Below are 121,290 nucleotides of genomic sequence, written 5' to 3' on the forward strand. Positions count from 1 at the left end.
GGCAGGATGAGGGAGGTTGCACTGCTCTCCCGGGAGTCCAAGAGATGTCCGAGATGCCCCCTGATTTCTGGGAGCTGTCCCGGACTGCCGAGAAAGCCTGCGTTTCTCCCAGAGGGAGAAGTAGATGTGGGCATGATGTGGTGATTTACAGCAGCCTGCACATCACTTTGTGATTATGATAATATGTGTCATTGCCCAGAGATGATTTCTGCAGTGACAACATCTGTGGGCAAGGCATAAGGCGTAAGGTTTGCACTCTTGCCGAATAATTGCCTGCTCTCCAAGGAGTCTGAGATGCTTCACCCTAATCCCTAATCTCCCACACATAACGGGAGAATAGGCAGCCATAAATACTGTATACTTCCTGGGTTTGTAAAGACATCTTTCTGCCATTTCTGCTCAGTATCCAAGCCGATCCAATCAATACTGCATACTTCCCAAATGTCCTGATTTAGGGGACTGTGATCTGGATCATATGGCCCACTAGGCATTCTTTAACTCTGAATTCTGGCTGGACCAATATGCAAAATGTGGAACTTGAACTCATGTATCAGACTCCCATTGTTCTATAGATTGTAAGCTTGAGAGCAAGGCCATTTTACCTTTCTCTCTGTGTTGATCCCAATTGTAAAGTGCTACGGAATTTGCTGGCACTATCTAAATCAATGTTCTCCCCAGGACCTATTTCCCGGGCGCTCCACCCGGCTGTTTTTACTTGCCACCAGGCTCATGAAGTCAGAAGGAGTCATAATACAATAGGACAAACCATTGTTTATCCTACTATAGTATTCACTGTGTGAGCACTGCAGCCAGCAGAGTGTGTTTGACCACAGACCACCAGTCTGACCAGTTCAGACAGACAGAGGTTCAACTGCCAGGCATGAAAAAATGTGTTCATTATTAAACAAAAACAAAAAAGAAGTGTGTTCAGCCAGCAAGTGGGAATTAACCTTCAGAGTCTTTATAAATAACAAGTGCTGGTAATAACATCCATCAATTTTTTTCATTATTATTATTATTGTTCTTATTGCAAAATATTACACTGTCGCCACCCAGCTACATCTTAATGCCACCTTGCTGTCAAAAGTTTCTGTGGAGAACACTGTAAATATATGATGATGATGACTGTCCCGAAAGTCTGGACCTTTGTCTTGACTGCCAGGACTGTAAGGAGGCATGTCCACTAATCCAACTTAAACACTTATCTATTTTCATTTGTTGTTGTCTATAAATGGACAAGTCCCAAACTCCCTTCCCAAAATCATGGCCCTTGCAGCATATTTCTTTGAAGGCCCTTTTTAAAAATATTTTTTATTTACTGATCATGTTTCTATGGTACTTGATGGAAGCCGTATATTATTAAACTTTCAAAGGACCCAAATGCCCATTCATTTGGCTTCCTTAAATATATTTAAAATGGTTATTTCAGTTTTTTGCAGTGATTATGTACATGCTTAGGTTTTTATGAGTATGTTTATAAAACAAGGAATAGACTGACTGTTTATTTTCCCTTTGCCTAATGTAAGCATTAAGAAGAGAATGTATACAAATTTTCTTGTTATAAGACTTTACTTGGATTGTATGATAGTACTAGCAAGGCTGGGTACACACTGCAGAATTTTCCGAACAATGTGTTATCTACAACGATTGTACTTACGACTGAAGGTCCAATCAGTTGGGCGATTCATGCACACACACTATACACGTTTAAATGATTTTTGCAAGACCAACTGTCCGGCCAGCGATTTATACAGTACATACTTTAACACGGTTATATACACATAGAGGTTTTACTGTGTATAATATAATATGTAAAATAAATACACATAGCTATAAGAATATAATGTCCTTGTATTTTAAAAATAATTACATTTTTTTTAAATTGAAATATTTTTATAAAATTTTTGAAACAAAACAGAAAAGCTAAAAAAAAACAAAACAAAGCATAGTTCCAATGTACGTCTCAAACCACACTTGATAAATAGGCATGTAAAATAGAACATATTAAGCAATGCAAAGGAGGCTACTATCAACAGATCATTAATGTGATGCATTAAATAACTTAAACATGTCTACCTCACTTGTCCTTATATCTATAGGGGAAGTTGGCAAACCACAGGAAAGTTAGCGGAGTAAGTGCCCCTGATCAGCGACAGCTAGGAATCCATAATCAATTATGTGGGAGGGGAAGGAAGGAAAGGGGTAGAGAGGCTCTTCATCCAGGATCGAAATCAGCAGCTAAGGACTGAACTACATATTTTGACTTAGCCCATCTGGCTCATACCTTGAAGTATTTGGGCATAGCATTTTGGTACTGATGCGTAATCTCTCATGCCCCACAGTATCGTTAACCAGGACCACCCAGCTATCAAAATCAGGTCCCTCCTGAGCTATGCACGTTCTAACAATAATGACCTTAGCCAAGGCAAGGAGATTAAGAAGGTATCTGGTCACGCAGCTACCCAAGATCAGATCAAATCCAAAACCAAACACACATATCCTGGGAAACAGCAGTGGAACCCAAATACCAGTATCTTGTATGCCCGACACCACCAGTGACCAAAAATTCCCAACTACAGGAACAGCTCCACAGCAGGTGCCAGAAGGTAGCGGGGCCACCTTCACATTTCGGGCATTTAGCATCTGATCTGGGACCCATCTGGAGCAGCCTATGTGGAGAATAATATATGCAGTATATATAGCTGAATTTGTCTGCAGCAGGTACAGGAGGTAGCCTCTCTAGCGCTGTCCCACATAAAGCTCCAGTCCTTATCAGTTGCAGGACCCAGACACGTCTCCCAGCCTAGGCGTAATCCCTTTAAATTATCAGTAGTGGAAGAAGAGAAAGAACGTTAGCATTAAGTATGGATATGATATTAGTGGAACCCACCTGCCAGAAAAGCGAGTGGAGACGGTCTGGTCTAAAAATAAGGGGAGTGCTACCAAACTGAGCCAATAAGCATGGCAAAGCTGGAGGTAGTTATAAAAGAGGCAGTTTGGTATGGGGAAGTCCATCTGCAGCTGAGCAAAAGATTTAAGGGTACCGTTAACATATACCAGTCCAAGGGAATGATATTCCAATCCATGATATTCCAATCCAACAGGGCCTGTCTAAGGAATGGCGGGGCTGTTCTCGTAATCCGGGTACCCAATAGAGCCTGTATGGGTGGTCTAGTAATTCCATTCTATCTTGCAGAGCTATCCATTTAGTACATTTCTATTTGTTTTATCTTCCTAATAATCCCTTTATCTCTGAGAGACAGTCAAATTGTAGACAATTGCTGACAATTCTCTCACAATACAACAGCTTGGGGCATGTCTGACATTAAGCTATGCCACTTTAATCAGTGGACAAATGAGACAGATCACCAACACCCACCAATGTGTGGGGCCCACCCATGTCTAAAAATGTAATCCGCATATAAACATAGCAACACCTTCCTGCTAGTAGCAACTGAGAAACTAGCAATGGCAACATTTTTTTTTGCCATTCTGCAGAAGAATATCTGCTGCATGATCTGATTAGCACCCCATGGGTGCAGGGCAAATGAGCACCAGAGATAGTGGCTTTCTAGCGTGAATAGTTTAACACAAATTTTTTGAATTGTTTTTTTTTTAGAAACTTTATTGGGGTAACAAAGCTCAAACAAATAATCACAAAACATATCAAACAGTACAAGAATAACTAATGCATCTGGGCATAGCACGAAACATGTTTGAAATAAATAAACAATAAGTAGCCAACAATAAGTAAAATATCCACAAGTTAAACATATAGGAGTTATAAGTGGTAGTTTCCCAACGTTTGTAAGTTTAGTAAAATATATTATATGCGTTCCAGGCACGGGCAGGTTTTGTTAACACTTATAATCCTATGTGGTCTGCCTGGAAAATATAGCTGTCACGAGTATCATTGATTTCTGTGAAAACATTCTGCTCATTCACACCTTACTGCTGTCAAAATGTTAGATGCTCTGAGAATACTTCTAGCTTTGTGACTGCGTTTCACTGCTTCAGGTCTTATCCAAGGCATTCTACTTTGTTGGTATTTCTAATTATGACAAAAGTGACAAGATATGTCATTCAGCATATACTTCTCATATCCAAATGCATATGCTAGTTTGTGTAAGAAATAAGAAGGGTACCAATTCAGCTGAAACTTTCAGCAGTAGAGTAACGAAGCAGAAAATTATTTTATCAACATACTGGCTGCACTGATAAGTACTTTTCGATTTGTTCAAACTGGTTGGGAACACCAGCTTACTATTCTTCTATCACTCTATAGGTATTTTCAATTCAATTGTGTTATGGCCATATGTTGCCCATTCTTGGTACTTAAACCCTATTTACCTAGTATGCACTAGTATGTTTTTATGTTGCTCCTATTCAAAAATATTTGAACTTTTTTAGGAAATACTTCATTTTATCTTGTAATATGAAAAGAGCAAAACAGTAGTCCTTATTTACAGCAAATACATTAAATGGCATCAAATTGTATTTATTTTCAGCTGCATACAATGAAAAGATTTCTTAAATTATTGATGTTGGTCTTCTTTGCAGGTACACACTCTGTGCATGCTGTTTCATTTATATTCATTAATAATAAATGCTACTTTTTATTTTCGTTCTTTGTAGGTTGTGTTTGTTGCCATTCTTCTCCACAGTCACTTGGAATGCAGGGAGCCGCTTCTTATTCCAATCTTGTCCTTGTATATAGGAGCACTTGTGCGCTGTACCACATTGTGTTTGGGATACTACAAGAACATACATGATAAGATTCCTGAAAGCAGTGGACCAGAGCTAGGGGTATGTATGAGACAATAAACAGAGTACAGGTATTCCAAGATAGATCATAAATGGAACAACTCTGTGACAACTCATAAAGACATTTGTGCCCAACCCCCTTCCCGACGCAGCAGTGTCATATCTATGAATAAAAGAGCCACATAGCCCCTCACCTTCCTACATAACAACATAACATTGCTCTCTGAGAGCAGACACGCCCACAAATCTATAGCACATAGCATGCGAGTAAGCGCGAAGTTCCTACACTAATTTGTTCCCGGAGAAAAGCAATACTTGTGTGTCAGGAATGTAGCATTTTCCCCAGGCTAACATCCAAGGGCACACAAAGTGCCCATATAAAGCTAGCTTAATGTCTCCAAGCACAATAGCAGCTGTAAGGGCTTCTATGGCATTTGTTATGCAGCAGTAGCTTTTAAAAGCCTGTGCTTACAAGATAATCAGGGAGCCACTGGGATTGGTGTGTTCTGTCAATATCATGTTATCTGTATCTGTTATGTCTGTGTGCATCCAGGCTTCATTCAGGGCCATGGTGCATGCACTGTGCATTCATCTGCAGATTACAGAATCATTTTTATAGTTTACGCAGAATAGTAATTGGAATTGGTAATTTTATTGGCAGGAGACAGACTAAACTGGATGTTATCTCTTTTGATATCACAGATAGATATTATTAGCTACTCTGGGTTTTTTTTTATGAAATATTTTAACTTAGTATATACTAGCTCATAACTTTATATAATGGAGAAAGGTCAACTTTAAAATGTGAATTAAAAGACATAGTAATACTAAATTCTCAACAGAAAAGATGCAATATTGGTTCATTTTAGAAAATATTATTTTTTCCCATTTCTGTTTCTCTCTGTTAGACTTATGACTGATTACAGGGGTTCACTATAGTTGGGATGTCTTAGTGGGTACTGAAAAAAACGAAATCACTAAGCTGATAAAGACTCCCAGCTAACGTTGCATAAAAAGGGATATTTTTAGTTTTAGATGTTTGTTCATATATGTCAGAAATATTTTAATACTTTTTTAATTTACTTTTTTAATTTTAATAACAGTCTTTTAATACTTCCCCGAAATTCATTAACTGGTACTTACCATTTACAACACTATAAGTTACCACTGGAGTGAAAGATCTGTTATTCAGTTTATAATGCTTAACTTAATTAATTACATTTCCAGATATCAGCTGAATTTAAGCTGATCTCATGTTACTTCAGCAACTGCTTGTATAAGATCCTGCCGTCCTGTTTCATGCACGTACTTTGTATCTGATTCACGTATAGATGATCTTACACTATTTAACGCACATCTGTTTTATGACACAATAAATCTGGTCCAGCAGATGCACTGAGCATGTAAACTCTTCTATTCTGCACTTTTTATCATCTATTTATGAGCTGTTTTTTGTTGTAGGACTTTAACACTGTAAAATGAAATGTAATGAGGCCAACAATCATTCACTGTTGTGCTTCTCAGCGGTCTGTTCTTTGTTCTAACAGAATGTGTTTCTCTCTGCAGGGAGATGCCACCATAAAAAAGATGCTGAGTTTTTGGTGGCCGTTAGCGCTTATATTAGCCACTCAGCGGATCAGCAGACCCATTGTGAACCTCTTTGTTTCCCGTGACCTAGGTGGCAGTGCTGCAGCCACAGAGGTAAGTCAGGCTATAGGACTTTTAAGAAATACAGGGTTTTTTTTAATGTGCTCTAGTATACAGATAGTTGTAGTTAAAGAGTAACAAATTATTTTTTTTTCAGCATCGATGAATATATGGATTTTTCAGAATAATATATGTATGCAATCCTATCCAAAATGGAAACTGTTTCTCATGCAGGACTGCAGAAAAAATAAAAATGAGAAGATGTTTAATCCTTAATAAACTACAAAATATGTAGAATAATAAGGACATTTTGCTGAATTCTGTGTGAAATTTATGTAGTTTCCAAGCATCCAGTACTGGCAAAACCATTAGACAAACCTAGACTGTTGCCCAGGGTCCAAATGGTTAAGGGGCCACTTAAAACACTAAATAAGTGACATAAAGCAACTTAACCAGTGTTTTAATGCCCCTGCAGTGCCCCCACACAGAACGCCTACCACTGACATTGAGAAGAAGTAACAGCCATCTGTTGGTTCTTCATGTCTGTGATGAAGTAGGACTGTGTGCATGGCTATGTGGTAACAGCCAAGCCCCACTCACATTCTGAGAAGCAGAAGTTGCTGCCCCCATCTCCCCCCTGCAAAGGTAAGAAGCAGCAGGGGTTTCGGTGCAACACCAATGATGGGAGTGTTAACAATTGTAAGGGGGAAGGGAATACTCCTAGAGTTAATGACGATCCTACAGAATAACAAATCCTCTGGCAACTACTCTCATGGGTAAATATATGTTGTCCTGTGCTATAAAATTTCTGGTTACGTGTAGGGTTGAAATGGTCAGTCACAATCTCCATGTGAGGAAGATGAATTCCTACATATACATCCCAACGAGAAATAATGTGATTGCTGATGCAAAGGAGGGAGCAGGGCTACTACACAGTGGGTGCAGCTGATGCTGCCCCTAATCAATTTCTCCCCTTACTCTGCACCCATACAATTAACTTCTCTTTGTTTCCCTCACATGTAATTCATTCTTCCCCTACAAGTAATTTTGTCATCATCCATTACCTCCTGTATGTAATTCCTTTCCCTTCTCTGAGGTAGGTGGGTTATAGAGTAACCAAGTATTTTGTTACTCCATATCTAAATTGAAGAGCAGCCAGGGAGCCATGTGAGTCTGTTTTTACTATTCAGCTAGTAACAGGCAGCACAGCACTCCATCTCCCTACTTTAGACAGTCATAAACATGTTTAGTCTCTCCATAACACACTTACCCCCAGAGCATTGTCTATATCCTTCTAATACCATAGGGGAGTCAGCACCTGTCTTGCACCAGATTCTGGTGCAGGTTCTGGCTCCCACCTAATTCTGGTGTTGCTAGAGTTAGGGTTACAGGAACCTTATAGTAAGAGACACTTGTCCTACTCATTGCCATTATCTGTGTCTGCTATATGCACGCACATGTGTCATGACTTCAGTAATATTTCAGTTTCATATGGTGATTGATTCATGGTATAGCAGAAGAGAGCAGGGCATGTATTGGCTGTAGATGTCATGGAAGATTGTGTCTGCAGCTTGCTACAGTATTTATGTATATCCATCTCTTTATTCACAGGCAGTGGCGATTCTTACGGCTACATATCCTGTTGGACACATGCCATATGGTTGGCTAACAGAGATCCGTGCTGTCTATCCTGCCTTTGATAAGGTGAAATAAGATAAACTATAGACTTCTGTTTCAAATTCCTATTTTTATTGCCAATCTAACTCATGTTAACTTAATACTGTTCAGTACCCCTCGCTTTCAGAGATCTTTATGACAACTACTAATTAAAATGGAGAGCTTGTGTAACTAGCATATTTCAGTGTATAATTCCCTTTTATTACTTTTAAAGTATGAATGTTTTACAGTATACATATATTTTGAAATAATGGTAAAAAAAAATGTTATGCAGATTTTTAATTTTTATGTTTTTAATTTAGTCGCATTGCATTTGTTTACTTTCATTTAAGCTTTGTTTCTACTTCCTATATACAAAGTTTAGAATAGTAGGCATGTCTTCGGGTTTCTTGATTCCAGTGGTCCAGTGCTTACTGTACTTTTAATTTTTCCAAGCCTGACAGGAAAAAATTAATCTTAAAAAAGAGAAACATAACACCTCACACATATCCAGTTACCAGTTCAAGTCAGCACTAAGTAAATCATATGCCTGGAACAGCTAATCCTGTATCTGATTAGTTGTTCAATTCAAACAATTAGATGGTCCAATTTTACTAGAAAGTGTGCATGTTTGGTCCGATAATAGGTGATTGGGCAGATTGGGAGGAGTTTTTGGGTGGTGTTTACACTGATCGGAAGCAGGGCTTTTTTAATCCCAATTTTGCAAATATCTGAGATGTGTGGTCAGGAGTCATTTAGTGCCGGTACAACTCAATATGCATTTACCCTGTGAATTCTGGCCTTTGTCTGCTGGATGTAATTCTCAGAATATGTTCCGATCTTTTTCTATTTGTAGAGAAACTTGTGCCACGCTGTAAATAATTCTCAGTTTGTTTGGTTTTTCTAATGAAAAGAACCTATTGTCCAATAGTGGTCTACGGCACTTTGCAAATGGTACAAGTTGTACAACATTCTTGTTTAGCCGCCCCCTATACTCACTGGCAGCTCTACCACAACTATAAACCACAATAGTTTTATAGCAGCCAGGAACAGGGCAGTGAAAATGTAGGAGAGGAGATAGCAGTCATAGCCAGCTACTACATGTAAAGATCTATACAATGACTACATGAGGAAACGTACATTTTTATTCAAACAAGAAGTTTGACACACTGATTGTTAGTGGTGTATCAAACACTAAAATGTATGTTTCAGGGTTTTTTCCCCAATTTTGGTAAGTGATACATTAAGTCGTCTGTTCAGAGCAACTTTGCATATTTCCAGAGGTAGTTACAATCAGATTCTTATGAAAGCAAAATACCCTTAAAGTCTTTCCTAAGTTTGTCCAAACTATTTCACTTCTTGTTTGCATGTCTTGAGGGGTCAGAAACAGAGATTTCAATCTAAAGTGTTAACTTAATAAATTGAATACATAGTAAAACAGATGGCATTTGTTTAATTTTTTTTATATGGCACAAAACTAAAATATTTTTTCTGCTTTTTCTAGACTAATCCTAGCAATAAAATGGCGAACAGTGGTAATGTAGTGACTAAAACCAACATCAAGAATTTCACTTTTGTCTGCATGGCTCTTTCCCTAACGGTAAGGAGAAAAGTACAGTATTGAATTATCGTATGACTTGTTCAGCCTAGATGCATAGCAGAACACAGTATTTCATAGTCATTTGTTCATTTTGCTGCCTGTCTTCCTTGGTGAAATAAGGATAATGGTGTCAGATAGCATTCCATTAATCAGTAGAGAGAGGTGAATGTTGTGCAGTTGTACAATGTGTTCTGTTCCAATCATCTGACTTTTGTTGCTTTATATTAAATACTGTACACATACTTACCAATTCTTTGCTCTTTCCCTCTGGGAGGTCTCAAAGGGAAAGAGTAAAATAAATAATTTTGCAGCGGGGCGGTGGCCAAAATGACAAGTATCACTTCAGGGAGGCTCCCAACCTTCCAACTTCACTAGGAAGTTGGCAGGATGTGGGAGAGTGGCCTGCTCTCCCGGAGACCTACCTGGAATTCAGGGGGCCTCCAGAACATTCCGGTGAGAGTGGGTAAGTATGACTGTACATTGCTGATCACTGTATACCAAAAGAAAATTGTTTTCTGAATATGCAAAATATATGTAGAAAGTAATTTACGAGTCAGCTAACACCTTTAAAGGAAAAAAAAATGGAATAATATCTCGCCTACAATAGATATAAATATTGGCTTTGCGGCAAATAATATTTGTATAATGCTCATTTTTCTGACTTCAAAATGCAGCAATTATAAATTTCTCTTTAACTCTACACAACACAGACTGACCTACCTGAGCTCTTATGGATCCATCCCAAGTTCATTTATATAATGTAAGTTTTAACTTAATTGCCATTTGCCACTGTCCCCATTGTTGTCCACACTGCTGCTCTAATCTCTGACACAATCTAGTAACTTCCTATTTCTTGAAAAGGCCGTACTCCCCTATTCCGTTACTGTTGCAATCATAGCTTAGGTGTAGGTAACACCAGGAACAAGTGCAAATGGCAACTTTTGAAATAGCTTAGCTAACTTTAAACATATACTTGACATAAAAAAGGGATAAGGAAGAACGTGGAGCCCAGGAAGGTCAGTATGTCAGAAATGAAAATAACTGGAGAGAGAAAAAGGAGGAAAGTCATTGGCAGTAAAACCCTGCTTATCTGTAACAGTCTAGGTTTGTCTGTGTGTATATATCGAGTTCACTACATGTGTAAACAAAATAAAAAATAAAGTAGTGTATAATAAAGGATAAATGTACTCCAAAGTGTAAAATATAAAAGGATACAAGAAGTTATATTGGAGCTCTGTCGCAGCTTCTTACATATGGGATATTGTACCCCTAGACCTTTAGGATAGCTGTTAGCCTTTAACCAACTGTCTTTCAGCTATTTCCATATGGATATCCCAATGCTGCCTAAAGCTCAACATATCCAAAACAGAGTTTATTATCTCCCCCCTGACAGAATCTCAACTTCCCCTCAAATCTCCCTTACTGTCAACAATACCCCAGTTTTCTCAGCCTCCCGAGCCCGTTGCCTTGGTGTCACACTTGCTGCACCACTTTGCAAATCCTTACACTGGCTCCCTGTGTCCTCCAGAATCCAGTTCAAATTACTCCCCCAAAGCCCTTAACAACACCACCCCTTCATACATCTCAAATCTCATATCAAAATACTCTCCTTCCTGCCCTCTTAGATCTGCCTCAGATCTGCGCCTTGTCTTGTCACTGGTAGCCACCTTAACACATGCGCCTGCAAGACTTCTCCTGTGCTGCTCCAAACTTAAGAAAATTCCCTACCACTCCCAATCAGGCTTTCCCACAGCCTTCAAATCTTTAGACATTCTCTAAAACTCATCTTTTTTTTAAAGTTTACCTTTTCCCCAATGACACTATTCACACTAATACACCATCACAGCTGTCTCAATCTCCACTCTAAGCCAGACTCGCTCCTCTTGTTTTAGCTGTGTCCTCTTCCACTTAGAAGGTAAGCTCTCTAATGAACAGGATCCTCCATACCATTTATTTTCATGTCTGCATTTATTTTGTCTTCCTTTTATGTCCTGTTTTCCCTACTATACGAAGCTGTGGGGCACTGTGACACCTTACAAATCTACTATAATAATATAATATAATAGTTAATATAATAATAACTCTCTATAATGTGCGGCAGGAGTATATAGTTATTTGTAATACACAAATCGAACATACAACACACCTGCGCCTACATTGTCCTGTAGTCTGATTCAGGGGCAGATTTTTTTCTAAGAGGGAGCGATTTAGGGCCCTACCCCTTTTTCTTTTCTAGCAGGTGTGTGAATATGCATATCCTTGTCATCAGAGACCAGGCAGAGGATGCTGTCCGGCCGCTCTGATTGTTTTTAAAACACAATCCGATCAGGACATGTATATAGTGTGCGGCTGCTTGTGGGGGGCCATTGCCACGATCATCCCTCCCTCCCTGGATCCATCCCTGAACCCATTATCCTGTGTATTAAACTCTAATTGTGTACTACATAACGTTTTCGATCGCATAAGTATTTTATGTTTATATGATGCAGATCATTGTTGAAAATAATAAACCTTTCTGTCTCCCTTTGTCAACCTCATCTGTGCCCCAGTCAGGTAGTAGATATAGTGCTGTGTATGTGAGCAGAACAGGCTGCTGAATCACTCTGGAAGAACTGCTGATAAGGTCTGTTAGAGTCAGCACCTACTGACCCCGACAACCCCTGTTTTGTTGTGTTACTCACTGTCACAGTGAGATGGAAGTGGAAAGAGAGTCACGTGAGGCTGAATGTAACTAGGAAGGGAAACTCATTGCACGTTGCTGTTTTTTTTTGTTATGCCTCTACTTATGTATCTAATTATGACAACAGCATGGTGGATACATAAGATGATTGAAGCTTACAGAATATATTATGCAATTTATTTCAGATATTAAGACAGACGACCCAGGCTGCTATATATTTCAAAACCAAAAATATCTCGTATGAGAACTCCAGTCAAAGGACCTTATATAAAGTTAGGAGTAAATTCAGCTAGAAGATGAGATATCTCACCTTGGCAAAACCATGTTGTCCTGCAGAGCGTCCTAGCTCAACTCTATATTACAGTGCTAAAATAAAGGCAGTATTTTCCCCATGTTAAAAACAAATGTATTTGCACGACTTCCACCACAGCATGGTTTATCTAGGTGTACATTTGATTTACTTAGCTGGATTTGTTCCCAACTCTAAATGAGACCAAATGTATTTTAAAAAAAAATCATATACCTCAATTGATGGAGATGATTCACACACTATCATTACTAACTTTTCTGCTGCATTTTGGAGGAATAATAAGCATACATTAAAATTGATTCTATAAAAATCATGTGCCAAATGAGGCCTACATATTTGTTACGAGATACTAGGAACTAAAGGCCATCTGCTGATATTTGCACTGCTAAGCTTGGAGGCGCGGGGTCTAAACACGCCCCCGGTATTCACCTGGGACCCTTCATGGAGTTTGGAGTTTGCTGCAGGGGACATGTAGGTTGCGGCCCTCCAAGTTAGCTATCAGCGAAGTGGATGGTGAACTGATGTGGTCGTACACGCAGGGATCAAACCGTTCGGGCACACATGGAGTGAGCAAATCGGAGTCAGCAAGCCAAAGGTCAGACAAAACGGGAGCAGTCAGGCCAAAAGGAGATCCAGGAGCAGAACCAGAGGAAACCGAGCCGGTACACAGGAGGTCAATCAGAGAGCAGGGAAAGAGGCAGGAACGCTAGAGCATAGGACAACCTAGATACTCTGGCACCCTAATGGCGCCAGAGCCTCCCTAAAATAGACAGAGGACTACTCTGATTGGTGGACAGTGGATTCAGTCAGCTGTTTTGACGACAGAAGCCAAAAGCAGCATCCTCTTTGCCAAGCAACAAGGACGCTATAGGCCCCACGCATGCGCCCAGACTTCTGGCCGGCAGGAAGGAGACATCTCGTTGCCTAGCAACGAGACGAACGGCTCAAGATAGACGACCGTCCCCGGCTGCCAGGGAGACAGTGGGGACAGCGCCGGACAGGACCTATGTGGGAATATTTCCCACGTTGCTACCATTGCCAGTCCAATATTGCTCCATTATCTTGGTACTCACAGCCCACAGGTGCTGGGAAGAGCCCCAACACTTTTCAGCACTGATCTGTAAATCTCTTGGTATCTTTTGTGGGAGGATGCAAAAATATGGATCATAACCTCAATCAGAATTGGTCTTCAGGTAAAATAAACAAAGTTGCTCTGCCCTTCTGGTGGTTTTAAGAGAGTAGCTTTCCCCTCCCTCTAAAGAATCTCAGAAGGGCAGTGAATATATTACTAACTGGGAACTTCACACCTGGCTGTGATTCATAATCTGTTCTGGAAGAGGCAGACATTCTTATATAGACTACAATTTTCCTTTCAAACATCACAATCATAAAACTACATGCAATGAAAGTATAAATTTGCGTACGTGTAGAGATAAAACATCACTATATAATAGTGATTATTTGGTACAGTATTTCGCTCTATCATTTCCTGGCGAGGTAGACCATTCTGCTTGATGTATTAGTTAATTAGAGACTTTCTCAAATAGGAATTATAAAATAAATTGATTTGAAATTATCTGACCATGTGCTCTGAATTCAGTATGGACGGTTATAGTTTTCTGTCTGACATGGGATCTGATAACTGTGCTAAGAAGACATTCAGTTCACTAGCTATAGCCCCGTGTTGTGAACATAGAGAACTTACAGTTATTTATAAGGGTTAACCTATCACATAATTGTGGGGAATAAGGTCTAAATCATAACTGCAGTATTTATTTGATATATCAACTGAATCCATTGATAAATTGAGCTACTATGGTGTAAAGTGCAAAGTCATTAGGATTGTTGTATGTTTATTTGGTGTCTCTCCACATCTTAGTGTTAGAAGATAGCAGTGTCACCTGTAGCAGCTCCAAAGGCCTCTGCTGTGAGCTATATCCTGACACAAGTTAGTATTTTGGACACCTGAATAGACTTTGTGGGGCCGTTCACAGCTTGACATTCTTGCAGACAAAGGCAGCTTTTGAAGGCTGCCTACACAGGTTTATAGAAATAAGAACTTCAAAGAAAATGTCTTCATATTTCATATTTTGGGAAATCTGTGTACCACTCCATACTGCGGAGCAGAAATCACACCAGGGTTGTGAATTACAGGTACTAGCAGTACCCGGGAACAGCTATAATCACTTTGGGAAAGGTCTGTCACATTGACATAATTCCATCATGTTTGGTATTTAAATATGCAGGAGAGTATGACCGGTTTCTTGAAGGGGGAGTTATGTCTCTGGGATATATCTGTGAAGAATTACCAAAGGTCAAAACATTTGGAATATTTGTGAGCAAACTATAGTGACACTCAGGGGACATCCCTGCCCCCCTATTAGCATTCACACTGCCCCTGTGAAGGCCATCCCATTTAATTTTGCTTCAAAAACCTGTCTTGGGAAGGGGCAAATTGTCAGTCTTTTGGGAAAATCAATCCACATTGATAAACTGTCCATCTTCCAAGCCATTTTCCCATGGCACAGATTATACAACTCATGTAAGTTATACTCTGAATTCAATCCCTTTTATTTTAAACTGTTTTACTTGCGTATGTTATGTCAATTGTTTATTATTATTTTTTTTATATCTAAATGCCCTGTACCTTTGTATATTAAATATATAAATTCACAAATTAACAAATCCATTAGCCTGTTAAGAAGAATATACCTCAACCAAGTTAACCCTTTGAATGCCGGTGTATGATTTGTTAATACATTTGACTAAGAAGCCTAGTGTGTGCTTGCATTTACATTTGTGTAACAGTCTGGAGGTGTGACGAGTTAACTCTTTGATTGCTGGTGTGGACTTTACTAATCTGTGGGTAGCCAGAAGCCGTGTGGGACAGTATATCGGGGGCCTATTGCCCGTATTCAATAGGTGGTGACAAACCTGAAGTGTGTGGGGGTGTGAGAGCGCTGTTGTGGGGCGATTCAGTAGGTCTATAACCTGTGTGATGGGTATAGAGAGACTGAATGCTGGAATCGCGTGTAAACTCATACAGTAAACACTGCAAGTAACAGAAGCTAGGAGTATGTTCGTGCCACCCCCTGCTATGACACAGGACATAATGAACAGTAGGGGTATGTGACTATGGCAAATTGTCAGGTGATGTGTCAGAAAAGCTAAATTAACACCTTCTTTACCTGTCTACAGTTAGTTCAGACATGACACACAATGCTTATTTTACATCTTTTTAAATCCCCTTTTATGTTATAACTATGAGTGGTGATTATTTTGTTTTAGTTTTAAAGACTTTCGGATGCACCTATTTATCATATAATCCTTTTCACAACACAAATTAATTTGCTTTTCAGCACTGATGATCTTAAGAAACTAACTGAAGACTGTATAAGTGATACAGCTGACTAAAAACACATGTATTTCTACATCAGGCATACAAATGTGTTCACTTATACCCAACCATAGTGTAAAGATGCGACTTGACATTATTAGTAATAAATGCAAAAGTGCCTTTACCCTATACGTACCCAATATAATTTAATGATGTGTCGTATGCATGAGAGAATAGTGTCTTGACAGTGTAATTTAAAAAGTTACATTTCTATATAAACTGTAATTAGATACAAACACCCCACAATATTGTTTACTGCTTTATAAACCCAATGGGAATCATCCTTCCTGCAGTCGTCCAAATGAAAGTAAAAATTAAGAAATTCAAATAGACATGTACAACTTGACACAATATGACTGTGATGCTAATGAATGAAGTGCTATCAGCTGGAGGGGTGTATATGCAAACAGCCAATAAAGAGCCGCTAGATTGTGGTGTTGGTTGCATCAACTTCACATATCTTTTACACCATGCCTCTGGAAACCCACAAATGATGTGCCTAGCAAAGAGCATATCTGGGGATGTGTCCAAGCCTCACTAGGAGGCGTGCTACATTTACTACCTGTACTCAACTAACACTTGGCCGCCCTATTGTGCCTCTTTATATGTAAGGGGCTGCATATGTAAGATATATACATATCTTAATACAGAAGCATTTTGGACATACATATAAGTCTTACTTTCTTAGCTGACTGACTAGATTTCAGTAAAACATTCAATTACTGCCCTATACTGAAGAATGGTTTGATTATAATTAACTGCAAAAGCTTTTCTTAAAACACGTTTGACTGTCTCATTGTATAAAATGATATACTCTAGGATCTGGCTTGACAGTTTGCAGGATGGCAAGTCATGTAGATACACAGAAATGATAGTCAGATTTGCAGGCATACAAAGAATGTCAATGAAGCTGCTTTTAAATGGAGTTTTTATAGGTGTAATAGAACATGCAACAAAACAGCTTGTTTCTTATACAGCACTAGGATTGTGCAACCATAAATTGTAGAGCAACGACTTCATTGTCACACCTTTATTGTATTTTTCTCTCCGTAATGCAAAATGGAAACCCATGTTCTTTGTGTGAATGCAACATTGTTATTTCAGCTAAATCTTTATTTAAGTCTTACCATTTACTTTGTAGTTGACATGCTATGTACATGTTAAACAGAAATATGAAACAATAGATAAACATTTTCTTTCCCAACTGTTGACAACCTGTTGATGCACTCTTAAGGGACATTTCCACTTTTACACATATGCTCTTCAAACTGCAGGTCCCCTTCTCTATACCTGTATAGTAAAGGCCACCGAGGGTTCATCCTACCACCCCCATAGCATCATTCATTGCCTTGTCACCTGTGTAATTACATTTCAGAGATCCAGAATGGTAATTGCTAGTACTAGGTGAGTGGATGAGCACTTTTTTCATGGGGTTCAACAGCACGGAGGGGGGGGTTCCCGGGGACAATATACAGGTAAAGGGAAGGGGGTGAACTGCAGTTTGAAGTGGACATAATCTTTAACAATACATAGGCTTATAAACCTTTGAACTGATTGTTTACAAATGTTTAATCTTTACCCACAGCTATGTTTTGTGATGTTCTGGACTCCAAATGTATCAGAGAAGATTCTGGTTGATATAATTGGAGTCGATTTTGCATTTGCGGAGCTGTGTGTGGTTCCTTTGAGGTTATTTTCCTTCTTCCCTGTACCAGGTAGGTTGAATAGTAACTTGATATCCCTACACATTTTGATACTTCTCTTCAATTACAATAATCTACCAAATAATATATTAGTGTGACTACATGTTTCAGTGTGACTCTAAAGCTATTTTAGTGTGTTGCATACACTGTAGTTGGCAGATTGAACTATTACATAATTTGTTATATTGTCCTTTTAAAAGAGATTGGCAATCACACTGGACATTTTACATCCTAAATCCTCTTTTACATCCTGCATCTACTGCAGCTTTCCTAGCAGATGCGATTGCTTAACTTACTGTAACTAATATTGACAATTGTTAATGATCTGTGGCCTGGGATAGAAGGTACTGTGTGAAAAGACAAATGTAACCAGAATTCTTTTATGTACTGTACATTCCATGCTAATTTTCAGATAAATATATATAAGTGCTAGAAATTAATTCCTAGAGTTTTCATTAATAGTTATTTAGTCATATATGGTGACTATAAGTCACAAGAAGAAGCAGCTATGCTGTCTGTTAATAAACTACATTGTATTACTTTGTGCTTTTTCTTCCTCTCCATTAAGTCACTGTGCGGGCCCACTTAACTGGCTGGCTGATGACACTCAAGAAGACATTTGTGCTGGCACCTAGCTCTGTCTTAAGAATTATCGTCCTCATCTCTAGTCTTATTATCTTGCCTTACCTAGGGTAAGTTTCCTTCTTAACATAACAGAATGGAAAAACCTGACCTTGTGTACTGACTTACAGTCGTGACCAAAAGTTTTCAGAATGACACAAGTATTGGCTTTCACAAAGTTTGCTGCTTCAATGTTTTTAGACCTTTTCTGCCAGATGTTGCTATGGTATACTGAAGTAAAATTACAAGCATTTCATAAGTGTCAAAGGTTTTATTGACAATTACATTAAGTTTATGCAAAGAGTCAATATTTGCTGTGCTGATCCTTCTTTTTGAAGACCTCTGCAATTCGCCCTGCCATGCTGTCTATCAACTTCTGGGCCACATACTGACTGATGACCGCCCATTCTTGCATAATCAATGCTTGGAGTTTGTCAAAATTTGTGGGTTTTCATTTGTCCGCCCACATCTTGAGGATTGACCACAAGTTCTCCATGGCATTAAGATCTGGGGAGTTTTCTGGCCATGGACTAAAAATTTCGATATCTTGATGCCAAAACGACTTAGTTATCACTTTTGCCTTATGGCAAAGGTTCCACCATGCTGGAAAAGGCATTATTTGTCACCAAACTGTTCTTGGATGGTTGTGAGAAGTTGCTCTTGAAGGATGTTTTGGTACCATTCTTTATTCATGGCTGTGTTCTTAGGAAAAATTGTGAGTGAGTGAATGGTCTCGGGATGCTTTACTGTTGGCATGACACAGGACTGATTGTAGCGCTCACCTTTCCTTCTCTGGACAAGCGTTTTTCCAGATGCCCCAAACAATCTGAAAGGGGATTCATCAGAGAAAATTACTTTACCCCAGTCCTCAGCAGTACCTTTTGCAGAATATCAGTCTGTCCCTGATGTTTTTCCTGGAGAGAAGTGGCTTATTTGCTGGCCTTCTTGACACCAGGCCATCCTCCAAATGTGTTCGCCTCACTGTGCATGCAGATGCACTCACACCTGCCTACTGCCATTCCTGAGCAAGCTCTGCACAGGTGATGCCCCGATCCCGCAGCTGAATTAACATTAGAAGAGGGTCCTGGCTCTTACTGGATGTTCTTGGGCGCCCTGAAGCCTTCTTCACAACTACTGAACCTCACTCCTTGAAGTTCTTGATGATCCAATGGTTGATTTAAGTGCAATATTACTAGTAGCAATATCCTTGCCTGTGCAAAGCAATGATTACTGCACGTGTTTGATTGCAAGTAACCATGGTTAACAGAGGAAGAATGATTTCAAGCACCACCCTCCTTTTAAAGCTTCCAACCTGTCATTTTAACTCAGTCGGCATGACAGAGTGATCTCCAGCCTTGTCCTCGTCAATACCATCACCTGTGTTAATGAGAGAATCACTGACCTGATGTCAGCTGGTCTTTTTGTGGCAGGGCTGAAATGCTGTGGAAATGTTGTTTTTAGGATAAAGTTCATTGTCATGGCAAAGAGGGACTTTGAAATTAATTTACATTCTTCTGATCACTCGTTATGACATTCTGGAGTATATGCTAATTGACATCATAAAAACTCTGGCAGCAGACTTTGTGAAAAATAATAATGTATATGCATATTGCACTACACATTATTTTTACATATTTCAATGACCTTTCACTAGCTGCACAACATCCTAAAAAGTTAATGTTTATCTGCTAAGGAATGTGGACTGCCGCTTATGCCTTACATTGTGGACTTAAAGCTCACATAATGCAAACTGGGTATGCTTAACCTTTAACAGTATCAGAAATGATTGTAGCATTGATGCTGTCATTGTTCCATGCCTGCTGAAAAAACATACAGTTGATATGGTAAAATAATTTTGCTAAATACAATATATCACATTTACATACCACGGTACAATGAATCATGTTAAACATTTGTAATTATTGATTATATAAACTACTAATTTTGAATCTACAATAGGAACTGACGTCATTTAATGAACAGTGAAATATATAAGTTAAGCCTAAATATTGCATATACGATACCTTGTGGTAGCATCCATAATGAACAAATCACACTAACCCAGTTAGAGGTATATTTACTAAACTGCGTGTTTGAAAAAGTGGAGATGTTGCCTATAGCAACCAAATCAGATTCTAGCTGTCATTTGTACAATGTACTAAACAAATGACAGCTAGAATCTGATTGGGTGCTATAGGCAACATCTCCACTTTTTCAAACATGCAGTTTAGTAAATATACCCCTTAGAAGATGCAATTGAACATGCAGTGCCAATGTTTTTGGTTCTGTTAAAAATGAAGAAATTTCCATATCTAAGTCCAGCAAATTGATATTCTAGATGTTTTTACCAATAAGACACTTAATATTGCAGTAGGGTTAATCCCCTTGTGGTTTCTACACTGCAGTTACTAAAATGGACTCTTTCAATATCAACATTGTGGTCACAAACAATGACTATTGTTCATATAACACTAAAGTCTGTTTAATATGGAACACAATGAACACACATAATTAAACACTAGTTTATTTAGACTTAAACACATACAGCAAAGAACAGCACTGGATCATGTCTCAGAAAGATTAAAATTAAATATTAATTTGGGTATATAAGAAATAACAGAAAATGACAGTTAGAGAATACAAGGAATTGACTCAAAAATGTATTTACCGTATTTCCCCATGTATAAGACACACTTTAATTTTGGGGTCCAAAATTTAAAAAAAGATGTATTACATACAGCAGGAGGATGCAGAAGACTTGTCTGGTTGTGATTTTAATCAGAGATCTCACATCAGGTCTAGAAGAGCAGAGTTTACAATAAAGTCCCACATTCAGTTACAGGAAGGCAGCGCTACTACTAGAGCGAGGGTGCGGGAGGCGCCTAAAGCACCTTTGTTCTTTTAGATTAATACCAAAACTAGGAAGTAAAAAAGTAGCGTATTCACAGCTATGCAGGGACAAGTACCGGGGTGGGTGAACGCTCGTACTTGTTTTGGACGAATTGCAGGCAGCGGAGCGGACAGCGCCATATAGGACCCCGGCCACGTAAAAAATCCCTTCGCTTCCTGTGTCTCGGCCTCAATAGCTCTGTGAGGCGGCAAAGTCGGGGCGGCGACTCCTCTCTCTTATCCTCACACCTCAACAGGGGTCGTCTTCTTCTTCATTCTAGACTCAGAGGTAAATAGCGCTGGCACTGTATAAGACGCACCAAGTTTTTAGACCCAAATTTTTGGGGGAAAAAGGTGCGTCGTATACATGGGAAAATACGGTATCTGTTTTGTTATGTGAATAGGAGCTTGATTCCTGCATGTGTAACGAGTTGTAGCACTGAGTAATCTCCATTTATACAAAGAATTGTCTATCTTTACCTTTATGCTCTCTTCTCAATTCCTGTTACCTTTATTTGTTTATATTTTTTTTATTTTACACGTGTGTGTATAGGAAGTGCTGTGTTATGACATAAGTTTAGATGAATTAGTCAGTGGGGGAAGATTGTTCTCACTGCTTCAATATATAATGGTGAACCATAGATAGACACAATGGGCCTGATTCATTATGGCACGCATACTGAGTGCAATGTCTATTTGTTGGAAAGCACATAGATAGGCTTTGCGTACTCCTGAATCCATCAAGGCACAGATCTCAAGATCCATGCACTGTTGAATTTGTGTGTAGGTCTGCTGTGCTCAACCACACAAGACACTGCAGGATACGTCAAAAGCCGATGTGGACTACAAATCTACAAAAGAACACACAAAAAATATAATAATATAGAATTAATGTTACCAGTTGTTGTTTTTTTTTTCCTATTAAGTACATTTATTAGAATGTTGTTAATGTCTATTGAACATAAAATAAATTTTTACAGTCACCAGTATTGATCAGGACTTAGAGTAGCCCAATAGCTGGAGCAATAGATACTGCAGAAAAACAAGTAACTTTGAGATGCCCAAAGCTTGATTTGGATGTGGCTGCATGAGCTTAAATTTGGCCCTTAGTGTAAATTGACTGCGGCCAAATGCCCCTTCCACTCCCTGAAGTTGTAGGCTGTAGTAAGTATCAATGCGTTCAAAGACCAAGTGGACAGGGCTGCATTTACTATTGTATGTCAGAGTTCCGGGCTTGCGCAGAGTGATACGTGCCTTGATGAATCAGGCCTAATGTCGGCTTTGAAATAATCTATGGGCATAGATGAAATTTGTCAACTGGAAGCATCGACTAATGACAGCCACAGCACAGATTACAAACCATATAAATATATATATATATATATATATATATATATATATATATATATATATATATATATATATATATATATATATATATATATATATATAATATATTGGAATGGGTATCAGCACTTATTTTATTAATGTAGAAGAATCCGATTTTGTACAGATCTAATGGTGGCCACCGTACAGTAACAAAGTAACAATTTCTAATTTAAGAGCAAAGTACGTATTAATATTAATTTGGTGGCGACAATAGTGACTGACTCGTGGGACTCTTATTCCATCACTTTGTTTTGGGTACTTGTTGTTCCGAATTATACAGCTTGTCCATCTTTGTAGAGCTAGTTATTGTAGCTTAGGATACTTGAATTACCATTTTCAGGCCTTCAATGAAATATACTGCCTGAATCCATCCTAATGTCTGCATATGCATGTTTTATCATTTCTTTGTTGGGTACGGTTTATGTATTATTTTAGATACTTAGGGGGAATTCAATTCCCACGAAGTACCGCTGCGTTAAAGATATTACCATTATTACGGTAATATTAACCCGGCTTTCTGCTCGCAGCGGGAGTCTGCATTAAAACTACCGTAATAAGGGTAATTACGCGCACTGTAATAACAGTAATAATGCCCAGGCCACGTTGAATTTCCCCCTATAAGTGAATTTATGTAAATCATTGTATAAGCCAATATTTTGTTTTATCTAACTCTGCCATATTATCTTTTTTTTTGTGATATAACCAAGTTACGAAATAGTAATATTTAATAGTAATATTTCTGAGACACGATCCATTGCTGCTCTTTGCTGCGTGTTTTTAGTCTTTATTTTTCAGGGATCAATCAGTCTCATCATGAACAGCAATTGAGTAATTGTTTTACACCGCACCAGGTTGACCATTAATACTCCTATATATATCATATAATGGATAATTTTATATCACCTATGATGGAGGGTGCACTCGCACACAGTATTGAAGTCAATATTGTAAGGAAAGAGAAAGGAAGAGTGTGTCCAAAACTCATGAAATTGAGAAGATATAACTTTTTAAAAGTATATTAATAAAATTTAAGTTTTAATTCTTGACCATTAGAGTGCCTCTCTGTTTGGACACACTCTTCCTTTCTCTTTCCTTACAATATTGTCATCATGAACAGCAGCAGAGAATCTGTATCTCCAGACACCCTTACTTTTATACCTAGTGTAATTGGCCTTTATTATTCGCCCAATATATTTTATATATGTTTTGTGAATTTGTTTTTCTAATTTATTTAGACTGGGAAATGCTGGGACAACATTAATTAATGTTTAATTATGATGTGTAACTTCCTCTAAACTAGCAGGTGAAGGAAACTTAAGGTAGCAGGTAGCTAAAGAAGTTGATATAATTTCTTCACACAAAAATAGTATTTCAAGTGGTCCTACGACAATGGACCAATTCTCTTGTTTGTTCTGTGGAACCGCTGTTTTAGAACATATTTTAGAATGCTCATATTCAGTGTAGGTTAAACACATTCACGTTTTACAGTTAATTTCAATGTAAAGCGTTCTTATAGTCATGTTTCGCATATGCTTTATTCAACATGTATGAACTGTTCTGCCATTTTACACAGATGTTTAGCTTCTGGGTAATACACTGGTACAGGGTATGCTGTTGCGGTTACCAGCCTGACGAGACATAGAACCATAAGAAGCAACAGGGAGACAGGCAATGGGAAATATATTCCTCTCTTAAAGGAAAATGCTATTTACAGGCATATTATTGTCCCCAACTGTACTAGTTATATTGTGCTTTATATTAACTGTATCTTCATCAGAGTATATAAATAAAATGCATAATTGATGGAAACCTATTATAAGCCCTGCAGATTTTTATTCTATATCTGTAACATGGGGTTTAGGGCAGCACGGTGGCTTAGTGGTTAGCTTTTCTGCCTTACAGCACTGGGGTCATGAGTTCAATTCCCGACCATGGCCTTATCTGTGAGGAGTTTGTATGTTCTCCCTGTGTTTGCGTGGGTTTCCTCCGGGTGCTCCGGTTTCCTCCCACACTCCAAAAACACACTGGTAGGTTAATTGGCTGCTATCAAAATTGACCCTAGTCTCTCTCTCTGTGTATGTTAGAAGATTTAGATTGTAAGCTCCAATGGGGCAGAGACTGATGTGAATGAGTTCTCTGTACAGCGCTGCAGAATCAGTGGCGCTATATAAATAAATGAGGATGATGATGGATAGGTATCTACCACTGGATACTCTTAATTATGTATTAGCGGACTTGCCTTTTCTTTGTACTTACCCATATTTATAAATAGGACACATTTTTCTTTTAAAAATACATACACAGTGGAGACAACCATTTTGTGGGCTGAACCAATTTTCACTAAATATGAAACTTATCAGCAGCAATCAGTGACATAAATGATTCTTCATAATGAATTCATAGGCTGCCATATAATGCATATTGTTTCAGTTCACGACTGTTTCCACTATGTGTATAAATACTATTTCAAATGAAGCTGTGCACACACTGTAAAATAAATACATACACTGTGCTTAAATCTTGCATATATTTTTCATTTATACATGTTTTTTTGTACCGGTTTCTTAAACGCAGAGTCCATGGAGCCACATTAGGAGTAGGATCCCTTCTAGCTGGCTTTGTAGGAGAATCCACCATGGTTGCTATTGCATCTTGCTATGTATATCGAAAACAGGTAAAAGATAATATGCTATGGATCTGCTCACGCCTCAGACTAAACAAAATATTCAGTATTGTTGATTGTAATTCTTTTGTAACATATGGGGTAAATGTATGAACCTGTGAGTTTCTGGCAGGTTTGAAAAGTGGAGATGTTGCCTATAGCAACCAATCAGGTTCTAGCTATCCTTTTGTAGAATATACTAAATAAATGTTAACGACAATCTCCACTTTTCAAACTCAGCGCTTGATACATTTGCTCCATAATGTCTTACACGTATCTAGGTTCCAACAATTTTTTCCTAATTAAATGTATTTTGCTTCTGTCCTGCCCCATTCACCGTCTCACACTGTCATGTTGCAGTCACAGATTTGACTGTTTTATCTAACAGTGCTACTTGGTACAATTTCTGTCCCAATTACTATGCTAAATATCTAAACCAGTTCTTCTGTACTGAACTGAACTGATTGGAAAAGAATACTGGAATTTAATGAAATGCACATGTTGTTCAATAGCAGCTTTTTCAGCAGCCTGAGATTGCCAGCAAATACAGACAAATGGTTTTGTACAAGACTAGGTAAAGTGGACCTGTCACCTACACACAGTGAAGGCTTCCATTTTGTGGGGGGCTGAACCATTGTGCAAATACAATTAAATAAACATTTAAAGTGGAGAACACATTTACCTTGGTACTGCTGAACAAAAAAATCTTTTATATTCTGAAGAAAAACTATTTACCTTGTTCAGTTTGTTTTGTTTTTTTTGTATGAAGTTAGTTGAACTTATATTAAATTAATTTTCAGTATTTTAGATAATTATAATGTAAATTTACATACTATATTTTATTTCAATCTGCTTAGACACATTAAATAGGTATTCCCATGTGTCTATCTATAAATAGACTGTCATATTATCCTTATTTATTCACGCCGCGTGCAACTCAATTAGTGCACTTTTTCCAGTCATACGCTTGCTTTGTAAAGGTCATATCTTACTTTATCCATTTTCATTCTAGAAAAAGAAGAAAAATGAGACAGAGGCTGCGGTGGAAGGAGAAGATTCTGCAATGACTGACATGCCTCAGAGTGAGGAGTTAACAGACATTGTTGAAATGAGAGAAGATGGAGAATGAGCAGAGTATTGGGTACAAATGTCCCCTCCGTCTCTGGTCTTCAATCAGTTTTAATTTTATTAGTACAGGAACTTGGTTTCCGAAGGAGCCAATGTTTAGCATACTGGGTATGCTTGCTATAGAGCGGGCCTGACAAAGGCTCATCACTTTACAAATACCATGCATTTATCTTCCCAAACCATGGATATTCAATTAGCAACATCCATCGGGATAGACATGTACTACACTGAACTTCATTGGACCATCTCCATTTGTCAACCAAAGCATTGCTGTCTGCCTCTGCTGTTAACAAAGCTGCCGTCCTATTTACCATTTTGTTTTAATCCACTTCTGTTTTCTTACATTGGAAGATTATAATTCAAATCTTTGTGTCTCATCTTGCTCACACATCACGTGATTATAGATCATAAAGAATCTATCAGCTTCAAAAGGGATTTACTTTTCGAAAAAAGGCTGCAAATGCGCTCAGCACACCAAGTATTCACTACACATAAGGAGTGATTTTATACCACACGTAAATTTGAAATGTTACCTAATTAGAATTCAATTCTTGCATTGAACTTTATTTTTAAAACAAAATGTGAATAATTGCTTGAAATTTTATGATTTGTCACAAGAAGTTTTTTTTTCTACTTGTGTTATTAATCAGGTTAATAGGTAGCTATTAACCAAATATCTAAATGGTGTAACATAAGGACTTAAAGTGAACTGTTATTTGCAGATGTTTCTGAACCAGCTAATAGTTTTGTGATTAGAAATCAGTGTTATTTGTAGACATGTGTATGTTGGATAGATTAAAATATCCAGCTTTCTTCCATAAAATGTATTTATCTAGAGCATATAAATTGGAAATTGAAGTAACTTTTTTTCATCATCACTAATAACATGGTACCAGCTTCATAGAACTCCAGTGTACTAGCATTTGCTAGTAAAGCATTTATATAGACATATTAAAATTATTTGTTTACTTCTGTCCAGTCCAAGAACTTTTCATACACTATAATATTCTATTTATTTAGTGCCATAAGTTATTTTTCCATTCTAGTCATAAAATCCTGTACTGCATGTTTATTTTGTATATTAAGATATCACATAGAATACTGAATTCATATGTTAGTTTAGCACTTTAAGTTAAGAGTTGACCCATTCATTGAAATAACTGTTGTATATATTTTGGAAAACACTGCAATATGTCATTTTTTTTTTTATATTTTCTATTATGCTAGGCTCTTTGAACTGGATATGTATGGTATAAAAACACAATACATATGAATATAAATCATATGTATCTTAGCTAAACTCACTCCATGTTAGATGTGATCTGTAGAAAATAGTTATTTCCAATGAAGCTTCAACTTCCTTCTGGGTGTATAGAACTGAATATTTCTGGACACAAAAGACAAAGTGGAATATTTTTTTTAATAATATTTTTTTTTTCCGGGTACTTGACTAGAAATATAATCAGCAGTATTTTTGGATATTTGTGAATATATTTAAAAATGTGTGTGGGGATATGGCTGGAAAGATGTACTTTTAAAACTATATTGAAAGAAATGTATTTGAATGTGTTACACAACACAGTTACAGAATGGTAGGGAGAATATGACTGAGAGTGAGATTCATTTTCTGTAGAGTTTAAAGGGAATACAATAAAACATTTAAACAGATAAATTATAAACATGTTGTCTTTATATATAATGTATTATCAGTCTCTTACCTTATATTATTTGTGCACACATTGGTACAGGATGCTAGGTGAATTGAAAATATTGATTTGTCATCATACAACTAATGATCATTTTTAAGAATAAGGGTTGCATATGACAGAGACAGGATTTGTTACTAACAAAGCTATAAGCACATAAATGCTGCAAACTGAAGTCATCAGGTTTGCTTCAATTTCCAAAACTGTACAAATGTTATAAAAATGGTCTCCAGCAACTTCCTAGGCAGATTTGTAAACACATTCAGGATTGTAATGAAATCAAATTACAATGAACGTTTATAAATTTTATCGTAAAACTAATACTAGTTTTTCTATGTTGTGATAGTTCCCATTTTAATATCCTGCCTGCAGTTTAAAAAAACAAAACATATAAATCCCAGTTATATCATGTATCCAATAACATCACACACACCACAGGCCTCCACTAGGCCATACCCACAAGCTGTTATCATGAGAGGATTCTTACAAAAAGGGGGAGCTCAATTAGACGTCCTGTCAGAGCCTCATGCACTGAGGCTCCATGGGATGATTGGTACCCAAAATATCACTGTTTTTTCTGCAAATCTCAGAGGTGCAAGCAAAAATCAACAATGTTTTGGTACCGTAATACCTAGAAGAATGCACAGCCACACAACGCACAAGGTTCTTACGGTACCATGCACTGAACTAAATTTCTCCAAAACAATTTCATTGGCGTTTTAAAGAGAAAATGGGATTATGGGACAGAGACAAAGATAGTGGAAGTCAACTGAAAAATACATTTTGCTAGAAAGCTTTGTAACATTGGCACAGAAGCAAGGTAAAATCGTGTCACATAAAATTTATGTTATAGGGGCACAGCCGTGCCCTTATATTAAGGTTAAGTCTAATAAACAGCATTCCCCTGTGTTCATTTTGTGAGTGGGCATGGTGTTCAAGGGGCTACATTTTAAAAAGTATTATAGCTATTAAGCTGATATTTGGCATGCCAATGGAGAACTATCTATGGGTGCCGCAAATTACAGAAAAGAATAGAAAATTACAAATTAGGGTTAATCTAAAGTTGAAAATCTTGCTGTTTTTTTTTCCACTTCCTCTTTTGCAAAAAGTCAGTTTTTCCGTTTTTTTGGGGAGAGCGTAACAATGTACAGAGCGTTTTAAGACTAGGGGGTAAATGTATGAAACTGCAATTTCTGTAAGCTGCTGGAAATCGGTGACTTTGCAGGGGAAATTTAAAGCGGCGATGGCTTGTAAAGGCCATTGCCTAGGGGTTTGTTTTGTTAGAAAGCTATTATAACTGAGTGCCTTTGAACGGTGAGTTTTTTTAAAATTTGCTAAAATATGCTCCATTTTAACTATAGGGATTTTATAGAATTTTATTGCGTTGTGCATGTCAAATAGAGGTGTGTGCTGAGTGTACTCAGACTGGCTTCACATGAGAGTACAGATATGGCTGACCCCTATCGTTAAGAAATTTTTATCTCTGAGCTGGAGAAATTAGCCATATTTTCCAGCTACAGGGTGGCTGGTTAGTGTTTTGGTGATAAGTTGGGTGCCCTGTAGCATTGGCACTCCTCTCATATCAGTGGCGGAACTACCATTGGTGCAGGAGGTGCTGTGCACCGGGGCCCATGGAGACAATGGAGCCCGCTGCATGGCAGACGCAGAGGGTCAGGGGCCCTGGTTCCCTCCTCCCTGTACTGTGGCCCACAGCTCGCTAGTTCCGCCTCCGTCAGTTCTAAGACCCCCCTTAGTGACGACAGTTAATTTATTCACTGCACTGAGCTGGGGGCATGAATTTAAAACGGATGTTTATACAGAGCTTTGATTAGGTGCCTGACAGTCCCTTTCTGTATGCCATAGTTGCACATGTATATATATGTATTATTGCTTGGCAATCCCCATGTAAACATTTTTTACCATGCTAACACTGCATTTATTTTCACTTTGAGGCAAGAGTGGTTTATTCTTTCATTTCTATATTTTGTTTTGCTGTCCTCAATGATCCCACCATTATTTGCACAATGATTTTAGAATGAGCCTGCATGTTTTCACAGGGCAGTGTAACACAGGAGTTTTGCTTATCTAGGCTTGTCCCAAAAGAGATTCGGCTTAGCTACGCTGGAGACATTCTGAAGCAGGGGTCACAGAGCTGCACATTCGTCCTGCATTTCCTGATCACCCTATGTATGGACAAAGCTCTGCCCAATTTAACATGCAGGTAGTGTGTGATGATATGTGCTAGGCAGATGTAGTCAGTGCTAATGGATCTACAGGACAGCATGCAAGAAGTCCCTAGCAACAGAGATGCAGCTGATGCAACTAGTGAAGGTGCAGCCAGTGTCCGCCGACTTCCAGTTGCACTGAGTGCAGTGCACAGAGCTGAGCACCCGGACACCGCCCCCTCCTCTTTCATCTGTCTGTGTGATTGGTAGAGGCTAAGGTACCACCACATATCCTTGTGAGAGCGTCAGGTCATGTGGCTGCAGCGGTCACATGGTACAGTGTAGGAGCTGCTGCAAACCTTCCAGTACCTGTGCAGCTGAAAGTCTCTGGTGGCGAAAAAGGTTAGGAGTAAAACATATGGGCAGAGGGGGCATGTGTAAGTAAAGCATTTGGGCAGAGTCATGGTCATTGGGGTGGTACGGATTAACATGTATTCCTTGCATTCCCCAGTCGTTCCATGATCTTAGTCTTTCTCCTCGAGGCTTGCTATACAGAAACTCTGCCAGCACTGTTGCCTCTCTGGAAAACTCCAAGGGGCAACTCTGTCTGGATCAGGTAAATATACACATAGGAGTTATATGCATACTGTATATACAGTGCATCACTGATGTTGACACATAAATACTGCACCCACTACTTTCCAAACATACAATGGTGGGGTGCAATATGCCAGAACATACACTATACAGACAAAAAATTTCGGACGCTTGACCATTACACCAACAGGAACTGTAATGACATTGTATTCAAATACATATACTTTAATATGGAGTTGGTCCCCTTTTGCAGAGATAACAGCTTCCACTCTTCTTGAAGGGGTTTCCACAAAATGTTGGAGAGTGTTTGGGAATATGTGCCATTTCATTCTGTAGAGCATTTAGGAGGTCAGGCACTGATGTTGGATAAGAAGGCCTGGTTAGCAATCTCCGTTCCAGTTCATCCCACAGGTATTCAATGGGATTGAGGTCAGGGTTCTGGGTGGGCCAGTCAAGTTGTTCCACACTGAACTCATCAAACCATGTCTTTTTAGTCCTTGCTTTGAACACTGGGGCAGTCATGTTGGAATAAAAAAGGGCCTTACCCATATTGTTGCCACAAAGTTGGAAGCATAGCATTGTGCAAAATAACTTGCTATGCAGAAGCATTAAGATTGTCCTTCACTGGAGATAAGGGGCCTGGCCCAAACTCTGAAAAACAGCCCCATACTATTATCCCTCCTCCACCAAACTCCACAGTTGGCATAATGCAGTCAGGCAGGTAACATTCTCTCGGCAATCGCCAAACAGAGAAGCATGATTCATCACTCCAGAGAACATGTTTCCACTGCTACACAGGCCAGTGTCTGTGTCCTTTACGCCACTCCATCCGACGCTTGGCGTTGGTCTTGTTGATGTGAGGCTTGCATGCAGCTGCTTGGCCATGGAAACCCATTTCATTAAGCTCCTGCCGCACAGTTTTTGTGCTTACATTAATGCCAGTGGTAGTTCGGAACTCTGCAGCTATGGAATCAGGAGAGTGTTGGCGACTTTCACGCACCATGCGCCTTAGCAGTCATTGAACCCGCTCTGTGATTTTACATGGTCTTCCGCTTCGTGGCTAAGTTGCTGTTGTTCCTTCCACTTTCTAATATCACTTACAGTTGACCATGGAATATGCAGCAGGAATGAAATTTCACGAACCGTCTTATTGAAATGGTGACATCCTATCACAGTACCACGCTTGAAGTCACTGAGCTTTCAGAATGACCCATTTTCTATCACAACTGTTTGCAAATGGAGACTGCATGGCTAGGCGTGAGATTTTATACACCTCTGGCAACGGCTCTGATTGAAAGACCTCAATTCAATTATTAACAGGTGTGGCTAAATACTTTCGTCCATATAGTGCATCTCTACGCAAACACGCACACAGAAAGAAAATACACATTGATATATTACTTACAAAGTTCACATAGAAAGTGTTCTTTATCATTTAATGCAACATCTCATAACATCCATATGTAAATATATATTAACAAAACATGAATTATCTTTAAATAACTCAAAATTGTATTCAATAGTTTGTTGGCTGTATTTTGAAAGGGTCACCAAATCTAATATAGAAAGTGATTGTATATATAGATTTGCGAGTGCTTAAGGTTTCAATAGTCAAACATTTCCAGCATGGCAGAGTGTAAGAGTTGTGTCTTTATACGGAACCTTGTCTCTATCACAGTAAGCTATTGCCTTCTGGTAGCCAAAAAGGAGTTCCTGTTGTATCCTTCTATAGGATTAGACACAATTTCACCACCTTCCCCCAGAGAAAATAATTTTAATATTTATTTTAATAAACTCATGAGATATCTAGATATACACACTGTATATTTTGAATGCTTTAATCATAGCTTGTGTTTCTTATAAGCAAACTTACGTTTTTAGGTTTAATGGTCCTTGAAGTTTAAAAATCATAAAATGTTAATTTACTATTTTGAGACATTAGACTGTTAAAACCAAAATGGTGTTCAACAGATAGCTTGGGCATCCACAAATATTGCTTTAAAGTGTGTACCTCTACATCAACTTCTTCCCTTGTGGAAAACTATACAGAATACAAAAGAATTAGCATTAACAAAGACATTTTTAACTACCTGCACCTATGCAAATTTTGCTCTGACTTCTGGGCTTATGGGAAGTGTACAGAGCACCTGCTGAAGTGCATGTTAAAAAACTGTAACCTGTTCCTGTGTTAACGTAAATAAATTCTTACAAAATGACCAAATATTGTCATGCAACTCTTCAGTTGCACGACAATAGTACAATTTCAAACCACGGCAGTAATAAATCGCTTTAATAAAGAGGAGGGGGAAATTGTTATTTATAAACTTGTCTCTTCACACACCCTAACTGGGACATTGTAATGTCTGTCATCTTCGGTTATAAGAGTTACCACGGGCCAGTTTGCCTGGTCATCAGGATATTGTGTAATAAATTCATCTGTTCCATATTTGTACAGTCTATACACTTTTATGGTGCACTGTAACGCATATCCAAGAAGAAACATTTCAACCTAAAAAAAAACAAAAACAGTGTCTTAGTATAAGAAAGTAATCAAATAAATGTGTCATTTAATCATTTTGGAGGTTCTTAGGAGGGTGCTATAATGAAAGAAAAATGTATGCTTAAATACCAAGTAGATTTGAACCTTATATTGTACAATTGTTTGAATTAGAAATGGTGTGCCTCACTAGATCAATCTAGTTACTAAAGTCTGGAGGCATGACAGGTTCATTTATGAAAGCCATGGATAAATACCATAAGATAGGGCACCACTGGTATGAATTAAGTTATGTTATCCACCCTCAGCAGGATGATATGGTGGGTTTGGGGAGTCACCGGGTAGGTAGTTAGTTCTCAACCCTTGCGTGGCTTCAATGGGTCTGACCTGGAGTGCATTTTCCCTTAAAGTATAGAGTTGGAGACAATCTGATGGACTTCTGGTACTTCTCTTGTAAATGTATTACTGATTAAAAGTGTTATCTTGTGAACTTTTAGAATGAGGAGAACACAATATCACTGTACAATGTTTATAGTGACTTAGGTAGAGCTAGAGGTTAGTTAGATGGGATGATAGGTATGTTATTTGTATGTTGTAGCTCAAAATCTTAATAAAAATACTTTCTAAAAAAAAAAAAATGTTTATACTGCTATGGCTGTGTATCCTGGGAACTGAATTCACTCCCTATGGAGTTGCAGCTGATTAACAGTTCTGCTAAATCAAGGTTTGTTAGTCGCTGAGTACACTCATTATTCCCAATGATTAAGCCTTGGCGAAACGTACGTTGGGTAACGTGACCCCACGGACCCGGAAGTAGGGAGCCGGTCAGCGGTATTTCACCGCGACCATGTCTCGCAAATAAGGGTAACTTTCAAGTAATAATTAGCGGATAGCGTCAATCGCTTTGTAGGAATCTATCTCGGGGTCTTTACTTTAGGGACATATACGTATCTGTGGGTAATTCCGACGATCCAAGTGGGAAGTTTAGAGTGTCCTATTTGAGAGCAGATATCACGGCTGTGAGACTCTGCAGAGAGGGATTTCTCACTTGTTGATACTGTTATGCAGATATAGTGGCCCTCAATAAATATCAAGCCACAATAAAAATATGGATACATAACCCTGTGGTGAACCTATCTTATCTGTATAACAGGGTTTACAACTGGTTTATTTATATTTTAGTTTGGATACAAATATATACATCGATGGGTGCTTTAGCTACACATATAGTGTCCTTGTGATATGACCAATTATCCACCACCTTTGCCACTATTAATCTGCAAATAAATTGTAAGAGATTTTTCACTAGAATGAAGGATGTATTGATCAATATACGATTATATCACGCAGATACACATGACCTCATCCTTATTTACATGGGGTTAAAAAGAAGAGCTGGGATTGTATGTGGAAATTAACTATAGCTACTGACACTGTGTATGAATATAAACCTTTGTCACAATCTCCTTCTTTCAAGCCCAATAATATTTTTCCCACAAAGGATACATTAACAACATATGAGAACGTTTCATATGTATCTATGACAGTATCCCAATTCCCTTGGGACCAATACTGATGAGACCGAATATATTATTTAATAGTGGTCTTAGGAACAACTACTCAGTTAGAGACTAAACCAACCCCTATGTATCAGGCTATACCTAGCTAATATACGAATTTGATAATAAACAGGGGTAACTGACCTCCCTACGGGTCATTTTTATATATTTTTTCTGACACTTTATTTCAATCTTTCTGGCATCTAAATTTTTAAATTCGCCAATTGTTATGACATTTGGTTATTTGTCTAAAATCTTTTTAATAATGATAATTCAGCGAGTAAACTACCGTATTAACGGTATTTACGCGCATATTACCGTATAAACTGTAATATTTTTCGAGCGCTCGTTTTTTTTTGTTTTAGCGCGTTAAAAGCAACAATTGAATACCCCCCTTAGTGGTTCAGCTGAAACCTGTGTGAGGAGCCATCTGTTTGCACGCTTTTCACAATAGGAATAATGAATAAGAGAGCTGTATGTATGAAATATGGCAAAGAAACATGACTGACAGATAGGAGCAGATCACCTTACAAATTAAAAAAATATATATTTTATCTACAGTACTAAAAATTTAGATTCTTCATATTAGGAAATTATGTCACTGTGTTATTTGATGTTAGCTATTGATTTAGCATTATGGTCTATTATAACAGTCTATCCTGCAAACAGAGTGGCGGTGGGTCAGCTGTCAAGTTTTTTTATTAAAGAAATTTACCAGTAGCTGCTGCATTTCCCAACCTAGGCTTATACTCGAGTCAATAAGTTTTCCCAATTTTTTGTGGTAAAATTAGGTGCCTCGGCTTATATTCAGGTCGGCTTATACTCGAGTATATACGGTAGATGAATTGGAGAATGATGGCTGAGGGGTTTAATTATAAGAAAACCACAGAGGCCTGGACCCACACCATTTCAAGGAGACTGGACATGAACAATCTTTATATATAATCCAGGCTCTTCCACCTGCCCATAAACATGTCAGTTTTATTAAATGTACAGACAGCAACACTTGTCATCCCCTCTGCTGCCAATCAACAGCAATGAATGAAATATTTGACAGAGGTGACTTTGTTCTCAGGAGTATTGTGTGTGTGAGGCTTAACACATAAAAAATAACAGAGAACCAGAGGATTTTTTCATGACATAACCAACCATTGTTCTGGGCACATCATACCTGTTCAAGGCCTCCAGTGTGTCCCACTTGATTTAAGTGATTCTTCAGAAACTCACAAGGATTACTAGATGTGTTCCTAGCAAACAGCAGCCAGGAAAAGACAGGCACTTCTTTGCCATCCTTATTGGCATTATACAAGTCAATAGCAGTTTTCAGCATTAAAAACTTCACTGCCTCATACAACGCATACTCCTCTTCATTCTGGAAGATCTCATCACAAGAGGTCTGTTTTTTGTCTGGGCTCTTCATTTCACTCAATTCAACCCACTGTATAAGAGGAGACAAAAGATCATATAATGTTCAAACATACTAAAAAAACATACAAAAAAAACTGCTCTTTTCAAACGCATAGAAATGTACTGCATGTTATAGTATGAAGAAGCACAGCAGTCTTCCATAGAGAAAAATGTTTTCTGTAATTGCTCTGCTGTGTCTCCAATTTAAGTGCAATATGGCCATGGTTATCAACTGCAGTCAAATACACTTCGAGCACCACTATATTAACAGACTTAGGGCTGTAGAGAAGCGGATGCATTTTAAAACAATTTTCTTTTAATCATAAGGCAGCAGAAAAAAGAAAAGTGATATTACAGTTATATACAACAATTACAAAAGCACAAAAAAAAATGGAGGCGCTAATCATAATGGAAAGGAGTTAATGTTAAGCTATGATAGTTCACAATAATTTTCCCTATGTACAGCAAACCCATATTTAATGCTGACCAGAAGCATTCCCTCACACTGTAAGTCTAAGGATGTTGCAATCACTATAATCGACTAGTACTTCTCCTTTTCTTGCTTCTATCAATCTCTACTACAAATATAATTTAATCTTTACTTTTAAGTATGTTTAGTATTGTTTTTATTAAAAAAAAAAGTTTGTATTTTAGGTTTAGTGGTCCTTTCAGAATATTAAGAACAATGGCGTATCCCATGTGTTAGATTCAAGGTTGTTCCTTACATGCTTGCTGCCTGCGTGAGTCATGTCCCAGCTTTTTGCATCTGCCAAAAGGTACGTTCAACATTCCTGGCAGCTGCCAATCCAGAAATCCATTTGTGATGAAGTTTTTAAGCTGATTAGCAAAATAATTTATTATTCTAACACAAATAAACCCAGATGTTCCCTTCCCTAACAGATCTTCATTACGTAATAAAAGCTTAGTAGAAAAGTATGTGCTAAAACATAAAAGGCAATAGCAGCTCAATTTATGCTAAGCCTGCATTATGCAATAAATATCTTCTCTCAGGCAAAATTAATATAAGTTACTATAAAATAATATGCATGTATGCAAGAGGGCTACTTTAATCCTAGCAGAAGCGTATTAAGTGATAGTGCCTAACTTAAAGCAGCAATCCCATATAGATTTTTTTTTTCTTTAAATAGGAAGATCAGTACCTTTTAAGCATGCATCGGATAATGATCTGTAAGACAGCTAAGAAAAAATGACTTTCACAAGCTTGCTGGTTGGCAAACAAAAGTGGCTGTCTGACACAGTCAATCTGCTACACAGACACAGGTTCATGTCATGTGATGATGGAGGGGGTAAAGAAGAATATCACAGTGCAACCAGAGCTCAGAGGGGCATTCCAAAGCATCTTTGGTCACTACAACCCGTGCTAAAAGCAGCCTGACCAAAATCATTCTTATAGCCACAGTGATTTATGTTAAAAAAATTATAAAAACAGAAGTTATTTTAAATGTTTTTTGCACATTAAATTGCTCAAAATCTAGGACAGAGAAACATGCAATCATTGAATATGTTTACACGTATTTACAATGCACATTGTATTGGTCTCATGCAGTAACTACAATAGAAGCGATAATGACATATTACTAGGACAATGTTTTTATTTTTCCAAGATTTTACGCATGTTGCATGTTGTTTGGATTGTGTACCTACCTGGAAATGAGGGATTAGAGGAGAGGACAAGCAAGAGCTATATCACACCTACTGGAAGGGATAAGAAAAAAGAACAAACGCTAAGCCTATCAGGTTTTTTGGGTAGTTCCTATAAAATACCCCACACTGCCCTGCATACCTCAGTCATGTAACAAAGAACGCAAGAGAGGGTTATTTGTATTGGCTTTGAAGTTTTAGAAGCACAGGAATTCCAGGTAGGTACAAATTTCATTTGCTTTTCGTTCACCCTCAGTGCATGAGAGAACTCCCAAACATATAGAAGGAGGAAATAAAAACAAAAACATACTCTCGTCTGCAGGGCACATAACATGGAAGACTCACTCCATGAAAAGTAAATGTTCATAGGTACCTACAGATAAGAGCTATTATGAAGAAGGGTAACTGAAGGGTAGGGAAAATACCAAGAAAAATACAGAAATAGCATAGGCACCAAATATGCAACCTCACAAATAATCACAGAAGGCCGGGAGAAATATGAAGCTCTGAAGGACACACATTTCTAGCAAAGTATATGAAAGTTGGAACAAACAAAGGTGCTAAATGCTTATGAACACTGCACACTATATACATCTGTTGCCTTTGAAGCATTTAGATGTATGAATGGAGCCTCAGATTGTAAACCCACAATGTGAAACATGCAAAGTAATCAGCCCTTGGAATGCTGCACATGCCAGATGCATATGTGGTTTCCAACATAGTAACGACATGCACAGCTCTCACTGTACACTATGTGCCTATATCAGACATGTCGGTCTATTTAGCAACTATACTCGAGTAATGAAATATGGGTGTTCAAAAAATAGGCACCATATGTCAGACACTCCAATGTGTGCGTATACAGAGCCGTAAGATTTTGTGTGGTTGTACGTCACCACTGCATGTGCTGTACAGATGAGCATGCTACCATTTGTCCATGCTGTCATTTAAAAATGAAACAATTAAAAAAACAAAGCCTCAAAATTATAAACTTCAAAACATAATATATACAAGAACTATTTTAGCCACTAAAAATAAAGAATACTAAAATAAACATGTACAAATAAACATTATGAAGACCCTCGGAAGACAAGATGCAGTGAGCACAGCAGTCACAAGAGATTAATTACGCTTATGGATACAGCCAAGCGTAATGTTCCAACTCTCCTCAAGTGTGCAATTAGCTTCATTACCACCTATAATAAGCACAGCTTGTTAACTATAGCCAAGTACTAAGCAAGAAAATCTGTATGAGAGATATAAAGCGCTACCATTCCCTAATGAATCTATAGTGAAGTAGGTGAACCAAAAACGGAGTGTATTTAAATTATATGGATCAGGTGTTCAACGTTTTTTCATCCATATGGTACGAACATGAAAAACAAAATTTCATTTAATAGTGCAACATTGTAAAAACAATCAGCATTCAATATATTCTAGGGGGTAAAATCATACAAATTGTTCATTCCAGTTGCAAGTCTCCTCTTGTAAATAAACTTACAAAACATCAACTTGTGTATCACACATAACGTGAGGATTGTTGAATCGCATTCCACAGTGAATTGTCACATTCAGGTAACACACTATATACAATCTTGAGATTTCTCATATAAAAAAAAATGTATTCCAAAAGTATGTTCAAATAAATCAGTGTAAAATCAGAGATGATAGTCTCATATGAATCATCATGCAAATTAAAAAAATGAATAAAATCTAGTGTAATACAATCAAATCTAGTTTAGGAAAGTATACAGCCCGTTGCTAAAAACTACCTCAAACATATGATTGGCACAGTCTTTGTTCTTCTGCCCTACTCCTTCCGGTGGCCGGGGTTTATCTCTCACATGTACTTGTTTTGAGGGATTAAGTAGAAATACATGTAAACTGCACAGGCAGTTATGAATACTTAGGGACGGGTCTGACAAACACTTCCCTGTGACTACATGTATACCGATGACTGACATTAATCATTAATTTGCATGCGCGCCTCTCCCATTCACATTTCAGAAAAACTTTACTGTCCAATGGGTTGAAAACGTTGATGGCAGAGTGTATTTAATCTTTAAACTGCAATTTGCAAACACATAAAACATGTCACTTGATTTTAGGGAGCCATTTCATTATAACTTATCACCCAAGCACTTGAAAACACCAAAACTTTATGAATTACCAAATAGGATTACACCTATTTTCTGTCTTCTAAAATACACTGGTTCCAATACAATATAAAGTTTTGCTTCACCTTTTTCTTAAGCAACTCCAAGAACTTCTTTATCCGCACCCAGGTTTTTTGGCTTCCATGCGAGTGCCAGAATCTCCACAACATAATCCAGTCATATTTTTTAATAAGCTTTTCAGGCAACTGTGAATAAATTGCAATTAATAAAACATAAGCTCCAGAAATGCATTATATATATATATATATATATTTACACACACGTGGAGTTTTAGACATACAAAATGTGCTAAATGGCTATTTTACACAGGTTCATCAATTCTACTATTTCAGCTCTGGGAGCCATGATTGTAGGATGATACAGTGCTGTACATATAAAGACCCAAGAAATTCCAAAGTTATGTAAACCGATAAAGGTTATATTTCTAAATCTATCAACCAAAAAGCAGATTGCGCATAAGATGTTCCATTGAAAATACTGATACATGAAAGTAAACAAACAAATTGGTTCAAAGGGTAAATATATATATGTTTACTCCAACAGTAGATAAATACATAATATATAAAAAATATAATAAAGTTATAACAGCAGATAGATTCCCAAATTACTCATGTATCTATAGCTAATATGAATCTATATTGAGGATGTAAAAGATATCACAACAAAGAGCCAGAGGTTAATGTATAACGGATTGTCCAAATGACCATAAGAGTAAGAACTCTGTATGCCGATATGAATGAAGCAACTTGGTTGCGCCCGATACTGGCTGTGAAATGAGATGACAAGTTCCCACAAGTTAAGCGGTATGTTCAAATATAAAGCTCCGTAGTAAATAGCTGAAATACATTAGTAGTGGAGCAATCCGCTGTTGGTGGTGTTCATTATGCCAATATATGAGTCAGGCTAGCATATAAATGAAACATCCAGATCTTACCCGTGAAGCGAAATATAGATCCAAGTTCCCGTCCCGCCACACAAGCGGTTCAGATGAGTGGATATGATTGTGGATATATTCCTCTTAAGGACACAATGTACGTAAGAGCCTCTGAAGACAATGTATCAAATTGTATCAAATGTCTTCCCAGTAGATGAGGCTCAATAGAGCTAATACTCAGTAGTGGGTATTCCGTGGGTAGAGAAAATGTGACAAGCAGCGACAATCAACTGTGTTTCAATCCGGACGGATTTAGGTGGTGCGCACCACAGAAGACACATCGTGGAGTCTCCACTCATCTGAACCGCTTGTGTGGCGGGACGGGAACTTGGATCTATATTTCCCTTCACGGGTAAGATCTGGATGTTTCATTTATATGCTAGCCTGACTCATATATTGGCATAATGAACACCACCAACAGCGGATTGCTCCACTACTAATGTATTTCAGCTATTTACTACGGAGCTTTATATTTGAACATACCGCTTAACTTGTGGGAACTTGTCATCTCATTTCACAGCCAGTATCGGGCGCAACCAAGTTGCTTCATTCATATCGGCATACAGAGCTCTTACTCTTATGGTCATTTGGACAATCCGTTATACATTAACCTCTGGCTCTTTGTTGTGATATCTTTTACATCCTCAATATAGATTCATATTAGCTATAGATACATGAGTAATTTGGGAATCTATCTGCTGTTATAACTTTATTATATTTTTTATATATTATGTATTTATCTACTGTTGGAGTAAACATATATATATTTACCCATTGAACCAATTTGTTTGTTTACTTTCATGTATCAGTATTTTCAATGGAACATCTTATGCGCAATCTGCTTTTTGGTTGATATGTTTGTTTATTAGAGGATTGCACCCCCTCTATTGATTTGATGCAATTGATGTTCATTTTGAATTTTTTGTGCTACCTATTAGCGCCGGAGATCTAATATATATTTCTAAATCTACCAAACCTAATTTTGTTGCCCTCTATCAGCAGATACAAACTTTTCTTTTGGTAAAATAAGGAAATTGACAACTTTTAAACTGGATGGGCATTAGATGAGGAAAAAAACCTCCACCCCATAATTCTTACCATACTTTCAGAAATCCCAGTATGTGCTGAAATGTATTTAGCTGTCCAGAGGATTGAAGATATTTGTAACAGTGAGAGAAAAGAGGTATTTTCAAGGGATTTGGTGGTGGGTTTTACAGCCATCGCCCAAGAGGTGGTCTGGGCGATGTTGCTCTCATGTATGTACCACTTACACAAGTATATCAACTGATACAATATGTAATTTTGCAATATGGTTGGGGCCATACATAGACACCATCCAAGTCCATTATCAGATTTTAAAGTGGTATGGCACAAACAGATATGACATTATGCCACAAGCGGTTAGCTTGCATTGCCATTAACCGGACTGTTTATTTAATTATCCAACTTATTGGCTAAAAAGTGAGAATGGCTTTCAAATAAATAGGACAGCGTTAACGGTTTAGTAATGCAACGCCTGAAAGATTTTCACAAGCTGAAAACAGCAGAGCTGTTTTGAGGCTAAAAGGAAAGCCATTTTACCTTCTGTAACATCTTAAAATGTGTTTTTCGGGGGTTAACATATGTTTTGCAAATCACATTCAAAAACCATAGCAAGCATGCACTTAGGGTAGGGATTCCCATTGCCCAGAAATGTTCCCCTATGTGCACTTGAGTCAAGTATAGGCCACTCAGAGCCTTAACTAGGCAGGTGCGGGCGGTGCCGTCACCCAGGGTGCAAGCCCAGGGTGGCGCAGCAGTTGCCCGCAACTTGCCTCTGTGACAGCAGGCTGCAGATCGCCCCGGGAGCCCTCTCTCTCTCCTACCCTCCCCTGGGACAGTCTCTCTGCCCTCAAGCTCACCCCATCTCTGCGTGTGACAGACCAGTGACAGTGACAAATAGGCCAGTACCTCAGATAGTTTTAATAACTAAAGCCTAACTTGCAACAAACTAAAGTTAACAAGATTATTTCCTAAAGTATTTATCACAGTATTAATATAGTAACCCTAATAAAACTGGTAAAAAACAAGTACAAAACCTAAATCATGTATTGATTTGTTGCAGGGATCTATACTTTTTTAGGAGGCCAATTTCCAAACTGTGAAGACTGCTGCTGTAGAACTACATGTTCCAGCATGCCAAGAAAAAGGCTGTTGTGTGAATCATGAGATTAGGAGGGACTGGAGTTAGTGCACTAAACTCTGCGATTAATAACTGTACTTGCTATTTTCAGCAAAGCTAAATGTGGTCAGCTACATGCAGTTTTTTTTGCTTTATTCTGTGTTCTGCGTTTGGAACCCCCCCTCTCAAAATCTTGCGTTTGCTACTGACTAGCATAAATGTATAATTGAATTCTAGTACCAACTACTTTCTTAGTGCCATCTGGTGTTTCCTAAGTGCAGTACAGTCAAACTTTTACAGTATTACAAAGTGAAAAGTAAAAATGTCTTTTTTTTCTTCTAACCAGTATATGAGTGTTATTACAAACCTTGAAAGCACAGCCATTTGACACAGTAGTTAAGAAATATATGATAAGAAAATGAGAAAATATTTTCTGATGCTAGGCACACTAAGGTCACTTCAAACCAAACCAGCTTCTAACACTGTTCTCCCATTATTTAAAATGCTTCACAAACTTTGTATTATTACAACTATTGATGTTTAGCTGTGCATTATTGGATATGACTAGCTAACCCTTTTACAGAAAAATGCATTAAACTTCAACTATTACATTCCTAGCAATTTATAACTATGCTTATAAATTACTAGGAGTTTAATATATTTTGTTATGCAATAGATTGTGGCAATGTAATTAGGTATTTACAGAACCAATTTCTATTAGAGAGCTACACACAATCCCCTGGCATTACTACACTTTCTGCTTTTAACTACGCAGAATACTCAGTGGTGGCGGAAGCATGGATATTGAAATAGACTCGTAAGTCTTTATATACTAGACGAGACATATACGTGCATATAGGCAACCTCGTGGCATGAGAGGCTATGTAACAGAAATATTGTCTATATTTGGGATGTGTGAGGCTAAATAGAGGCATCTTATTGGACAGCTATTTAATTTGCCACATCACGAGTGTGTGTGTGTGTGTGTGCGTGTAATATATATATATACCGTATATATATATATATTATATATATATATATATACACATACACACACACACACGCACACACATACATACACACATACATACACACATACATACTAAAATTGGGGACAGATAAGCAACTCCTGTGCCCCATCTATGTTTGAATACTTGCCAAGTTTGTCTTCTCATCAATAACCCAATCATTATTACTGCCATCTATCGATTCCCTATAACTCATCTCCAGACTCTCACTGTTATGATAGACTTTCTGGGCAGCACTCTTCTCCTAATACAAAAAAGTGAGGAGTTGGCTCTTGGGGACATAAATCCTGCATTGACCCTCAAAACAGCAAATTCTGTACCCAATACAAGTGTCAAATTTTAAACCCACAAGGATCAGTCTTAACGCCTCCAATTATTCACTTATAGACTGGATCTTATAATGAACATTCCCACGGGCAACCCTCAGCACTTCTTTAATGGATGTATTACCCAGCATTTTATTACTGTTTGTTATTAATGTCGGGTTAAGTGTTTAAACACTTAACCTGTGGGGTCCCGACATTGCCACTTTAAATGAACTTTAATAGAAGTCACGATGACAGTAAACTGTAGTGCCGGACAGGTCTTCATTCAAAATCACTCGTGGACAGCATTCTACATCATCGGTGATGTACACAGTCGCTTTTCAGGTAAGTCTATTAACACAGACATCGCTTTTTAATACTTTCGGGGGTTTTTTGTAGGTCAGGTGGGTGTCAGATTTTTCGCCACCGAAAACCATACCCCACCCGTTTTCAGTGCGTAGGAACATGGGGAACGTTTCTGAAATCTAACAATGTGCGAGTTTGGAAGTTACCAAAGGTATCTGCTCCATAAGAGTTTGCTTGGGAAAAGAATTGGTTCATCTCACCCACAAGCACAATTTAAAGGGAGGTTTACTTAAGGCCTGTTGCTTTATCAGAACAACCTATGTGTGGAGTTGTATTCAATGAACACTGTAAAAGAAATCTTCACAGTTTAAAGTAGATTAACAAATTATGATTGTACCTTTGTAGTGTATACTCCTAAACACTCCCAATTTTTAGCAAACAAAAGGAGCGTTGAATGCCAATTCTTCCTGGAATGTTGAGAAATATGGTGGTGGAATAGAAAATCTTGTGAACACCAACAGTACACATGTTCCTAAAATTAACCTTCGTGGTAACACAATTTATCTGGTAGCTTTATACTTAATAGCCTCTCCTTTGGAATAACATTATCTTCAATGTGCAGACTTATTGTATATTACTTTCACAAAAGAAATAAACAAATCAGTTTCAGTTGCTTGTGCTACCCTTCTCATATCCAGGAGAGCTTAGATATAGCACTTTATTTACATATTATTTATTTTGCCTAGTCAAAAGAAAAAATATTTTACTGTATGGAGCCTGGAATTATTGAATATAGTTGCACCTCAATTTCAGCTATAGGTCAATGTTTGCCACACACATTGCAAAATTGCAGTCAATATCAGGCAACTGGTAGCACATGTGGCCCAAAAACAACCATTACGCCCAACTATAATCCAATGCCCACGTTTGTACATGTAATTGTAAAATGACCGCAGATGACTGCTAGTTATCTCTGTGTGCTCTCAAACCCCACTAATAAGTGATCACTACATGTGAAATGCCAAACTGAACAGTGATCCTCCTTCATCTGGCTGGCATCAAACAACTACCCATTTATGTTGCAAAGATGAAAGTGTGAACCTGAATAGTTGAAAAGAGTTAAAACAATATAGCACATACTTCAATTAGATGGTCATCATCCAGCCACTGTGGAAGCTTCGTAGTCTGACTAAGGCACTGGAATAAAGTGGCTCTTAAGGCACAGTAATTATCTCCTCTCACTCGTCTTATGGAACCAAAAAATTGAGACACTTCTTCATAACCCTGTAAGAGTTGGTAAAAAAAAAAAAAAAAACAAACACACACAACATAGTTCAACATACTGTATAAAACAAAAAATAACCAATAATAAAATAAATCTGTTAAATATACTTGATCATGTAGAAGTAGGCTTTAATAATCGTACTTTTAGGAGTTAAAAGGTATTTCTGGACAGGACTTAAAGTGTGAAACTTAGTTTAAAGGGTAGATTCTATTCCCCGAGGCGCGCATTATTACCGTCACTGCAGTAATTGTAACACCGATTTTTTGCTTGTGCCTCAGGGAACTGCGAGCACAAATCAGTGCTGAAATGACCGTAGTAATGGTAATAATGCGCAGCAATAACCGTAGTAATTGTGCACAGCTTGCATTGTTCTAAAGAACTAGGGGGAATTGAATCTCCCCCTATGTGTGACAACATGGATATTTGTACCTGTAAGAAATTAAGTAGTTGGTCAAGAAATTGTGCATTATTATAGACGTGCTCTTACATTACTATCATCATTGTTTACTCAAATAGCACCAATCATATTAAGCAGCGATGTAAAGAGAATACTTACATCAGTCTCTGCCCCATTGGAGCTTACATTCTGAATTCCCTATCACACCCACACATAAAATGCACACAAACTAGGGTCCAAACTTCAAATTGGTTTACCTCAAGTGAACTATTTAGGACATGACATTTCAGCAGGGGAACACTACTTCTCTGATGGAGGTTGCAAGGCCTACCACTGTCTCCCATGCGAGATCCTTAATGGGTATGGCCAGTTAAGTTCACCAGTGGATTCTGGGTGATTCTTCAATTTTTAAAGCCTTCCTGGCTGAACACCCCTCTTTACTGGGACACGAAAGCAGAAGCAGCTTTCACTCCAAGGTCTTCCAGACTACTGTAATCCTTTCAATCTTTACAGTCATGAAAAGAAGGGCATTGCTTTAGGTGTACTTTGTTACATATTACAGTACACCTCTTGATTCAGTAGCCTATGGCTAACTTATGTTATGGCTGATACAATTTTTTGTACAATGATCAGCACTTTTTGTTCTGGGTTCACCACTCAGTTGTTCCACATGCAGTAGCTGCTCCTATGTCACAGAACAAAGGCATAGCACATGCCCATTGTCAAGTGCCCAAATATGAAATTATTTTACTATCATGGGAAAACATCCCTCTTACCAGGTGTTCTAATCTGCTGAAGGAGAGTCATATGACTACTTGCAAACAACACTTTTTATGCCAACAACCCTGATCTTATATTCTACTGTAGATGGATCTTATTTTAGAAATTACAAAGGGAAACTAGATGCAGTGTATGCTCTCTGTTCACCGTATATGGCCATGTACTATCTGTCTATTCAACTTAAGTTGCTGACTTACAAAAAACATGCACACTTATTAAGAAAAAAAAAAATCTGTAAACAGTTACACCGATTCTCAATATGCATTTGATGTAGTGCATGATTATGTGCAAATATGGAAGCAACATGGGTTCCTCATATCAGGTTGGCTACAAATCAAAGATTACCTAGATGTGTTTTTATTGTTTTCTGCTGTTGCGATCATTTATGTCTCCAAAGGGAATGCCTTGACCGACTCTAATGCCAAAGCTGCAGCCCAGTCTTATACCACATAGGGCATTGTTGGCTGACCTGTGACACTCCAGGTGTTGAGAAACTACAAGTCCCAGCATACCCTTCCAGCAATAAGCTGCAATATATTGGCAAAGCATGCTGGGACTTGTAGTTTCACAAACATCTGGAGTGTCACAGGTTAGCCAACACTGACATAGGGTAATGCACAGTTCATTTTATTGGAACAACTATATATTGCAGTCAGATCACTTGTGACACTCTCCTGATGGACATATAATGACACTAATGTTGTTGCTACCAGGTCTTGCTCATATGCACAATGAGATGGCATATGTGAAATGGAATTGGTTCAAAAGGAAAAAGTTGCTCACGGCTTTGGAATACCTTTGAATACCAAGGCATCCATTTTACTGGCCAAGTAAAATGAGAATAAGTTTGTATTACCTACAGACTTCAAACCAGGTAGAGACAGAATGGTACCTTGAAAATCAAGGTTGTTAAAATTTGTGTGGAAACTTCTTAAATAGCATGTTGCACTTATGTGCATGAGATCCACCACCAATAGGAAGACTATTTGCCACATGCAATATTATTGGAAAGACTGGAGGTTGCCATCATCTTTACCTATACCCCTGTGAACTCCTCTATGAACGGATTTTAAATTTCTGCAAGACCATAATCAAATAAGTTAAGGTTTTCCATTTACATGACTAAGATATATAGCCTAAAGAACCAAACCAACAATGTCATTAAATTTAGTCAGGCAATTGGGTATATTTTAAGGCATAGCAAAGAAGTTTTCCTTGGAACCCTGCTGACAACTCATACAGCTGTTATTTATCAAAGGTTGAATACCTCAAACCCTATCTCTTCTAAGGTACAAGCTGTCTCTTAAGATATGTAGATAAATGGCAAAGCAGTGTTTTCTGCAGTAGGTAGCAAATTATGTTCATGCAAAAAAATAGATGACCTTCTGACCAAATTCACAATGCGAATATTAGATTATCCTATAAAATATGACATAAAGAACATAAAAATGACAGACAAATAAATTAGAAAATTAGTATTAGAAAAAAGTAAGAGTTAACATGTGTCTTTTTAAAATGTGAAATGTAAAACCCAATTTTTGTTTGTTCAATGCATTCTTCCAATAAAGAAACAATATAAAAATGTGTTGTAAAGGGGTAGATTGATTAAGCAGCAATACGGTACAAAGAGGAGATTATATATATATATATATATATATATATATATATATATATATATATATATATATATATATATATATATATATTTCAGCTCTGCATCTATATCTATCTATCTATCTATATCTATATCTATCTATATATATATACACATATATACACACACACACAAGTTAACCCGTGCATGATACTCATGCATTCTAGTCAAATCAAGCTACTTAAGGTGTTAAGAAGGTTCTTGTCATGCATTTGGGCCATAGCCCAGGCCTCAACCACCAACCACTCCCCACTGTCACCCCCGGCAACCACCAACCACTCCCCACTGTCACCCCCGGCAACCACCAACCACTCCCCACTGTCACTTCTCCTTCAAGAAATATATATATATTTTTTTAAAATCTTTATAAACACTTTTAACAATTAACAAATTAAAAACATCTTAGTATACCAAATTTCAGCCCTTTCTGAATTTTTTTACACACACACTAAGAATTTAGTAGGTCAGTGTATAACTCCGCCCAGCAGGTGGCGCTGCAGCTTGGTTTTATTTTTTCCACACACAGACAGACTAACACACGCCACTAGACATTTATATTATATATATTTATATATATATATATATCCATAAATATCTATATCCATATATATCTATCTCCATATCTATATATATATCTATATCTATATCGACACACACACACACACATATACATATACAGTGCTGAAATATGTGTAGAGGCTAAGCAAGCATTACATTTGGTTGGGATTGGTCTGCTATCAGTTACTAATAAAACAAATAAATAAAATAAGTGTCTTGTCCAAACCAGATGGCCATTTAATATTTTGATTCCATTCTTCTCAGCAAAAGAACAGAAATTCTGAAACAGAATATCACCCTTTTAAGCAGATAGAAAAAGGAGATTATTGCTATGTGCTAAGTAACATTAACACTAGGAAACTGATCTCTCAAATTCTTTGCTGCTTCATGCTGATGGGAAAAGCAGAAAACAGAAACAATAGTCCATGAATCCATCCTACCAGGTGTCACTAATGTAGGCTGATGGTGGTGGTGTTATCCTATGTCATTCAAAGGTTGCCCTCCTGCATCAGCTTACTGCAATGACCTACCCTAGTCATCAGATACCAGGATCTGAACTAAACTATTCAGAAAAAAAATGTACCAGTTTATGTGCAGCAAATATAGGGCCATTCTACAGTCTGCATGGGAAAGCATTCATGTGCTGAACTTCTGAACCCTTTTTTGAGTCAATGCTGCCAGTTATTTTTTTTTCTTTATTTTTTTAATATAACTGATAGAATAGTTAGGAGGTACATTGTAGATTTTGGGCTCACACCTTGAGATCACTTTTTTTTTTAAGATAGGCTTCTCACCTCTATCCCATATGTAAAACATCTAGATGAGTATAACGTACATCAGAAAAAGCCACAAGAAACAAAAGAAAAAACCCTCACATAAAAGAAATGAGTGTAATTTAATGTACTGATAACTATGATTTTGGACAAACATAAATAAATGGAAAGCAAGTCGAAGGCAAAGCATTACGGCCCCTCCCCCACCTCTTCCTGTTTGATTTTCTACATCGCTAGAGATAGAAGAGTAAGAAGTGAAAGTGCGACCACTATTTCAACCCTTTGTGGAACTACAAACGCAGCAAACAAAATGCTAAAAATCTAAATCTGCATTGCTGAACAGGACAATTATCTCTGATGTTAACAACAGGAAAGAGACATTTTTCCCACCCACTGTTAATTTATAGATACCTTTTCTTAGTTCTAATCTGCTCTATCTGCTACATTGCTTGATAAGATGTTATGGTGGCTTTGATTATCTCACCACTGAACCATAATTTGAGAACCAGTCTAACTGCTGAAGCCCTAGTGCAATTTGGACATTGTCCATAGACCTTGAATGGGTGGAATTGGACAAAGTCTACCAAACACCAAAAGGTGTCTGCTGTAAATACGGACCATGGTATCTGATACGTTTCATACCGCAGACTGACCATTTTTGTCCAACCATGGATACCAAGGCTTTGATTTATTGGGGAAAGTATTTCGGAAATTGTGTTCCAACTGCCATGCGATCAAAAGCATATGAAAGAATATGCTGAATACGATTGCAGATGTAAAGGGCATTATATTTCTAGCTTATGGAGTAAGAGCCAGCCAAGACTTTGAGAACACTGATTGTATAAACAACAAAAAAACGGAGAGGCTTATACATAGTTCAAACGGCAGCACCACATGACGTTAGTAAAACCACGGTCTTTAATAAACTTTACTGCACTGATAAAACTGGGATTGGACAATTAGTGCACAGTACTGCATATAAAACTTGTGAGCGCACAACCATACCTCCTTCATGGTTTTTGCTACTGTAGTTTTGCCTCTCCATTCCTTTTGACAATATTCTATTATGTCAATTTCTGGTTCCACTCCTAGTTTAAGAGCATCTATAAAGGAAAAAAAAAATATTTGTAATATGTTATGTCTAAAACAAGACAAACTTAACATTTCATATTAATTGAATACTACTACTTCACACATACATTTAAATGAGTATTATCATTTTACACACACATATACAATGTCTATAATTAAATCTCATGCATGCCTAAATACATAACTCGCCCAAATTAAACCAGCCCACGTTACATCAGCTACTTAATTGTATAGAAGGATAAAACAGATTCTATGAGTCAATCCTTAAAGTTTGGTCACCCAGTCTATTGTGAGGGTCTTAAGAATTTAATTGTCTAAAAGTGACAAGCAGTTTTAATAAACCCAAAATGCAAACTACATTCTATCATTAGCTTTGAAAAACATTGTATAATTTCAGAAGTAATGTATTTATGAAAAATGCTATAATCAGAGAGGCATGTTTATCTGTTGAATACAGCATACACCAAATTTTCAGGTCTATTTAATAACATGTACAGAGCACAGAGTGAATGAATATACTCCTACTCAGTTTATATTCATTAACAGTGAGCTATTCAGACAGTCCTAAAATGGACTAAACAGAGAAATGTTGCCAGCCGGATGGCAATAAGAAGCAGCCGGGTGGGGGCAGTTGTAATACTTTTCAATAATAATGAAAAATGTTGGAAGCTATTGCCCACACCTGCCAGAACTGATGAGACTGGCGGACAGTGGTCTAACACACACACACGGCTGGCTGTAGTGCTTGTTATAATAAGATAAATAATTGTTTATTCTATTATAATAGGATCCTATTGGGCTCCAAGAGCTGGGTGGAGAGAAAAAACAGCTGGGTGGAGCACCCGGGAAAAAGGTGCGAACATGGATGAGACTGCACTACTCAATTAAATGCACATTTATTGTAGCAGTACCAAATTATCGCACAATGTTTCTGGACAGGATATTGCTCTTCATCAAAGCACTTTATAAATGGATATATCCTGGTCCAAAAATCTTGTGCTGTAGTTTGCCAGTACTACAAAACATGTTTTGTGCAACCGAAAGCAATCATTAAAGGTTTGTTTTCAGTTGATAAACGTACTTTACTGATCAAAGCTATATGCAAATGGATGCTGTGATTTTCAGTATGTGGACTATTTCCACCATGTAATTTAACACTTTTTATGTGTAAATCTACTGAAAAAACGCCTGCACATTAACAGTCTTAAAAAATATGTATAGATCAAATGAAGGAACTAGGCAACAGGAACATATAATTAAAGATATCTAAATGGTGATTTACACAGAATAGTTATTCTACAAATATTTATGACTACAACAAAAGAATTTCCATGTTGTTTTTCCAAATATAACATTGACTGGTGCCCACATACATGGTATTCATTATAATTAATTTGCGACTTCTACTTGTGTTTATGGAACATACTTCATTCCACTGTGGTTGAGCTACCAATATACTCACACTATCAAACACACAAATAGAAATGAATTTCAATGCAGTTTTCTAACATTTATTGATAGGTTTAAAGGAGATAATGCCTTTTTCTGCCATAGTCTGAACTCTTCTATATGCATAGGTTTTTGAATGTTAAAATATGCCTTTTAATTACGGGTCAACATCTAGGGATGTAACCTTTATCCTTCTAAAGTAAAGTGCATCAGTTGTGTAGATAAACATGTTCCCAGCTCTTTATAATTATTTGTATTGCTTATCTTTCACCTACTGTACTGTATTAAAATGAAAAACATACTCAGTGTAAGAAACAGAGTTTAAGAGACACAGCATACAAAGGACAGGACTGAAAGGAATTTGCTGACAAGACAAGGACAAATTAAGAAGCAGTGTATACCTTTTGATTCTTTTTCATTTGTGGCAGCTACTTTCTGTATCTTTTCTTTTTCAAGTTCCTCTTCATCACGATAAAGGTCTTCATCACTATATTCATCATAAATTTAGGGGAAAACATGAGACAATAACAATATTTGTTTAAAGGTAAAAAAAAAGTAATCATCTACTTTCCAGGATAACGTGCCCACCTATCCTATCTATAACAGCTTGCTATATACATGCATACAGCCCTTACCTCGTCTGCAATCTTCGTGGGGCTGGCCATACTAATCCCTCTGTCTACAGCCTGCTCCGACCACTGGGTCATAAGCTGCTCAACATTGGTTTCTACTGTGAAAGCTCTATTCAGTTAAAGTGGATGACGTAGAGCTAGTGACACAGCGGCGAGTACAAACCAAAGGGTGGGTGGTTCAGTAACACTGGCTTACTAAAGGTAGGAGCTGCAGGACAGGTAAGTGTAATACACAAACTGTTGTAGATAGGACTTGGTCTGTAAGTGACAATATATTTGACTGTGTACTTTATATCAACATGAATGATTATATTGTTATATGCATAATGAGAACTTAAGGGTGTTTTTATGTAAACATGGGAATAATTATATATATATATATATATATATATATATATATATATATATATATATATATATATATATATATATATATATATATATATATACACATATACATATATATACACATATACATATATATACACATATACATATATATACACATATACATATATATATATATATATATATATATATCTATATATATATATATACACACATATACACAATATTTCCCCTTGATCCAATTCTATACCAACTTCTACCCTCCATCTCCCTCACTCCATGCCCACCTCTCTCTCCCCACTGGCATTTGTCCAACCTCCTTTACAAATCTTTTCATCTCACTAATTCTATAGAAAGCATCTCTCCAACTAACCAGCCTACTTCTGTCCTTCCCTTTGCCTCCAACATTCCACTGAAACTGTACTCACAAAAGTAATCAATGGTCTACTTATCTACTTACAGCTAAGGCTCAGGGTCACTTCTCCATACTCATCCTCCTAGACCTCTCTGCTGCTTTCAACAATGTTAATCACCCTCTTCTGCTGTACACCTTTCACTCCAATGGTCATGGTGAGACAGTTCTTTCCTGGTTCATTTCCCACCTATCGAAAAATTCCTTTAGTGTCACTACTTCTGGCTCATCCCTTCCTCCACTCACACTATCTGTTGGGGTCCCACAAAGCTCTGTTCTATTCCCTCTGATTTTCTCATTGTACATGTCTTTTCTTAGGAAACTAGTTTCATCATTTGGCCTCAAGTACAACCTCTACTCTGACGACTCAAATTTATCTCTCCTATGCTGATCTCTCTTTTTTTTTTTATTATGTTGTGTAACCAACTGTCTCTCTGCTATCTCTACATGGATGTGCCAATGCTACCTAAAGTTCAACATGTCCTCAACATCATCCTTTCAACTAGTCACTACCTCCCTCACTGTCAATAACAAAAGAAGCTTCAATATTTCACAAGCAAAAATGATGCATGAAAATTAAGCACTTATTCAAAATCTGCTTAATTAATAATGTGACAGCTGCAGGAGAAATAACTCAATTGTATGAAATACTTTATGAAGCAGGAAAAGCTCCCATGTGACACTTAAAATGAAAACAGAGATTTTTGCTGTAATAAATTGTTGAATAAAGCAAAATACAAGAAGCTGGACTAACTTTCCAACAGTTTGATGTATTGAAAATTGCTTTAGTTTTATAAAAAGAAAAAAAAAAAGTCACTGAACAAACTGAAAATCTAATGAGGATTTCTACGCAAATACGAAACTATGCATCATGACAGTCTAAATACTTACATATCCAGAGACAAATCATGTTCTACTGTACATGACTGAACCACAGTTTTCTTGGTATCTATTCTTTGAGCAGTTTCAGAGCTGCTGACCCCACCAGTGACATATTGATGTAAAATCTCTATGGTGTTATGTTTTGGTTCCTGTAACAAATGACTTGGTGCAGAAGTCATTTCATTTTTTTCATCATTGTTGTCTCTGGAGTCTTTACGCTTATTTACAGGCACTGGCTCATCTGACAACTGTGTTTGTTCCCTTCTCGAATCAATGCCACTTACAGCTCCAGCCCTTAAACAAAAGAAAAATATATATATTAAGAGAGTATGTGAAGCATAGAAGATGTGTGTATACGAGGTAAGGTGGTAATTTTGCATCACATTTTATGTAACACGACTGTATTACGTATATTATCTTTTCACAAGCTTGCAGTATATGAAATAGAGATAACAAAAACAACGCAAAGTGAGTTGGTCAGACATGAGCACTGTGTGCTAACTCTAGTTTAACCCTAGTAGTTGAACTTATCGTTAAATAATTCATACGTTTGTTGTGATCCTGAGGGCTGACCTCACATCTGCTGTTATTTGGTGTGAACACAAATTTGCAGTACTGTCATCCTTAAAAGGTGTGTCAACTTTATTTTGTAGTTCGTCTTTAATGCATTGTTATGCTATGTAAATTCTCTCTGTAGTTAACATGTCACAGTTTGATATACCGTGCTGGGTTCAGAGAAAAGAGTAATTTCAAAGTCATACAAGTCACAAGACCTTGGTGTGATTCACCAGGGTGCAGAGACCTCCACTAAGAATGCTGTGGAAATTTTAGAAACCCGATTCTTTGACAGAATTTGCAGTGATTGTGTGCGATGTTTAAACAACCTAAATTTTCTGTTCTTAAAAGTCCACACACAATATTATACATTTTCTTGTATGAAATATGAAGACAACTGTTTGCCTGACTGATCACAGCAGCTCTGTTAACAAATAAAAGGATTTATATACTTATGATAAATCTGTTTCTCCGATTCCTTCTGGGGGACAGTGCTACCATGGGGTTGAGTGAGGGGGTTGGCACATAACTAGTTAACTTTTAGCTGCTGACAGACCCCTCCCCCTGCCAACCCCCTGAGTCCTCAGTTTAATTACAAAGCCCCAAAGAAGATCGGCCAATCAACCAAAAACACACAGAAGAAGAACAGAAGGGAGTGAACGCAGTGTCCCCCATAAGAAATCGGAGAAACAGATTTATCGTAAGTATATAAATCCTTTTTTCTGTTTCATCCATCTGGGGGACAGTGCTACCATGGGGACTTTCTAAAGCAGCCCCCTTGAAGGGAGGGACCGCTCTGATAACCCGGCACATAGAGCACTACGGCCAAAACTGGCGTCTGTGGACGCAAAGACATTGAATTGGTAAAATTTTGGTGGCTACTCTGCATAACTGATCTGCTGAGGCCCCATTTCGTGCAGCCCAAGACGCCCCCACAGACCGGGTAAAATGGGCAACAATACGATCTTGTATAGAGATGAAAAAAACCATCCGCGCTAAATAGGATAGCTACCGCTAATTATACTAAAGATAGAATCCACCTAATTTCTATAATATAACGTATAGCAAAGTAAAGTATAACATACGGCGCTAAACTTTTGCTCATAAAAATATATAATGTAATAGAGTCCAAAGTTATCTAAAGTCCATACCAAAAATTAATCCAGGAATTGATCAAATAATCCACCTAGATATATTTCCATTGGATTCTCAAGTTCTTCTCCCATATATTGAAAATAAATACCAGAACTTGTAGGAATAAAGTCCTGTTGGTATTATTATCCTCAAAACAAAGAAAAAACATGTATCAGAATGAATCAAGTGGTATTCCCCTTATTCAGGCACACCTCATGTGTTTAATTCTAACTTAAAAGGTTTTTAGTGAAGTCAGAAAGACCCCTCCACGTGATTTTATAGTGGGTCATACAGAAAAATGTGACTGAAAACATGTATTCACACCGTAGTATTAACTTACACAATTAATGGTGTAATTCGCCACATAGTCATCATAACTGGTCTGTTTGTGTCACATAGATACTTCTCCTGTGGATTTTCTCTCATATAATTCTCAAGATGGAGAGATTTCAACAGAACAGGGAAGATAAAAAGGATATATAGTGTTTTATCCTTTAATACAAACAGCTACCAATAATACAATACAAAGTACAAATAATTAAAAAAAGGCAAAGTCCAATCCACAGACAGCGTATATAGATAGATACAAGTCCGCCTACCAGAGCTCCGGAATACAATCAGCCTGTATTTTATCCACGGGCATATCTCCTCTCCGCGAGATGAAAATATCAGCTCTGTAAAGGTGGCACTTGTCCCCGTGTACCCAACGCGTTTTGACCTCACCCGAATGGTCTTTATCAAGCCTTGAGGTGTGCCTGAATAAGGGGAATACCACTTGATTCATTCTGATACATGTTTTTTCTTTGTTTTGAGGATAATAATACCAACAGGACTTTATTCCTGGTATTTATTTTCAATATATGGGAGAACTTGAGAATCCAATGGAAATATATCTAGGTCGATTATTTGATCAATTCCTGGATTAATTTTTGGTATGGACTTTAGATAACTTTGGACTCTATTACATTATATATTTTTATGAGCAAAAGTTTAGCGCCGTATGTTATACTTTACTTTGCTAAACAATACGATCTGGCACAGGATGGTTAGCACGGATATAAGCCTGCTTAATAGTCAAAGTAAGCCATCTAGCAATAGATTGCTTAGAGACTGGCCATCCACGTCTTGAGAAATCAAACAAAACAAATAAGGAATCTGTGCAGCGAATCTTTGAAGTCCTCTTCACATAGATCCAGAGAGCTCTGACAACATTCAGTAATTTCATAGTTCTTGTTCCAGGCCCTTGAGGGTCTTCTGTGAACACCCGAACTACTATTTCCTGATTTACATGAAAACCAGAAACTACCTTTGGTAGAAACGATGGAACCGTTCTAAGAACCGCTCTGTCATCATGAAACAGCAGATAAAGTTCTCGACAAGACAGTGCCCCCAGCTCGGAAACCCTCCGGGCTGAGGCAATAGCAAGAAGGAAAACCACCTTCCATGTTAAAAACCGTAAGTCTGCAGGCTATAACGGTTCAAATGGAGGCTCCTGAAGCACATTAAGGACCAAATTAAAATCCCAAGGAGCCGTGGGCGGAACATATGGAGGTTGGATATGTAAGACTTCCTGCAGGAAAGTCCTAACATTCGGTATTTCTGCCAGACGTCTGTGAAAAAACATGGAAAGAGCCGAAACATGCTTTCTTGCCTTAATAAGGGTATCTAGTACCCGTGAAGAGAACCCTTTGGATTTCCAAAGGCTGGCTTCAAAAGCCGTGCCGTTAAATTCAGCCGGGTCAAATCCTGATGCAGAAATGGTCCTTGAAGGAGCAGGTCCTCGCGAAGAGGTAACCGAAGACCTGGATCTTCCGCCATTAGAAGAATCTCCGGATACCAGACACTCCTCGGCCAAGCAGGAGCCACGAAAATTACTGGCTGGCCTTCCTGCTTCACTCCCCGAAGGACCCGGGGAATCGTGGAAATGGGTGGAAACAGGTAACAACCTGAAGTTCCATGGCATTGTCAGCACATCTACTGCAACTGCCAAGCAATCTCTTGCCCTTGAGCAAAACTCTGGGACTTTTCTGTTGTGTCAAAACAATCAGATCTCGATCCGGAAGCCCCCACCGATCGCCAGGATCTGAAAGACCTCCGGATGAAGAGCCCATTCCCCCGGCAGAACATTGTGCCGGCTTAGATAGTCTGCTTGTCAGTTGTGAATGTCTGGAATAAAGACTGCTGAGATGGCGGGGACGTGTCTTTCGGCCCATGCGAAAATCTGATATGTCACCTACATCGCTCTGCAGGATTAGCTGTGTTCCCTGCAATGCTCTCAACATAGCTATAAGTTCCAGAAAATTTATGGGGAGAGGGGTCTCTTGGACGGACCAGAGCCCCTGAAGTATCAGATGTAGAGCCACCGCTCCCCACCCCCCAAAGGCTGGCATTTGGGGATACTAAGGTCCAAGGCCAGGGGGCAAAGGACCTGGCGACTAAAAAGTTGCTGCGGGCTATTCACCATCTTCCGGTGACAAGAAAGTCAGCTGACGCTCCAACTTCTGACGGGATCCTGTCCATTTCTTCAGAAGGTCCCATTGAAAACACTGAGAGTGAATTCACCCATGAGGTAGAGTCTCGAATCTTGACACCATTTTCCTTAGTAGACGCATGCACAAGAAGGCCGTCGGCCTCCAGCAAGACAGAGCTTGGTTTGTCAAACCCTGCAGGGACCTGATCTTGTCCTCTGAAAAAAAGACCTTCTGACAGCTGGTATCCATTATTAGTGCCAGAAACGACATCCTCTGACAAGGAGTTAACTGTGATATGGGGCAGTTCAAGAGCCAGCCATGTTTTTACAGAATGCAAATGGTAAACTGAAGATGCTTTTCTAGCAACTGAGGTGAAGCAGCCTTGATCAGCAAGTCGTCCAAATAGGGCACTAACTGCACCCCTCTGGAATGAAGATAAGCTGCTATAACTGCCATGATCTTTGTAAACACCCTTGGCGCTGTTGCTAGTCCGAATGGAAGAGCCCTGAACTGGTAGTGGGAAACCCCCCTGTGAATCTGAGAAGAGCCCGATGCGCTTTCCAGATTGGAACATGGAGGTAGGCGTCCTTGATATCTATCGACACCATGAACTGATCTGCCCCCAGTCCGTTATTGACTGATCTCAGGGATTCCATTCGGAAAGAAACTACCCGCAGGTGTAGATTCAGCTGCTTGAGGTTCAATACTGGCCTGAAAGTACCATCCGGCTTTTGGACCAAAAGAGGTTGGAGTACAACCCCTGAAATAAGAGAAGTGACGCAATGGAGCATTGTTTGCCTTTTCAGTGGCTGGCGGGGCAAGCTGGTTACAAAAACCTTTGAGGGGTTGGACCCGTAAAGTTTATCATGTAACCTCTTGCCATGATCCCTCGAATCCAACAGTCCTTCAAGGACACAGCCCACTGATCCTTGAACAGTAGCAGACATCCTCCCACCCTCGCCGCCGCTAACAGTGGAGGGTGGGCATCATGCTGCCGGTTTATCCGGAAGCTTGGAAGAGGGATGGCCTGAGAGAATGTCTCCTGGCTCCAGACGACCTGGATCTAAATGCCTGATCAATAGTCTAATACAGCCTATCTAAAGAGTATATAGGAAGTATATAGAAGTAAATATGGTACTTAGCTTCCTTTTCAGACTAAGTAACCAGAGGGAGAAGCCTGTCCGCTCTGTTGCTGCATGAAGAGTCAGTGACCGGATGCCCGTCTTCCCGGGCTGATTTGGCGCCATTTAGACTGCTCTATCATCCATCTGCAACGAGGGAGTTCTATATTCATAACTCCCCCTTCATCCAGGCTTCTCCTTTAGCGCTGCCTTTTACTTGCCTATTTTTCCACAAGGCGATCTCTGCTTCTGAACTAAGCAGAGTCGCCTTTACTGTCCTCCAAAGCCTCCCGCGTCTCCTGGCAGCAGCGCCAAGTTTCCCCCCTCCTTTCACTGAGGGGGGAACTTGGTCTCAAACAATGGCAGCCGTTCGTGCTGCGCAGCGTACTGGCGCCCCATGACCTGCAGGCAGTGCCAGTATTCTGCATTTGCAGTGTGACAGCGGCTTTGCTAAGCCGCCCGTCACACTGCTAGAGAAGCCCACTGTTAATAAAGGGAAAAAATCCCTTCCGTCAGCGACAGCCACCCGTGCTTCTCAGTCAAACGAGTGTGCTCTGTTATAAACAAAGCACACTCATCTTCTAAATCCAAGTAAAACAGTAAAATAAAAATAAAATCTACAAAAATACAGTGAACATATTTCACCGACAAAAAAAACAAGCCCAACTCCTTTGGGCACCTAACTTAAGCTGAGGACTCAGGGGGTTGGCAGGGAGAGGGGTCTGTCGGCAGCTAAAAGTTAACTAGTTATGTGCCAACCCCATGGTAGCAGTGTCCCCCAGATGGATGAAAGAGAAATTTTGTTTTCATTAAAAATATATTAGCTAATGCTACAATATTTAACAAAGTTACCCAATCCACCAACCTTTAATGCATTTGTGTAAGAGGCCTTTCATTTTCAATCTGTCATGATCCCCACCTGTATTACAAGTGTATATCTTTTTGTGTCTACCTTTGTTAGCTTTAGGACTCATTCACATATAAAAAAAAAAAAAATGAGCTGTGCATATGATGCTGAAAATACCGATACTAGAGCCCGCATTGAGATTTACATGCATCCAAGTGAATGTCAACCATGCTTGGAATCTTGATGCCTGCTATGTTTTCCATTGCATTGTGCATGTAGTCATTGCAGCCTGACCATTGGCAATCAGCACTTCATGCTAAGTGCACTCCCTTGCCAATGTCTGAGCAAATTATTCATCTCCAATATTTCACTGCTCATGCACAATTAAGTGCATGGAAGAATTACTTTTCAAATCAAAAAAGGTAAAAGATCTGGTTAACCTTAAAATATTTTTAGCTTTAATATTTGAAATGTAATACACAAATACATGGGGGAAAAAAAGATATACTATGGAAAAAGCAGAGTAGCAACTTAAAAAGCATTACCCATCAATCACTTGAGGTTGGGAATCCTGAAGCAACTTGGACCTCTTGCTGCATTCAGATAGACTTCCCATATCTGTGTTCCCATCACCTGCAATGGTCCATTCTCCAGATGACCTTTTTGTAATCTGATCCACAACAGCAGAATTTGAGGGCTCAAGAGCCATTACTCCTTGAAGACGATTAGTAGAAATCTCTCCTGTGTCCAGGAAACCATCAGGTTTTTCTCTAAATGTAAAAGAATAAATAGAATTTTTGCTTGTGAGAAAAAATTGATTCGGAAGTAAAAGGTTCCAAACACCTAAACACAATGTGTCACTTCTTTCCTTTACTCATCCCTACACACTCCCACATGCTGCAAGCTATGACAGGAACTATGAGGGAACTGGAATAACAAGATGTATGCAATATTCTAGCTACACATTACCAGAAAAGGGGCATTAAGTATAATTTTTATCAATCCTGCAAATGCAATATTGACCACATTATGGGATTTACATTTAAACCCATTTCCTAGAAGTATATGTTACAATTCTTCATCTTCTGCATGTCCTTATGTAGAAGTATTTCTAAAATTGTACTTTGAACAATCTCATTTTTGACACTAAAATTAACATAATGTAAAGGTTTCTGTACGAGGAGTACAATTTAATCCAATTTTTTAATCAAGTTTAAACTAAACACTTGCACAACATCAACATCAAAGGAGGCCAAGATGCTTCAATGTAAGGCTGGTTACTATTTGCCGTTAAGAAGCAGCCGGTGACACTACATGTCAAACAACATTAAGTCCCTTGTATTTAAATAAGCAAACGCAAATAAATAGAACAGGAAGAGACCAAAATATACTGCTGTTCCCAACTGTAAGCACAGGTGGGTAAGGGGTCCCTTCTTAAGGGTGTTTCTGACAGCTCTGGAAAATAATATTAGTGTGTGTTATAAAACTGTGAAGATAAGCTCTATTCACCGGGAATCAGGGTCCTTGCAGATGCACTTGTGAGCTAGGTGTAAGACTGGGTACACACTACATCTTTTCCACCAGATGATTGGGCCAATCACACGATAAACAGACAGATATCGCATTATTGTGTACGCTCCAAAGATGAACGATTATCCTTCCAAATCACATTGAATCATTTGATTTCATTTTATAAATCAAAATCTCTGTAAAATATGTCCTTCCAATTCTGTAGTGCGTATGCACTTAAGACCTGCAGCGTAGGCAGATCGCCATAGAGTTTACAGTCATGATCTGCCGATGGTTATGACAGATGAGAAGCCCAGATCTGAAGGTAAGTTGTGTACACATGAATCAGCATGCTGGTCGGGACTTTCAGTCGTTAGTAAAATCATTAACGTTATTGCATCGGTAGAAATTTTCCCAGCCTCTTAGCCAACATCTGTGCTTCTGAAGAGCACAGAAGAGGTATACGCTCAGGGCAGGAGTAGACAAAATAATGTGAAATGTAGGAACTTGCATCTTATTTATACATTGCATAGTCCCTTTTATATGGTGCATGTGGAAAAACTGCATTCTGCCCTGGCACGGTTTTTCCCAGAAGAGTGCTTGTAAAATATTTTGAGTCAAGTTCCAAGGAGATCTGCATTCTGTACTCTTTCAGGGACTTCCTCATAGATTACATTGACAGTGAGGCAAAGGAACTAGAGGAGAAGATGATCAAGTCAAGGTTTTAGCATACCCAGTATACTATTAAACCTGTTTACCTGTGAGAACAGTTGTATGTTTTGCCTGGCAAACTGGGGCATCAATTTTTTTTCGAACATTCAGAGCATACAAGGCCCTGTGCAATGTATAAATAAAATACCAGGTCGCAAACTGGTTACAAGTTGTGTTTAATTTATATGCTTATCTACGGCCTCTGGCAACTTTTACTAAATACACTGTTTTATCTTTCTGGCTTCCTTCTGTGCTTTCCAAGAAGACTTTTACTTAAGCATGGCAACACTTTATTTCCTAAATGTCCTGGTATACAAAACAGCCATGAAGGGATGCGCTTGGTCAGCAACAAAATGTATGTAGACTGTAGCATTTAAACAAGGCTATATTGGAATTATGGGGCCTGATGCGTGCCAAGAATGCATTCACAACACCATTACACAACCAAAAACAGCCTGTACCACTGACACAAGGCAGGACAGATCCATGTTGTTTACACCAATTTCTGAGCCTAGCATCTGCATTCGTCAGACCAGGCAATGTTTTTCCAATCTTCAAACATCCAGATTTGGTGAGCCTCAGTTTCCTGTTCTTAGCTGACAGTAATGGAATCTGGCATGGTCGTCTGCTGCTATAGACCATCCACTTAAAGGTGCAACGTGACACACTGGTGTACTGGTCACTGTGTGTATGCATTTACTTTAATACAGGCACATAAAAGTGCCTAGGTCATACTAGCCTTAAACGGTAGAGAGCTTTAGCACAGTTTGCTGCCTCACAGCCGATTCCCTAATAAAGGATCAGCATTTGATTGCTATGGCGAGTATCTTTAATGCGGTTATTAAACAATAACTCTGTATACTGTTCTATCTTTAAGGGCATGGTTAAGTTAAAATCATACTGAGGGAGACTCCAACTGTTCCTACTTCAAGGCAATGTCCTTATTATAGGAATGGAACTATTACGGTTTACTGTGACTACTACTATTATTACTGCAATGAACTATATGGACTAATGTTCTCAAGGACAACTCATATGGGAAAAAGTTTCATTGAAGTTTAATTGATCATGAGCAATGTAAATTACACAGAACTAATAGCTATTATTACATATAATCTTATAAACTATTACTTTAGAAAACGATAACATAGTAAAAGGTTATATGTAAGAAATAATTACCAGATTATTTTGTCACAAGCAAAAACAGTACAGTACATATTCAGGTCAAGTGTAATAAAAAAATTATTTTTCATGTGCCTCAATTCTAGTTATCATGATCATTTATTTATTAGCGCCACTAATTCTGCAGCGCTGTACAGAGAACTCACTCACATCAGTCCCTGCCCCATTGGGGCTTACAGTCTAAATTCCCTAACACACAGACTAGGGTCAATTTGTTAGCAGCCAATTAACCTACCAGTATGGTTTTTTTGGAGTGTGGGAGGAAACCGGAGCACCTGGAGGAAACCAACACAAACACGGAGAGAACATACAAACTCCTCACAGATAAGGCCATGGTCAGGAATTGAACTCATGACCCCAGTGCTGTAAGGCAGAAGTGCTAACCACTTGGCCACCATGCTGCCCATAGTTATAATTATATTAAGTAGTAATCAATTAGTTTGATTGTAATCAATTTACAGTATTGCAATACTTTTAAATTATTGTTGAACTCACCCATTTTCTATAGTACATCCATTGTCATTTCCAGAAAGTAAGATATTAGTTATTTTATTCAAAGTCAAACCAGCATCACAGTTTAGAAACTCAGGTTCCAGCTGTTGTGTGCTTTCAGGTGAACATTCCACTTCCTCTTTCAATGGTACATGTGTCTCTTGTATGCTGCAAAGGAAACATTTTTAAAATTGCACTATTACAAAGTTGTATAGTTCAATAAAGGAGGTATATAAAAATGATCCCATGTGGAGAGATGAGCATCATAAAACAAGTCAGGACATAGAAGGCAGAGCTCAACAGATATCAGACACAGTATTGACTGCAAATGTAATGCCGATATATTTACAAAAGAGGAACTGGGTTGTAGACACAATTTTCATGCAACACTGCATTTATTACTAATAAAGGTACTGTTGTTTTTCCCAGGTGCAAAACTAAATAATGTATACGGGCATTCAACTGTGCGCATACATTAAAAAATCCACTACTACTGGTCTGTCCAACTATGCATTCATTCATTGTAAGTGTACTTTATTAATGATCATTGTGCCTTGATCTTTCTTTTCTTTTTACTCTTCTAGTCTGTTTGGGTGTAACTGATGGTCTCATGGAGAGGGGGCATACAAGAACCTTTTTATGATGCTGTTTCTATTAAGGTAGAAAGCTAATTTCATACATATGGAACATATCCTGCTACACTTTCATTATGTGAATGTTTCTCCACTACAATATAGAGGGTGCAATGCACAATTCACTCATATCTGACTGGACTGCCCAGCAGCATGTCCTTAATCTCCAACAGGAGATATACAATGCATTTCTAATGGAAACAAGTAACACATTTTGGCCAGGTTTGGTGTAAGTGTACACAATGACATTCTGCCAAGCCAAATTTTTACTCATCTCTATATCCTGGGGTGCACTAATAAAAAAAATGTAAATAAAAATATGCACTAAATTTTTTATCTTCTATACAGCTAAATGAATAAAAATATTTACTAGTTACAAAAGTAAAGTCAATAGGCAAAACAATTTTTGGATCCACGAGTTACCCCCTGGCAAGAGCACTGCAGTGTGGAAAGGTATGCTAACAATGAACTATTTGAACTTATGATTGTATTTTGCTTAAAATTTAATTTGTAATAAGAACTTTTTCCTGTACACCTTAGGACACAGACGAAAAAAATATGGTGTTGAAAGTGGTAAATACCACTTTCAACAACAGAAAATAAGATGTCCTTAATTTTGTCACTCTTGCCTGCTCCAATGACTTCACTTTATGGCCCCTTAAAAGTTTTAGAGTGGACTGAGTCTTAATATAAATGTCATTGCAGTTGCTGTTTAATTTAACCGTTTTTAACACAGATACAAAAAGAAAAACTTTTTCTACAAATCAGACAAGGCAACTACAATCAGTCTTTAGCTGGAGAGCTAAATATGCATACAGGTCTCACAACCTGCACAGTTGAAGCAGCACTCGCCTGACAACATAGAGAGCCAATAGAAGGATGGTATCTGCAGTGATAGGTGAACACAGGTGAGTGAGCGAGGGGGAGCACAGCAGCCAGCCAAGGACGCTACATGACAGCTGGCAATAATTAATTTACCAGCCACCTGCACCCTTACCACTAGATATTTTATACGGATATACGCCCACTGTAGGTATACAATCCATTGTCATACCTGTCAGGGCTGTCGCTGTGTGATTGTTCGCTGTAGGGACGTCGATTTCTACCGGAAGTTCTACAGCTCTACAATGTACTTTCCTGCTACATCCAACCTGCCCAATCTGTCACAGAGAGCCGATCACCACGTTCTATGCCAGTATCCAATCATCGGGCTATTTGCAAAGGACCAATCCCATAGGGTCTCTCAAATTTCCTGTGTCTATTATCATGTGATAGCCGAGTGTTGATTCGCTGTTTCGGAGGTGTAAGCTGCTGCTGTGTAGTTGTGGAGGAGGTTGAAGTAATGCAAGAGAGGTAGTAAAGGCAGACTGCTGAAATCAAGTTAATTTACTTAATCATGGGTCACTGCCTTTAGGTCGGCTCGTCATAGTGATTAATGATTGCCGGGTGTCAGGGTATGTTTGCAGGGGGGGCGCGGGGTGTCGATATTGGTTCACGTGGGAGTGCCAGTATGGTATCACAGGAGGCGTGTCAATGCTGCGTTACAGGGGGTGTAAAACTTCAGGGGAGAGTGGGAGAATACCTATATAAAGAACTGTAAAGACAGTGCTTCTTACTGGGGACCACTCCCCATGGCTCTTGCTATTGCCCAAGTAGCTGCTGAGGTGTCTTATTTAGTAAAGTTTAACGATATCTTAAGACAACTGTTATTCTTTTTTCAAAATTCCCCAGTTAGTTCAACTGAAATCCAAATTATATAGAACAGTGCTCAGATTAAACTTAAAATGGCTAGTGACACTAGGTCTGTTGACTTTGCTGTACAGTCTTTAAGTGAATGCTTAGTGAGTGTCATTGCGCACTGGAAAGAGGGCACTGAATGTAATGACATCACAGCTGAAGGTTTAAGCAAATATATAAGAAGAGACAATTTCTCAGCTTCACTAATGATGCTTTCAGATGTGCTGCCCCAATTGTCTAAAGTTTGGCAAAGGCAAATTAAAACCTGTTTAAGGAATTGCCTGAAGCAGAGCACACTAAATAATCTTGGGTCAGGATTTCAGCATTTAATGATTGCGAAGGCTCCCACCCGACTACTTCTTGATGCCACCCGGCTGGCAAAATTTTCTGTGGAGAACACTTTGGACCCTGAAGAATTATTCCAGACCATCACATTTACATTGGCTTTTAAAAACAAAAAATATTCACATTTTATTTCACTTCATGAGATAAAATGGATTTATTTGTGAATTATTACCAGTGTTCAATACAAAATAACCTGTAAGGACCAATAACAACACAACAATAACCCTAAAGTTTTTTCTTTGCAAATAAAAAAACAGTTAATGTACACAGAATCAGTGTCAAGAAACTGCAACAATAGCAAATTGTGTCAGTCCTGCATTACAGATTTAAATTAGAAAGTCTCTGCTGCAACTCTATCAAGAGTTTAGCATCAGTAAAGAAGGACTTCAAGAAAACCACTGCTATACTGTGTGGATAATGTACAAATAAAAAACTGAAAGTAATTGATTATATTCATCTATTCTTCTTTGCAATATTGCTCAAATTCTATCAGGTTGGTTGGGGATAGTTGGAGACTGTTAGAATGTTTTTAGGATGGTGCACAGTGCTTACACCAAACATAACAACTAGCTCTGGGTCCAGTTTCAGTTTTGGTCTCATTAGACCAGGCCTGTCCAACCTGCGGCCCTCCAGATGTTGTGAAACTACAAGTCCCAGCATGCCCTTCCAGCTATCAACAGGTTGTCTACTGGCAAAGCATGCTGGGGCTTGTAGTTTCACAACACCTGGAGGGCCGCAGGTTGGACAGGCCTGCATTAGACCATAGAATCTTCTTCGATTTGGTATGTTTTGCAATGATTTTTCTTTGCCGTGGAAGACTGTCAGATTTGCAATAGTTAATGAGGATGGTCTGTTCTAGACAAATTTACAGTTGTGCCATATTCTCTACATTGCTTATTATGTACTTGATAGTGATCTAAGGGATATTAAACTTCTTATATATTTCCCCTAAATTATGCTTTTAAATACTTTTTTCTGATTTACCTGGATTGTTGGGCGTTCTTCATTGTGAAGCTCTTGTTTGGAAATGCATAAACCAACTGGTGTACTAGTCTCAGACAGGTGTTTTTTTAATAAATGGAATCTATAATTGTACACAGGTGTTGGGTATGAACTGTTGACGCTGTGACTGTCCACACCAAAATGTCGACAGGTTCTGCGTGTCTACAGGATTAAAATTGTGACAAGTGACAGGTAGTAAAGTCAACATTCAAATGACAATATCACCGCCAGCCGCTGGCACAATACAGCCGCCGGTCCCGTGGCACAATACAGTACATAATACAGTAAAAAAAAAAAAAATATCAAATATCAGCATGCCACCCCTCCCCAAACAGCTTAACCCTAGCGCTTCCAGCCTACAGTGGTACAAGCATGAGGTTCCACTGCCATAATGACAACCAACCCCAGGCTGGTCTGCAGTGGGCTGGATTCTTTAGGGAGATGGGGGCCACAAAAAAAAAAGTGCCCCCCTTGGGGTACCCAGCCCCATGCTGACAAAACTAGGGCTTTTCCCAAACCCTTGGGTGTGAGGTAATACAAAATAGTTTAATCTTAAAAACACCATTTTGTCCCTGATGCACTACAGGTCCCAGCAAGCCCAGGCTGCCATTAACAATTTGGGCATGCTGGTGCTTCTAGTACTACAACCCTGTAGGCACACTGAACGTGTTGACATCCTGACTGTTAACAGTTTGTTGTCAAGAAAACAAATTTACTACATCCCGTACAGAGATGGGCTCCAATCAATTAATTTTGTGATCTCTGAAGAAGACAGAGGAATTTATTTAGGTGTATCTTCGTAAAAGGGATAAATACTTATGTAGTAAATTATTGTGTGCAATTTATTTGTAATTAATTAATAAAGTGCTTTAGTGCTTTTTCATTTGACATTGCACAGTATTTTTCAGCCCCCTGCTGATTGGATCACCTCACCTGTCATTTGGTGATCCGATTGTTCCCTTGCTTGTTCGGCTCCTCCACCCGAAAAGACTTAGGGATAGATTTACTAAGCTGCGGGTTTGAAAAAGTGGGGATGTTGCCTATAGCAACCAATCAGATTCTAGCTTTCATTTATTTAGTACTTTCTACAAAATGACAGCTAAAATCTGATTGGTTGCTATAGGCAACATCCCCACTTTTTCAAACCTGCAGCTTAGTAAATCTAGCCCTTAATGTCTAATAGATGTACAGCAGTGCTGCTGTACATTTTAAGATGGCCGAAACGGAGCTGCTGAGCATGCGCAGCTGCAGCAGCTCCTCCCAGGTGTTAGAACAAGTGTCTGGGTAAGTCGTCACACTTTTACTGGTTATGTACATATTTATACAGATTGTTTTATTTTTCAATCATGTATATACATATTCAAGAAGACCCTCATTGCATGATTATTACTTGATTAAATATCAAATGTAGCCACCTATAGCAGCTAGAATAATATATATATATATATATATATATATATATCATCCCACCGTGACCTCTCCATTGTCGTTAACAACACCACCAGGGCCGGACTGGGACTAAAAATCAGCCCTGGCATTTAAAATACAGAGGCCCACCTCAGTTCAAGCATGAAAGAAGCTTTGTGCCGCCGCGCAGCGGCAGCACCGAAAAGGGCGTGACTTCATTGTTTTGTGGGTGTGGCCAACATGGGGCATTCATACATACATTATAATAAAACATTACATTTATCACAGCCCCCCTCAGTGAAACAAAGGCCCCCCTCAGTGAAACACAGCCCGTCAGTGAGATACACACAGCCCCAGTCAGTGAGACACACAGCCCCCCTCAGTAATACACACAGCCCGAGTCAGTGAGACACACAACCCCCCCTCAGTAATATACACAGCCCCCCCTCAGTAATATACACAGCCCCCCTCAGTAATACACAGTCCCCCCTCAGTAATATACACAGCCCCACCTCAGTAATACACAGCCCCCCTCAGTAATATACACAGCCCCCCTCAGTAATATACAGCCCCCCCTCAGTAATACACAGTCCCCCCTCAGTAATATACACAGCCCCCCTCAGTAATATACACAGCCCCCCTCAGTAATACACAGTCCCCCCTCAGTAATATACACAGCCCCCCCTCAGTAATATACACAGCCCCCCCTCAGTAATATACACAGCCCCCCTCAGTAATATACACAGCCCCCACTCAGTAATACACAGTCCCCCTCAGTAATATACACAGCCCCCCCTCAGTAATATACACAGCCCCCCTCAGTAATATACACAGCCCCCACTCAGTAATACACAGCCCCCCTCAGTAATATACACAGCCCCCCTCAGTAATATACACAGCCCCCACTCAGTAATATACACAGCCCCCACTCAGTAATATACACAGCCCCCCCTCAGTAATATACACAGCCCCCCTCAGTAATATACACAGCCCCCACTCAGTAATACACAGCCCCCCTCAGTAATATACACAGCCCCCCTCAGTAATACACAGTCCCCCCTCAGTAATATACACAGCCCCCCTCAGTAATATACACAGCCCCCACTCAGTAATACACAGTCCCCCTCAGTAATATACACAGCCCCCCCTCAGTAATATACACAGCCCCCCTCAGTAATATACACAGCCCCCCCTCAGTAATATACACAGCCCCCCCTCAGTAATATACACAGCCCCCCCTCAGTAATACACACAGCCCCCCCTCAGTAATATACACAGCCCCCACTCAGTAATATACACAGCCCCCCTCAGTAATATACACAGCCCCCACTCAGTAATACACAGCCCCCCTCAGTAATATACACAGCCCCCACTCAGTAATATACACAGCCCCCCCTCAGTAATATACACAGCCCCCCCTCAGTAATATACACAGCCCCCACTCAGTAATACACAGCCCCCCTCAGTAATATACACAGCCCCCCTCAGTAATATACACAGCCCCCACTCAGTAATATACACAGCCCCCCTCAGTAATATACACAGCCCCACTCAGTAATACACAGCCCCCCTCAGTAATATACACAGCCCCCCTCAGTAATATACACAGTCCCCCTCAGTAATATACACAGCCCCCACTCAGTAATATACACAGCCCCCCCTCAGTAATATACACAGCCCCCCCTCAGTAATATACACAGCCCCCCCTCAGTAATATACACAGCCCCCACTCAGTAATATACACAGCCCCCCCTCAGTAATATACACTTACCTTGTTGCTCGGCGGAGGGAGCTCAATGTGATGTGCGGCTGTTGCCAGTGATCACATGGGATGCGCACCATGTGACAGGTGCTGTCCAATGTGATTAATATCACATGACCGCACATCACATTGAACTCCCTCCGCCGAGCAGCGCACAGTGAGCTGCGCTGCTCGGGTGGGCATAGTGCCCCCATCGGATAGGCCCAATTAGCCATCGGCCCTTCTGGCATTTGCCAGAAGTGCCCGATGGCCAGTCCGGCCCTGAACACCACCATCTCCTCTGTCACCCAACTCCGCTGCTTGGGTGTCACCCTTGACTCCTCTCTCTCTTTTGGCCCCCACATTCATTCTCTTGCCCAAGCCTGTCGCTTCCAACTACGCAACATCGCCCCCATCCGTCCCTTTCTCTCTCAGGAGGCCACCAAAACCATCATACACGCACTCATCATCTCCCGCCTGGATTACTGCAACCTCCTCCTCACCGGCCTCCCCCACTCCCTTCTCTCCCCCCTCCGCTCTATACTCAATGCGGCCGCAAGACTCATCTACCTCTCACGCCGCTCCTCCTCTGCCTCCCCTCTCTGCCTTGCCCTACACTGGCTCCCCTTCCCCTACAGAATTATTTTCAAACTTCTCACCACCACTTACAAGGCTCTCTCACATTCTACTGCCCCTTATATCTCTAACCTCCTCTCCATTCACACTCCCGCCCGCTCCCTGCGCTCGGCCAATGACCGCCGCCTATCCTCCACTCTGATCACCTCTTCCCATTCCAGAATCCAGGACTTTTCCCGTGCAGCCCCCCTTCACTGGAATGATCTCCCTCGCTCCATCCGCCTCTCTCCTACTCAGTGCTCCTTCAAACGTGCACTCAAAACTCACCTCTTTCTCAAAGCCTACCAACCATCCACTTAACCCCCATCTCCTCCACTCATTCTCCCCTCTCTCCCATTCCCTCAACTGGCTCCTCTTGTGCCTGGTCTGTTTAACCCTCCCTTAGGATGTAAGCTCGCATGAGCAGGGCCCTCTTCCCTCCTGTCTCCTCACCCGTTCTTCTGCTCCGTGTCTATTGCATCTGTCTGCCTGGAGTTTCTGAAGTATTGGTCCTTTTTGTTTATTGTTCTGTACTGTTATACCCTGTATAGTCTACTGTTTGTACTATGTGCGGCGCTGCGGAAATCTTGTGGCGCCTAACAAATAAATGATAATAATAAATAAATATATGTATATATATATATATATATATATATATATATATTCTAGCTGCTATAGGTGGCTACTTTTAACATATTTCATCAAGTAAAATAATAACGCTATGAAGGGTTTTCTTGAATATGTATATGCATATAATTTTTTTTCAGTTATCTTTCACTAAATATACAAACTACTTAAACATTAATATTATACTAGTAAAGCCCATCCACGCCAGAGTGGCAGGTTAATGTAGTCATACAGGAGGGGCAGACTGTAATTTAGTAATCATCATTAAAGTAATTACTGAAGCCAGCCACTTATATTAAAGCTGTAATTGTGTGTGTGTGTGTGTGTATGTATATATATATATATATATATATATATATATATATATATATATATATATATATGATGACAGCTTTATAATAAGTGGCTGGCTTCGATAACCACCCTGCTACTGATTAATAAAATAGAGGATCCTATAACATAGTTGCTGCTTTATATATATATATATATATATATATATATAATGTTATCTAATTAAAGCTTTAATGTGAGTGGCATAATTGCTTTCATATTGATTAATAAAAAAGAGGAACCGCTAACATAGTTGCTGAATTATATAAGGGTATACATAGCTACACACATAACAGACATGTATAGTCAAAATTGGTGTTTTGTTATCAATGTTTATTTTTTTATGTTCGTCTTAATGTGCAGTACCATTGCTAGTTTTAGTGTGTGTTATCAATGGTATTTTTAATGTGCGATATCATTGCTAGTTTTAATGTGGGCATCACGGTGGCTTAGTGGTTAGCACTTCTGCCTCACAGCACTGGGGTCATGAGTTTGATTCCCGACTATGGCCTTATCTGTGAGGAGTTTGTATGTTCTCCCCTTGTTTGCGTGGGTTTCCACCGGGCACTCCGATTTCCTCCCACATTTTTAAAAACATACTAGTAGGTTAATTGGCTGTTATTAAATTGCCCTTAGGGCTAGATTTACTAAGCTGCGGGTTTCAGAAAGTGGGGATGTTGCCTATGGCAACCAATCAGATTATAGCTGTCATTTTGTAGAAGGTACTAAATAAATGAAAGCTAGAATCTGCTTGGTTGCAATAATAATAATAATCATAATGCATTTCTATATTCAGTTTGAGATGATCTCAATCTGGATAATCTCTAGTTCTGAAGTTTACCAGACAATCACCAACTTGGTGGACTGTAGAGACCTTTTTGGGGCCTTTTTCCTGGACTTCAAACCATTGTTGTTTAGCATCCATAGATCACTTAACACTCCTCAGTTGCCTGACTTTCCTCAATTTGTGATATATAGAATTTTGAGACTGGATTACTAAAACAGATTACCAATTTTACCTGGCACATTCTACTGTCTCTAAGAAGATTATTATACCTCTTTTACATCCCACTCAGGCTCTTCAACAGGCCCATATTCGATACATACTGTGTGGGGATTCTAGATTCCACTTCATTATCATCATCAAACTGGGCCTACTCTTAAACCCTTGAGGAAGAAAATGTACAGTAGTGGACAGCTGTAATTTAAATGTATCCTGACCATCCAGATCCTGGACAGAGATCCCAACTAGATCTCCAGAGAGAGGCGCAAGAAGTTCCCTAGATACTTGAATCTGTGGATGCACTCTGCTTTCCCTCCTTCCTCTGCGCGGCTCCTTCAAAGGCTAGAGGGCTGCACTTGCGGCCCTCCACAATTTTTCACGTTGCCCATCACTGATATAGCACTTTCTAGAAAATAACAGCTAGAATATGTTTGGTTGCTATGGGCAACAACTCCACTTTTCCTTTATAGAAGGTTTAAACAATCTACTCTTTTGTTATTATCTATGGTCTTGTGCTATTTTAGGCTTCTTGTTTACATTCCTATGTTCTTCTTTGTCAAAATTTCATCAGTTGAACTCAAACAAGTCTTGTCCTCTTAAGAACACATAATATAACCTTTGGGGGAGAATTCATTTCCGAGCAAAGTGCCTCGCAAGTCTATTATACCCTGGAGTTAGAAGCAAAAATGAGCTTAGCGATCCCTATTCCAGGCACGATGTGCATTGCAGGTCCTAGAATTTAATAGCTACCCTGGCATTCGGCGCATTCATAGAGGCACTTTGTCCAGAATTGAATTCTTCTTTGTGTCTTTATTCAGCTGCCTCTGCCAATCTCTCATCAATATTATGTGCAAGATTCTATCGCACAGTGTTAAAGCACCGTGAAAAGTTTGATGATGAAACTCCCAGACACCCGGGCTTGACTCATTAAGCAAAGCAAAAGAAACGTAATGTGCGTTTTTTAAAAACGCACATAAATCGGACGTACGCACATCCGTATTCAACTCAAAGTGGATCTTAAGAAGCGTCTCATTGAATACGGGTCTAGGTATGGTCTGCACTGACAGATACAATACACTGTAGAATATATACAAAATATATGTGGAATGTGTACCTTACATATGCACAGGAAAAAAAATATTCAATTATTGTCACCTTTTAATAATATAGTCATTAATATGGACAGCACATTGACTCAGTGATTAACACTTCTGCCTCACAGCACTGGGGTCATTAGTTCTATTCCCTACCAGGGCCTTATCTGTGTGGAGTTTGTATGTTCTCTCCATGTTTGCATATTATTACCTCAATGTTTTACTCTAGTTCTCCAATATCCCAGTGATATATATTTGTGCCAACAGCATTACTAGGTGGCCAGGGAAAACATACCTTACAAAATTTGTGTCTTCTAATGTATATTCCATTTGTCGTAGAAGTGAGTCACTTGTGATCCGATCAGCTGTTGTAGTTTTTCTTTTACCACAACAAGAGAAAACAGTATTTCTTCTTAGCCGTTTTCCAGTACGTTTATGACAGCATGTAAAGCGCTTGCAGGTGTGGACAGAGCATAAACAGCCCATTACTCCTGATCACTTGTTGCCAAGGTTATATTGGTACTCCGTTATGATTTTTTACAGCAGTCCTCATAATTTTAATATGGAGCACTAAATGCCTGGTTAGCAATCTGTAAGGAGTAATACATTTGTAATTACGCTACAGACAACATATAAAACAACAACCCATTTCCTGATTTGCTATATTCATTTAATGCATATATACTGTAAAAGGCATAGAAGGGGAAAATCAGTTGGTACTCATAATGAGAATTAAGCATAAATTACTAGTCCTTTAAATATTGATATATTTCATTATTTTTGAGGTATATCTATTTCACTTTGAAAATGTAAATCTGTATAAATTATGTAACATGTCATTATTGACTATCGACCTAAAACAAATATTGAATATGTACTTCCTGTGCTCAGGCTAGATGTCAAATGCCCATACCAAAGCTGAGGCCTGGCAGTAGTTAATTGGGCATTATAGTTCAAGCTTTTCTGGAGCCTGTGGAGTGATTAACTGTTGATAACTTTGTCTGTTCCTAACTTTTGATTCTTGCTGCCTTTCTTTGTTTGTATTGACATTGATTGCTGATTCTGTTGTTTGCTGGTTCCAGTTTGACCATATTGTTATTGTTGTTATTTGATCAGCCAGTAAACCTGACTGTAAACACTGATAACATTGTGCACAAACCCTGAAGCAACTGAATTCTGCTTACTTTAAGTAAAGTAGGCCTATTAAATGTGAATACCACCTGAACTAGTTATTACTGTATATGAACAGGTCTATCTAGCCACACATTACATAAAAATTATTAGGGTCATATACAATAGTCAGTTTAAGGCAAAATGTGCATCTGTCTGTGCAGGATTATGACCACATTTTGACATCTCAATTCACACCTACACCATAAATTTGTCTGATGGAAAGCTGCTGGACCACGATTGCCCATAGATGATCCCTTTTTCATGCTGGTCACATGTTTGTATGTAATATACCGTACTTCATTTGAAGCAGATCTCACAATGCTTGATTATGATACACACTTGACTTTACAATGTGAATGAAAAACTGGCTTACTAACACCTCCAGACCATTCATAAAAACAAATTCAAAAGTCTGTAACTTTGCTTACAGGGAGGGAAATCAGAGGCGTCTAACAGGGCACTCACAGGCGTACATGAGATAAGGTATTGTGGATAGATTACTCATTTGTTGGCAGTGCTTGGGTGGAACAGAGGAGGGTTTAGTTTGACTGGATTTCTTGATTCTAAATGTTGGGCGGTAGGAAAGTAGGAGGAGCTAGGCATTGAGGCCAAATGTGCATTTAGACATTAACAGCACAGTAGTCTGTGTCAGCATGTACATCTTTTCCTTTGCTTTCACATACATGGTAGTCTTAATTTTTGTAGCTGCACTTTCTCAAATTATTTTATTCCTTTGTACAAATGTCATTAATTTAAAGGAGGTTTCACTGATTCTAACAGCAACAGTAGTAATGCAGGGTGTGGGAAAATATTGGTGACCCACACAACACTATATAAAATAAATTTCATGCATCAAACTTTTTCTGACATCTATATTTATGTACAGTATGATAATACATTTTATATTTATCAGTTACAGCAAAAAGTCTCTTGACACCCATTTACAAGACCGTTCCTGCTATCTGGTCACATCATGTAGCCAACTGACCCTATGTTGAAACTTGTGGTCATCTGATCACTTCCTTGGTCAATCAGAGAGCAATGATGCAATGAAAAGCATCAGTTTGTCCCCATGCTGATATTCTCGCTTTGCACTACCATGGTGGTTCCACTTGCCCAGATGTCACCTCACTTCAGGGTATCTCTTCCCTTTAGCTCCTATATCCTTTACCACTAGGTACACACAGGTGGACGATCTCTGCACATACCCTCCTTTCAGGATGGCTCTTCGAACAGATATCCATATTCTACTTTCTGACACTTCATTCTGCTAGGCACCTTACAGCTACTCTCCGTGATATCACCGACTCCTCTTTGCCTGAACACAATCTTTCTATATATGGCACTCAAGTACACCACTTGTCATATCACTAAGTACCAAAGTCTAACGGGTATACTTACTAAACTGTGGGTTTGCAAAAGTGGAGATGTTACCTATTGCAGCCAATCAGAGTTTAGTTATCATTTATTTAGTACATTCTACAAAATGAGAGCTAGAATTTGATTGGGTGCTGTAGGCAACATCTCCACACTAAACCAACAGGTGAGTGTAATACATGTATAGTTTCAATAAAATGACCTTTAACGTAACTAAATTACCTGCTACTAACAGGTTATGTGCCTAGGTCAACAGTGAAAGTTAGAAGCTTAAAAAAATGGCTGTTAATATCAATTCAAGAGTTCAAAGGTCAATCTGACAAACCAAAACTGCCAGTAATAGATGATTAAAGTGAAAATGTGAATGGAAATATTTTAAAGAGGCAAACCTATTCTGCTCCAAGATGATTGGATGAAGGTAAAAAAAAGTACCATCTCCCTTACCATACATGATCAGATTGTACACATATGTAAATGCGAAACTACAAAAGAAACATGGGATAAGCTTCATAAAGTCTATGAATGAGCAAATCTAAGCAGTAAATCATTTTTAATCAGAAAAATATATCAAACAAAGCTGACTAGGGTCCAGCATATGCAGATTTAAATAATGCGGACCTTAGAAATGGTAGACTGCCTACATATTGGAGAAGAAATAAAAGGCTTGCATGTAGCAGTATTGCTAATAAGTAGTCTCCCAGACAGTTATGAAATGCTTGAGATTGCACATGATGATCAACGAGACCAAAAACTCATATTAGTATATGTCAAAGAAAAGCTAACAGACAGTATATAAAGAAATATTGGAAGGCTACATGCAAAATGTTATATCAGGCAAGCTAGGAGTCAAATAAGTGCAAACCTAAGGTGGCCACCTAGGACAGCATGGAGCCAACATATCATCTAACGGAGGAAACAAAACATCTTGTGAGTGCTAGATTTCCTTATGTAGATCGATTTGGCTCTGACTGGAACCGTTACTAATAAGACTGTTTACAATTCAGATTGAATTTTGATTCCATGAAGCAGTCATACTGGGCCTGATTCATTAAGAAAAGTAAAGCAAAACAATTTTGTAACTTTGCACCATGGCAAAACCATGTTGCTTTGGAGGGGGAGCTAAATTTAAAATGTAGGGACAGATTTGTAGTTTAAATTTCAGTGTAAAAATAAAGCTATCAGGTATTTGTGTGCTTCATTAAAAAACAGCCAGTATTGAACTTATGTGCAAAATAATAAACTAATATGCACCCCTTGCACTGTAACATGATTTTGTCCAGGAGAAAATTTACTCATTTTTTTTGCCTTACTTTCCTTAATGATTCAGACCCATTGAGTCTGTCTGTCTATCATTTTGTTAACTTCCTTAAAATATACCGTCAAACAGTCTGCAGCATTGGGATGGGGGTGTGGCCACACCCAGAGAACGTGCCAAGCGCTTTTAAAGCAAAGTTTCCCCGTTCTCTCCTACCCTCCAAACACCTTCATTGCCGTGTGCACTAGTGCCATGGAGAGCAGCAGTGAAAGACAATACTTACCGACTTTCCCACCAATGGCAGTACAGAGCCCTCAAATCGGGACTGTCCCGCCTAAATGGGGATGGTTGGGAGGTATGATATGCAGAATGTATAACTGTAATGGTAACTATATTTTTTTATTGCTCTGTACAACAGACACTTTGGGAAACAATGGAAAAATTTATCAATGCAAAGTCTAAACATCAAACCTAAAGCATTGGTAGTCTGAACAGAAAGAGAGAAGGGGAAATTTGCCTCTGAGTCTAGAGGAGGAATCAGGTCTCCAAAAGAGGAATAGTTGGAAGGCAACAAGATTGTTTGGATGTAATCTGTTGTCTTCACATACTGCATATGCAAATTAGTGATACCTCCCAACATTTAGGAAAGAAAATTTGGGACAAATTAAGCCCTAGACATAGCCAATCCAAGCCACTTAAGATCAGCACAAAAAAATTCTATCTGCGCAACAAAGTCCCCAATTTGCCAGTGGCACACACATTGCTGCAAATGTTGAGGGATTGTTGATCGTAACCTGAGGAACAGATAGATTCCCCTTTAAGTAAGAATCTCATCACAACAACTAAAATAGTTCATCATTCTCCAGACTTAATGCTGAAAGGCAAAATTTGACAGGTGCAGCCACATTAATGTTTAAAGGTATTACAAAGCTTAGCTGCATTTTGTTCTAGTGTTACTCGCAACCAAATAGTGAAAAGTTCAACTATGCATCTGTATGAACCACAGTCTACAAATTTAAGCCCAATTAAATATCTGCAAGTGTTGGTGAATACTGTATCATTAAGCATTGGTAAATATTATTTTAAATGTATAAATCATGTTATGTAGCATTGCTATAATTAAAATGTGTGGAATGTTTTAGTGTTCTCTTTGCTACCACAACAAATACAAAGCAAGGGCTGAATTACAGCTTGCACTTTAAATGAATTTATTTAAGTCCTGTGAGATCCTGTAACTATATTTAGTCCCAATCTGTTTGTGGTTTATGTGATTTTGAGAAGTGTTTCCATGATACATGTTATGCTTGTAGAAGTGCAAAAAAAGATCAACAAACCTCATAGAAGCTTTACTTGTTTTTTTTTTAGTTTCTTTATTTGAAATGTACTGTGTTTGGAATTGGTTCTCTGTAACTTTTAAAATCTGAATTTATGAGAAACTATACCACATATGGGGACTTTTATTGGATGTGAAAATAGAGCATTTTGTGCAACCAAAGTTCCATTATTGTGTTGAAAGTTTTCCCTAATTTAATGGAAGTACTCCAGCTGTTTAAAGTTGCACGTAAAACTTTTAGTTTTGCATCCAAATTTCCTGCTCACAAAACCCTACGTTCAATGTCTACCATGCAGAAAAGTAGGATGCAAACCTATCTAAAAATGAAGATTAATTGAATAAAACATCAAAAACCCTTCTTCACCACGCTAATATAAAATTGTATTTTTGCTTTTTTGCTTTGTGTTGTAGTCCAATGGGAAAGTTTTATTTATAATCCAAAAAACAAAACGGGCAATGCTAGACAACTCACTAAGTGTGTCTTGAATTGACTAGGTGTGTCATTATCCACTCAAACAATCACAATTGTTTTTCTATGGTGGCCGCACGTGACCATCAGGTGCATGAGAAAATGATTGTGCTTGGCTGAGCAACTAATGATACTACCTGGCAGTTCAAGACACAGTCAATTCAGCAACAGGGCTCTTAGCAAGCAGTCTAGCATTACCTGTATTTTCTTGCTTAGTGACCCCTTACTATTATGCTGGGACCACGGAGATGAAAAATTGCCACTCCAGGTGACCCAATCTTTTCCACTACCCAAGGGGGCTGGGAGGAGCCCCAGCAATTTTTGGCACAGGGAAGATGATCACTGGCTGAGGTTAGTTTTTGGTCCAGGTTACTTTTCACTATCACACACACGTGTTAGGATTGGCTAAGGATTTTGGGGGAGCACGGTGCTTGAGTTATTAATTATTTATTATTTAGATTCAATTGAAACAGCTTGGACCAGGGAAATAGTGCCTGGGCCAAGCTGTTTGGATGGTTTTCAAGCACATTTGTGATTGAATCCTGTTGTCCCTGAATCTTTTTGCTATTCAAAGGCTGGTGAGCAGATTCAGGAGGCAACAATTCAGTGCACATGAGTGAAAAAAATCTGTGCAATGAATTGAATACATACAGTCCTATACTTTGTGAAAACAGGGAATTGAACAGAAACAATAGAACCAGTTTTTAGTTGCTAAATTTAAAACATTATTGTGCAAAATGAAAGAATACAAATAAATAGCTAAACAACACAGTAAGCACTGGACCCACACTCCACAATGCTTTGGTTTTGCATCGCTGTGCCTTAATTGTCCACCCTGTCCACATCAAGGTGCACATCTACTGTTCTCAAAAGACTTCTCCACAAACTAAAAGCGTGCCAAAATGTGTGGGGACATTGGGACTGTTTTTGATATATGCATCACTTTTGTGTATATTAAACTTTTTATTACATTGTTTAGAGTGTGTCTAGAAATATGCTTCTCCGCGGGAGTGCAACTAGAAGGCACAAAATGCATCTTTTTTAAAATTATAGGATGAGACCTGAAAACTGCCAGCTAAGAGCTGGTGCAAAATGTAATTCCTTTGGCAGAGTGAACATGTTTATGTTTATGTGTTTATTTGCCACCGTCTACCTCTGTATAATATTTAAATAATTCTGCTCGCTAAATTAAATCTTGTTTTCACACTGCCGCAATAAATTTTGAGCCTACTCTTTACAGGTGGCATCATGCTACTATTATTTGTCTGCTGAAGGGTTATTTACCTAATTGCAAGTACATCTAACCCTAGGCTGTGATGCCAAAAGGTGCATTTTGTTCCCAATTTCAATACAACTGCAGTAATCATTCGAATATATGCAATCATGAAAAAGCTTTACATTGGTGTTATTAGTAATTATTACCAGATAGTCTACTGTATGTTTTTATGTGTTAGAATTTAATTTTGTATTTATAATTCACTTTTGTGACAAATTATGCAGTTATAGGTGGCACCTTTTATTCTGTGTGGTAAACACTAGCAAGTGGCCAGGGTATTCTAACAGCTCAAATAGACATTATGCAAACCGTCCAGGTGTGGGTTTTATATAGCCAATGAAATATATGAAAAACTGTTATATCAATGAACTATAATCAATAAAACATTTACATGCCCCTTATGACTACTGTTCAATCAAGACACTATTCTGGTGACCTCTACACAACATAGAGATCATGCTAGTCACCTATATACAATATAGACAGCATTCTAATAACTGATATGCAATACACAGAGCTTTCTAGTGACCTCTATACAATACAAAGAACATAACATATACAATGCAGAATGCATTCTATAGATCTCTGTACAATACAGAGAGCATTCTAGACATCCCTGAATAATACAATGCACATGACTTTGTAATCTTTACCACCCAAATGTCTGACGGCTTTACTTTACAGAATTCTGACCTAAGGTGATTTTACTAAACAGACCTTTAGTCAATGGTAGCTTTACAATGCAACACCGCTCACCCCCAATCTCTTCGTGACAAAATGCAGACCTCAGATTTCAGGTGGCAACCTAAATTAATAACTTACTCCTCCTGTGGTTCCACTGTGTCTCCTGGGATCCTTGGGGGCTTGTTTGGCTATACTAGGATGCCATTCACCAATCAGTACTTCTGATACTCTGGTGAATGGTCAGCGCCATCATATCCAGTAACTGTGTGGCTGCAAAGTGCATAGCCGTGCTAGGCAGCCAAGAGGCAGGTAGAGGATGTGCCATGATCATTTTGATTGTTTGTACAAAATTAAAAGCCTGGCCAAAATGCCCCTTGACCTAGCCTGTCCCTTGTTCTACATAATAGTGATGTTAGGATAGTTAACCCTAAAGAGGGATTTGTGCTTTCCTCTGCAATTTTGCGCTTTGTAAGCGAAGGTCAGTGTATTTCTTACCAGCTTGCGCACACTAAATCATGATATGAGTTAGGTAGAAGTCACACACAAAGAAAGAGATGAAGTCCATTTTCAGCAGCGTATAAGCCACTGGACTACTAGTGCCTCAAGCCTCAGATGACCAAATTAGCATGTTGGAAAGAAATAGAACATAAGAAATTTAACTTTATGTTCCCCTCCTATTCCGGATTCCTGTGCGGATTACTTAATTGTCAGTACTGTCATCTATCCCTGAAGTGCTACAGAAACTTAATGAGCACAACTGCTGTGTTTAGGTGCTTGTAACGACACATACAGGTATTTTCACATAGACAATGCATGCGAATGTCAATGAAAACTTAGTTGATAAATCTTCCTCATGCTTTCCTGCATAAAAAGGAACTTAGTATACTAATTAACAGTGCTTCTTCTGTAAGTGCTGCAAATTATACATACCTCTTATATCTATCTCATAAACATTCATTATATAAATATCAATCTGAAAACTATGAAATAGGAAATGTTAATGTTTTACCTTTTATATATCGGATTTGCATCTCTTCCATCCCATCCTGCAGCATGGTTGTATGTGTTGTTCAGGATCCATGCCCAGAGTGATTTCATTATACTATCCCAAGCAATGTGTTGAACACTTGCCAAGAGTTGTTCTCTTACACAATGGGCAATCCTTTTAGTGGCTGGTCGGAAAAGAAAATCTGTGTCCTATTTTTATAGAAGTTAGATCGTAAACTAAAAATAATCATTTCACTGTATTTTACATCCTAATGAGACACTAGCTCATGTAAAATAAACAAAATTTGCACATTTTATGGATATTTAAGTAGCTTTAACTCTCTCTGATATATGGACATATTAGCTACAGTGTGAACCAGTTGGTCCCCCTTGCTACACAGGGGGACTAGTTACATCAAGCTGGTCCATTTTATCTCACATGCTGTGTGCAAATATTTGAAAAATATCTTTCTTTATCCCCCTTGCTATGACAGTTTTGTTAAACAATACACCAGTTTTTCTGCCTGCAATATTTACTGTATCTGTAGATATAATATTTTTACATAACATGCATTTCAATTTCTTATTCATTAATATGGGTATCTATTTCAGTGTACATGGAATGCATAAATAACTGGTATCATTTGGAATGTATCAATGTTAGAATAAAAACTATATAAACTATAGCAAATATGCTGCTATTATATTTCAAAATGTATGCACATTTTTATCACTTTAGCTGCTGCACAACCTTTTTTTTTTTTATTGGGATGCAATTAAACTTAACTTGATTAAATGTGTCAAATACATTAAACATAAACGTCTTTGCAATCATGCCACACATCAGTTGTGCCATGAATTGGTGCACTGCGAGAAGGGGCTTGGTCAAACCATGTATTAGGTGTGGTTACATCAATTCAGAAGTTAGTCATGCCTGCCCCAGTAACACATTTGGCCTGCCTCACCTCTGTAGTAACACGTGTCCCTATTCTCTAGTAACATATTCTCCTCACCTCTGTAGCAAATCATTTCTCACTGTCACCTCCTTACCGCTGTAATAATGCAACTACCTCACCTCTGTGTTCTGCCCTCTTACCTCTGTTGTAACAGATAACCTCCTTTACCGCTGTATTGACACCACGCTCACCTCTATAGTAACAACTTTTTCTCTTCACTCTAACACATTTCTCACCCCGCCCCCTCCTCTGTAACACATTCCCCTCTGACTTCTGTAAGTTTACATCCCCTACATCACCTCTATAGCAACACACCACTCCCATCACCTCTGTAGTAACACATTTCCCTTCTGTGGCAACACATTCTCACCTCTCCATCCTGTAGCATGTAGCAGCCCAATCTCAGTTCTTCCCCTCATAGCAGCAGATTCCCCCTTCAACCCTCTACAGTAATAGCCCCATGCCCCGTAGCAACATATTGCCTTGGAAATTACTTGTCCTCCCAGGGAGTTAGATATCGGGATCTATTTAGTAGGATACAGTGGTGACAATCACTATACTATGTGAATTGTAACACTGCTGTAATTTGCCATGCTTTGGTTTCTCTTTGAGCCCCAGTGAAGTCCCCCCTCCTCAACAAACTCTATTTAACCTAATGCTGCTGATGAATGGAGGAAGTGCTATGTTCATAGCACTGCCATGGGTGAGGGATGTAGCGAAGAAGCTGGAAAGGCTTCAGCTGGATCCCATTAAAATTACAGGTAACATCATTCTGAGATTGGATTAACTTGCTGCGAAAATCAGATCTTTTGCAGTCTCTATATTGATATATGGAGTTTGTGTTAAGAAACGTTAAATGGTTTATTTGCAGGAGAAATGTATGATTTGAACTCTTCATAAATTTTGCAATGGCCATTTCACGAGAATCTTTTATTGGAGATCGCAAGTCTAATCACCAGAGTAGTAAAAGAACAGTCTGTCAGCATATCAGAGTGAAGCTCATGCACTCTGATTTGCTACTAGACTGACCTCACTGTCGAATGCTTGGTGTTGTACAACACTGACCAAGTGCATGACATTTAAATGCTGGGCTAGCAAAGTATAGGGGTTGGGGGCTATGATTCTGGACCAGTAGACCCCAGTTATGTGCTTCAAAGCATGTGAAGGGACTTCACTGTGCATATTCTGACCCTGCACATGCTCAGTATAGCCCACCAAGCCTGGAACATCTGTCCTCTGTACCCTCCATTTGCCCCTCCCACACTTTTTATGGCACTCCTCAAAGGAGGAATTACCATAGTTGAAGAGAGTGCAAGTGCTATTGCCCCTCCCCCTACCCAGCTGCATCCCCTGAAAGCCTGGTAGTTCGCTTTGGGCCCTGTAGAAATACTACAGCAGTACATTAAAACATATTTTCTATTATAAACCTTATATAGGCATGACAAAACATGAACTATGTATTCCCATTAATGAAAACATTAGAGGTATTCTTCTACAGGACATTAAATGTCTCCTTAGGGCTGTTTTTTCCCTTGGTTTTCACCAACTTCCTAAAGACAGATCAACTCACAACTCTCCTTCTAGCACACAGTATTTCTCAATTCGCCCAAAAAATTAAATAATCTTAGATTAATTATAATGTAACTTAATAAATAAATAAAAAAAAGTATGTACATATATTTTATGAAGGGATGGACAACTTTGAAAGGGATATAGTCGCTTTTTATATATTTGAGTATGTCAGTTAATGAATCCAACAGCTGATAGGCATAGCTGTGTCTGATTGTGTTGGCTATTAGGCAGTGCATAATAGAGTCTGCTCATGCTTGTGCAGTATATGCTGTTTTTCGGATTTCAGATACAGGTCTAAAATTCCTCTGAACAAATTACTGAATGGTAAGGAAATGCGTCAGTCTGTGATATTACTGCATACCCCTTGGAATACCAAGTGAAGAACTTTTGTAATACTGGGTAGCTTACCAAATTGTAACCTTGAGTGAGAAATTGTTTGCCATTTATTCCATTGTTGGCATGTGAGTATCCAATCAGAGCCGTGGGTGAGAACAATGTCTTAAATCCCGATAAGACTGGCTGGTTCTGGAGATATATCGGCATTATTATTATTATTATTGTACATTTGTAAGGCGTTACAGTACTCTGCAGCGCCGTACAGTAGGGAAAAGAGAACATACATAAAACAAGGACATAAAAGGCAAACAAAATAAGTGCAGACATGAAAACAGAGGGCATGTAGGATCCTGCTCATTAGAGAGCTTACATTCTAAGTGGAAGAGGGCACAGCTGAAATAAGAGGAGCAAATGTTCCTTAGAGTGGAGATTGGAATGGTTGTGATGGTGCTTTAGTGTGAACAGTATAATCAGGAATAAGATTAGCTCAAAAAAAGAGATGGAATTGCAGAAAACATCTAAAGATTTGAATGCTGTGGGAAAGCCTGATTGGGCAGGGTAAGGAATTCTGTAAGTGGGGAGCAGCACGAGAGAAGTCTTGTAGGCGGGAGTGGGAGGTGATTACCAGAGAGGAGACCTGGCGCAAGTCAGAGATAGATCTGAGATTGCGGGAGGGAGAGTATTTTGATATGAGATTTCAGATGTATGAAGGGGTGGTGTTGTTGAGGGCTTTGTAGGTAAGGTTGAGTAATTTGAATTGGATTTTGGAGGATATCGGGAGCCAGTGTAGGGATTTGCAAAGTGGTACAGCAGATGTGGAACAGTGAAAGAGGAAGATCAGCCTTGCAGCAGCATTTAGGATGGATATATGAGCGTCGGGAATGCCAGATAGCAGGAGGTTGCAATAGTCAACGGGATGATAAGAGAATTGGTAAGAATTTTGGTAGCATGTTGAGTAAGAAGAATGTGTATTCTGTCAATGTCTTAAGGTGGAATTGACAGTACTGAGAGAGAGTCTAGATCTGAGGAATAAAGCATATGGTGGAGTTGAGTATAACACCAAGGCAGCGGCTTGGGAGACTGAGGAAATTGTGTTATCGACAGTGAGGGAGATTTGAGGGGAGGCAGTGATTCTGACAGGTGGGAAGATAGTAAGCTCTATTTTGGGCATGTTGAGCTTTAGGTGGCGGTGGGACATTCATTTGGAGATAGCTGAAAGACAGTTGGTTACACGAGATTGTACAGAAGGAGAGAGCTCAGAGGAAGAGATATAGATTTGAGTGTCCTCAGAGTAGAGGTGGCACTGGAGGCCTAATGAGCGAATTGGTGCCCCAAGAGAAGGGAGGATCTGCCAGATGTAGTAACACTAAAGGAGCGGTTTGAAAGGTAGGAAGTGAACCAGGAAAGAACTGTGTCACGAAGGCCAATGGAGTGAAGAAGAAAGTGATCAACAGTGTCAAAAGCAGCAGAGAGGTCGAAGAGAACGAGTATGGAGAAATGACCCTGCAGTAAGTAGATCATTGATTACTTTTGTGAGAGAAGTTTCAGTGGAATGTTGGGGGTGGAAGCCTGATTGCAGAGAGCCGAGAATGGAGTGAGAGGAGAGTGTTTGTACACTAATCGCTCAAGTAGTTTTTTAGGCAAAGGGGAGGAGAGAGTGGTAGTTGGAGAGAGAGGCTTGATCGAGAGATGGTTTCTTCAGAATTAGTGAGATGAGTGCATGTTTAAAGAAGAATGGAAATGTGCCAGTGGAGAGAGACAGGTTGAAGAAGTGAGATAGAGGTAGACATGCAGTGGAGGAAAGGGAGCAGAGAAGTTGGGAGGGTAGAGGGGACAGATGTAGGGTGAGATGATAAGATAAGGGTAGAGACTTAGTCTTCAGTTACTAAAGAGAATGAATTAAGGGTGGATTGTGGAGTGTAGGTGAAGTTGGATGGAATGTGTGGAATTAGGCATGAGAAAATTATCTTGTCGAATGGTGTTGATTTTGTCTTTAAAGTAGGAGTCAAAATCATGGGCTGTGAGGGTGATAGGGAGAGGAGGTGCAGGTGGCCAGATAAGTGCATTTAAAGTGGCAAAGACGGGTTGGAAAACTGGATGGATAATAGAATTCTGAAGAATGTTTGTTTGCCAATTGAAAGGGCAGTGCTGTAAGATAAAAGGATGAATTGATAGTGGAGGAAAACGGGATAGGAACAAGATTTCCTCCAGTGGTGCTCTGCAGTGCGGGAGCATTTTTGTTGGTAGCTGATCTGTTTAGTTGTGCCATGGTTGGGGTTTGTCATTTTTTTACATTTTGTCTGGAGAAGGAAAAGTGAGCACTACCATCAGTCCTGCGTCATGTCAACAGTAAAGCATCCTGAGACCGTTCATGTTTAGGGTTGCTTCTCAGCCAAAGGAGTGGGCTCACTCACAATGTTGCCTATGAACACAGCCATGAATAAAGAATGGTACCAAAACATCCTCCAAGAGCAACTTCTTCCAACCATCCAAGCACAGTTTGGTGACAAACAATACGTTTTCCAGCATGATGGAGCACCTTGTCATAAGGCAAAAGTGATAACTAAGTGGCTTGGGGATCAAAACATCAACATTTTGGGTCTATGGCCAGGAAACTCCCCTTAATCCCATTGAGAACTTGTGGTCAATCCTCAAGAAGCCGGTAAACAAACAAAACCCCACAAATTCTGACAAACTTTGCATTGATTAGGCAAGAATGGGCGGCCATCAGTCAGTATGTGGCCCAGAAGTTGATTGACAGCACGACACGACGAATTGCAGAGGTCTTCAAAAGAACGGTCAACACTGCAAATATTGACTCTTTGCATAAACTTAATGAAATTGTCAATAAAATCCTTTAACACTTATGAAATGCTTGTAATTTTATTTCAGTATACCATAGCAACATCTGACAAAAAGGTCTAAAAACACTGAAGCAGCAAATTGTGAAAACCAATACTTGTATTATTCTCAAAACTTTTGGCCATGACTGTAAGTGCTAAAATTATTCGTTTCTTCATATTTATATGTTTCAGCGGAGTTAGAGAACAACACCAATTGATTTTGTTTGTTTATTCTTTATATATATATATATATATATATATATATATATATATATATATATATATATATATATATATATAATATATATCACACATGCCGGAATGGTTTTATCTTTTCTTAAATTTAAGATATTGATATCTGTAAATCATAAACAGTATGATTTTGATTATTTATATTATTTTGATGTTATGTTTATTAAATAAATATATACATTTTCTAGATATCTGTGTCAGTGGTACTTGTGATATGAATTGGAACAACTCTCAGCACTGTACTTTGTTCTCTTTCTAAAGATAGATGCAGAGGCAATAAAAATAGATTATTTTTACAAAAGAAATCTATGTTGGTTTACATCCCTGCTGGGCTAAATAATGAATTTCAAATTCATGTCTCTTTGATTTGCATCATCACTTCAGCAAAGATACTATTTAAATTGAATTAATTTTTTTTTTGCTAACTGATATACAGTCTATGTATAAGGATACAATTTTAACTTAACGTTATATGTAAATGTGTAATTTTTGTGGTAGTTTGCATACCTCCCAACATTTAGAATAATGTGGAGGTTATTAAAACTGCCGGATATACTAAAAGTCTATTATATGGTAAATAGATATTTCCGCCTTGTCGCTTTTATCCTCGCTGTTATTATTTAGCTGGTCTAAACTGTGTCGGGCACATCAGTGCCGTTAAAAAGACTACCACCGTGTGGTTTTACACGCTCATCTTCAGGAATTGTTTCATGATTTAGTTAATATTGGCACAAACACTTTAGTCTTTAAGTTTTGTTTTTAACAATCCATCAAGGCACATTTATTATGTTTGAATATGCTTTGCTACCAGGATGCCTTCAATACATTTTTATTTTTTTTTGCCGGAATGGTGTCTCTGGATATCAGTATTGGTTCTTTTATATCATGCATATTGGGTTATGTCATTTCCTTTTATATAATCTTTAATCATGAAATAAATATAACAAAACGTAGAAGAAGAACAATGGCAGTGTGCAAGAGAATAGGAAAAATAGGGGAGGGAAGAGAAGAAAGTGTCCAGGAAGCCACAGTGTCCAGTCCGAGAAGATGTTAGGCAAGAAGCAAATCTTGCTTCAAATGACCCAAATGTATAGTTCAACATATGCAAACTCCAGGAGAAAATGTATTCAATGTGGATATTAAAAAAGGCCATAAACAAATCTGAAAATTGGCAATTTTAAAAATCTTAACATAGAACAGCAATTGGTAGCACTGCATTCTATGATTTATTGTTTTGAGACAGCTGTGTATTTTTAAATATATATTTTATGGCAAATTAGTTTATTGTGCCTTTTGATTTCATATTTTTACAAAAGAAACTTGGCTATGCTAGAGTGCAACATTTTCTTACTGCAAGAAGCTGAGGTAGATTGTGAGTGGTATTCTAGGTTTAGTAGTTAGCCAGACTCTTTTCTTCCGAACAAAGATACTTATTTTTCACAAAGTTTGTGCTACTCATCAAGTGTCCAGTTGTACTTTCAATAGTATGCATTTTCACCAAACCAGATGCACTTTATATATAGTAGGAAAGCAAATATGTATGTGCACAAACATCAGTGCAATAAAAAACATTATAACGCACACACGACACATGGAAAGAAGACAGTTCTAATGTCCCCATACTCTCATTTCTTATTTAACACATAAAAGAAATTGGTACGAAGAGTATATTAGAAAAAAAATGAAAATGCTGTCATCTATTAGGGTGTAGTACAGAAGTAATAGTATGCATAACTTTGAAGTGACTTTTCTTTACTTGTGCAAGCATATATATTGACATTTAGGCTAAATGATTGCACAGGGCCAATAGTGGGGAAATAACATAATGTATGTGTTACCTCAAAAGAGAGACTGGGGGATGATACTCCATTCAAGCACGCCCCTTTCTGGGTCAGTAATCAGGATAGTTGGGAGGTATGGTCTAGTGAGAGTTGAGGCATAATTTATGTATTGATAAAGTATACCATTGTCTAAGATTGACTTTCCATATCAGGAGACTTGTCAGAAATGTGACTTTTTATGGATTTAAGCAATTCTGTAAATATCAAAAACAGTAAATAGTAGCTTATTGAAATCTATCTATTAGGGAGTATCCATAATTCTATAATGCCAAATAAAAGAGGTTAGATTTCTAGTGATCGTCCATTTTATATTTGGACACAAACAAGCTGTCTAGCACCTAAAGTGAGTCTACTAGAAAAATGTATGAACTATTTAATTTTCACTACATAGTTAAAATCATAACACTCAGGAGTTCCTTGGCATGCCCACTGCCTGTGTCAACTTGTCCACTTACTGTGCAGCAGCTAGAACAGCATTGTGGGATTTGAGCAACAATCTGTTTTTCCACCCATCTATACACAGCTTGTGAGATTCCAAAATATGTATAATAGGGTTGAAGAACTGAAGACTGCACATTGCAACCTTTGCTTCTGCTCAGCAGTCTACATCTGCTGGGAATCCTAAGCGACACCTGCATTTTTTAATGGATGACCGTGGATGAGGTGAGTACTATCTTTGCCCATGGAACGTTCAGAATTAATTTTTACCTTTTTATGGAAAAACCCTTTCATTGAGCTACTTTTTGCCACAATATCCTATAATAAGCCTTTTGCGAAAGGTATCAACTGCTTCTCACCGCTGATTAGGAATGATGTTCACACATTTCAGTTGCTAGATTTGTTCTAGTTCACTCAGGTGTCTTAGACAGTCCTTGTAACCCATTGGTGTAATCCTAGAAAACAAAATGTCAGGGATACACCAGTCATGAAGGTGAGCATATTACGGAAATGCAGAGCATGTTGTGAGAAAAAAAGTGAGAGCAATCATGCAAAATAGATGGTGAAGTTTATCTAAGGGTGAGGCAAATGTGATAATAAACATGTAGGCGATGTTCATAGTTCAAGCAATATAAGAAACAGGAATTGTGAATATAGTTTTGTCACATAACCCAGCATAAAAAACAAGGGGCGTGATATGATGCAATTGGCAGAATAAGAATAAGGGCCACCTGGAATGGTTTCTATTGCACTGTCTCTGCCAAACAAAATACCAGGGCTTCACCCTAGTCCAATTACACTACTGCTATAAGTGGTCTGCATCTTGAATGGGCCACAAACGTCAATCTCCTAGTAATTCTGAGGCACTAGTAATCATTGATTAGTTGAACAGTAATATTTTATTTCATGCTTCAGTCTTAAAGCAGATTAAAACAAATGTATTTGGAATATTTCCCTCTTCATTTCCTCTTAAAGTCTAAATAAAAATCCCAGTACCTGCTATCAAAAAGCATCTCTGCTAGAAGGATGCTTCACCATACCACACTTCACTCTACAGATTATATTTATTGTGTCCCTGCTTTATAAAATATATATATATATCTATCTCAGGAAGCCATGTACTATAATGTTTATTGTTTTTGTTATTATGAAAATAGTTATTTGCAGTTTATTTTCTTATACACTCACAGTATCTCCGTGCTGTTTGCTTTCTATCTGTCCCAGCATCTAATTTCTGCTTCCTCTTACATCACAGTCACATGTTTATCCTGTGTGACGAACACTTAAAGATACACTGACTTCATTTCTGTCTTTCTGTGATATGTATGCTGCAGTATACTAGAGCATTTCTTGGGGAATGGGCCACACATAGCACATTTAGTTTTGCCTAAAAAGGTTGATCTTGGTGTCACCTAACCACTAAACCTATCCCCTATATTTTGAAATAACTTATTGAACATTTTATGGATAAATCATACCACCCAACAGGATTTGCGTACCCTGAAAGGGGAGATGCTTCATGATAATGCAGATGTGTTGAAGGGATCTGGGCGTGGTTTGGGCAGAACATAGTACAGATAGAAAAGAGCAAGGATGGAGGTATATGAAGTACAATAAATACATTACATGATCTAGAAGGAATATAACATATTTGGCCTTATGCCAGTTTGCCTAGTGTAAATTGCTTGAATTCGCTATGCACATAGAGGCCGCAGACATATGCAGGAATGTGGAGTGGTTCGCATCTGACACTTCACATCTGAGAAAGTGGCGGTGGCTTAAATGTGTGTATGATGCTCCCCCATATGCCAGCGCTACTTCTAAAACTTGCACAGTTAGTCTAGTAATTAAAGTGTTACAACACCCATGCCAAAAAATGGTGACTGGTGGGGACGCACCAGTATGCGCAGCGCTCCCTGCCACGCTTACTGGACTTACCTTGTTTTGTCGGGCCTGCTTGGATAGGCAGAACGGGGTAGGGAATGGGTGTGCAAATGTAGTCCATTTACAGTGATGATGTGTTCACGCAAGTGCAGACTCATGCAGATCGGCATATACACGTATCAGCTGTATATCATTTGTGGGTACCTGATGGCAGGTGCACATATGATTGCTGCTGATGATGATTGTTATCAGCATGGATCTTTGCAATGGTTTAAAAAAAGAAAAAAATCATAAAAGGAACTCCTCTCCCTATGTGCTGCCAGCACCAGTGCTCATAGACTAGACCAGGGGTCAGGGAACTTTTTTACCTTTTATCCCAAAATATATTTAGATACGCCGACATTACCCCCTTGATTTGAAAGGAAGGAAATCATATATTATTAATTATTGGAATTCAAAATTTTATTGGATCTATTCAAAATTTCTTTGAAAGCTTCAACTTCAAAACTTCAGGTTTTGGAGAAATGATGTTGCAACTTTTTGACTGCCTCCTCGTGCAATTTTGATGCCTTTGCAGCTGTTGACATCCAAAAATATGACAGATCTGCTTTGTTTTAAAATGCAATACGTGCTTCATTATTGCCCTTGAGGCTCTTCTGGTACAACAGCAATTTCACATTTAAAGGGATGTACAATGTAACTGACAGCATGTGAATCGGCAGCATTACCCCCAGGAATTTCAATTTTACCCCATTTGGGGTAATTTACCCCTGCTCCCTGACCATTGGACTAGACCAGTGTTTCCCAAACTTTTGCAGTTCGCGGCATCCTTTAGAGTCTCCATAATTTTTTCAAGGCACCCCTCCAAAATAATTACCGAGTAGTCCCGTTTTATAAGTTGTCAAAAAACGTAATAAGTATTTAGGTCATGACATAAATACTTATTTCGTTGTATGCAAAAATTATACACATAAATCCAAGGGAAAAGAATATATTTATATAATTTTTTCAATTATATTTCTGTCAAAGAATAATTTACAGCTAACTCACACTGTGCCCCTTCATCCGCACACTGCCCTCCTTCATCTCCACACACTCTGTGCCCTCCTTCATCTTCACACACTCTGTGCCCCCTGCATTCACACACTCTGTGCCCCCTGCATCCACACACTCTGTGCCCCCTTCATCCACACACTCTGTGCCCCCTTCATCCACACACTGTGCCCCCTTCATCTCCACACTCTTTGCCCCTGCATCCTCTCGCTCTGCCCCCTCTGCATCCTTGCTCTGCCCCCTCTGCATCCTCACTCTGCCCCCTCTGCATCCTCACTCTGCCCCCTCCTTCATTCTTTTGCCCCTCCATTGCTGTTTCCTATCACCATTCCCCTCTGTTTCTTTACTTACCATACTTGACCTTCTTTCCTCTATTTCTTCTGTCTTTTCTTCTGTTTTCTTACCAATTCGGCGACCCGAAGAGGTCTGCCAAGAGACAGTGTGTTACAGAGGGTAATGGAATCCTTAGCATCTCTATTTGGATCTGAGGAGTCACTAGGAGAGTCAGAAGCCTGTTGTGAGAATGCAAAATGTAAAATGCCATGTCAGGAAAGGACAGACTTGTGATTTCAAAGAGAACAGGTGCCATGGTGGACAACTTCTATAATTGAGTTTCAGATATGGTTTTGGGGTAGAACTACTCAGATAATGCTTAGATTTAGTTATGCTGGATGTACATACGTGCTCAGCCCCCTTTAGTATCTTTTTATGTGAATATTTTGATTTTTCGCAAACAGACAATGGTTAGGAGCACCAAGGTAAAGCTTGTGTCTGTTGCTTTTAATTTGGCCAATCCAAGAAAAATTACTACTCTATTATTTTAGAGTATATCCAGGGGTCACTTCTCCCTGCTCATCCTCCTGGACCTATCCGCAGCCTTTGAAACCGTGGACCACTCCCTCCTATTGCAGACCCTTCACTCTCTCGGTCTCTCTGATTCTGTCCTCACATGGTTCACCTCATACATCGCCAACCGCTCTTTCTCTGTATTCATGTCTGGTTCATCCTCCCCCCCCGCCCTCCCTGTAGGAGTCCCTCAGGGCTCTGTTCTTGGCCCTCTATTCTTCTCACTCTATACTACCTCCCTAGGTGCTCTCATCACTTCATTCAGTCTTCAGTACCTATGGTTTGTGGCTTGGCAAATGTGTTTAGTAAACAATAATGTATTGTTTCTTGTAGCAAATATTCAAGACTTAACTGTCAGTGGGCCTTTACTATAATGTACTTGTTACATATTTCTATGTTAGCATTTGGAGGGTGGTCATTTGTTAGTCTAAGAGTGTATTAACATGTGGTTCTTCTGTCTTTCTTCTCACTCTACATAGGAGATAACAATTTTCCCTTACGCCCTTGGCTCCTCACTCCGATGTTGAGCCCACACACAGAGGTTGCATACAACTCGGCTCATATAGCCACCAGCTCGGTCATTGAACAGGATTTTGGCCTTCTAAAGGCAGATGCCTGGACCGGTCTGGTGGTGCACTGATGTATGCACCAAGTAAAGTATGCAACATCATAGCTCTGTATGTGGTGTTTCACAATATTGCTATCCGGAGTGGGGCTTCAGGGGTGGAGGACCATGTTGCTGGGATGGACGAGGTGGGGGAGCCTGAGCACAGACCTCGGGAGACAGATGAGGGTGCCAACTTCAGGCAGTATGTGATTGACACATATTTTTAATGTAAGTAAAATTTTGCATATGTGTTCCCTTTCAAATGTATAATACACAAATGCCCTTCGAATTTAAAATAACAAAAGTAACATTTTAAAAATACAGATTTTGGACACAAACATATAGCAAATCATACATGTGTTATTGTCCGAATGAAAGGGAATCCATAATAAATGTAAGAAAAATAGAGTGTAATGCGAGACAAGCTTTACTATCCAACTCAAACATGTTTGGCAATCTCTGCTTAGTTTAGTTTAGTTATTTATTACAAGCACTTTGACCCCAAAACAAACCAAATAACTTAATCTATTTTTTTCAAGCTATGATCTCACTAATGTTGCATGTTTGGAAAATAAATGGCCTGATGTTTCAAAACTCAGGCTTAACTTTCAAATCTTACATGACCCATATGCTTTGTTAATAATATCTATGGATTAAATCTCAGAATGTTATTTGCAGGCAATGGCAATGACATGTTTTGAAAATTAATTGCTAGCACTTTTTACCAAACACAATGATGACAGTGTTACAAATGCAAAATAAATTACATATTGACAGTGTTTTGATGTAAATGAGAAACATGCAACATTAGTCAAAAAACTGATATGTGACCATTTTAACAGCCTCTATGACCCACGTGCACCACCATGAAGGTGCTGGCAGGGAGAAGGGCCCGGAGCACTGACAGTTGGAGTCTGAGGAGGTGGCCATGGAGTAGGAGCCGTTTGAAGAATGTAAGTATCTATTGTTTGTTTACATTTAACATTTAGTCCTATTTTTAAGTGTGGGACCAGCATTCAAGTGGCGTTTTCAGAATCCGTAGGATTCAGACGTTGATTGGTCTCTCCACCTAGCCAACGTTGGGCAATCCACGGGTTTAATACATGATGGCACTAGTGTCAATTTTTCAGACAATCCACAACGGCCAACCTCCAAAAACAATATATATATGGAAGTCACCAGCCACTATTCTGAAAACTACTGTGTTGAGCATAACCTTAGACTTTACATGTTATGTCCCACTGGACACATTCATCTGCACAAATGAGTACACAATGTACATGCCTTAAAGTAATCTATGAGCTCAAGTTTTGTTTTTTGTTTTTTATTTCCCAACAGCAAAAGATGTAAGGCAGTTTAGAATCCTGTATTATCACACGTTGAACTACCTTGAAAATCAAACAACCCTGCCTATGTTTTTCTTCAATTAGCCATTATTGTTTGGTCATCACCCAAGGAACTAAATAACAAATAGCACTGTCTTCGTTTCTATGTATTGTGATTTTTTTTTATCATATAAATAAAAAATTTAATTTAATGAAATAGTCTCAGCAATCATTTCTAATGATCTCTCTGCTGGTTAGTACACTGCTGTACATCCTCTTCTCATTCACACCATTAACTCCATTGTAATTTGGGACACATTTAGACTTACTATCTACTTACACATCCTTTATTGTTTTGGCCTCAGCAACATACACCTCTTAACTCCCACTATATTTTGTGGTTCCAAATTGGCTTGTAGTAGGTATATTTTTGATTTTAGTATTTAACCCCTCTTCTCTTGGACCATGCGTTATGTGAATTTGTCTCTACTACCACATGTCAGCTGATCTTAGTCAAATCTATCTATCTGCACCTGACCTCAGTAAATGTGGACAAAGTAGGGTCATTAAATTTTAGAATTGTATGTGGCAACACTTCCTAGGGCAGGACATGTTAAAACCACATTTAAATATTGAAACTCCTGTTACAATCAGAACTTTGCTAACAAACTTGTGCATGGCCCAACATAAAACAGAAAGTACACACAATCAAGTCCCAAACCTTGGTGTCATACGCAAGACCACCCTCTGCTTTATTCCTCACACCCAGATTTGCTGCCAGTCCAGTTGAGTCCACCAGTAAAGCATTAACACTATCCCCCATTTTTGAATCTCACCTTCTTCTCCACATCTGCAATACTGAATTATGCGTGATCAGTCAATGTTCCATTCATGGCACAAATGTATACACACTTCAAAACATACTAAATGGTGGCGGTAGACACATCGTTATCTGTCACCACTTGCACACACCAGTCAGATGTTTAACTGTATTTTGGGGATTTAAAAGTTGGTGTTACAGGTAACCTTAGCATTTTGGTGAATATTGTCACAGTAAACCACACGAAATCACAAACAAACTGCACTTTGTCTCTTACACATAGTAATTTATTATTAGATATAATTATCCACGTGGTTAATGCCCATTATTGTCTGGTCTGCTTGTATTGGGTGTACCTTGTATGACTTTGTTTATTTTGTAGTTAAGAGTGAAAAGGATTTTACCAGCCTGAATATACAGTGTTAACGTTTAAACCGGATCACATGACCAGTTTATTAGGACATGCTGAATGTAAATAAACACAGCTGTTAGATAGGATCTTTTGCCAGAAGTGGAAATGGATCTTATTTCAAATTAACATAGAGATTGTCCAGTGAAATATCAATGTATTACACTAAATGCAGAATCTGGTTGGTAATATCTGCAAGCAGCATCTGAAACTGAGTTTGTAAATAATAGTTAGGACCACTTGTTACCATTGGAATACCAAACCCAGCTTCAACATGTGTTTTAAATTTAAAGTTTGCAAGCAACTTGCAAATACATTGCTATTATGGCACTATCATACACAGCAGTGTCCACCCTCCAGAATGGCAAACAAGCCCTGAGTACTCACCACTGCGACACATTCCCTATGGAGATGGGAAACCTCCACCGCCTCTACACATATGGGTTTACAACCATGTGCATTTAAAAATATCTCCCTTCACTAAGCTGTGTGTGTGTGTGTGTGTGTGTGTGTGTGTGTGTGTGTGTGTGGTAAAATAATGTAATAATGAAACTAAACACTGGTGCAGTGTAGGTCTAAAGATGGGCAGGTTTTACCTAAGTAGCACTAGTACTACTAGGTAAGGAATATACCCTGGCCGCATGGCCATGCTGTGACCTAGAGGGAGTTGAAAAGGAAAGGAAAGCACTACCAATCTGACAATGTGAAACTTTGTACAATCATGTCACAAGCAAGGGTGAATAAACTAAGCTAGTTACAACTAAATAAACAAACAATGCTAATATATTCACGTAGCCCACCCAAAGCAACCAAACTAAGATATGTTGAGTTATAATAGGACAAGCCCTAACCCTACTCAAAATCTTCCCTGGATTACCTAAGGCTTTTTTGTGTAAATTTTACTACAAGTAATTTCAAGAAACAAACCATGCTACACTGCAAGATGTGCAAATGAGTTCTCCATTTTGTATATAAATTACAGTATGTCTGTTTATTCACAATTGACATCATGTTTGAAGCATTTGTACAACACATTGTAAATTTAAATTGCACTCCACTGCAACATGTTTTGTCAAAACTGCATAATGAATAATTTCTTCTCTTAATAAACCACATAAGTGCGTTAAAAAACCCCTGTATATACAACACAGGCTCAGGGCCGGTGCTAGGGTCCTTGGCGCCCTAGGCACACTTTCAAAATCCCCCCCCCAGGCAAACTTTCAAAATCTGCGTCCCCCACCATCTTTCCTTACCTTATCTTGTCTCCATAAAGCTGCTCCTCTCTGCTCCGTCTCCTCCCCTCCACTCACTGACACTGTCGGGCAGTGATGATGATGTCAAACCTGACAGTCAGTGAGTGGAGGGGAGGAGACGGAGCGCCCCATCAGCTGTTGGAGAGGAGGGCGGCGGTGGTGATCTATAGCCCCTGCCCCCTCCCCATGGATTTATCTGAAGCTGTGCAGCGGCCGTGGAAGGTATGGTCAGCGGTCGCTGCACAGTTTTAAAGTTATTTTAATTCTTTGGCGCCCTCCAGAGCCCGGCGCCCTAGGCAACTGCCTAACCTTGCCTAATGGGAGCACCGGGCCTGCACAGGCTCCAGGTCAGGGCCGGACTGGGACCAAAAATCAGCCCTGGTATTTTTAAAAATCACTTGCCTAATATGGCGTAGGTCCCCCTCGTGCTACCAAAACAGCTTTGACCAATCAAGGCATGGACTTTACAAGATCTTTCAAGGTGTCCTGTTGTATTTGGTAACAGATCCTTTATTTTCTTATAAGTTGTGTTATGGGACCTCCACGGCTCTGACTTTCCAGAGATGCTTGAATGGATTCAGGGCCGGACTGGGACCAAAAATCAGCCCTGGTATTTAAGGTACACAGGCCCACCTTAGCTCCAGCAGGGAAGAAAACATGTGCCGCCACGCAGCGGCGGTGCCGAACAGGGCGTGACCTCATTGTGTTGTGGGTGTGGCCAACATGGGGCATTGATACATACATTATAATAATACATTACATTTATCATTTTAGACAAATACACAGGCACTACTGTTAGAAGCACACAGCTTTGCCTTCTCCCAAGTGTCCTTGCAGTCAGACCAAATTCAGGACTGCCCCACCAGATTCAGGACAGTTGGCAGACTGTCCTGCTCTCTCCTACCTGTCTTGGTCACTTTCACCACTTGTATCAGCTAGTTTCTTTAGCTCAGTTCATTCTTGTCTTGATCCTGGAATATTGGATGCCCTATTTTGAAAAAAAAAAATGGATATATGAGATTTAGAAAACCTCCGGTGTTAAAACAATAGCACTCACGTTTTATAATTAGGCCTCCCTCCAGTTCCCACAATAATAGTATTCACATTTAATAAGTAGACCTATTTCCCTCCAACCAGCCCCAACATTAAATTAACAGTATACCCATTTACTCAAAACATATTTCCCTCCCTCCAAACAGCAATAAATTAAATAGCATTAAAGTGTAATAAATATAGCCATTTTTCACAACCATCCCCGACAATAAATAATTCATATTCACATTTAATAAATAGCCCTCCTCCCTAATATCAGCCCCATATTCAACTGATAGCCCTAAACCACCCCAGCATTAAATTAAAGGTTCCTTCACCTCACCTTAAATAATTAGCCCCCACCTACACTCCACCATTAAATAGCATACCTCCCACACTATATTAAGGTCCTCCCTTCCCTCACATATTATATTAAAATACTGCACGCGCGCACACACACACACCATGTGAACATGGCCAAATGCACACTATAGCAACATGAGGCCACACACACACTATTTGCCAAACAGTCACACTATTAGCCACACAGACACACTATTTGCCACACTATTACCCACACAGACACCCTATTACCCACACAGTCACACAATTTGCCACACAGACACACTATTAGCAACACACACACTATTTGCCAAACAGACACACTATTTGCCACACAGACACACTATTAGCCACACACACTATTTGCCACACAATAGCCACACTATTTGCCACACAGTAGCCACACTATTAGCCACACTCACTATTTGCTACACAGCCACACTAATAGCCTCACACACACTATTTGCCACACAGACATATAGATATTTACTTTCCTCACCATTGTCAGTTGTATATGCTGATAACGATATGTATCTTGTTATATTGATCTCACAATCAGAGAGGAATTAGATCATTGTATAACATCTGTGCAAATTCATTGGGACATTTATGAAAACTGGTGTAGCAAACCAATCAGATTCCAGCTGTTATACCAAGCGATCTGCAGCATAGTACTGAACTGTTATACCAAGCAATCTGCAGCATAGTACGGAAATATTATACCAAGCGACCTGCAGCATAGTACTGAACTGGAATACCAAGCGCTCTGCAACATAAACAAACAGAAGTCACACACGCACAGACATTTACCTTACATCCAGCAGCAGCACTCTGCGCGCAGCCCGGCAGAAGGAGAATCAGTGACAGCCGCCTATGCAAGTAATCACATGGGACGGCACCACGTGACAGGTGCTATCTCATGTGATTGCTTGCATAGGCGGCTGTCACTGATTCTCCATCCGCCGAGCAGCGCGCAGAGTGTTGCTGCTTGGCGGGCATGCGGACCGGCCCATCTGGCCATCGGCCCTTCTGGCATTTGCCAGAAGTGCCAGGTGGCCAGTCCGGCCCTGCTCCAGGTCAATAAAACCTTTGCTTGTGCAACATTAAGAGGTACACACATATTTATGGACCTCGCAATAAGGATCAGACAGCTCGAAATGTATCTTTATTTGTAAGAAATGCCACAATTAAGCATCCATGCTTCTCACTCAAGTTCTGGGGGTAAATGTATCAAGCTGAGAGATTTCCGGCGGGTTTGAAAAGTGGAGATGTTGCCTATAGCAACCAATCAGATTCTAGCTATCATTTTGTAGAATGTACTAAATAAATGATAGGTAGAATTTGATTGTTTTTTCAAACCCGAAGGAAAACTCTCAGCTTGATCTATTTACCCCCTAGTATACTCATACGTTACACACTTGTCCTGTCACGAAATCCGAGGCTGTGTGAAGGATCCCCTGGATCTGCCGGGTTTTGACACTGCTCACTCAGGGTAGGTGGTAATCACCAGGGATCCCCGCAAAGAGGTATGGTCTTAGCAGCCCCTATACCTCAGGTCGCAGTCCCCTGAGAGAGTACCAGGCAGAGTGGTAGGAGGAGACAGATGATAGCTGGACACTAGAGGTAAGTTGGACTAACGGCAATAGAATCACTGGTGCAGCGGTGGTTCAATATAGGCAATGGAGTAGAGATGTAGAACTAATCTGGCACGATGATAGTAAATCAGGATAATAGAAATAGAGTTACTGGAGCAGCGGTAGTTCAATACAGGAAAAGGAGAGGAGATGTAGAACTATATCTGACAGGATGATGGAAACAGAGCAATGGCAGTAGAGTCAGTGGGACAGTGGTAGTTTAATATAGGCAACGGAGTGGATATGTAGAACTATAGCTGACACGATGGAAGTAACTCAGGAGTTGTAATGGAGTCACCGGAACAGCGGTAGTTCAATATAGGTCGCAGTGTGGAGATGTAGAACCGAGCTGACACAAAGGTAGTAATAGAGTCACTGGAACAGCAGTAGTTCAATATAGGCCGTGGTGTGGAGAAGTAGAACCGAGCTGACATGATGGTAGTAGTCATGAGTAGTGACGGAGTCACTGGAACAGCAGTAGTTCAATATAGGCCGTGGTGTGGAGAAGTAGAACCGAGCTGACATGATGGTAGTAGTCAGGAGTAGTGACGGAGTCACTGGAACAGCAGTAGTTCAATATAACAGAAGAGAGTCGGATCCTATTACTATGGTATTGAGCACGAAGAAAAGGCATCTGACAGGTGAAACCAGGTGGTTTAAATACCCCTCCATGATACTGTGGGCACTGAGGAGCGAGTATGAGGTCTGAAGAAGAAGGAATAGATCTGCACATGCGCAGACCCGACAGCAAGATGGCAGCCACCATCCGAGTATGTGGCCGGAACGCCAGACTCAGCGAATGCAGGAAAATGGTAAAGGCGCTGAAGCCCATTTGCGGGGGCCGGCGTGTTACATGTCCCCTGTGCCTCAAACAATTTTAGGCCCTTAAACTAGTGATTTGCATTTACAATGTTCCTCGGATTTCGCTGGTATTGTTTTGTGTGTGTGTGTGGGGAGAGGGGGGTGGTTGTGTATGTGTTTATCTACACCCACCAAAAATTTGACAACATTCATCAATTGATCAACATTCACATAGCTGGCCCATTTGTATAGTAATCAGTAATTTTGGTGTTTGGATATTAGTATTTTAAGTTATGTTGACTCAGTGAACTGATTTAACAGTGTACTCACAAACAACAATATGTTTACATTTTTAATTTCAGCATAATATTTAGACAATAAACTACAAACAAACATTTTGAATTGTACGTCTAATTTTATTAGCATTAGACTCCAGGGAAAAAAAAAAAAAAATTTAACCCAATAAAAATAAAATAATTTTTCCCCCCGTTTTTTAGCACTTTAAGTTGCGGCTAAATGGGTCTGAATTCGAGTCACCCGGGATGGGCTCGGTGGAAGCATCAGGACTCTCTTGGTCAGCAGAGTGTGACCAACGGTGTGATGAAGGGGCAGGGGTGTAGGCCAGAGGGTAGCCTTTAGGGTGTGCCGAGTGGTGTGCAAGAGCCAGATAAGGGGCAGGAGACAGAGAGGGGCAGTAGCCAGAGAAAGGGCAGGAGCCAGAGAATTAGAAAGGGGTGAAAGTTTTGGATTAGTGAGCTGAGGGTCTGGGGTATGTGAAGGAGTGTCATTTAGTGGAGGGTGTTGTGAAGTTTGCTGATGCATTACGATTTGGGACAAGAGGGTGCACATATTTGTGAGGGTTGAATTTAGATTGAACATGTCTTCATCAAAGTATAGTATAGTGTATAGTCCAAATATACCTAGGGAATATAACGCCCGTGTTAGGAGTGGGTCGCAGCCGCTATCAATTCGGCCCGCCCCAAACAGAGACTCCTCAGAAATGACCACGGTAGCTCGCTCCTCAAGTGGTGTTAATAGGATTTTCTGTGGTGGGCCACCACCCGTTCTTTGAGCATGGCTAATCCTTGACTTATTTTTTTGACTTTTGTTTATAGTCAGCCCAGCTAGACAAATTAGAAAAATATATATTAGTTTTAAAATGCTTTAAAATAAAAAAACATGAAACATAATAGTGTAAACTTTCAATTTACACACATAAATCAGTCTCACACACATACTGCTAAATGTGTGCCTTGTCCAGGGTGGATAATTGTAAGAAAGTAACATGAAAATTTGTATGACTACACTTTGACACTACAATGGACATTTCCTATGTACAAATCTGGCCTTCAAATACAAATTACTTACACTGGCAAAATATGTGTGAAAGTAACAGTAGTCAGACTTTTACTATGTTTACACGAAACAAAAAAAATCATGGATTTGAAAACTCATTAATATTACCGTTTCTGTACTTCGTGGGGCATCCTCCGACACGGAGAGATGGCATTAACTTGGTCAGTTATTTCTTCCCAGTGGCGCAATTTTTCAGAAGCGGACTGACGTCTTGTGCTTGAATAGAATTTTTCTATTGTCATATCAGCAAGAATTTCAGGGTCGGAAAAATTAGGACGGTGCCTTGTTCTTTCAACATGACCTGTACATGGGCCAGCATCTGACATTTTAATCTATTATATAAAGAGAGTGTGAAAAATGAGAAATCAACCACAAATATATAAAACTTTAATTGTTTAATCCCCCCCTAAAACAATGCACTCCTCAGCCTCCTACATAGTTTGCAAGTACATGCATATTCGCATATTCGCACAGTGGCCTAGTGGTTAGCACTTCTGCCTCACAGCACTGGGGTCATGAGTTCGATTCCCGACCATGGCCTTATCTGTGTGGAGTTTGTATGTTCTCCCTGTGTTTGCGTGGGTTTCCTCCGGGTGCTCCGGTTTCCTCCCAAACTCCAAAAACATACTGCTAGGTTAATTGGCTGCTATTAAAATTGACCCTAGTCTCCCTCTCTGTCTGTCTGTGTCTGTGTGTGAGTGTGTGTCTATATTAGGGAATTTAGACTGTAAGCTCCAATGGGGCCGGGACTGATGTGAATGAGTTCTCTGTACAGCGCTGCGGAATTAGTGGCGCTATATAAATAAATGATGATGATGATGATGATGATATCAATGCTTATACATTTAAATTATACACCTCTAAGGTTTATAACATGTAAAAAAGTGGCTTACCTTAAGTCAGAGATTCATCTTTTTGCAAGCACTTCAAAAACACATTTCAAATTAAATTACATTGTAATCAACCCCAGATTGTTTTAATAAACAAAACTTATTTATTGCCAAATGCAACATCACAAAATAGGAAAGGAGTGAATAACCTATACAGCCTCAGTAAAAAACTCCACGCAAAAAAGTTTCCAAACGTTATAGATACAGGTGTCTGTAATTGCGACTAGCGATATACACTTCTCATACATCTGTAATGCCCCTCACCCCTCTTCTGAGGACCTGAATAATGAAAGACAATCGGACAGTTTCCATTCCTATAGCTACTTAATCTGCATTGTTTAAAGCACAAAGTACTCACCAATATCCAACTCGGGTCCCTGAGCACCCAAAACACAAATATATAATTTGGACAAAATTCTAAGGACAGGGCAAATGAGAGGCATAAGGATTATTGATAGTGATGACAATATTGTACATGTTTTTTTGGGTCAAAAGTTAGTCACTATATACATTTCAATGATTCAGGCCAACAATGCTATAGTTTGCTTACTCCTGGGTTTTGTGAAACCCATTAGCGGAGTGTTGCTATGACTGTGACACTTTTCATCTGTATATAGAGCAAAACAAGACTATTGCTAAGTTACAAATACAATAACATTGCTTTATGTCTAACAAGTTATGTTCCTATTACTAACCAACTATGTAATATCTATTGAGACATATCATATAGTATTTACTGTAAGAATGTTTTTGAAGTCACAAAGTCATATGCCATATAGTCCCTGGCATCAAAAAGTTTGAAAAAGAGCAGGAGTGAAGGAAGAGCAAAGATGCCTTTAAATACAGATTTATTTGCAAGTCCAGGTGTACATGTCTCATCCTAATTGCTAAGCATGGAAGACCCGTCTCATCGCTCTGTCTACACACCCCCTTGCTAGGATAGGATGGTTGAATGACAGGCAGTCATTTTACACACAGGTGTAGAAAAGGTCTGATTGTGATGTGAGCTCTCCCACACGTGCTCAGAGAGCAGAATATTGGAGAGTGGATTGTAGAAACACAAGATGAGATCCTCCATATTTGCTCGGAGAGAGCTAAGGGTGCTGACCGAGGGAATGGACAGCATGCCCTCTGGTCAGTACATCTCAAATGAAGCGTACCAAAGGGTGAGCCGCTATATCTGGTGGTGTTATAACCACCACCGCACAATAGTACAGCTTCAGTGGCGCTGGAGTGACCTACGCCGACGCCGGCCCCAGCTTTTGCCGGAGCTCAGGGAGGAGATAGTAAGATGTGAGTTCTCTATTAATGGGATAAAAAAACTGTAATACAAACACTTGCTTTAATATTATGAATAGTATCAAACTTTACTTTCAAACTTTGCCAAAGAGGTGACCTCCGCCAAATATAAATCTATCTCCAGATTAGAAATATAATTCCCCCCCAATGCCACATACTTAGACCCCTGTATCATAATTTTATGGTGGAACATTTACTTTCCTTAATGATTAATGCCCAAACTCCAGACCAATAAGCCATGTTTTGGATTCAAACTCATGACCCCAGTGCTGTGAGGCAGAAGTACTACCCACTAAGGCAATATGATGACATTACCTTACAGACATTTATAATATTAAAGTGGCAGATGTGTTATATTGCCAAAAGAGTTGAACGCCATCTTTGTAAACAATGCTCACAGTTGGCCTAAGATAATTTTCACATATTCGCAGGCCAAACACAAATGCCTCCTGCATTACCGTATTTCCCCATGTATAAGACGCACCTTTTTCCCAAAAATTTTGGGTCCAAAACCTAGGTGCGTCTTATACAGGGGTAGCGATACAGGCTCAGCGGAGGGGGGGGGGGGTGATCCAGTAGGAGGGGGACAGGCAGCGTGTCAGCGCGATCCAGCAGTCGGGGACAGTCAGCGGGGATGCAGAAGGCAGAGTGTCAGCGCGATCCAGCAGGCGGGGACAGGCAGTGGGGATGCAGAAGGAGGCAGAGTGTCAGAGCGATCCAGCAGGTGGTGACAGTCAGCGGGGATGCAGAAGGCAGAGTGTCAGCGTGATCCAGCAGGCGGGGACAGGCAGCGGGGATGCAGAAGGAGGCAGAGTGTCAGCGCGATCCAGCAGGCGGGGGACAGGCAGCAGGGATGCAGAAGGAGGCAGAGTGTCAGCGCGATCCAGCAGACGGGGAACAGGCAGCGGGGATGCAGAAGGAGGCAGAGTGTCAGCGTGATCCAGCAGACGGGGACAGTCAGTGGGGATGCAGAAGGCAGAGTGTCAGCGCGATCCAGCAGGCGGGGACAGGCAGCGGGGATGCAGAAGGAGGCAGAGTGTCAGCGCGATCCAGCATGCGGGGGACAGGCAGCGGGGATGCAGAAGGAGGCAGAGTGTCAGCGCGATCCAGCATGCGGGGGACAGGCAGCGGGGATGCAGAAGGCAGAGTGTCAGCGGGGATCCAGCAGGCAAGGACAGCTACCGTAATATTTTTTTTCAAAATTTCGGGGCCAAAAGTAAGGTGCGTCTTATACATGGGAGCGCCTTATACATGGGGAAATACGGTATATATCCCTAATCAGTCAGAAAGTATCTGGTTGATTTAATTATGATGGACCCTAAAAAAAATTAGACAATAAAACTGAGCTTCAACATCCCTAAGCCTAAAGCAAACATTGTTACAGGCCACGTGAAAGTAGTGTGTGCCTGTCATGTTTATATCCTTTTGGTAAAGATTATCTTTATCTGTGGTGCAAAATAAATGTTTCACAATGTCTGATCACATTATTATCGGACTACATCTATATAATTGATAACCAGGCTGATCTTTGAACAATACACTTATATGTTATATTTATTCTAACAGACTGTAGACATCGTGCAAGAAGGGAGAAGGAAGAGGTGGAGGCAGTGGTGGAGCCTCAGGAGGAGGTGGAGCCAGAGGAGGAGGAGGAGGTCGCGCCGGTAGGGGAGGCAGAGGAGGAGGAGGAGGTCACGCTGGTGGTGGAGGAAGAGAAGGAGGTCGCGACGGTGGTGGAGGCAGAGAAGGAGGTCACGCTGGTGGTGGAGGCATTATGTTTTTTTTAAGTAAAACATTGTAATACAGCAACAATGCACCTTGCCCTAACAAAGTTGCATTTGAGGGGGAGATGCATCTAAAATATGAGGACAGATTTATCATTGTGGTAGAGGGTGTAGTAGATCACATTTGAATGACAGAGTAAAAATGAAGCTATCAAGTGTTTGTGTGTTACATGAAAACAAATCATTACTTTCCTTATTAGCTAAATAATACTAATACTAGCCCTTTCAAAAACAAAACATTGGCTGGTTTGGACAAAGTTCCCTATATGTTCCTTTCATTAATGAATAAGTGTCACAAGCTACACACAGATGCTACTACCATGCTTGGTATTCAAACTCTTGATACCAGTGTTGTGAGCCAGAAGTGCTAACCACTAAGGTACCCGTACAGATCTTAGCTCATGTATATTTTTGGGTAATAAGGAAGAGTAATTTTATCTAGCTCTTACATCTGTTGCCTCAATGCTGTATTGTTGTGCTTCTCTCTCTAGTGTATAGAATTTATTTATATTTCCAATTGAACGTTACCTTAGTGGTTAGCCAATACACCTTCCAACAATGGAGTCATGAGTTCGATTCCTGACTCATGACCCATATCTGTGTGTACTCTACTATGTATCGATTATGGAAGAGTACGCTATTTTGTACTGTTATTGATATAAATTTTTGGAATACACTACTGTTTATTTTAATATGCAAATTATTATTTGCATCCACCTTCTTGCTTCTATTCAAACTCTTTACATGATCTTTCATGTAGATGAATAAAAAGGTGTGTTAATTTAGCTGATTAAAAAAAAAAAGTAATTTGTCCCAGGTTATATTAACATGTAAGTGTTAAAACAAATAATTAGCTTACAACTGTCCTGCATAATACACTACGATTGACGTGTGTTAGCAAACTCTTCGCACCTCCCACATTTGCCATTACGTAACACCAAATTCTTATCTTTAAATAAGAAGTGGATGTTAAGAGGCGGATCTTAAGATAAACTAACAGCTTAAGATCCGTTACTTCTTATTTTCTGTTGCGTAAAGGACTTAAGGTGGGCATGTCTTTGAACTTTCCATTCCATGTTGAATTGCAAATTTCTTATCTCCCCGTTCCTGCTTAAAATATGCATCACTGTCACGGGCACTAGGAGTCTTACCCAGGAATTCACCAGATGACTGGGCTTACCAGAGTAGTGAAGTTCACACAACGGTCCTCTGGTAGCAGGGTGACTAGCGGAACATATATCACAGCAGATGGAGAGAGAATGCCAATAAATAATAGGAAAGTCAGTGACTTGCAGCAATCTTTGGCCAATGAATCAGCAACTAGCTGATATAGTGGAAAGGCAGATTTGAACACGGAGATCAGGATGGACGTGAGTAGATGCAGGGAGGTAGCAGGGAAGTCAGTGGTCTGCGTACAGCAAGTTGTACCACTGCTTATGGTGAAGAGACTTGTCCAGGTGCAGGTAGGTAGCGGGGAAGTCAGTGGTCTGCGTACAGCAAGTTGTACCACTGCTTATGTTGAGAAGACTTGTCCACGTGCAGGTAGGTAGCGGGGAAGTCAGTGGTCTGCGTACAGCAAGTTGTACCACTGCTTATGGTGAGAAGACTTGTCCAGGTACAGGTAGGTAGCGGGGAAGTCAGTGGTCTGCGTATAGCAAGTTGTACCACTGCTTAATAGGTGAGGATGTGTACAGGTGTCGATGAGTGGAAGCATACAAAGGATAATAGTATGCAGACACTGAGAGCACAGAGGAACTTGATCCCAATAGATATGCAGCGTATCCAACAAAGTCTATATAACGGTATGTGTGGCGCTGCTTGGTAGAGACTTGCTCAGCACAGATATGCAGGCCAATAATGGATAGTCAATCACAATTATGCATATAATGACTGAGTAGTACGGTTAATTCCAAACAGGCATGCAGCGTAACAATAACAGTCTATAGCGGGTATGGATACCGCTGCTGAGAGTGGAAACTTGTCCTAGCGGATATGCAGAGTAAACGTAGAAAGTCAATAACAGATAGGCAAACCGCTATTCAGTAGAACAGTCTGTCCACAGGGAGATGCAGGAACTGCAGAGACGCTGGACGGCAGAGACGAATGTAGGAACCACAGGTGAGTAGATCCAGTAATGAGAGTCCAGCTGAGGACACAGGCAGGAAACAGGAGACTGTAGCAGGTATGGAAACCAGCGATGAGTAGCACAGGGAATCCACAGGAACTGAAGACACTAGTAGTACACAGGAGACAGTAGCGGGTATGGAAACCAGCGATGAGTAAATCAGGAATCAGCAGGAAACTGAAGACACTAGTAGAACACAGGAGACACCTTCAGAGACTCACAGGGAATGAGACTTCAAGATCAGGCAATGAGGTAATGAGCACAGGTGCCTTAAATAGGGAGTTGCCTGATCAACCAATTTAGATTAAAAGCAACAGTCACAACAGTTCTTGGGAGCTGCGCATGCGCAGACCATCAGGATGGCGGACGGCCGCGGTTCAGGATAGGTGCCGGCAGGAAGGCTAGGGAGCCACGCACCAGCGCAGAGGCACTCACTGTCCGGTGAGTGACAATCACAACTTCTGCACAAGATACGATCAGTAATGAATCAGGCCCAAAGTCATTCAGCCCCTAGAAAATACCATTGTACCATCTATCCTCTTAACTCTGGATATGTGGACAAGTGGTACTGGTCAATCAAAAGACTACATGACCATGACAGCACACTGGGTAGGTGGATTGCCTTTAGCAGCAACAACCGAAGGAGCTGTAACATCATACTCATCCTTTCAACATGGTAGTGCTAGCACACTATGCTGGGTCTTTCATAGACAAGCTATGCTCTATGTCACTGGGTTCAGATACATACCAATGTCAATCTGTTGGAAAAGCTCAGAAATGTCATAGAAAAATGTCTCACGCCACTAAGACTATGCTTAGGATTTCTCATTGCCAATAAACAGAGTGAACATTCTGGGCCTGATTTATGTTTGGACTCAAGTCTGTTTGCTTGCCATATCTTGTCTGCAGTAGTTCTGCACGTGCTCTGAAAGCAATTGGATACAATTCATGTCTGAATGCAAATGTGTCAGTACCAACAGTCTTAGACATCAACATTAGGTCTTCCAACACTCAGCAGTCTACAGATTGCTTGTTTTCCCAATCAGCTTTGTGAACATAGTCACCAGCCTACCTCCAGAGACACAGCCCAGTCTGGCTACAGACAGATTCTCAGGCGTGACAGTTTGCACTGGCCTAATGGATTCCTCTGGTGATGTGCCCCAAGGAGCAAGCTCAGTGCCAAGCCTGATGAATCAGCTCATGAGTCAGGAAACCGCACAAGGACAAATCATGCAGTTCCTTCAAGAATTGCCCTCTCGTCTGGATAGCATTCAAACTACTCTCAGTTCAGGTGACTCTTCTGTTCCTGCACAATCCCCACCTACTCAAGTCCCTGCCACAGCTTCTCATCTTCATCTGGTAACTCCTGCCAAGTTCGATTGTGATCCAAAACTGTGCAGTGGGTTTCTGAACCAATGTGAGATCCATTCTGAGCTACAGCTCAGCAATTTCCCCTGCGGAGAAAGCAAAAGCTGTGTACAATATCTCCATCCTATCGGGACAAGCATTACCTTGGGCATCTCCTTTGTGGGAAAGAGCAGATCCCCTGCTTTCCTCATGTTCTGGATTCATAGCAGCCTTCCATCGGATCCTTGATGAGCCAGGCAGAACCACGTCAGCATCCTTAGATATTCTACATCTTTAAAAAGGCTCTCGTCCAGTGGGCAAATACCTGGTTCAGTTCCAAATATTAGATTCTGAGTTGAGGTGGAATGATAAGGCCCTGATCGCAGCCTTCTGGAGTTCTTGTCCAATAAAATTATGGATGAGCTATCTACTTGTGATCTGCCTTCTAGACTTGATGAACTAATTTCCCTTTGTACTAAAGTTGATTTACGCTTTTGGGAATGCGCCCTCAAGAAAGGAAGGGTCGAAAGGGTTAAGCTGTGTGAGGATACCACCCTTAGCTGGGATGGAAGTTACCCTCTGTGGGATTCAACTCACTCGGGTAGACCAGGATATATCCAAAATAAGACTTTATTACGACAGCACAACACCACAAGACGTTCACAAGTTACAGGGTAAATGGTAGCACGTATCCTCCAGCAGCCTCCTGCAGTCAGCACTCCAAAGTCATAATCTCTGTCCCTTTCAGGTCTTATCCTCCCGCAATATTACCACTACCGTTTAGCAAAACAGTTATGGTGTCTCCTAGCCTGGGTTACTAGCTCACACCAACCCTGTCCTGGTAGGGTTCCCTCCAGCGGCACCACAGTGCCTGGCCCAGAGTCCTTTTCACTAATGTCTTCTACACCAGGATCCTCCAAACTAGCATCATCCTCCTGGCATTCTCCTCGCCCTATATTATTTTCTCTGTACCCAGGAAATAGGGTCAAATGTCTCCAACCTCCCCTTTACAGAAGGGGCCTCCCAGTCAACAATTTAGCTGCTAGACATACTGTCCCTGTTACCTTGATTAGACAATAGAATGGCTTTACTCAATTAGCTGTTTTGGCTGGATACACTACACATGGGGTTACAATAGTACATCAAGGAATGACACTGCACGCTTACATGGAACAATAAGACTTTTGACACATGATATCAGCAGGGTTACACAATATAAGTCTGTGATACCTTTTGATACAATTACATTTATATTGACAAATATTGATACATTTCCCCATGCTATTTCAACCAATATATTACTGTGGAGGCACATTGCATATGAGTAGAAGTTCTAACCTCATTACCTCTCAGGTTATCTGTTGACCTAGCTAATTAACATGGGTTGCCAGCTAGTTAACTCAGACATTGTTCTGATTACAAACCTCATCTCAGCTGCACCCCATACAATACACATTTGAGACAAATGGTAATTACATTAGCTAGCACAAGCAAAATGACTGCTGTTGTTCTGATATTTTCACACAGTATGGCAATATTGTTTCTATTTATACTACATACAATATCACAGGTAATAGTATGGGCAAAATGTATCCAATAACATGAAATAATAATACACATAATACACCAATGCTCTGGTGTATATACTTAGACTGGGCCAAGGATTAAAAAGTACAATAAACCGTGAGAAACGGGTGATGAATACAAAGTTCTCAGTCCAGTAGTACCCAGTTTCCTCACAAGCTGCATCACCACTTTCGGCTCTTGCAGTCCTAACCGCCAGGCAATGAGTCCATGCAATTGAACCGCTCTCATTTAACCCAAGAGGAATGTCAGAGACACCAATACCGTGTAGCTCTGGGACACTTACTTTCTGCTCCAAGCATTCGCGTGGGAGCAACAGCCGCAGGGTGGGATAAAGCGCAGCCAGCCACAGGTGGTAAATAAATTGAAGTCACTTTGCAAACAATACTCCAAAGTCCATGACCACAATCGGAAAAAGAGTGCGACTGCCTGCATGGAATGGCAATTTTATGACCAATATAATCTGGTGTTCGGCAACTCTGCCCTGGCAAATCCCATCGCATTGTCATCATCAAGCTGCCGTGATGCTTAAAGCCCAACAGCTGAAAGCAGTCAGTAAAGCATTCCATCACTGATGATTAGTGATGATTCGCTGAAAGAACATGGTGATTTGGAATGTTCAAATGTGAATGATGAAACCATGAATATGTCAGCAGAGGAATTGGGAGACTCACAACCTTTGCCAGCGGTACAACCTTCACCACACACCCAATCGTTGCAAGAGACACAACTTTTTCAAGTGGCAAAACATTCGACATCAATGCAGAACCCGATGTTACATTACAGTAAGTTTATTCATGTTAAACGTTTTAAAGTAAATTTAATAAACATATGAAAGTGTAACATGACTAAACTAAAAACTAAACAAAACCACAAAACTAAAAGTAAAAACATATTTAAACATGAACACTTATATGTTGCAGCGTGAAGCAGGGCCGGACTGGGACTAAAAATCAGCCCTGGCATTTAAAGCACACAGGCCCACCTCTTGTAGGCTCCATGCACTATATTGTTGCACACTGATGCTGGCGCAGTGTGCGTTGCTGGTGCAGTACAACATGATGTAGTATGAGTGTGTGTGTGGGGGGGGGGGTATTTATTTCTCCAAATGACCCTCAACATTACATTATTAGCACCCATATTACATTATTACATCAATAAATACCATGACATTATATTATTAGTACCCAAATTACAGTAATAAATACCCCCCCCCCCACACACTCCTACTACATCGATACCCACCCACATCACAGCAACCAGCATTACCCCCCTTCCCCACATTACAGCAACCAGCATCACCCCCACATTACAGCAATCAGCATCATCCCCCACATTACAGCAACCGGCATCACCCCCCCCCCCCCCCACCCCCACATTACAGCAACCAGCATCACCCCCACATTCCAGCAACCAGCATCACCCCCCACATTACAGCAACTGACATCATCCTCACATTACAGCAATACCCTATCATACTTATTAGCAATACTAAGCCCCAAACACCCTACAACATTTCCACCACCACGCCACCCCATACTGCAGCAATACCACCAATTATACAGGCGCCACTGTAGGAAACCAATGTTTTGCTTTTTTCAAATCTCCCACAAAATAGCAACAACAGAATACTTACACACATATAGGTAACAGGTATCCTTTTCCCTCAATTAAATAGTAATGGCAGAATTTTCATGAATCATTCCACATGAAATAAAACTCTAACAAATATATCAGAAAAAACATAACTATTGAATGATCATTTGAACCCACGCGGCTGCATTAAAAGTATTTCCAACTACAGAAAAATGTCAAAGAAAAATATATTTTTTTTACCACTGTAACTGGTTATGCGTCTTTTCTATTCATTTTAAATAACACAGTATATTAATTAAGGGGGATAGAGGAGGTGGGTGAGAGATAATTGGATGTGATCCATCAGTTTGATTAGATAGGAAACATTTAGATTATTTACCTGGAGACATCTACCCCCTTGACTCACAGGCAGGGCTGAAAAGAGGAATTTTGGGACCCAGTACAGCAACTTCTTTGGGCCCCCGTCATATTCAACAATGAGAGACTTGCCTTTGGCAGAAGTTCACATTATGCCACACCGTAGTGCCCCCAGGTCATATTATGCCACATAATATTACCCTCAATTCATATTTAGCCATGCAGTAGTGCCCACAAATCATATACCATACAGTATTATGCCACAATAGTGCCCCCAATTAACATTATGCCATACAGTAGTGCCCCCAAATAACATTATGCCATACAGTATTGCCTAGACAAAAAACTTACTTACAAATAAAAATTGGTACAGCATATCAGATACTAGAGTGTGAGTCCCAGGAGCAGCTTAATACACCATTTACAATGCAAACAAAAATAGATATATTGACACAATCACAGATAAAATTTATGACAAGCAGTGTTTTTTCCTCTTAATTAAAGTCTCTGTACAGATAAATATGCAAGAAAATTATAGCGCAATAATGAGCAATGCATAGTGTTTTAAACATCATTGGATACACAGTAGTGCCCCCCAGTTCAACAAAGGATGGTTAAAAGACATTGCACATGAGAAAATATATGAACTTACCTGATTATGGCATCCTGTGTTCTGTATTCCTACTGGGCACGCTGGGCAATGAGGGATCTGCAGCTGTCAGCTCACACAGCCAGTCGGGAGCAGGGACCGAGGGCAGTGGTCAAAGTGGAAATTTAGAAGTGGGGGTATGGAAAATATAAGTGAATGGAGTATGAAGGCTTGATTTTTTATTTTCTTTTTCTTGTCCCCTCTGTGCATTCCCATTCTTCATTACTACTTGTGTTTTATGATGGCTGCTTGCCTGACATTCCCATTCTTAAGATGTCTCTCCCTTTACACTTTCTTTTACCTATGCCCCTGCACCATCTTCTCCTTTGTCCCTCTCACTTTACTCCCTGCACCCCTTTCCCCCCTGGCTATCACCCCTCTTCCTGCACCCCCTTTACCTCTGGCTCTCTCACCCCTATTCCAGTACCCCCTTCCCTCCTGGCTCTCACCCCTCTTCCAGCAACCCCTTCCCCCCTGGCTCTCACCCTCTTCCAGCACCCCCTTCCTCCATGGTTCTCACCCTATACCTTCCCCCCTGGCTCTCACCCTCTTCCAGCACCCCCTTCCTCCATGGTTCTCACCCTCTTCCTTCCCCCCTTGCTCTCACCCTCTTCCAGCACCCCCTTCCTCCATGGTTCTAACCCTCTTCCTTCCCCCCTTGCTCTCACCCTCTTCCAGCACCCCTTCCTCCATGGTTCTCACCCTCTTCCAGCACCCCCTTCCTCCATGGTTCTCACCCTCTTCCAGCACCAACTCCCCCCCTGGTTCTCCCACACTGGTGAAAACCCTGCCCCCCCCCACCCGCGAGAATCGCTGCACCACGGTGCGAAAATCTGCATACCCCCTGCGGAAGTTACGGCACCCCCGCGACTTCCGTGCGAAAATTCGTGCACCCCCCTCCCGCGAAAATCGCGGCACCCCACCCCCCCAACCCTAGTCAGAAAAATAAATAAAAACTGTAAAAACTGTGTCCACATTGCAGGGCACACTGCACAAGATGGTAGCGGCTAAATCCCCTTCGGTCTAGGTACCCTGGCACGTCAATATGACGTCGCAGGGTCATGTGATCGCAGCGGTCACATGGTGCAAAGTGTTAGGCGGGCTGCTGAAAGTGAATGGTAGTCGGTGCAGGAGCGCCATCATTTCTTTCCGATCTTGGCTGCATTCCTGTAAAAAAAGGTAAGTAGAAGGGGTGCTAGTGTGTGAGGGGCATGTGTGGTGGATGCAGGACTGGCACAGGGGGCATGTGAGGTGGACGCAGGACTGGCACAGGGGGCATGTGTGGTGGGTGCAGGGCTGGCACAGGGGGCATGTGAGGTGGATGCAGGGCTGGCACAGGGGGCATGTGAGGTGGATGCAGGGCTGGCACAGGGGGCATGTGAGGTGGATGCAGGACTGGCACACGGGGCATGTGAGGTGGACGCAGGACTGGCACAGGGGGCATGTGTGGTGGGTGCAGGGCTGGCACAGGGGGCATGTGAGGTGGATGCAGGGCTGGCACAGGGGGCATGTGAGGTGGATGCAGGGCTGGCACAGGGGGCATGTGAGGTGGATGCAGGGCTGGCACAGGGGGCATGTGAGGTGGATGCAGGACTGGCACACGGGGCATGTGAGGTGGATGCAGGACTGGCACATGGGGCATGTGAGGTGGATGCAGGGCTGGCACAGGGGGCATGTGAGGTGGACGCAGGACTGGCACAGGGGGCATGTGCGGTGGATGCAGGACTGGCACAGGGGGCATGTGTGGTGGATGCAGGACTGGCACAGGGGGCATGTGTGGTGGATGCAGGACTGGCACAGGGGGCATGTGCGGTGGATGCAGGACTGGCACAGGGGGCATGTGTGGTGGATGCAGGACTGGCACAGGGGACATGTGTGGTGGATGCAGGACTGGCACACGGGGCATGTGTAGTGGATGCAGGACTGGCACACGGGGCATGTGTAGTGGATGCAGGACTGGCACACAGGGCATGTGAGGTGGATGCAGGGCTGGCACAGGGGGCATGTGAGGTGGATGCAGGGCTGGCACAGGGGGCATGTGAGGTGGATGCAGGACTGGCACACGGGGCATGTGAGGTGGATGCAGGACTGGCACATGGGGCATGTGAGGTGGATGCAGGGCTGGCACAGGGGGCATGTGTAGTGGATGCAGGACTGGCACACGGCATGTGTAGTGGATGCAGGACTGGCACACGGCATGTGAGGTGGATGCAGGGCTGGCACAGGGGGCATGTGTGGTGGGTGCAGGGCTGGCACAGGGGGCATGTGAGGTGGATGCAGGGCTGGCACAGGGGGCATGTGTGGTGGATGCAGGACTGGCACAGGGGGCATGTGAGGTGGATGCAGGACTGGCACAGGGGACATGTGTGGTGGATGCAGGACTGGCACAGGGGGCATGTGCGGTGGATGCAGGACTGGCACAGGGGGCATGTGTGGTGGATGCAGGACTGGCACAGGGGGCATGTGTGGTGGATGCAGGACTGGCACAGGGGGCATGTGCGGTGGATGCAGGACTGGCACAGGGGGCATGTGTGGTGGATGCAGGACTGGCACAGGGGACATGTGTGGTGGATGCAGGACTGGCACACGGGGCATGTGTAGTGGATGCAGGACTGGCACACGGGGCATGTGTAGTGGATGCAGGACTGGCACACAGGGCATGTGAGGTGGATGCAGGGCTGGCACAGGGGGCATGTGAGGTGGATGCAGGGCTGGCACAGGGGGCATGTGAGGTGGATGCAGGACTGGCACACGGGGCATGTGAGGTGGATGCAGGACTGGCACATGGGGCATGTGAGGTGGATGCAGGGCTGGCACAGGGGGCATGTGTAGTGGATGCAGGACTGGCACACGGCATGTGTAGTGGATGCAGGACTGGCACACGGCATGTGAGGTGGATGCAGGGCTGGCACAGGGGGCATGTGTGGTGGGTGCAGGGCTGGCACAGAGGGCATGTGAGGTGGATGCAGGACTGGCACACGGGGCATGTGAGGTGGACGCAGGACTGGCACAGGGGGCATGTGTGGTGGGTGCAGGGCTGGCACAGGGGGCATGTGAGGTGGATGCAGGGCTGGCACAGGGGGCATGTGAGGTGGATGCAGGGCTGGCACAGGGGGCATGTGAGGTGGATGCAGGGCTGGCACAGGGGGCATGTGAGGTGGATGCAGGACTGGCACACGGGGCATGTGAGGTGGATGCAGGACTGGCACATGGGGCATGTGAGGTGGATGCAGGGCTGGCACAGGGGGCATGTGAGGTGGACGCAGGACTGGCACAGGGGGCATGTGCGGTGGATGCAGGACTGGCACAGGGGGCATGTGTGGTGGATGCAGGACTGGCACAGGGGTCATGTGTGGTGGGTGCAGGGCTGGCACAGGGGTCATGTGTGGTGGGTGCAGGGCTGGCACACGGGGCATGTGTAGTGGATGCAGGACTGGCACACGGGGCATGTGAGGTGGATGCAGGACTGGCACACGGGGCATGTGTAGTGGATGCAGGACTGGCACACGGGGCATGTGTGGTGGATGCAGGTCTGGCACACGGGGCATGTGTGGTGGATGCAGGTCTGGCACACGGGGCATGTTTTTCTTTTCACTACAAAAGTATTTAGTGATTTAAATCCATTTACACTTGTTATATTTATAACCACTATCTCTCTACATACCAACAGTCTGCTCATGCTGAACCTTTTTTTTTTTTATCTCTTTCTGCCAGGTTACCTCTGCCCTCAGGACTAGG

At 40.0% G+C, this 121,290-nt stretch overlaps 2 protein-coding genes across 5 annotated transcripts in view; one reads left to right on the top strand and one right to left on the bottom strand.

Annotated features, from left to right (window-relative positions):
* The window catches only part of ANKH (ANKH inorganic pyrophosphate transport regulator), an 82,639-nt gene extending 54,514 nt beyond the window's left edge, over positions 1-28,125 (top strand). The window contains exons 5-12 of the mRNA XM_075212923.1: positions 4,636-4,806; positions 6,331-6,465; positions 8,023-8,115; positions 9,572-9,667; positions 17,640-17,769; positions 18,326-18,449; positions 25,231-25,330; positions 26,331-28,125. Coding sequence (XP_075069024.1) covers positions 4,636-4,806; positions 6,331-6,465; positions 8,023-8,115; positions 9,572-9,667; positions 17,640-17,769; positions 18,326-18,449; positions 25,231-25,330; positions 26,331-26,447 — 966 coding nt within the window. The 3' untranslated portion in view covers positions 26,448-28,125. The remainder of the gene's footprint in view (positions 1-4,635; positions 4,807-6,330; positions 6,466-8,022; positions 8,116-9,571; positions 9,668-17,639; positions 17,770-18,325; positions 18,450-25,230; positions 25,331-26,330) is intronic.
* Positions 28,126-32,674: 4,549 nt separating this feature from the next.
* Positions 32,675-117,866, bottom strand: OTULIN (OTU deubiquitinase with linear linkage specificity). Of its 4 annotated transcripts, XM_075212920.1 has the most exons (14): positions 117,556-117,866; positions 106,030-106,253; positions 92,919-93,014; positions 84,344-84,531; positions 76,063-76,357; positions 65,238-65,402; positions 61,886-62,110; positions 55,222-55,506; positions 53,340-53,425; positions 51,403-51,500; positions 46,091-46,234; positions 40,282-40,401; positions 36,142-36,408; positions 32,675-33,423 (listed from the first exon to the last, which is right to left on the bottom strand). In XM_075212920.1, exons 5-14 carry the CDS (start codon positions 76,251-76,253, stop codon positions 33,232-33,234), a joined length of 1,773 nt encoding a protein of 590 aa, XP_075069021.1. In that variant the 5' UTR covers positions 76,254-76,357; positions 84,344-84,531; positions 92,919-93,014; positions 106,030-106,253; positions 117,556-117,866; the 3' UTR covers positions 32,675-33,231. The 4 variants fall into 4 exon arrangements, with proteins under 4 accessions (XP_075069021.1, XP_075069020.1, XP_075069022.1 ...); XM_075212919.1 differs by lacking the exons at positions 106,030-106,253; positions 117,556-117,866 and adding an exon at positions 93,748-93,821; XM_075212921.1 differs by lacking the exons at positions 84,344-84,531; positions 106,030-106,253; positions 117,556-117,866 and adding an exon at positions 93,748-93,821.
* Between the last annotated feature and the right edge of the window lie 3,424 nt (positions 117,867-121,290).

Source organism: Mixophyes fleayi, chromosome 5 (genome assembly GCF_038048845.1).
Source record: "Mixophyes fleayi isolate aMixFle1 chromosome 5, aMixFle1.hap1, whole genome shotgun sequence".
In the NCBI taxonomy this organism is placed as follows: domain Eukaryota; kingdom Metazoa; phylum Chordata; class Amphibia; order Anura; family Limnodynastidae; genus Mixophyes; species Mixophyes fleayi.

Excerpts from the sequence above, each read along its gene's own strand:
- OTULIN (XM_075212920.1), bottom strand. The coding sequence starts at position 76,253 with ATGGGCTGTTTATGCTCTGTCCACACCTGCAAGCGCTTTACATGCTGT. Across the intron at positions 65,403-76,062 it reads GAAGACACAAATTTTGTAAG|CATACAAGAGACACATGTAC; the intron begins GTATGTTTTCCC and ends TTTCCTTTGCAG. Across the intron at positions 55,507-61,885 it reads CAACCTCAAGTGATTGATGG|GGCTGGAGCTGTAAGTGGCA; the intron begins GTAATGCTTTTT and ends CTTTTGTTTAAG.